The sequence below is a fragment of the Arvicola amphibius genome, chromosome 6 (genome assembly GCF_903992535.2).
Source record: "Arvicola amphibius chromosome 6, mArvAmp1.2, whole genome shotgun sequence".
In the NCBI taxonomy this organism is placed as follows: Eukaryota; Metazoa; Chordata; class Mammalia; order Rodentia; family Cricetidae; genus Arvicola; species Arvicola amphibius.
Window position 1 is genome coordinate 155,851,795 of NC_052052.2, and position 144,179 is coordinate 155,995,973.

Here is a 144,179-nt window from a genome sequence, read left to right on the forward strand (position 1 = left end):
GGTTGGTTTTTGTATATGTCCAAGTTCTATTGCAGGTTTTTGAGAAACCTCCCTGCTGATTTCCACAGTGGCTACACCAAATCACGCTCACACCAACAGCAAACAAGTGTTCTTTCCTTGCCAGCATCACTGTGGGGTTTTCTTGACTGTCATTGGTATCAGGGGGACATGGAATCTCAAAGTCATTTAAATTTGCATCTTCCTGATGGCTAATAATTTGAACACTTTAAAAGATGTTTATTAACCATTTATTTCTTTTGATAATTCTGTGTACAGCTCCCGGGCCTATTTTCTAATTGGGTTATTTTTATTTTCTTGACATTTAGTCTGAGTTCTCTGTATAGATACTAACCCTATGTTGGATAAACTCCTGGCTAAGATTTTCCTCCACTCTTAAAACTGTCTCTTCATTGGATGTTTTTGTGTAGACACTTTCATGAGATCCCATGTACCAATTACTGGTTTTCTTTCACGTGGGATTTGAACCCTATTCAGAAAGCATTCATTTCTGAGAACCCATTTGAAGACTTAAGAATTGATTCATGCTATTTCACCAAAGAAATCAGTTTCATTCAAGAGACACAGTTAGATTTGTGCACAGGATGCAATGGATGACATCATAAAGCAGCTGATGGCTGTGATAATCTGTGATTTCCACAGGACAGAACCGAGACTCACCCACGAGCTAGGCCTCTGCTGTGCCTACATGGGGTTTCTCCATGTTGAGGTGGGAAACCAACCTGTGAATGGTGCCTCCCCAGGTTGGTCCCTGGGCAGTGTAAGTGAAGAATGGGAGCGTGGCAGCCACTGCATCCATCCCTCTCTGCTCCTTTACTGCAAATGCATTGTGCCTAGCTGCCTCCACTTGCGGCCACTGTGACTCCTCCATAAAAAAATGAACATGTGGCTGGGCGGTGGTGGCGCATGCCTTTAATCCCAGCACTTGGGAGGCAGAGGCAGGCGGATCTCTGTGAGTTCGAGACCAGCCTGGTCTACAAGAGCTAGCTCCAGGACAGGCTCTAAAGCTGCAGAGAAACCCTGTCTCGAAAAACCAAAAAAAAAAAAAAAAAAAAAAAAAAAAAAAAAAAAAAAAAACATGTGACCTTGAACTGAGCTGAAAGAAACCCCGTCCCCCTAAGTTGCTTTTGCAGGGTTATTTTTATAACAGGGACAGAAGAGACCAAGATGGCTGCAATAGCAGATTAGTTCAGCCAGCATTTCTCAGACATGGCTGTTCCAGAACCAGGACATGGTTACAACATCTTATTTGCATGCACCGTGTTTCTCAACAATGTTCTTATTAGACAGGCACAAAACTGGACAATCCTGGACCCACGCGGATCATTTATTGCTGTTTCCTGTCAGCCGGAGCTGTGAGGTGTCCAGTATGCGCATCTGGCTTGTTCTCCCTGTTAGCACCTGCACTGCTAGGTGAGATGCCGAGGTGAGGTCACTACAGGGAGGGCCGTGAGCTACAGCAGCCACCCTTTCTCTATGCAGAGTTCAGCTTGCTCTGCAGCGCGGTGGGACTAAGTGTATTGCAAAATAGAGAGAGCAAGCCCCCAAAGGTAAGGGGTTTAGGGGCACAGGCTCAACTGTGCTAAGATAGCCCAAGACGGGCCATCTGAGATTCCCACATTCGACAGTCAGCATGTACGACAACGCTGTCACAAACCTTCCCGAGCCAGGCACCTTAAAGCAACAGAAATCTAGTCTGTGTGTGTCTGGAAAGAAGACATTCAAGATGAAGGTGTCGGTAAGCCCATGTTTCCCCCAAGGCTGCAGGAAAGACCTTTTGTATGCTTCTCCTGTAGCTTCTCCCAGCAAACCCTGGCATTTTGGGCTACTGGCTCACGACCTCAACATGCCTGTGCAGTCCCAAGGCTGCTCTGTGCTCCTCTTCTGAGAACACCGGCTGAGGTCAGGAGTAGATGGATCTTCCTCCTTTCTTCCATGGGATCAAAACCAGGTCAGTTTTCATTTCTAGACCAGTATGCCTGAGGCTGGTTATGTTTGTGCTGATTCTGGGCTGAGCCTGTCTCTGGCGCATGTCACTGATACCCCAGGGTTTAAATGAGTGCTCACAGCTTAGATGAACATCACAGACGTTTGTTTCCTGATGGCTCACACATCAAAACATGGCAAGAAAGGCTATTTTTGAGGTATTTCCTGCTAAATCAATCCTAGGAAGAAGTATCTTAGGGATTCCCCCCAATCTTGTTTCCCCTCCCTCCCCAATCTCCTATCCTGTTTCCTGTTTGAGGAAAAAAAGAAAACCATTCTTGTAGGTGCAGGGGTGGGGATGTTTAGAACAATGAGGACCACAGGCTGACCTTCTGAACGCATTAAGGAGTGTGTTTAACCACAGTGGCCTGGACCATTCAATTCAGAGCTTCCTAACTGGGACAGGGAAGAAAGAGATTTGTCACCTTGTGAGACTCCTGGCTTGTCACTTGGGGATGCCACAGGGCTGGTGTGGGTATGAGAACCTTCCGGGTTGGGCCCCCTCTCTACCTCTTCTAGGCTACTTTGCTGTGGTAGCACAGGATTGATACCTTTGGATTCTCTTCTGTCTTCCATTTGTAACTTTTAAGGTGGGGTCTTGTTACCTACCTACCCTACCGTCGCCCTCATGCCCCAGCCCTTGCAGGGCTCACAGATCTGTTTCAAGGCCTCCCACCTTGTCCTTTTCAGGGCATAGCTTCCCTCTACAGTTTTCAAACCAATTAGTTTTATTCTTTCTTCCCATTTTCTCTACATTGTCCTTGTATACAAGGTTATATGTCTACATAACCTTGAGACCGCTCTCCGCTGACCTCCCACCCTAGAGGTCATCAAAATATGCAGTGTTTGCTGTAATTGCTCAGAGTACAGGGGTTATTTGGACCAGGCCATGTATAATTTAATTAGATAAAGTACTGTAGATTCTCACGTATGAAAAGGGTGCAGTCAGAACAGTTCTGGTGCACCCCACACAGCAGTTACAGCGCCGACAGCCTTCAGTGTGCTCACTTCACTGGGTCTGAACTGCAAAGACCCTTCTGAAGAGAGAGAAGCTGAAGCTCGGACAAGGGAAAGCATCTGGAGAGCAGATGACACTCTCTCTCCTGAGGACTGGAGGCATCTGTGTCAGATGAGGGATGGTGTGCACACATACCTGTGTCAAATAAGGGATGGTGTGGAGACATACTACAGTCCACACACACACACACACACACACACACAGAGTCAGCTGGAGAGATGGCGTGAACACACACACGTACAGCCCACACACACAAAGTCAGCTGGAGAGATGGCGTGAACACACACACGTACAGTCCACACACACACACAGAGTCAGCTGGAGAGATGGCGTGATGAGCTATGTGTGCAGCACAAACGGGCAGCATCTCCAGTGTGCTCTCAGGACGGTGGTTTAGCAGGTAACTACCCAAAATCCTCTCCCCCAACAAGAAAAGACAATATTAGGATCACAAAGAGGTGAGTTTTTTAATTGATACTCAATCTCTACATACAATATTGCACAAATTAAAGATGTATCAACAATTCTATTTATGATACAAACTCATAACGATCATATAAAACTACAAGGTGGTACATTTTGGTGGTAGGAATTTTAGTAAATAGCGCAAATATGGAACTCAGCTACTTTGTGAAAACCAGCCTTCCACAGAAGAACTCACAGGTTACTTAAGATGTCAAACACAGGTCAAGTTAAGATCACTTTTTAGAAAAACTTGGGATTCAGGTATGGTGGCACATATCTCAGAAGGCTGAAGCAGGAGAATCGTCAGTCAGGCTGGCCTGCAGTATACAGCAAAATGATTGACTCAAAAAACTGTTGTTAAAAGTATTAAAACTTCAGCAATTTCATTTAGGAACCAGGAAATATAGCGTATTGGGAACTAAGAAGACACCTCCATGTCTGCTCCAAAGGCCCTGTGCTCCGAGAGTAAATTCTTCTGCTGCAGGATCTCTGTAAAAAACTATGGTTTCAAAGCTCTGAACAAGCAAGATGGCAATTCAAACAAAGAGCTTAAATAAGACTCTTCCATTCAGAAGAAAACAAATGCAGTCTCTATAAATTAAGAAAGTCTTATCAAAATGCTGCCCTGCCCAGGCATGGAAGGCAGGCCACCACTCACCTCCTTTGAGTGTCTCATACAGTACTAGGGTCACCTGTGAGGAAGGAAGAGCTAGGTACGGTCCTAGCTCTTCTAACTCATGCTCAGATCTGGTCTTTAAGTGCGGTGAGCTAGCTGGCTGCTTGTCACCAGAGCTTCCAATGGAAAGTCTAAGCCAACCATCTCAAAGCGTGCCCTCGGGGATGGACCGAGACCAGGTCTGGCAGTTCCCACCTTCTGACCCCATCACTCAGAAGTCTGGAACTACTGTAGGGTGGGCAAAGGAAGTATCTGATAATCATATTTCTAATAAAAATGTAAAAGGCCATGGCAAATGTGGGAAGGAAATGAGGGACCACTACGCTGTTACCCACAGCTGTCCTGCCTGGGAGATGAGAAGGGGCGGAGGAGACACAGACTCAATCCACTCACGAGGATCTCTGGGTGCACACCTGTTACCCGTTCCCTCAAGCTCCTGGCAAAGCAATGGCCATGAAGTTGGTCCTAGCACAAAGCACAAAGCTACAGAGTTAAGAGCAGCGCAGGGGTTTCTGTACAGAACAGGAGAATGACCTAAAACCAATGGTTTCCCAGTTTCTGGGCTTTACAGACAACGCAGACACCAGCATTTCAGGATCTGCACCCTGGCTGCATCACTTTATTCTCCCCTGAGGTGGCCGCACATCATAAACTCTGAAATGTGACGATCTCATGATTTCTTCAGTAAGCTCCCAGGTAGATCCCGGCTCTCCTGGAGCTTGGAGTCCTGAGGTTTCAAATGTTAAAGCTTTCACCACAGCCACAAGTCCCTTTGATGTTGGGGTTATTGAAAACAAACTCACTGGATAGTTTGTCTTCCACGTAGTCCATTTCTGTTCCTAAGAGTGTTAACTGGGCTTTCTTTTCGATGAACACTCTGACTCCTTGGGAAAAATAAAAACATGTCACATAAAGCCTGCAGTGTGCAGAACCTGCAGTGAATTTCCGTGCCTAACCCCAACCAATTATAACAAGACTTTTTACATATGGAAATTCCACAGCATTTCTGCAAAACTTGTTTGCCTTTCACTCAGCCCCCACCCCAATCTTTTATAGGAAAACGTGCAATTCTGTGAGTTTTTCATGATGGCATTAACGAGATTCTGGGGACATCTGTCCTGACCCTGTCAGCTATAAACGCCCACAGCACCATTGTTCCATGGTGCATTCTGACCAGACCACAGAAACCAAGACCACACAATGAGACATGGAATTCAGAGAACGCCCGTGGGACCCAGAGCTGTAATCTGCTGTTAGCCTTATAAATGGAACCATTCCCTAGTCACTGGGAAGGAGACCAACCTCTTGAAAATGCAAAACGTGCTTTTCCTCAAAAGACATCAAACATGAACATACTCCATAGGCCCTTTCCTCTGTAGGGCGCAACTGCAGCTTATACTTCTGAACTGATGTTATTTTTTTTTAAGATTTTTCATGTGTATGGTGTTTTGCCTGTGGGTATGTGTGCAATGCCTGTGGCAGCCAGAAGAGGGTGTTGAAACAAAAGTTACAGATGGCTGTGAGCCACCATGTGGGTGCTGGGAACTGAGCCCAGGTCCTCTGGAAGAGTCAAAAGCACTTAACCTCTAAGCATCTCTCCAGCTCCAATTTTTTATAACTTAAGAAGGCCTTTATCGGTTAATTATTTAAGCTAACTATGATGGAAGTTGGGAATACAATTTCCTGCTTGTCTCACACCAAAATGGCTACAATATACTAACAATATCTAGTGGTGGTTATTGCCTTACACAGGATCTTGTTAGCACAGGCTGGCTTGACCCGATCTTGAACACAACACCTAAGATTCCAATCCCAGTATTAAGCCTGAGCCACTACCTCAGTCTTTGGTAAGTTTTGCAAGATGACAGGGGCTGGTGTCAAATGCAGGAGCTGATAAAGTGGGGCTGGAGAGCATGTGCTGCTCTTGCAGAGGCCCCCCCCTGGTTCCCAGAAGCCATCTTAGGCAGCTCACAGCCGCCTGTCCTTCCTGCTACAGAGGACCTGACCCCTCTGTCTCCACAGAACTAGGAATGTGTACTAATGCACCCACACCCACATAAAACTGGTTCAGCAGAAACGGCTGGATGGTTCAACTGATGGTCTTAAAATCTGTGTGTGGTGAGTGGATGCCTGACTACCTAGAACCCATGGACCCAGGAGAGAACCAACTCTCAAAAGCTGTGCTCTGACTTCACACCACACACTAATACAGCTTTTAAAACCTGCGAGGATGAGCTTGATCCTCAGCCACTGTCTAATTCCAGCACCAGGATGCGTGGGAAGGAAAAATCATAGTAAAGCCCTGGTCTCAAAAAACAAAACAAAACAAAACAAAAAAAAAAAACCAGGAAAAACAAGCCTAAACTCTTCGCAGTGATGACCACTCAGAGCTGAGACAAAATGTAACTCCCCTAACCCTTAGATGGGTTGGGTTCAAAGCTTCACTAGGTCCTTTCACTGTGAGCCCTTGGGCTTCCCAGCTCCAGAGTCTCTCCTTGCACCAGGTTCTCCAACAGAAGCCAGGAAAAATGTCGCCTCTCTCCATTCAGTGGAGCACATGGCAAAAGCCTGTCTGCCAGTGCTGGGCACGTAACAAGCACCACTCAGATGATTCCTAACCAGCAGCCTTACATCAGTTTGTACAAGTTTTCATCAGGAAAAAGTGACCACAAAATGTTAAAGAACAACGACAAAAACCCATCCATTACTCACCAGAGCCAAGTGCGGGTGCTTACTCATCCCCACCCCATCACTGGGATGCAGAGCAGGAATTAATGTCATCCCTACACCCAGCTACATAAGAGTTCAGGGCTAGCCTGGGCTACCAAAGAATGTCTCAAAAAGACAAGGGAGCTTACCATCTTGAATAACTTCTTCATCAGAATCTCCTTTTGTCTTTGAATACTCCAGGGTGTAAGAGAGGCCATTACAGCCCCTGGTTCGCACGCCAACTTTCAGACCCACCTGAAAAAAATTGAAAATATAAACTGTGATCACCTACACCTTGAACCCCAGCACTGACATGAAATTCTCCTCTGTATGCTGTGAATAAGTTTTATTACCATTGGTTAATAAAGAAGCTGCTTTGGACCTATGGCAACCCAGAATAGAACAAGGCGGGAACTCCGAGCAGAGAAAGGAGAAAAGAAGGCGGAGTCAGGGAGACGCTATGTAGCTATTGAAGGAGACAGACACTGGACGGAACCTTACTGGTAGGCCACAGCACCATGGCAATACACAGATTAATAGAAATGGGTTAATTTAAGATAAGAGTTAGCCAGGAATATGTCTAAGTCACTGGCCAAGCACTGTTGTAATTAATATAGTTTCTGTGTGATTATTTTGGGTCTGGGTGGCCAGGAAATGAACACGCGGCCTCAGCCCACACTGTACCTGCTTGGGAGGTTGAAGTACAAGGACTGATATAGCAGTATATTATTTGTGTTTTTTTTTTTTAACTAAGAACTCTTTATTTTAAAAAAAATTATTATGTATACAATATTCTATCTGTGTGTATGCCTGCAGGCCAGAGAGGGCACCAGACCCCATTACAGATGGTTGTGAGCCACCATGTGGTTGCTGGGAATTGAACTCAGGACCTTTGGAAGAGCAGACAATGCTCTTAACTTCTGAGCCATCTCTCCAGCCCTATTATTTGTGTTTTAATAAATAAAGCTTGCCTGAAGATCAAAGAGCAAAGCAGTCATACTAGACAGCCATAAAGGACAGGAATGGTGGCACACACCTTTAATCCCAGAAGTGGGAGAGACAGAGGGATCTGTTAGTTCAAGGTCACCCTGGGCTACAAGATTGAATCTAAAAGAGAAACAGAGCTCCTACACAAAGGTGATCCCAGCACTAGGGAGGTGGAGACAGGAGTGCTATGGCTGGGATGTAAGGGGAACGTAAGGGGAAGAGAGGAACTCAGTGAAGAGTGGAGTGTGTGGTGTGGAGTTTTCAGGATTCACGGAGACAGGATCTTGCCCATTTTTGGTCTGAGGTAGAGGTAAGAGCCAGTGGCTGGTTGCTTTGCTTTTCTGATCTTCAGGATGAACCCCAACATCTGTCGTTGGGTTTCTACTATTCATGCTACACTGGCAGGCTGGAGCCAGCCCAGGTAAGGTGCACATGGTCTTGAGACAGTCAGTACGGGCTCCATTAGTAAAGAGCACAAGAGCCTGCGGCAGATTCCTAGAATCCAGATGAAAAGGCCTGGCACAAGCCGGGCGGTGGTGGCGCACGCCTTTAATCCCAGCACTCGGGAGGCAGAGGCAGGCGGATCTCTGAGTTCGAGGCCAGCCTGGTCTACAAGAGCTAGTTCCAGGACAGGCTCTAGTAACTACAGGGAAACCCTGTCTCGAAAAAAACAAAACAAAACAAAACAAAAAAAAAAAAAAAAAAAAAAACAAAAAAAAAAAGGCCTGGCACAGTGACACACGTCTGTACCCACTCTGGGGAGGGGGTGCAGATGGGCCACTTCTGCGCCTTGCTGACCAGTCAGTCTAGTTCACCTCCTGAAGTCCAGACCAATGAGAAACGGTGTCTCCAATCAGGATGGGTGACCCCTGAGGTTGACCTCTGGCCTCAGACACATAAATACAAACACAAAGATACTAATAGAAATGCATGCCTACATACAGGATAGCAAACAAATTAAAAGAAAGAAAGCAACCTTTGATATTACCACTATTCATTTTCTCGTAAACTCAGTGGTAAGCAACAGGTTCCTGGTTATAAGATGCCCCTATAGGAAGAACAAATGTCACGGGAACAAGCACTTAGGACAACACAGGAAAAGTGCACAGGAAGGACTGCACAAGCCCCGCAGTCCAGGAAGGTGGCTTCTCTGTCTCTCCAGTCCTGGCTGCGTCTGCATAGTTTTACTACAGCATATTAAAAGTTTTACCCTACCTATGCCTTTACATAGTTCACAGTGTTTGCTTTCTTAACTATAGTTTGGAAGTAATGGGAGCACAATGCTCTCTCTCCTCTAGCCATGAATATTCCTTTTTTTTTGTAGTACAGGAGGGCCACAAACCCACCTGTTTCATCCTTCAAAGTGCTGGGATTGCAGGGGCACTGCCATACCTGGCTTTTCTTTTACTTCTTAAACACAGGGTCCACAAATGGCGCCAACCTGCTGTGTAGCCAGCTTATACCCCCAAAGGCTGGGGTGATGAGCTCAGGCACCACCACATCTAGCTTTGTCTTTTCTCCTTTTGGTTTTTTGAGACAGGGTTTCTCTTTGTAGCCCTGGCTGTCCTGGAACTCGATCTGTAGACCAGGCTGGCCTAGAAATCACAGAGACTCACCTGCTTCTACCTCTAAAATGCTGGGTCACCTCATTTTTTTAAAGGGCATTTGATGGTAGATTGCCTTTAAAACCTGGGATTCCTTTAAGAGGTTTTGCTCCATTCTGTTCTGTGAAGTACTTTCTGGAGGCTTCCATGGTTAGTGAGCACCGAGGCTTGTCTTCTCACCTAGCTCCAGTTCAGGAGCTTCCTTTCTAAGGCAATCTGGCAAAACATGCCAAAAGACCAGGAAGCCAAAGATCATAGAAGTTTAAAATGTGTGTGGGGGGGTGGGTGAGAGGGGATAGAGGGGCGGCAGGAGCTGATGTAGAGGCTGTAGAGGGTGCTGCTTACTGTCTTGCTTTGGTGCTTACTTTCTTATAGTACTTATGACAAAGAGGCTGGGGATTCAACCACACAAAATAGGCTACCCTGTCCCTCAACTAATCACCAATGTAGAAAATGCCTCACTGGCCTGCCTACAACCAGATCTTATGGAGGCATTTTCTCAATTGAGGGTCCCTCCACTCAGATGACTCCAGCTTGAGTCAAGTTGATGTAAAACTAGCCAACACAGCACATGACTGGTTTTCTAACAATATCTATCTACACTCTCAATCTTGGTCCCTGCCCTTTAAGTAAGCAATCAAGCCCTACTACCCTCAGTCCTGTCCCACCAGGGCACTGCAATCCTGAAAAACCCTGTCAGGTGTGCTTGCTCCATGAGCTTGATTGCAAAGCTTAGACTGAGGGGATTCCATTATTCTGACTGGATGAATTTCTGGAGTGCAGGTTTAGTCTGTCTCTGTGATCAGGAAGTCCTTAAGAGAACAGGAGCATACGCATTAGAGTGTGCAGATAGGGCGCGGGGTGCAGCTCCACATCAGGTTTGCCTAGCATGTCTGAAGTCCTGTGCTCACTCCCAGAAACACAAAAAGCAAAAGCAAGCAGAAACCCTCCTCAGTCTCTGAAACTCAGTTTTCAGCAGGCGTGGCAGCTCACACCTGCAACCCTCAGCACTCACGAGGAAGAGAGGGTGGATTATCCATGAATTCAAAAGTAGCCTAGTTTCCATAGGAATTGCTAATGCTGTAAATTACACATTTATACACCAACAAGAACAAATACCTTACAATCCTGCAACGCTAATTTCAGTTTTCGGTCAATTTTTGTGCCAGAAAGTTCAGAGTCAGAACACTGACACCTGTCAGCATTTAACAGCCTCTAGGATGGAGTGCAGGATGGAGTGTGAGAAGTCCAGTCATCAAGTACAAGAGAATATGGAAAACAGCACCAGAACACCATCCACAGGCCACAGCCTGAAGCAACTGCGTGCAGGGATGACCCTGTGGGCATGGTAAGCCAGGCTTCCAGGTCTAGGACACTGGGCCTGACTCACTTCACCTACAGCTGGTAAATTATGTCTGCGGCTGACAGGAAAACCCAGATAGCTTTCACACAGAGGATTAGTTGAACAAGTCAAACCTGCTCAGGGGAATACATGCAGTCATGAAAGGGGGGACCTTTACCAAATGATCTGGAAGACTGAACTATTAGGTAAACGAAGTGTAACCAAGCATGTACTGTATGCTGTCATCTACAGAAGAAGCGAGAGAGATGTACCATGCAGGCTAGTGGTTCCCGAGGAGAATTTTTGGTTGTTATAAGTGAAGATACTCCAGAACATCCTCCAGCCACCCTAAGGCATGCAGTAGAGGCAGGGGAATGCCAGCTAGTGAGCACACAGCCGACCCCAGACTGCATCTGGCTTAAGAGTGACAACTTGGAATCTTAGTTGTCTAGAGCTCTGAGCAGTGAGAAGCTGCTTTCTATGGAAAATCTCCTTGTGTGATTCAAGAATTTGGGTGCAGCTCCCCGTACTTGCCTAGCATGAGTGAGGCCAGGAAGTTGACACCTTAGCAATGTAAAAACTAACAAAAAACAATTTAATTAATGAAAATATACTATTTGCAACAAAATACATTTGACCTGAGACCACAACTTTTAGCTTTGCTAACCCTTCCGCAGGCTTACATGTTACTTACATGCTCTGGCTTGTCTTTAAGAAGTTGTTTTATCTTGTTCACAGCTGAAGGGGTCTGGAAAAAAGAAACAGCTGTTAGGCTCATCTTCTGAAGCACAGACAGGCAGACCCCCCCCCCCCCACACACACACACACACTGGAACTGGGTGTAGTGCATGCCTGCAGGTTTCCCTAGAGAAACCTTATGGGTGGGTTCCATCCCATAAAGGAGCCACCGTGAAAGCACACTCCTGCCCTGACAGAAGCCCATCTTTCCTTTAGACCATATTCTGTGCATCTACTTAATGGCCTGTAACAAGGGCAGTGCCAGGCACAGATGCTCACGAACAGCCCATCAACAGAAAAGTCAGCTTTAGGGTGCCCCCTGCTGGTTCAATCTCCTTCAAATCCATCTGCACGGCTGGGGAGCCGCTCCTGGGCAGATCTCCACTGTGGGTCAACACACACCTGGCCATCTGGGTGAGCAGCTATGCTCTTCAGTGACAGAACAACTATGTGGCTATGTAGCTAAGAATGCACTTCAACCTAGCCTAGTGGTCTTCAGCAGAAGAAGGTGTCCCTGTGTAGCGTGTTCTCAGGTCAGTGTCACCATCCCACCTTCCTGCAGAGGGTGCTGGGAGCCTATTCTGATCTGCACTGCTCCTGGACTGTCCTGGGTATGTCCCAAAGGTAGGCAGTTTAAACAGTTTTTCCTAACGTTTAGCTTCCTACTTAGGATGAGAGGGATAATCCCCTTTCCTAGGATTCCTGTGGAGACTAATACCGAATACAGGGAAGGCGGAGAGGATGGGGCACAGCGCAAACTGGCAGCTACTGTAACAAAGGTGAGAGAAATCGCGGTAAGGGAACGGTGTCCTCCCTACTTGTGTTTATTGCTGAGGAGACAGATCATAGGCCTGGACAGATGATGAAGTACAAATACAGAGTGGAACCAAATCCAGAGTCACAGAAACAAAGCAGAAAGTACAGAACCAACAATGAAGTAAGAAGCTGTGCACTGCAGGCCAGGAAGGCGGCTCAGCTGGTAAAGTGCTTGCTTTGCAGCCATGAGGACACGAGTTCAATCTCCATAAAACAAAACAACAAATAGGGAAGGGGGGGAGCAGGCAGGCAGCCATGCCCACTTGGGGGGTTTCTGTCAGTGGGAGACCCTTTCTCAAGACTAAGAAAGGTGGAAAACTCCTGAGGAATGGCGAATACGGGAGACGCCCTCCAGCCTCCACACACGCGCATACATGTACACAAGGACCACCACCCTACACATACAAAAAGAAAGCAACACAGCATGCTTAAAACAAATAGATGCTGTTTAGTGCACTATTTTAAGTTATCCAGTGTCAGTGTGGGCTGTAAAGTCCTGACCCTCAGTTACAGTGCAGACACACTGAACTGGCACACAGACACAATGTGAAGGGTAGAAGAAAGGAATGCCAACCTCAACGAGTTAACAAAAACACTCATTAAAATCAACCACAAGCGGGGCGTGATGGTCCATCCTTTAATCCCAGCACTTAAGAGGCAGAGACAGGTGGATCCCTAAGTTAAAAGCCAGCCTGTCCTACAAAAATGAGTTCCAGGACAGCCAGGACCACACCTGTCTCAAAAACAAACAGCCAGGTGGTGGTGGTCCACATGCCTTTAATCCCAGCACCCGGGAGGCAGAGGCAGGTGGATCTCTGTGAGTTCGAGGCCAGCCTGGTCTACAAGAGCTAGTTCCAGGACAGGCTCCAAAGTTAAAGAAAAAGCCATCTCGAAAAAACAAAACAAGAAAACGAACACACACTCCTAAATGTGATGCCCAGCAGACTGAGTTATAAGACTTTGAACTTCTGTCTGGTTATTTGACAGCTTCTAATTATCACAAAGCAAGCTAATTACAGGTGATTTTATTACATCTTGACATTATCTGTATTTCTCATGAAGCAAGGCTACACCAATAAGACTTTGAGATAAAGCCAAATAAAAGCTACTAAAATAAGGAGCATAAGGCAACAAGAGAAACTGATCGGCAAGCCCATGCTTCTAAGTCCCTGAGATTTGAGTATTGGTGAAACGAAGCTCCATGAGCTTCAGTGGAACAAGAGGAAGGAGAGACCTTGCCTTTGCTCCTTAACTGTGCTTAGCTGTCAGGCTGCTTTTCTCAGGAAAAGCCACTGTGCACAAGGGATGCAGAGTGTCACCCTAAACACCAACCCAAGGTACTGCTATCCAGTGACATCATATGTCAGAATATACTAATATTCGCTGTTTCACATTTGAAGTGGTTGCTCTACAATATGGCCCAGAAAAGAATTTTTAAATGTGAACTTATTTGGTAATTAGTTATGCAGATTTTAAAGATGCTAATACATTTTTAAATTATCTAAACTTAATTTCAGAAAGAAAACCATTTTAGCAAAAGGTTTATCAAAGGTAAATAGAACTTTAAAAATGTGCTTATTTATTACACTTCCTAGCGGCTGCCCACAGCACTTCCTTCCGAGTCTTCCAGCTGTACACTTTCACGGCCCATTTCCTACGAAAGTGCTGAGGAGACAAACCTAGTCTTTGTCAAAAGAACAGGACTCAGAGCACTCACTAGCTGTCCTTGCAGAGGACCTGACTTTGATTCCCAGCAACCACACGGGGGCCACCACCATGTAACTTCAGTTTCAGGGAATCCATTGCCTTCTTCTGACCCCTGGGGACACCAGGTACTCATGGCACATATACATACACGCAGGCAAAACAAACACAGACATTAAACAAAAAGCTTAGGAAATGCATGGCCTAGAGAGAAGTGTTTATTGGAGTAAGAACGTGAGGGAGAGCCTAGATTTCGAGCGCTCAGGCCAAGGTGACAATGAAGCCTACTGTACTGTGTGATGTGAGCACGCACGCACTTTATTAACTGGGCCTGAGTTTTATTCCCATAAAGATTTCTAAGTTACCTAGATTGGTTTTACAAATCAGTAGGTTTAAATTTTTAATATAAAATACAAAACAAAACAAAAAAAATCAAATCAGTAGGTCTTCCTCTCTTCTCAAGTCTTAGAAAACACTTAAACAGTAGCTGCTTATACTGGGAAGCTGAGGCAGGAGGATCATGAATTTGAGGTCAGCCTGATCTACACTGCTAGGTTTTTCTCAAAACAAGTTCAACACAGCAAGTAAAAGCAAGGCATGTAGAACCACACGGGCACTGGGCTGCTAACACGCAAGGGGGAAATGACATTAAAAGGACCCAAATGTTTTTGAGTCGCTGTCAAAGGACCAAAACAGATCCTAACTATGCTGTCTCTTCCTGAGGAGCTGTTACTAAGGAGTTCTCAGCTAAGAGGGACGGACAGCTGAAACTGGCAAGTGACTATCCTGACTTTGCCTTGTTTTGGAGTCAGACACTCAACTATGTATTCCAGGCTGGTCTTAACACTCGACCCTCATGCCCCTACCTGAGTGGAGCGAACAGCCCTTGTTCAGCAGAAGGAACTATTCTGGTCAGTTAAAAGAACTGAATGGGGTTGGGTTGACTGTTGCTGGGGGTGGGGCTGCCCCTTTCTGTTCTAGATATAGCACTGTATTTGGTCCTAGATAGAAGGACAGTGACTCCCTTGACTCCAGTCTATGTGCACGCCCTGGCAATGAGGAGGTCTCTCCTGAAGCCCACTGCAAAACTGGCAGTTCCCTACTGTGCCTGCACCCCCTAGACCAGCTCAACCTGACGTCCCCCAAAAATTCCCCAACAAGTAGGGACTCAGAATTCAGATTACTGAAATACCCTAAAATCTAGCAATGTCTTTGGTCAGCTCCTGTGTAAACCATAGGGACTTGGTTACTTACAGGGACAACATCCTGAAGATGTTTTTAAAAAATTATTAAAGGTCTGGTGAGATGCCCCCCCCCCCCGCCGTAAAAGAGCATGCCTCTACATTGAGGATCACACCATGGGAGATGAGAAATGACTCCCGAGCTGTCCTCTGACCACACAATCACCAAGGCGCATGTGCCCACATATGTGTATACACCTTAAATAAGTGTAAATTTAAAATATTCAAAACCACAAACCAAAAATTGTTTCAAGGCCGTTTTTGCCATCAGAATGCTGGGAAATGCACTCCAACTGAACGTCTGAGCTCCGCTCCACAGTAGGGTAGCTGGGTGGCCATCCCAGCCCAGCACTGGGAATACAAACACACCATCCCCAATCCTAGCTGTTTTTATCCAGGAACTGGAGAGGAAACTCTGGCCCTCATGCTTTAGAGCTGTCTGCAAGCTGACCCACCTCCCCCATCCTGGGGTTTGTTACTCATCATGCATTTAGTCTTAGAGTTCTATAGTTTAGGTATAAATATTTGCAGGGGCTGCAAAATTAATGATGCGAGAGTTAAATGACTGAAAAATGTGAAAAAAAATACCACTTTGCATGGAGTACATATACTTTGGTAAAAGATCCTCTTCCTTCTCAGACCCTAGCAGCTGCTCTGCCGCTGGACGCTGTAGTTCTCCTGGTAAGCTTCTGACTGCATGCACGTGCCAGCTGATGTCCCAAAGGTCTCTGGGTCCTACTCCAGAGAAGTAACAGGTCCATACATGTGTCCCTCAGGCCCTCAGTCAGGCGGCACCGGGAAGCTAATGGTGAACGAGCTTCTCTGTACACACTGATAAGGGCCCATCATTTCCTCTCAAGTTGAGCTTTGGGCAGCACGAGGCTCTGGTCATAAGAGAGCTGCACTAGCTGTCTTGTGCAACGACGGAGATGGGGCTGCCTATCGCCAGCAGGCGCCTAAGTTTCACATCCTTCAGTCACAATTCACTCTGGTCCCTACAAACTCAAGTCTACTTAGTAACTTTTGGAAACACCGGGTGAAGGACCCCATTTTCCCTGGATGTCCTCTGCAAGCAACCAAGGGTCCTCGCACTAACGTGGTGAGCAGGAGCCATTCCTCGTTTGTAGACAGTAGCCGTCACCAGTCTTCCCCCCCCCCCCCCCCACGTCAGCCCATCAATTCCCTCCGGGGTTAACAGCTGGAAGGGATAAGTGGCGCCCACATCTCCAAGTTACACCTGCCCTCACCGACTCTTCCCCTGTCAAGTTCCCGCTGTCAGAGGACGCGGCTCGCAGTACCTAACGCTTTCCTATCAGTTTACTTTGGTTTGCTAGTGTCACCCTCCCGAGCTTTCCGCCTGCGATCATCACGCGGCTTTTGCATGTTACATGCTAGGGTTCAAATGTTTACCAAACACCCGAAACACAGGCGCAGCCTGCACACCAGCCAACAGGCGGTGGGGCTGCTCCTCAGCCGCTCCGCCGAGGAAGTCAAGGGCCATCCATAACGTGAGGGATGGGATGACAGCCTACAGCTGAGACAGGGGACACGGAGAGTCTGTCAACTGCGATCTGCTGTGACCATTCATAGGGAGCGGAGCTCAAACGGACAGAGACAGGGTCTGTGCAAACGAGGCGACATTTCGGGTAAAACTGGGCTACGCAGGGTGGGACCCAGGCAGCTCACTTATTTCTTGTCATAAAACATAGCAGGGATTGATAATGTGTGCTGAAAAGGTAGGCATGGGGAAGAAAGAGGGCACCTTGAAAATTCCCAGGTAACAGGTAACATCACCAAGGGAAAAACCTGTGCACTGACTTTTCGGAGGATTCTGCTCTGAGTGAGCGGAGACACAGGCGGATTCCATGGTGTACCTTACGGAAATAGAAACGAGCCGGCTCTAGGAAAAGCAACAGAGCGCTGTGTAACTGAGCCTAACTGGGGGGCCGACACTGACCGAGCACAGAAAGGCTCCCCATTTGGTCCCGGCTCCTTTCTATTTTACTTATTTGTTAGGACCCTGAACGGAGCAGATTCCCGGCCTCACGCGGGGAGGATCCTAAGCCTGCCTCCCGGCTGCCTCTGCTGACCGGCCGTCCTCCGCGGCGCCTTCCCCGCGTGACCTTCCTCCCGGACGCCGCGACCTCGGCGGTTGCCGCCCGGGCCAGCGCACCGCCCGCAGGGCTGGAGCGAGCACTAGTCTGCGGGCCAGGCCCGCCCGGCGCCCCGGACCGCCGCCGCCTCCCGCCGCCGCGACTCACCAGCGTGAGCGCCGCCCGCGTGGGCTGCAGCTTCCTCTTGCTCACGGCCCGCACGGTGGCGCGGACCAACGACGCCGACATGGTCACGTCGCGGCGCCCGCAGCCTCGGGCCGGAGCGTGACCCCTCAGCCTCGCTCCATGGACACGGCTGGCGCTTTGACGCCACAAGCTCCTGCGCAGGCGCCGCAGGCCCCGCCCCGCGCCGCCATTGGACAGCCGGGTGAGTGACGGGCTGGGCCGCACGCCGTCAGCGCTGACCCGTGACCTTGCGGGCTCCGCGGTCGCCGTGCTGCCGGAAGTGGAATGGCTCCTTCCGCGGGGCGCCCGCTAACGGGAGGCGGCGGAACCCAAGACGGAAGCCGATCCGACGGCAGAACGAGTGGGTCTAGACGCCGTGCCGCGACAGTTTCCGTTATTGAAAACCCGAGCACGTGACCTAGCAGCCTCGCGACCGACGGGGACGGAAACCCTGGCAGGATGGCTTTACCGAGCCCGGTCCCGGTCCCGGTCCCGGTCCCGGTCCCGGTCCGCTAGCCTGCTTTCCTGCCGCACGCACGTAAACACAGCTTCCCTCTGGGCCTGCGAGATGAGCTTTCATCTTTTATCTCGGGGCAGCAGCTGCCCTGGGGCTGGCACTGGGAGGGCGTGGAGCGTGCTGGAGGAGTCCGCCAGCTCGAACCACACCCCGGGTTCCTGGAAGGCTGAGTGCGGCCTCTGATCTGACTGGAGGAGCAGTTTCCTTTTCCAGGCTGGAAACCCAATGGCCCACCCTAACGGGGCTTTGCCAGTAAGGTGTTCTGTCTAGGAGCAAAGAGTGGGCACACCATGGTCGACTGTTTTTAATGCCTGTAACACCGAATGACACTAACTAATCCATCTTGAGAGGGTCTGTTCCACTTGGGACCCCCCCCCCCCCCCACACACACACCACCACCACTTAAAATAGAAGCCACTATCAAGCAAAAGACAAAACAGACTGAAGTTGTTTTTAAGGACACTGAAAAAAAGAAAAAAACATCTTTTACCATAAAGCTTGCCTGTGCTGTCCAGAGTGAGCAAGAGACTCCTGCTGTAAAAGCTGGATTCTGAGTTTCTGTTGTTTCCGAAACAACACTGAGATCACTTGTGAGAACAGCTTTGACAGGGTCAAGTCCTGGGCACTATTTTCTCATCTGCTGGCAGACATGCCTCACTATCCCAGTCTCAAGGTAAGCCATCAAAACAAACCCTCGACTGCCAGACAGAATCTCTTTTAAGAATCAAAACAAAGGGCTGGAGAGATGGCTCAGTGGTTAAGAGCATTGACTGTTCTTCCAGAGGACCTGAGTTCAATTCCCAACAACCACATTGTGGCTCACAACCATCTGTAATGAGATCTGGTACCCTCTTCTGGCCTGCAGGCATACATGGAGGCAGAATGTTGTATACATAATAAATAAATCTTTAAAAAAAAATCAGAACAAAATGTAAGAAACCTTTGTAAGGATAGATGAAAACATGGCAATTGTTTCCTAATTTTAGGGATAAGTTAAAATACACACACACACCCCAAAACCAAAAACTAACAACCCAAGTAGAAAATAACTGACAGGGATAAATGTTGGTCTGACTGCATATTTCTTTTCTGCTCTAAGGGCAGAGCGCCAACACCAGAGCTTTTAAGGAAGGTGTGGCTGTCAGGGCCAGAGTGGCATGCTGTCACTTCACAGCAGGAGATGAGGGACAGCAGCTGGTGGCCGGGTAACAGCACTCTAGTTTGGTGGTCACCGTTTTTATTTACCACGATTTCCAAATTCTCAGACTTTTGTCACGACTCTTCCGTAGTTAGAATGGAAACAAAGTGCACATACATGCATCTTCCAGGTCCTCCCAGTCGTGGGGATGTCCTCAGCAAGCACTCTCAGCCCCCAGTCTCCTGCCTCTGCAGCTCAGACCCAGCGCACACAGCTACAACCCCGGAGACATCAAAGGGCACCTCATAGGCATCATGTTAAGGACATTTGTACTGTCCCAGATTCTTGATTGACTTTTCGAATGAGGCTTCTTTTATATAATATGATAAAATAATGTGGATAAAATTACAGGTTGAAAGTTCGATTTTATTTTAAAATGATAAATAAACCGAGGCATAGTTTGACTATGTACTATTTCAGAAAGGCTTGTGAAGTTAGAGAAACAGTTCAGAGAGGGCTCCAGTCAGACCCAGAAGGATGCCAATCAAACTTGTGACTGGCAGAGACGAGACAGCCTCTTTGATCTTCAGAGGTTTGTAATAGATCTCCACCCTAATTTCTGAGTATCATAAAAAGTAAAAAGCACTTTTATTCTGTCATTTTCCCCTTGTAATTTTCTTTTTTTAAAACTGGCAAACAGGACTACTTGTTTTCATGACTTCATTTTTATGAGCACAACAGTTCTGTGTGGATTTACTTAGAGAAGGAAGCCCCGGAGAGAGATGTCCAGCGGTGCTGCCGTCCACTGAGGCTCGCGTCCGCGTCCATAGGGCCTGCATTCTGTGTTAGCACTTCTACAAAGAACCATGAAGAATGCTTGTAGACCCCAAGTAGAGCAGCACAGTCCACCTGTATTTGATGTGCGTCCACACCAGGACCCAGCAACAAACAGAATCCCTCTTGGAAATCGAAAGGGATACATGGGGAAAGGAGGCTAATTCCTCCTGTGAGCAGCACACACTATTTTAGTGTGCTGTGAAAGAATTAAAACCATGACACTGTTGTCATTGAATACTGGCCCACAGTTATATTTTTTTCTTTTAACTTGGCTTAAATACCTCATGGCTTTCTATTGAAATCTTCAGATCTCTGGGGGTTGATGTTATTAAAATTTTTCTTTTCCTCATTAACAATTTCATTAAAATCTTAAAAATTCTGACATTTCCCTCAACTGTTATGTTGAAGCCTGATCTGTGTTGCTATGTCCTGTGAACTGAACCTAATTTTCCACGTGGATAGGGACACCTCAGTGGCCATTTCCAGGGCTGCATTTCCTTCCCTCATGATTCTTGCTGGGTCCTCTTCACTGAGGCTTTCCCCTGAGTCATATATTTACTGGAAAGGCTACCTAGGAGGGAAACAAAATCCGACATAAATGAAAGAGCCTTACTAGATCAAAGTCACACAACACTTACTGTAAGCTACACAAGTGTCCCACTAGACAGGGCACTTGTCCTGGAGTAGTGGTTAAACTAGACATAAACAAGTCCACAGATAGTCATTAGACCGTGCTAGTCCCCACCGTGAGGCTGTTTAATGCAGCTTCAAGCTATATTCCCAGGCTGGTGCTGAGCTCAGGTGGAAGAAATCCATCTTTAAAAGTTCCTTACAAAGGTCATTCTTTTCATCTGCAACCAAACATGACAAAGTTCTCTGGCCAGAAATTAGTATCTCACACCATTGCCCTTTACAAGTCTAGTAATACCTTATGGATGCACAAGTAGGAAATACAATTCACTCTGCGTACAGGTGAGGGACAGGAATGAGAACTTGAGACAGCCTCCACAACTACTACTGTCTAAGGAAGGCTCTATTCAGACGAATGAGAGGACACAGGCTTTTAGTAACTGGTATCCTGTCAACTATTTTTGTTTTACCTCAGTTTTTTTTTTTTTCCCCCTTTTTGATGGCCTGGAACTCAAGTAGTTTTGCCTGCCTCTGAGTGCTGGGATTAAAGGACTATGCCACCACTACCACCAGCATACCTAACTCAAATACATAATTTTTGAAGGATAGAAGGAAGCTAGCTTCCACCCCGTCACTCATTTCCAAATGAATCACAGACTTAAATGCCAGTAAAAGAAAATGCAATATGTAAAGAAAACACAGCTCCGTGCTTAACCCTTGCTGCCAACCTGAGAAGATTCAGAAGCACTCAGGAGATGTGGGTGTGTTTGTGAGGGAGAAACTCAACTGAAGGAGGCCCTACCATAAACACTGGTGGTGCTAGAGTTTACATACACTTCTTGAAGACACAAGTGTGAGAATGTCTCTTAAGAAATGGCTTTGCACATTGTTCCTACAAGCTCAGCTCCATGGACACAACTGTGACTCTGCTTCCCATGGCACTTTTCATGACGCTAAGGCAACGGGGGGGGGGGGGGGGGGGGGGGGAGGAACACAAACAAAATGCTGCCGTTTGTGCAGTGTGAATGTCTCTAAGTCTCTCACTGATATGTGTGTAATCATGAAAATAACTTTCTGTGACGCCATTCTTCGAGTTTGGTCACACCATTAACAATGAACTCCGCTGAGTGGCACTGCTGTAAAAATCCATCTGCCTGAGGTGGTGGCGCACACCTTTAATGCCAACACTTGAGAAGCAGTGGTAGGTGGGTCTCTGAGACCATCAGAAAACACAGATATTTATATGATTCATAACACTAGCAACATTACAGTTATGAAATAGCAACAAAATAATTTTATGGCAGGGGCTCACCACATCTGAGTGACTGTATTAAAGGGTTCCAGCATTAGGAAGGTTGAGAACCAGTACTTTTAAGTATGTCTACTGCTTATTTGTTGTCATTAAGACTATTTGTATTTCTCAGTGTGTTTACAAACCAAAGATATAAGGAATTCACACACACACACACACACACACACAGTAATTAATGCTTATCCAAAAATAAGAGGAAGTATCCTATCTTATTATTTGGAAGCCATTTTTAGTAAGTGCATAAAATGTAACTTTTAATCAAATTTTGTAATATTTATTTTGACCATTTATATAGTCAAAATAAAAAAAAAAACAGGAAATTTTTACAGCTTGAAGTTTAATAAAAAAAAGTCTTAAAATCTAATTCATAAATGCTTTTGTTGTAGTTAAGTATGTCAGGGTAGTCAACAGGGACTATTAATGAATAATATATTCATACAAGAAGATTTCAAGACATTTGTATAAAAAATGGCTTACCACAAGCTTTTTCTCTATTTCCTATGACTTGAAGTTCTAAAAATCAGAGCTATTTTAAGAGGTTGGTAGTTATCTTTCCTCCTTCATGTTTATGTATATTCATATAGCTTTATCATTGAACAGAATTTAAAAACCAAATGGAAACAAACCAATCAACCCCATGTTGTCCCCCATGTATATGTTTGTATGATACAGTTTCATGTTTATGCATGCTCATATGTGTTTAGACACGTTGTGTATGTGTGTATCCACATATGGAGACAGGCTGATATCGGGTGCCTTCCTCACAGTTTTTCTCCTTCTCTACTGAGGCAGGCTTAGTTAGCTCCGCCTCCCGTGTGACGGATGACAAGCAGGCTGCCACATCCTCCCAGCATTTACATGGGTGCCAGGGTCCACACTCAGGCTGTCCATCCTGTGCTCACGAAGGAAACCACGAGTGGGTCAAAGGCACAGTCCACAGGGGCTCAAGGGGAAACAGTTCTACCCATAGCAGAGACTCAGTTCACATGTCAACAGCAGAACTGACACCTGCAAGTGACAGGTAAGCCTGGCAGCTGTCATTAACTTACTTCATGGGTTATTTCATGGGCAAGGACAAACCTTAGCCATCTATAATTTTTCTTGTAGAAAGCAGAATATAACTTGTAATAAAATTTCCTCATAATAAATTTACTAAGCTTTTCAGTAAGAGGATTTTTACCCAGAAGGTAAGTACTAACGTCTTTATAACTAAATTCTTGTCACTAACACCTGCAGTTTTCTTCCACTGTTTTACAACTTGTAAAATTATAGTCCAATGCCACTTTCAAGATACGCAGACTTGTAAGCCGAGCAATGCTGATCTGTGCAGCCTTGGGGACAGTGTAGGAACGAGGTCAGTGACATCACCACCAGGAACCTTTCTCTGACTCCCAGTGTTCACACCTCCTAGGCTCCTCAGCAGCCTTAGCAGCGAGCTGTTATTCTCCTGGTCTTTGGCTGAGACCTGAGGTGCGTGCAGGACACCTGGCATCCCTAGCAAATGAAGGAAACCAGACCCAGGCGGTACACTGAAGAACAGGTGTTTGTACCCTGTGCTCCTTCATATACCTGGCATCAGGAACAGCAGGATTCTTCCTATGTAAAATGTTCTGAGGATGTCTGTTTATACACAGTACATCTGTGTACGTCCAAACTCCCAGATCCACAGGGAACGCATCCCACTGACCAGTGGTGTCAGCTGTCCATACCCTTCTATAATGGGGGGGGGGGGTGTCACTGAAAACCAGCATGGTTATAATAGAGCCCATTTCCCCTTCCCACCCATCATCAGCTTAACTGCAGGGTGCCACCCTCTCACTTCTGTCTACTGGATTTGGAGGGGACCCAACAGAACTCTTATTTTGAAATGATGTGTTCCATGGAGAACAATTACAAGTCTTCCTGAAACTACTGGAGCTCATGTTCTCTTAATCTTCCTCCTGTTTATTTGCCACGTACAATGTTCTCCTTCAGGTCTAAGTGCGGTTAAGACTTGAAGAATTGTTTTTTTTTTTTTTAAAAATCAATCCACACATCAACCTCAACTCCCATGTACATGAAATTTTGTGTACAGAGACCTGATACCACAGCTGGGCGGTCACGTAGACAGTGGACTGCTTGCTTGCCTACCATACATGAAGCACTGCATGATGCAGCTCACCCTCAGCTACACAGTAAATTTAAAGCCAGCCTTGGCTCCATAAGATACTAGCTTAAAAAGGGGGGAGGGGGTGATCTGATATAATTTAAATGTTTCCTCTCCACGCTCTTAAAAAAAAAAGTAAAATAACTGCAAATACTTGAGATAACACCTCTTGGTACTTAACAAAACCCGAGGCAAACACACTAACAATGTCACCATTCTCCTCCCTAACATTCATCATAGTGGAGAATAGACATTCCTAGCCCAGAGCGTCCTCAGCTTTCCCAGAGCGTGGTCAGTATCCTTGTCTTGACAGAAAAGGCCAGAAAAGTTCAGGAAAGACAGCTCGTCCTTCTGTGGGGCAGGGACTGTCATGGTCTGATCTTAGCTAAAATGTCTCACTCTACCAGTCTCTCCAAGCTAAAAAGTCGGCACTTTGTTCCTAGCATTAGGATGTCATTCCAGGACTCCCCAGTGGATGTTTGAAACTGCAGCCAATCTGTGTTCTCCATGTTCTGAGCTTGTTCTTATCTTACCCTTGCTGTGACAGTCTAATGCATAAAAGAGATTACCAGTAACTAAATGAGACACTGCTGTAACAAAAGTTACATAAGCTGTCATCTTGAAAAATTTTGACTCAGTAGTTAAGAGCATTTGTTGCTTCAGCAGGAGCCAGGTTTGATTCCCAGCAGTCACATGGAAGCCTAGAATATCTGTAACTCTAGTTTCAGGGGACTCGACACCCTCTTCTGGCCTCCACAGGCACCACTCACACATGAGGCACACACAGGCAAAACACTCATATACATAAAAGACCCCCCATTCTTTTTATAAAATAAAAAATGCACTCTTCGTTCTTAGATTTTCTTCCTTTAGCCTCCCTGTGAGGAGGGAGAGGGCCAAGGATGGACTGGTGAGGCAAAGCTACTTAGGCCATCTACTGGCCGGGACTCTGCCGTTTACATCACGTTTTATACTTTTATTACTTTCTATAATAATGCTGAAGAAGTCACTTTCTTTTCCTTGACCTCAATTTCATCCTCTCTTTCACCTTGCCCTGGTAATCTACCATGTTCTCTTTAGCATCCCTCCACAGGCCTGGGGCATGGCAGGAGGGGCCCTGCCCTTGATAGCACAGTCAAGGCTAAGCAGGCTCCAATTCCTTTGCACGCACACCTGAACCTTGTTCCAAAGAAAAAGCTCTTTGCAGAGGCTTCAGAGTGGCCATGCGCCAAGCCCAGGGCTGCGCTCAGCCTGCACCCAGAACTCCAGGCAGCATCCACAAAGCACTGCATTTGCTGCAGTCTGAGACCCAGCCCTGGCTCCTTCTGGAGTCACTTTTCTCTCCGCCTTCCTTACTCCCAGGGTCCACACACCTCCCTTTGCTCCGTGTGCTTTACTTGCTGGGAGATCTCCCCAGCACAGGGGCTTAAAATGCTACCTCCACACCGACAACACTTACACTCCTTTCTGCAGCCTGGACCAATTAAACGCCAGGAATTCCACAGCTACCACCATGAAGCAGACCTTTCCCCAGCACAACAAAGCTCTCCTTTGTTCTTCCAGTTCTCAGAGACTGCCGTGACATGAGCCTCACTGGGTCTTCATGTCAGTGCCCAGAATATCCACACCCAACTGTCCTCCTGACACTCCACTCGAACCTGTGACCACCTTAGTTGATACCCTGTGGCTGCAGTGCTCCTGGCCTGGCCTTTACAAGACTTCAGACAGCACTGTTCCTCTAAGGTCCAGTACTGCCCATCTCACTGAGCAAACCTTCCAGGCCCTCCTGTAACTGCTGGAGCCAGGACACTAGCCTTCAAGTCCCACTGCTCTCCCATGCTCACACCATCCCTGCCACATGCTCGGGCTGAAGAGCAGGAACTGTCTCCTCTCCACCTGACCCTCACTTCTTATGACTCGGCTGACTTGAAAGATGATATTTTAGCAGAGGGGATACCACCATGCTCAGCATCATTTTGTGATTTCCCTGCTTAAAGCATCTGTTGCCATCTGGCTGCCTGTCCCTGACAGGAAGGCAGAGGAGGGGGCTTCATTACTCACTGGGGTACATTCAGTGCTGAGGCCACTGCCTGGCAGTTAGACTCTTAACAGATGTTTCTGAGGGGTAAATAAGTGAATCAGCTGTCTGGTTGCAGAGTGGAGAGCTCAAGTTATGACTTTCTTTTCTTCTGGGGTACGGCAGGTAATCTCCACAAGACATGGCAATGCCACAGCAGTCACAAGAGGCACAAGAAACGCTCCTATGGTTGAGGGCAGCAGTTCTTCCCCAGAGGAGGGAAGTCACCTGCAATATCTGAGAACTACACAGGCCACACTTACCCACTGGACAGTCAGACTAAGAATGTGAGGTGGAAGCAGAGCAAGAGGGTTTTTTGTTTGGTTTGGTTTGTTTAAGTTTCCTTGAGAGGTTCTGATACCCCTCTGTCACAAGGCACCACAAGGCACAAGAAAGCTCTCAAATGGCATGTGGTAAAATATTCAGAGAAGAAAAACAACACATATCTGACCCTTTAAAAACCACATACCTGACTGGGGACTCAAAAATATGGTTGTTTTTTGTTTCTTTTTGTCTTCATGTAAAAGCACTGCCTAAAAAATGAAATAAATGGTTTACAAAACTGAAGGTAAAAGCAAAGAAGCAGTCTCAAACTGGATCCAAGAGCTGGGAGAGGCAGTGGTGGCAGAAGTTTGCACGTTAGTTGGAATGACAGACATGTATGCAGGAAGTCATCCAGCAAGCCCCTGCTACCAGGGCCCAACAAGCCTTACCACACAGTACATGGGGCACAGGAGGAGAAAGCACACAGGCCAGCCAGGAGGGCCCAGCACACAGCTTCAAGCACCCCAGAAGACTCTGGGGAGTGAGCAGGACAGAGTGAACAGGGCTCCCTTCTCAGGTTTGGGCTGGTTTTTACCTGAGCAACAGGTCTCAAAGGGCTAGGTGAAGGGTATCCAGACACATAATCTGACTGACACAAACCTACAGAAAGAAAGGAACACTTTTCGTTCCTATTTTAAATTTAAAGCAACGGCCCTATTTGCCAATGTTTTAAGGAAAGTTTCCTGTTGGTGTGATGGGATTCCACCCAGCCCACTGAAGGAATGACAGGGTAGCATTTGCCGTGCTCTAGCCCACGCGTCCCTCTGCTCTCATGCTGACATGGACATTAGCTGGAAATACTACATGGGCCGGTTTCTAGACCAGGGCTTTTCCTTATGGCTGCTAATCCCTCTGCTAGCCAGGTGTCCTGTCGGGCTGCCAGAAATGCTACTCTCACACTTGTGTGTGTGCGCGCGCGCTGCCTGCGTATATGCACATACATATGTATGGGAGTGTGAGTCTGTATCTGAGTTCATTCAAGAGCAGTTCATTCTGGTTTTGGGGCAGGGTCTCTCACTGGGACCTTAGTTGGGCTAGGCTAGCTGGTTAGTGAGCCCAAAGATCTGCCCATCTCTGCCTCCCCAGCACAGGACTACAGCATCCACTGCAATGCCCTGCTTTCATGTCCACACTGGGAACAGAACGCAGGTCTTGAGCAAGCATTTTCCTAACTGTGCATCTCCTCGGCCTCACCCTAACAGTTCTGAGACACTGGTGGGTCAGTAACTTACAGCCTGCTGCTGGGCGAAGGAGCACAGCTGAGGGGTGGTATAGGGTGACCACGCTGGAGGAGGGGAGGAGGAGAAGAGGGGAACACAAAGGTCTGCTTCATTTTGTTTGTAAACACAGCCTTGAGTCTTCATCAAATACAGAGAAGAAAAGTAATTTTGAGAAAACTATGTTAAATTGTGTCTAAATTGTCTAGCTCCAACTAGGTTGAAGAAGGCTACTGTCTGACCTAAATGAGATCATCTTTAACTATATTTAACTTTGAAATGGTGCCTGATTCACTTTTAGCATGTTGACTGAATGTTAACATGTCATTATTTTAATTCCTTTAAGTCTTATCTCCTTCTTATAAGGGAAAACCAAGGCAGATGTTGGGTTCAGTTCTGACCTTCTTAGAAGAACAAGGCTAACTCAGGCCATGGAAGTCAGCCAAAGCTGGACCATTCACAGTCAAGCATCAGTTAGAACACAATGTTAAAACAAACTTTCTATCTAATAAGGATGAGTTGGGCATGACAGCACAATCATGTAATCCCAGAACTCAGGAGGCTGGGAGTTTGAAGCTAGCTGGAACTACATAGCAAATTATAGGCTGGCTTTGACTACAATAGTTGAGTCTCTGTCTCAAAAACCCAAAGGGGGAACAAAAAAACACCTAAAGTTTCAGTCTTAAATACCAAGAGACTCTGCCTGGCAGACCTGCTATCTAAAATGGAAGCGTGCATCGGTGCTGCCAGCATCCAGGGTGTTTGGAGGAAGGATTTACAGAGCTGCCTCAGCAAATGGGCAGTCAGAGTTGCTCTCTCGGGCTCCTGTCTACACTTATCCAGTTTCACCCGTGCTTATTCTAAGAACCAGTACAGTCTATAAGTTGTTGTGAAGACCATACCTTACACAGGTTAAAGGTGTCCAGACTATTAAAAAGGTGCCTATGATGGACACAACCTGCTCAGTAGAAATGACCAACTCACACCCAGCAACATAAAGGTCAATATTAGGGGATGGTTTGATTTTGTGCTCAAGACAGAGTCACACTATGCTGCCTAGGCTGGTGTCACTCTCCTGCTTCAGCCTCTTAAGTAGCTCTGACTATAGACATGGAGAAGATCTGCACATGACTCCGAATTGTGGGCTATTAAGACATTTTCCTCTTCATCTCAGAGTGACTATGATCACTGACAGAAAGGTGTTTAAATAAGGGTTAAAGATGAAACCCTCCACAGTTCTCTGCAGCACTGCCAACATCCTTCTATTCTTGGCTCGTTTGTACCTCAGCTACCGCCTCCTGAGTGTCTCGGCAATGCTCTGAGTCACAAGCACACACGGTGAGCAGCAGGCCTCTCGCTGTAACTTGTTTACTGGCTACAGAGTCGATGTGTATAAGGATTGGAGATGAACAAACTGCCATTTCATTGGTAATCTTAGACTTTCCTAAGACTAAGTAAACCGAGGGACAAGCAGTTGTCACACCCAGGGAGAGCATGTAAGGCGTGTGGGTGTGGGGGGGATGTCATTTCCTTACAGCGCCATCTTTGCCGAGTATATATTCCTTAAGGAAACAATTACAAAGTGTGAAAAACTCTAAGAAGTTAACATCAAGGTCTCTGGAGAGGTGTCTGTACCTGGAGAGCCTTTGAACTGTGAGCATTCCTTCTTAATGTGTCCTTCTCTTCCACAAAGGAAACAACGTTTTTCTCGTAAGTCTTTGTCATCCTGTCTCTTCCATTTTTCCACTGGTGTCCTGAGAATCTTCTCCCGCCCCAGGTCCACAACTGCCCTCGCTGGCTTTGCTTTCACAGCTGCGCACTGTGTGGGCTTATCATCTTTTGCTGACACTTCCTTGTCTGTGTACTTGTTCTGAATTTCTTTGTCCTCTTTGCTCCGTTTGTCTTTGCTCTCAGAGTGTCTTTGGTTTGGGGCATCTTCCTGGTCTCGCCGTCGCCTCACTCTACGAGAGATAAGATATGGATAGGAAGTGCCCGCAGACTGACAAGTTACATCCACACGTAAAGACAGCCAGGGCCAGAATGTGAACAGGAAACCTTGAATTTGACAAGTTTGGCTTCTCTATTATTATTTCTGCAGTTCTTCAGCATCCAAACCCACAGCTACCCAAGTCCTTACAGAACATGGTGTACTATAAGCACAACCCACATACCCCCTCTGACAGTTACACCATACCGCAGAGTGAACAACCAGAAACCCAAATCTGTATATGTCCAACCCAGATGCATTAGACTCCATATAGCCCGTTTGCAGTTGGCTGAATTTTCATTGTTGAGCCCTGGGCACGGAGCCTGTCTGTCACAGTGCTGGGAAGCCAGTGCTTACTGCTGAGACCAGGCCTTGGGCCCAGTCCCTGCCCGGACACAATCATGCCCGTGCTGCTGTGCTGACCGGCCTTCTGGTGTATTAGCTTTCACTAAGTGACAATTTGAACTGTAAAACTTGAATTTCACAGAAAACTTTTAACCATGATTTTAAAGAGGTTTATCTTAAAAAATGTCAGTCACTTTTATTTTAGTTTTTAAAAGTGATCCTATTTTCTGTGTATGTGTACCATATATACGGTAGTGTCCACGGAGGCCCTGGAATTGGCCTTACAGGTGGCTATGAGCCACGAGATGCAGGTGGTAGGGATGGCACTAGGGTCCTCTGCATGAGCAGTAAGTGCTCTTAACTACTGAGTCATCTCTTTTTGAGACAATGTCACATATAGCCCAGGATGATGTCATACCCTCTTTGTAGCTAAGGCTGGCCTTGAGATCCCGATTCTCCTGCCTCAGCCTCCCAAGTGCAGAAAGTACTGGTAAAAGGTACCCAGGTATCAAGATCATTTCTTTCTGCCCTACTAATCACTAGTCCGTAAATTCCAGATTGTGGCCTCCTTTGCTTTGCTTAAGTGTATTCTGACATGGGAACAGCACTGCCAGCCAGGAGAACAATGACTCAAGCAGACTGTAGGAAACACCCCTGCTTCTCACTGTACCATCATCAAGGGACAGCACGGTGCCTAAGCACTTGATCTGCTCAAGGGAATTGGTAATGATTACACTAAAAGCCACGCCCAAACTTAGGGCCGAGCACCCGCGTCTCTCCTGTCCTCGCGTAAGTGGCCCCGCGGCTGCAGTCACAGCCACATTTGGATCACTGCGTTTTCATTTTTTTTTAATAAGAGCTCTGATGTCTGCTTTTTTTTAAAAAAAAGATTTTATTTATGTTCTGTTTGCATGTGTGTCTGCAGGCCAGAAGAGGGCACCAGATCCCATTATAGATGGTTGTGAGCCACCATGTGGTTGCTGGGAATTGAACTCATGATCTCTGGAAGAGCAGACAGTGTTCTTAACCTCTAAGCCATCTCTCCAGCCCTGCATTTTCATTTTTTTTAAAAAAAAGTCTTAAATTTATATGAAAAATGCTCGATTTCAGAGGCTTATTTGATTTTCCCTGTTCGGCACAAGGAGATAAAATGAGTCTGCCCCTCTGGACAGGTGCTTACTTTCTCCTCATGGGACAGTCCTTCATGAAGTGTCCAATTTTTCCACAAATTCGGCAACACCTGTCATTCGGAGCCAGTTCTCCCTCAGTTAGGACATCTGGATCAAAAAAGTATTCCTACAAGAATACAGCTGTGTAAAAGAAACTGCGAACAAGATCATGGCACACCAGAGACCCATGCGAGAACAGATTGGTTTGTTAATATTGGTACTGCTCATCCCAAACAAGACCTTACAGCCAGTGAGAGCATAGCTGATAGACTGACCTAAACCTATTTCTTTTATTTCTTGAAGTTGGAGGACACTGACAACACATACACCCAAGTGGCTTCAACACAAAAGGAGAAGCCAAGGCCACATAGAGGGCGCCAGGAAAAGAAACGGCTAAACGGCAATGAACTGAGGAACACAGTGGACATTGAGGCAAAGTGAGGAGCTGCACGCCAGTACTGGTGCTGCCATGTGGCTTAAGAGAAAGAAACGGGGGCTGCGGGTGTTTGCTGCAGGAGTCGGGGATGCTGCACTGCACCCGCACACTCACTGAAGAAAGCACCTATCTGAACAGACGGCGGGTGAAGGAGTTCTTCAACAAGCGTGAGAAGGACCACTGCAGATGTCTAGAGTAAAATCTGGCATGAGCCTAACAATGACACACTCAAAGTCCCTCCAGGCCCACATGGAAAAGTCTTCAGTCTTTCTGGGGGTTGGGGGGGAAGTAATGGGAAGCTTCCGTTCAAAGGGGATAAAGTTCTGGATAGAGAGAAAAGGAGTATAGGCCTGGGGAGACCTGTTGCCAAGTTGGGGCTACAGTCAATAATACGTATTTCAAAATAACTGCGTATATTTCAAATGCCACACTACAAAATGACACTGGAGAAGACAGATTTGCTCAGCAGCTTGACTGAACCATCCCTTAGTCCACACTTATTAGTGACGAAGACACGCACCTTATTAGTGACTAAGACTGGCTTTCTAAGCATTTCCACAGAAACTCACCATTTTTGAGGGGTAGTCCTTTGGAAATCCTTTTACTGGAATTCCAAATACTCTTCTACCATTGATAAAAGCTTTCATTATAAAATTTGTCACTATAAAGAAAAACGTAAAAATTTAATTACATGCATTAAGAGAACAAGAGATGCCACCAAGTTTACAAACAAGAGTAACTTACTTTTCCTTGATAATCCAGCACCAAGATTATGATTCAAATCAAAAGGATCTGAGTAAGGAAAATGAAAGAGACAAAAAGATAATAAAGTAGGACATATAGCACCATCCATCCCATAGCCTATGTCCACACAACAAGAAGAAAGCATCACCTCTTTGCTGAGTAGTAAGAGGTGTGCTCGGCTAAGCAACAGAGAAGCTCAAATAGAAGGCAAGACCCCCAAAGCATTGATTAGAAAAGACCGCTGTGTTGTCTTTACTATTTTTATAAGTCCTTCATATTATACAGGTTGACCACTTCTGGAAAAAGGACTGAGAAGACTCATTAACCGTGTGACTTAATGATGTCCATTTCTGTTCACGTGAGGAGTCACAAGCATAAATGAACAAACCAAGGTTGGGTACAAGACCTGAGTAGGAATCACGAGAACATGAACAGCAGGTGCCACGGTGGACTGATATCAGCAGGGAGGCAGGTGTGACAGGCGTGGCTGTGAGGAACTGCGCTATAAAACAGTGCTGCTAAGTACCGCTTCTAGACTAAATAGTATTTTATACATGATTTAAAATCTATATACACATTACTAATGATCTGGTCAGCATATGAAGACAGATACCATTTTCTCCCTGCCTAAGACAGTACTGAAGAAGGCAAAGGAAGCCCTCTCCAGGGACTTGACGGAGCACGTAGGCACAGCAGGAGGAGGAGCCAGAGACGCGAGGCACCAAGAGTCTGCCGGCCATGCTGCCAGGGGCAAGCACTAAGCTGGGGAATGACATGGGACGTTCCTGTAGGTTGGAGCGCAGAGCCCTTCCTTTGCGCTTCTCTGGCAATAAGTGCAGTGAGACTATCATCCCAGTTAGGCCAGTCTTGCGCTCTTCTGTTATGTGTGAGTGCGTATGCGCATGTATGTATGAGTGTGTGTTGTGCTCTAGCGCTCGAGAAGCTGCGGCACTGCTCTGGGGTGGCAGGTCTGTCTCTCAGGGCTGAGATTACAGTATGGGCTACCATGCTCTCAAGCCACTTAGTACACTAAACAACAACAGACGTGGTAATAGGAGAAGATCCCTTCCCCACTAACTCTGCTTTGACAGAAGCATCCAAAATGCTAAATCCCCACCCACAGCCCAGGCTGAAGTGCACAGCCCTACATCCAACACTACCCAAAGAAATGAAGGAATCATAAAGTCTACACACCATCTAGATATCAGTGCACAGTAAGGAACGGATCCCATGAGACCAAGAAGACATTTCCTCAGCCACTTCCTAGCTCATTAAAGCATTTAACCTTCATTTTGTGTTTTTTTTTTTTTTCTCATGGTTTATTTTTTTTTATATTTAAAAATTTCCATCTCCTTCCCTCCTCCTCCCCCCTCCCTCCCCTCCTTCTCCCCTTTCTCTCCCCTCCTTCTCCCCCTTCCCTCCCCTCCCCTCCACCCATACCTCCCCTCCCTCCCTCTCAAGGCCAAGGAGCCATCAGGGTTCCCCACTCTATGCTAAGACCAAGGTCCTCCCAACTCCCCCCAGGTCCAGGAAGGTGTTTTTAAAAATAAAATTCCTATCAGTTATGAACAACTAACTATAAACATCAATGGCTCCAATGGATTCCTTGAGTTCAGTGGGGTGACCTGATCCAGTGACCTCAGCTTCCCATACGCTAGAGTCACGGGTCTGAGCACCAGGCCCAGCTGGAAAATGCCTTCCCCTTGGTCAGCACTGACAAATGGTGACAGGAAGCAGAGATCTGAAAATTCATTTCTAGTGGCATTCTCCAGCCTTTAGCAAAGTTTTATTTTTATTTTAATCTTAAATTATCTTAACTTTAATATAAAAAACCCTTGCAAATACATAAAAACATTACACACCGAAATTAAACAGACTCCAAACCTATACAACTCAATGCATCTCTCTATACAGTTAGACTAGGCATTCATGTCAGAAGCTGTGGAAGTCTACATTAGCTTTTAAAAATTAAGTATTAAGTGTTTCATGCACTTGCTTACCCATGACCAAAAACAAAACAAACAAAATCCACATCAGAATTAGAACTGGAAAAACAATTCGTTTCAGGTTTAAACATCCCACTACCTCGAAATTGCCTCGTGTCTACTGCTGCCGTGTGCTCCCACACAGGTCCGACATTAGTGGAAGGTTATTCTGCTGAACAAAGACTTCAGAACTCATGGCCTCACCTGGAGGCACTAGGAAATTAAAATGAACCTGTAGGGTGGTATGGACCGCAACAGCTGTGTTGCCGGAAGAGCCAGGAGGGGCCTATGGTTTAGAGTCGATGTCCAACTTGAACGGCTCTGTACATCACCCCTCAAACTTGATAGGCCAACAGCTCACTTCTAATTTGACTTCATTCATACCTTCAATAACGATGTATTTTGAGGTCCACTGTTTCTTAAAAGTCGTAAGCAGAGCTTTTCTTCTGATGCTGATTACATGCTCCTTAAAATCAAACTCCTCTGTGTAGAAGCGGAGAAGTCCCAACCACAGCTGCCCAACAGATTCTGTATTTTTTCCATATTCTGGCCAAAAAGTGGGCTAGAGAAAGAAGGGAACAAGAGACACCACACCATGAGAAAGCGCCAACAGCAGGATGTCCCTGCACTCCAGGAGGACAATCTGGACTAGTTAACTGCTCACACACACACAAAATGTAATAAGTTCTCGTTCACAATTGTTTTGTTTTGTTTTATTGAGACAGAGCTTCTCTGTGTAGCTTGGCTGTCTTGGATCTCGCTTTGCAGACCAAGATGGCATTGAACTCAGAGATCCAACTGCCTCTGCCTCCCAAGCGCTGGGATTAAAGGTGAGCGCCACCACACCTGGCTTTCTTTTATGTTTTAAAACAGCATTTACACGAGTCTATTAACCACTACTCTGACTTGGACATAGAGACAATTCAAGAGTTTTCAATGATGTATAATCTCAGAATATGAAGGTGGGAGAATCTGTGAAGAAGCTTAAGAGCTGTGCAGTCAGCAGGAAAGAACTCAGTGCAAATCTACAAAGTCTCAGGAAGAACAGTCACACAACAAAAATGTGTTCCCTTGGAAGAGTTACTCCCAAGAGCCAGTGGACAGTGATGAAATTCTGGGTGCAGTGCCTGTAAACGCACTTAGCTTAATAGAAGAGAACATTCAATAATGTCTTCACTGTCCTAACAGACAGACGTCAACTCTACACCATGGTCATCTACAGCACAGAGCAGGACTTTTAGCCAAATCTTTACCTTAAAATACTCACCAGTTCATCTATTTGATCAAAAAAGTAAATATTCCAGCCATCAACAAGTATTTCTGGTTTCTTTTCACCCTTGTATATCTGAAATTAATTTAAAAAGTATTAGTATAGAATGAAAACCTAATGTGTTGATACCAACACACCTAGGAAAAGTTGGAAAGTTAACTACAGAACTACAGCACGCTAGCAGAGGCAGAGGCTCAGAGACAGCCCAGTTCTGCAGAGGACACAGGCCCTGTGGGTACCTCTTGGAGCACAGGGATGACAGGCGGAGACCTCTGCTGAAGGAAGTAGAGCACCATAAGAGTGTAGGCATAGGATGACAAGCTGCCTCTGGACGCGTCACCGATGTCGCACATCTGGGGAGACAGCACCGTGAATGCCATTGCTATGCAGCTCTAGCCACCCAGCCCCGCTACCTCATCTGAGGAACTAGTACAAAAATCATGTTTCCAAAATGAAAATATGTCAGCTAAAGCAACAACCCAACCTGAATCAAATTGGACTCGAGAAAGCAGTGGGCTGTTAGTCACGACAGGGTGATCATGAAAAACTAAAACACATCAGTACTGGGTGTGGTGGCGCACGCCTTTAATCCTAGTACTTGGGAGGCAGAGGCAGGAAGATCTCTGTGAGTTTGAGACCAGCCTGATCTGTACAGTGAGTTCCAATATAGCCCACTGTGCGTGCAAGGTGGGAGTGTCACACTTACGCTTTCAAAAGGATTTGAAAATACAGAACAATTTCCAACTAAGCCACAAGCAGCAGCACCCACCTTTGTAAACACTTTCATGGTGTAGCACAAATATTTCACTCTGGGGTCAATGGCTGAGTATGCAGATAAGAGTCTTGTGTTATGAAGAGCCTGTTGGAAAGGAAAGGGCACCATGAGGCTTGAAAACATTCTGACTTAGAAAAGTTTACACTGCAACACAGTTTAGATAACAACAAATACATGCAACTTCTGATTTCATTAATAAATCTTTAGTCTGCATAAACTGAAAAAAAAGCCACTTAACTAAACAAGCGTGTTACTAGGTGTGGTTGTTGTGATTTCAGAAAAAGGCAGCATGTGAGAGAAAGACGCCCTGCAGCAGAGTTCACGGGAGGGGAAAGGGAATGGAAAAGGAGCGGCAGAAGAGAAGAGAGCAGAGAAGAGAGACAGAGACAGAGGTGCAGGTGGGTAGGTCTCTGAAAGAGGATGTAGCTACTGTGCACAGGTGCTGCTCTTAGTGCCTATAGCTGAGGCCGCACACCCCAAGGCCAGGACAGTGCAGATGTCTGAATACTAACAGTGGCGACAGAGGCCTGCCATCCTAGCACTCGGAAGACGGAGGCAGAAACAAAATAAGGAGTTTCCTCTGAGCAGATGTAAGACTTCCCCTTTCCTTGTGGCATCATTTGAGTTAAATGCTCTCAGGCCCCACTGGGTCTGGAAGCAGCCATGTGTGAGGCCAACGAGGAAGGACCAGCACACAAACCAAATCACAGTCAAGTTCAAGCCAGGGAGACAAACCTGCTACTCTGACCTCATCTGAAGTGCCTCTCCCTCCCTCCCTCTCTCCCTCTCCCTCCCTCTCTCCGTCTCTCTCTCTCTCTGATGCACACATACACGTGTACACATGCAAACACCTCTCACACGGAAACTGATGAGCATTTGACCAACTCCCTGACAACAGGGTAGGGATGGAAGGAGTGTAGGCAAATACCCTACCACTGAGCTCCACTCTTAGCTTGTGTGGATATGAATAGCTACTGGATTCTCCACAGCCCCAGCCTCAGAATACTATAAGACACACATCAAGCACCCAAATCATTCCCAAAGACAGAGTAAAACAAGGGCGGGAGCGGCCTCAGCTACGGGGTTGAGGCTGAGCAGCCGAGCAGATGGGGTAAGGAAGATGAAACGAATGTCTCATTTCACTGACTTACTTATTTTTAAAGAGACGCTCATTCCTCTTGATCTCTCTGAAGAAAATGCCTGAAATACCAGGCACAGTAATGTCTGTTTGTAATCTTAGAACTTGTGGAGTGGAGCCAGAAAGACCAGAAGTTCAAGGTCATGGCTAGCCTCAGCACTGTGAAACTCTGTCTCAACCCCCCACTCCCAGCCCCTGCAAAAACAAATGCTGGATGGGAGGAAGCAAGCAAACAGGAAGCTTTAAAAAAAGTACTCAAGAAGGAACCAAACTACGAGGTTTACTACATGTCAAGTGAGAGGTCAGACTGGGGTAGGTTAGTCTTTGAGACTCTTAAAAAAATGAAAGAAAGAAAGCTAGGCTGGCCGAACCCTAGAAATCTTACCAGTGTGTTATACAAGCTGATGTCAACCTCTAGACCACTTCTTAGATGGAAGAACTTCACAATGGGCACCTTGGCTGTAGTGATGGGCAGGATGTTCCTCAGGCCTAAGAGGGAGTAAGACACAGGATTACACACACTGGGCAGAGACGATTCTCATGCTGGGGGCTCCATGATAAACAAAACCTGACTTGAGCTGCCCCACTGAATTTATCACAACTAATCAACAAAGTTTGCTATGAATAACTAACTGTCTTCATCTATTAAACACACCGATATTTGAATCACAAGAACCAAAAAGTCCACTGTCCTTCACGAACCAACTGACCCATGAGAAGCTGCAAGTGTGTGCGTCTTGGGGGAGGGGGCGTTTCCACAGAGGAGCTACTGGAGCTTGCACTTGTGAGTCCCACTACCCTGTCCATATGATTACTGTGCCCATGCTTGACACAGTTGTCACCACAGAGCTAGGAACAACAGCTGGAAAGGAAGGGATGACTTTCAGTAGAGCTACACTTTGGAACGCTCAAGTAGGGGAGTGGAGGGCATTTACCTGGCAAGGAAAGTGGCACAGAAAGGCTTCAGGGCCCTTCCATGGCACTGTGTGGACTGGAAAATGGACTTGAGGGGAAGGAAAATGTGTTATAAGAAATAGGAGGAAACTGAGCAGATTATCCTTGAGGACAAAGCAGTCAATGAGCAGGCGTAAGAATCATGGACCACAGAGTTGAACCAGAGGCACAAGGATAGAGGCAGGGTGACTCCTCTATAGAATGACTGTACAGAGTAATTTCTGTCCTAACAACAACTACTGAACATGGTTTGTCTTACAAAATATATACTGAGGATGCTTAGGACAGGACCGTCTACCTCAACCCAGGTGATCAGAAGACTGAGAGCAAGCAAGGGTGAGTTTACAGTCATCGTCAAAGTCCAGCTTAGTCCTGAAAATTAAAAACTGTCAAATCTAGGAACTTTGGTTTCTGTGCATAATCTGAGAATCCAAACAAAACTTAATCTTTAGAGATAGACTCTTACTTGAAGAAAGTATCTTCTCAATATACATAGGAAATTGTAACTTTATGTGTGTGCATACCCATGAGTGTGTCCACAAGAACAGGGGCCATATTGCTCACCCTCATTCCTTACTATTAGAACACAAGTTTAAGAGATTAAATTAATGTTTAAAGAAAGTATTGTGTCAAGTGTGGTGGCTTACACCTGCAATCCTAGGCAGTCAGGAGGCTGAGGCAAGAGTTTTGAGTTCAAGGCTATATTAGACCCTGTCTCAAAAACAAGAACTCCTCCCAAACAAACTCAACCAAAACTAACCAATTAATCAACTAACCACTCCACCCAGCAAACAGCCAGGTATGATCCATAATCCCAGAGTGAGTTTGAGGCTAGCCTGGGTTACATGTTTAAGACAGAGCTAATATTGGACTTCAGTGGTTGGTAGAGTGCTTGCCTCTGATAATCAAGGCCTCAGACTCTATCCCCACCAACAGACAAGCAAGCAAACAAACATATACTTTCACTATTTGGGTCCACAGCCGCCCCCAAGAGCATTTCTGGTTTGTATGTCATTTGCCGGACCTACACATTCTATCACTCTAACTATTGGAAACTACCTACAACAGTCTTCTAGATCTGTGATGAGAGTCAAGCTATGTTAAGCATCTTGTTTACAGTTCAATTTGTTGTGCAGAAGGGGATGCAGAGTCAGTTCACGAGGTCTGTATGCTCTTTACCATATGTCTACAGTTGGATTCACATGTAAGGCAAAATGACTTATATCTCTCACCTGCCTTGAATATGTTTTGACCAAAACAAGATAATTAGCATCACCCACACAGGCATTACTACCAGTTCTCTTCCATATTAGACTATAGAACATTTTAATGACACTAACATTACATATATTTACAAATGAGAAGGCATACTTTCTCATTGGCACAAATAAATTCTAAGTATATATAACACAAAAGAAAAAAGGACTTTTAAAAAATATATAGTTACCTGAATGCTTTCTGAGGACTCTCGCCAGTTCCTCAATAGTTCTTACACAGTCTAACCCCTGCAGCAAAGGCACAAAAAAAATGGAAGCTAAATCAGAAAACAAGCTGGCCTGTTGGCACATACCTGTAATCTTAGCTACTCGGGAGACTGAGATAAGACAGTCAACAATTATAGGGCTGTCTGGGCTGCATAGTAAGTTCAAAGCCAGCCTGGGTAACTTAGTAGGACTCTAGCTTGTGTGAGGCTCTAGGTCAGACCCAAAGCAAAGCAGCAGCAAGCAGGAGGCAAGGCCCTGCACGGTGATAGTTTCTATCCATCCCCTTCAGAGACAGGGAGGGGCATTTCAAATCATTTTCCTTCTGATTTTTATTTGTGGGCACACACGCGCCAGGACTTTACATGTGTGACTGAGAGCATGCATGTCAGAAAACAACTTTTCAAGAGTCAGCTTCTTTTCCCACTGTGGGATTCAGGCACTGAACTTGAGTCATCAGAGTTGGCACTGACGAACTTTTAGCCTGCTGAGCTGTCTCATCAATTTCAAATGGTTTTTATGTCCCTTTCAGTGGAGTGTCAATTACTATACACACAAAACACCCTAAAGATGTGCAAACCTCTAAACATGTCTTGTTTTTGGATGTACAACAAAAACCAAAATCAGAATTTACAGAAAGGTCTTTGAGCCATGAGAACGTTCTCACTTGGAAGAGTGCCTTAGGTATGGATATGCATGAGGGCTTCTGGACTTTGTCTCATTTATGCTGGCCGATCTGCACACAGTTTAATTGAGAACTGACGGCTTGCTGTGGACAGTGAGTTCAGGTTACTAGTCCCCTGTGGGACTAGTCAAAATTAAAGTCGTACAGTAATCTGGATGGTATTCTGGCCAAGTCACACTTCATGTTTGTGTTGTTTTCCAGACCAAGGCCCTCTGTGCAGCCAGGCTGATCTCAGATTCAAGGCCTTTCTGTCTGTGGGATGCAAGCACATACCACTGTGCCTGTGATCCCTGTCTGCGTGAGTTCTTCTGGTTATACAGACCCTATGACATATTTAGGGCTTCAGAAATACTGTCAAAACTAGTGTCTAAAACACATTAATGACAGTCAACACTGAGGAGACACAGTGGGTCAGTCCATATGGTAGACCTAATCTCCCTTTACACCAGCACCAAACTCCAGGCAAGGCAGACCTACTTTGGGCTATTTTCCTGGAATGCAGACTCAAAACAAAGAGATGGACAGAGCTCCTGAGCAGCAGCAGTGCAGCAGCAAAGCAACAGCATCTATGCCACCATCGTGCCCAGAGAGGGTGACTCAGTGCATGGCCCTGCCTGGCATGCTAAGGCACGTCTCAGACTGTGATCAGAGAGAACAACCGGGACTGGGGTGGCAGGGTGCTAATACAACAGTGAAAATAGGCTGTCAGAGTGGCACCAAGGCACAGGCCATAACCCCAGGGTTCAGAGACCGAGGCAGGGGTATCCAGACTAGCCTGACTGGACAGGAGACCCCCATCTTCAAAAGGAGCGGGGAAAGTCAACAACAAACCAGGCTCTAAGCTGGATTTCAGAATAAGGGGTGCTGTCTCTGGACACACGATCCAAGCCACCCAAGAGAGAACTTCCCAAAGCAACAGGGGGAAAAGAAATTATTACTGCCTACCAAGATACACGTTTTATACTGATAAGACCAACTCTGTCTCAAATCTAGGTCCTGTACTATAAAGTCGGTACTCACCATGTATAAGCAAACCAACACCACAGGCAACTCTAGGAGGATGGGTGTGCTGGTCTAGTGGCTAAGCAAACGGGTACTGGTGAAGGTGGAAGGCGGTCTGCTCCACAGAGTCCAGAATGGTCTGTACTATGCGGGAAAGCCCCTTCAAAGCTATCTAGCCAATGTGTGTGCTCTGCTTTTTTTTTTTCTACCCAGCCCAGGCTGACCTTGAACTTCTAGCAGGTCCTCCTTCGCCAGGCTCCCAGGTGCTGGGATCACAGGTGCACCCCACGCCCAGCCAGAGCTTTCTACTCTTTACATCCCCTCCAAGCGGGCCAGTGCAGGTGTCAGGTGCTGTGCTGTGTGGTGCACTGCATGTGGAATGCCCCGGCACATTCCAGATGCCTCACAATTCTGCCAGTGAGGACGGCGCTAACCACATGTTCACAGCGCATGTGTGTTCACGTGGCAACCGTACCTCAGCAGTTTCATGTCCGTTAATTGTCATACAGACGTCAAGGTCACTCTGTTTGAACCCAAATCCATTTTTGGAGGAGCCAAACAAGCTCAACTTAGTTCCTGTTAGGGACAGATGACAAGTAATAGCTCATTACCTGAGTACATTTAATTGTTGTTTTAATGAATCCAAAATACCAATTGCTAACTATCCTATCTCATAGTTAAGGACTTTAAATGCTTTTATGACACTTATTTAGTTATTTACTGTGTCTGTGTATGCACGTGGAAGGCAGAGGACAATACGTAGGAGCTGGTTTTTCCTTCCACCATGTGGGTCCTGAACTCAGGGCGTCAGACTTGACATCAAGGCCATTTATCTGTTGAGCCGTCTTGCCAGCCCCAATGTCTTTTTAACTACACATTTATTCTTAATGATTCCCTCAGTTTAGTTAAAAACACATGCTGTATATGACATGAAAGATTAGTGGATACCACTTTATACCAAAATGCAAGGATGTTTCAAGGAAAAATGTGGACCATTTACTACGGTAAGAGCAATGCTTGCTGTGTGCCTTTAAAGGCTGACTCCCCTCTGTGTGTGTCACATACTCGAGTCATATGTCCGCAGAGACCAGCAGTGCCAGATCCCCTGAAGTCGGTCTGCAAGAGCAGCATGTGCTCCTAACGGCTAAGCCAGCTCTCTAGCTCCTGGAAAGACGTGGGACTGACTCCCCTCACGTGTGCTGGGTGATCTGCACTGTTGTAAACCACGTGTGGTGGACCAAAGCCCACCCCAGACATACAGACTACCTCGCCTCTGACCCTGCCCACCACAAGGTTTTCCCGTCGCCGCTGCAGTTAATGTGCCTGTGTACACGTGATCGTTCATTTCCTTTCCTTTCCTAAACATAAAAAACCACTCACCTGGAAAGTCCTGTTTTATGAAACTTTCTAGATTTTGCCGGATATGTTCGCGAGCCTGATCGTCTACAAGAGTTGGAGAAAAATCCTCTGTTTGAAAACAAACAGACACAAATGAGTAGGGAAGGGTTTCAAAGAGGAAAGAGTTGACATTGCTAGAGAACCTGAAAAGATAGTTTTGAAAAAAGAAAACTTACAAGCTTCAAAAACTAGATTGGATGCCTTCTCAGCAGACAGTTCTAGCAATAAAAAGCAGACGAACAGCATCTGTCAAGCTAGGCCTGTGGGACACAGATGTAATGCCAAGTGGAGGGAGGGAGAGAAGAGGGTCACTGCAGGGTCCACAGCAGCCAGGGCACTCAGGGAGACCCTGCCTCAGGAAGTCTATCCCTGAGAACTGCCCTCGAGACAGAAGCTAACTGGGACGGGGCGCAAAACCTGAGTTGATAGAATCGTCTAGAATTCCAACAGAAATGTCTGTGGGCTGTTTTATTTTTAACTGGGATCCTGGTTTTCTTTTTTACTATCTGAAAAAGTTTAACAAAATGAAAATGTCATTGATAGCTGAACAATCCTGGATATTTGGGAGGTTAAGGTAGAGGAGGATTGAATTAAGAATTCAATAACACGATGAAACTGTATCAGAGAGCGAAGGCAGCAGGAATAAGCTGGGCATGATAGCCCTGCCTATAATCCTAGCACCCTGGAGGCAAAGGCAGGAGGTCAGCGAGTTCAGTGGCAGCTTCAGTTACAGAGAGGGCCAGAGGGGAAGCTCCTTAAAATGTCAATGTGGAGTACTGAGTACATGCAGGCTAAGCAGCAGCTGGCTTCTTGTGGAAATAGAAACCAAGACTTCTCTCGATACCAGTGCTTCCCCAAATGACTGTTCCTTAAAGGGCACACTTGGGCTGCTCCTCAGTGTTCACTGAAATGGGCTTTCCCTCAAGGCCCTGGGACTGCCCCAGGGAAGGGAGAGCCTGAGGTTCCAGAACATCAGATCAGTCAGTACTCCAGCATGGACGGGCTAAGGAGCCCTCACGCTAACTGAGGAGCTATGACAGCTGATGGCATCTGGGAGAAGGAGAGGTAGCTTTCCTCATGGATGTGACTCCAGTGGATGGCCCCACGGGAGGAGCCTATGGGAAGCACAGACTGGATCAGTGAGAGGTGGGGAGTGGATGCAGGAGGAGTTGGGGAGGAGTGGTCGGTGAACATGACCACAACACACTATGGACTCTCAAAGGACTACCTGCAAGGCTGGCAGGGATTTTGATGACCCTTGAGTGTTAACCCTCAGGGCACATCAGGGGACACAGAAGACTTACTGTAACACTGGATGCAAACTTGGTCTAAGATATTTGAGAACTTGGGTGTCAGTGGTGGCAGAGGTTCCAGCTGGATTCTCTTGAAGTCCTCAGGACAGTCCTTCTTTAGATGGCCTTCTCGCTTACACAAGCTACACACTACTGTGGGAGACTGCAGGGATATGGAAAACCAGAGCAAGTGTGAGTGAGAATCTTTGCTAAATAAAGGGTGCTAGAAAAAAATTAACTACACATATACCCTAATTTAAGCTACTCCAAATGGCCTGAGAGATGGGACGTGGTGCTGGTGACATCAGGAGATGTGAACTGTGTCCTATGCACTCTCAAGGAGGGACATGGATCAAATGGTGTGAAATGAATCAGAATGTGTGAAACCACAGCCGTTCTAGTGCACAGACGTGGAAACCAGGCTGACAAACAGCTCAGCTGGTAAACGGCACCTGCAGCCAAGCCTGGTGACCGGACCTCAATTCCTAGGACCCACACAGTGAAGGAGAGAACTGACTGCCACACTCAGGCAAACGGCGCACACGCCTCTTCCTCACAGGAGATAAATGGGTAAGTGCGATAGAAGAACACCAGTAACGGTACTCATTAGAATTATCCAGAGCCCCAGATCTAAGACCATCAGCGACCATTACCTTGCCTTTGGTGAAGGCCAGTTTTCTAAATTCATAGAAGAAGTCAGACTGGTCCCTGGGTGAATTTTCCTCAGGAAAGCTTTTTTCATTAAGACTTATTCTGTTTAGGTCTATGAGCAAAGTCCCATCCATGGGTTTTCCATACTCGTCAAGATCTTTGCTCTTAGCAGGCTCAGCCAGGTCATCCTCTTCAGAGAGGACATCCTCCTCACCCGACACGGTGTGCCTGTTGTCCTCCTGATGTTCACTGACAACCCCCTCCTCATCTTCTGTGTGGTTCATGCTGAGCCTGGGCTCTTCCTCCTCCTCCTCCTCTTCCTCCTCCTCTTCTTCCTCTTCCTCCTCGTCATCGAAGTGCATGACTTCTGACGCCTGGCCCTGGACTCCAGGGGAAGAGCAGTTCAGAGCCTCCTCCAGTTCACCAGCACCGTCCGTGTGTCCTTTTACATCAGCCTTGTCATCCCAGGAGGTGCAGCCATCCCGCTCCTTGGCTCCAGGGCTCCGGAGCCCGACTAACTCCAGAGTGTTGTCTGCCTGGAGATCACACAGGCCGCCACAGTTCTGACGTTCTGGACGCTTGCTGCAGCTTAAGCCATGATCATCAGTGCTCCAAAGATGCCCGGCCTTCCTTCTGACTTTCTCGTTGCCACTTCCTGTTTCTTGATGCTGTGCTATGGCGTCCTCACTGCCCTCGGGATGGAGCTCTGCCTGGGGTGTCTCCTTTGCTGGGCTCCCCAACTGCTCAGGGGTACTTTTAAGAACAAGCGGTTGTGCCTTGCAGGCTTCTGAGGTGGGCGCACCAGGACCTTGGGCCATAGCTGCTTTCCCCAGTTTATCAGTATCTGTCGCTTGGACCTTTGGGCCACAGTTCCTTGCTCCTTTATCTGGGTCTGAAACATGGGTAACGGGACTAGGAGGCTTTGTGAGGTTGGGTTTTGTGACTCTATGTGGAAGAGCAAAATATTTGTATGTTGTCCTCAAACAATGAAGTATGTACTCAAACACGGGCTGGTTATTCAGGGTCCTTGCCACATTTCGTTTAACAGAATAGGGGTCTGTAACAGGGGAAAAAAAGAGAGAGGAAAAAAAAAGAGAAAGCCACCACTTCATACTCTTTTATTTCACCATGCTTAAAACTAGACTTGCAAAGGTAACACAGGTAACAACAGTAAAACGGATCATGCGCCTTACATGCTTTAGTACATTTAAAAACAACTCGGGTGGGAGTGAGGGCGGTAGTTTAAGAGCTGAAAGCAATGCTCCTGAGTCTCCTGCTCTCCGCAGAAAACCCCGGGAACTGGTTCCCTTCCCTAGCTGCTCAGTGACTGGAGGGAGGAAAGATATCACTACCGTGGCTCTGGGGAACTCAGACTTCCCGACAGGCTTTGTGACCGAGCGCTCTGCACCCTGCTCAGCCAGCCTTGCAGTGTGTCGAGCTTACCTCCACTCTTCCGCCCTGGGAGGCCCCATCACTGAAGTGGCTGGCCTGAGTTTCAGGGGCGAGAGGGAGGCACCAGGAGGAGACACCACTTCTCTCAATCTTTTCTCCTCCCCTAGAACTCCAGCAGGTTAGGCAATTGGCCAGAAGAGCTGAGCCACAGAAACTGCAGGGGAGGGTTTAAAATGTGAGATTCCCTAAGACTGCACATAGAATTTATGCAAAAAGAAAAAAAAAAACTTATGCAACATAAAGCTTGAAAAAAAAAATCAAGCAAAACCAAGATTTCCGTGTAGGAGTTTTGCTGTCGCTCTTGGGTTAAAGGAGGAGAGCTAAGATTTCTAGACGGTTCCAACCTCCTGACTCTGCAAAGCTGAGAGGAGTTCATCCATTCAGTGACGCCAACAGGACATCACTGTCTGTGGCTGACTCTGCAAAGTTGACAGCCTTCATTAGAATGTGTTCATGAGGAAGCTACTGTTTTCTGCTTCAAAAATAATTCTCTGTTCCCTCCACTGGAGTCAACCAACATTAAGAACAGCGTTTTTCACGAGAAAAATATTTCACTCATCTTGGTAAACTAATCCTCAAAAGGAATTCCTGAGATGGTAGAAGCGAGGACAGTAAGGAGAACGGCATAAAGACACAGGGACTGAGAGAGCTGAGTTTCCACACCTTACAAAGCAGGGACTCAGGCACCTTTAACCAGTCACTTGATAAAGAAAACACTGTACCTTAGGGTAAGCCCTTGGTCCCTCACCCCAGTGCAGTGCATGCAGGGGCCTAGTGTTGTTTTACCTTCAGACCAGGCCCCCTCTGGTGGCCACTGCAAAGAGAACTGTGATAAAAGTGGACTGTTGGTTGGCACCATGTAAGAAGTGACCGAACATTATTACCTTCAATAGCGATGCGCTTTTTGGGCCAGTCCTTTGATTCCCGGGATATCAATTCTTTGACACGAATACTGATCACTAAATCAGCCAGATTAAACTCTAAAGCATAGAACCGCAGCAATTCCACCCAGAGCTGCCCAACTGGCACTGAAGGCTGGTGTTTTACATTAAATGTCAATGGCACCTACGGATGACAAGGAGCACAGAGGTTAATTTAGATGCCAGCTCAGCCTGAGAAGTCAGAGATCACTCAAACTTAAGTGAAAAATCTGAAGACTTCAGAAAAGCATGAGCTGGACAATCCATTTAGGTAATCTTTGTAAGTTCTGTTTGGTCAGAGGTGAACAGCCCTGCACACTCAGCCATTGTCCCCGGAATGTCACACAGGAGCAGACAGCACTAGGTGGTGAGGCCCCTGAGGAAGGCTGCTGGTGTGCTCAGGAAAGGCCTCCTGCTGCTGCTGCTGCTGCTGCTGCTGCTGCTGCTGCTGCTGGCAGAGGCACCTGTGCAGGTGGGGTACTGCTGAGACGGGGGAGGAGGAAGGAACTCACTCTATCTGCCAAGTGGCACTACATCTTAAGTCAGATGACATTAATATCAGAAACTGACACTCGTGTGTCAGTCACAGACTTCTGACAAGTCAAACAACATACGTGCAAAATCAAAGTACATAGGACCGAGGATGGAAAGTCCCACCGTGACTGCCAGCACGCAGTTCTTAGCTACTCTGCAACTCACTCTCTCCACTCTAGGAGAACTGGCTGTGTGACAAGTCTAGTTTAAAACCCACACTCTGCCAGGTACTAGCTGTGATGACCTTGGTCAAGGTCTACAGCCTGTCTAAGACTTGAACTCCTCATCTGGAAAATGGGGACAGCAGCGCCCACCTCACGGTGGTTGGGAGGTCTGAGTGAGATAGTGTCTGTAAAGGGCTTAGCACAGTGCCTGGCAGAGCAGACAGTGTTCAAAATATGGATGCTATCATTATCTGCAGAGAAGGGATGGTACACCTATAACAGGACAGCGATGAGTATTAAATCAGCAGCGAGGGGAAGCAGCTGGCAGATGTGGCTACTCTCACACTCTTTCTCGGGAGCTATCTTTGGAAGAATGCAAACATCATTGAAACACGTCACGCTGTAAGATGCTCTTCAGAGGTAACTCAGTTCAACGCCCAAGTGCTACAAGAAGGTCCTGAAAGGCACTTCCATGATTGGTTGGTGACACTGCTTAGCAGGAAGAGTCAGGAGAGGCTAAGCATGCCACTGCTCTGAAGTTAAGGATGTTCTAGAGGCTGCTTAACCTCTCAAAATATCAGTTTTAAGATGAAGCATTAAATGGACACATAACAGTGGGTTCACATTTTTCTCTAATACACAACGAATAAAAAATTTTCAATATATAGTATATAAATTTGTTTACAATCATATTTCTAATACCACGCTTCAAAATAAGCAGTGTGATACTACATTAATTAGTAAATCTCAGGTAGATTCTGCCAATCATGAAAGTCACCTGGTGGGACTACAAGGCCATGCTGAGATTCCTGACTGGAACGGGCATGGTCTAAGTACCACACATTGTACCTGAGGACAAAGAAAGCCTAAGAGCCTTGCTGAATTGTACCTCTTTATCCACAGCCATTTGTCGTCTCATGAAGGACTTTTAATTCTCTCACTTAAGCCTTCAAAGCTTCATAGCAAGGAGCTTAGAAGATGTGAAGTATCTACACCACTGGCTTTAACCTTTCTTTCCGAAGTAGAGAGCATTCTTCTCCAAATAGGAGCAGCACTAGTGCTGCCGACTGCACCACATGCCTGGCACTGAGCTAAACTCTCTAGGAGTCACTGACTGCTGGAGAGGGCACCGAGATCCCTTGTGGTGAGGAAGCCGGGGTGGCACAGGAGAGTTAAGGGACCTAAGGACACACGGCTGGGAAGGCAGAGCTGGACACAAGAGCCTAGGCTGTTGCCCACAAACAAGTCCGCAGCTCACCACTGTTCCATTTGAGGCGTGCATAGACCATGGACTAGAGGAGTCACATGACCTTTTAGTATACACTGGGCTTAGAACCACAAACCCCAGTCTGAGAAGTATTTTATGGCTAGTACAGTCATCTTATATCAAAGGATTCTAGTTGGTATCTTTAAAAGGTCTCTGCACATAGAAGAAGCCATATAAATAAATGGATTAGTGATGTCAATTTTTCAACCTTTCTCATTACTTGTTTATTCAAGAGGTTGAATAGACAAGGAAATGAAACAGTCATGAACTAATATATAAATATGTGAGCTCCTTAAAGACATAAATGGGCCAATCATATGACCCAGACCTACACTCAAAGTCACCTTACTATAGAGAAGCTGCACACCATGTTTACCAATGCAGTACTCACACAGGTCACGCTATGGAGTCAATCTACAAACCCACAATGGATGAAAACAATAGGTCTCTCTAAATGACATGAAATTTTATTTGTCCATAAAAAGGAAATTATGTTGTTGGCATGAAAATGTATGGAATTAGAGATTATCACACTAAAATAAGCCAGTCTCACAAATATGAGCATCCCATTTTGTCTCGTATGCAGAGCGGAAGAGCGGAATAAGGTAGGACAGTAAAAAGGGTCTATTCAGGATACGGAGAAGGAACAGTGGTAGGGGACAGGTGGACCAAGAAATGGTAGCAGAGGAATGAACAAGATCAAAACATATTACAATCATGCAGAGAAACGACATTTGTAGCAAGACCCACTCTCTTAGGTACAATTAACCAGTCATGATACAGCCATGTCTGGCAGCTTTAGAGGCTGAGGCTGGAAGAGCCACAAACTCCAGACCACCCTGAGCTACAGGCTAAACTCAGGGTCAGCCTGGGAATCAGAGCAAGACCCTGTTTCCAAAACCCAAGCCAACATAAACTAAAGGGAGTGAGGACAAACAAGACGGGGGTGGGGGGAGAGGGAGTGGGGGGCAGACTGTGAACACCACAGCCGATACCAGAGAGAACAGACCTGCCCTGTCTTCTTGGGCGTCGCTTTGGGGGCCTCCTCTTTTGTAGTGCTGGCGCCTCCTGTGGTGTCATCGGTGTACTCCCAGACCACGGAGTCTTTCTCAACGTTTTTAAGGCTGAAATTCCCTAATTTATTTAATGAGAATTCTTCAATCTAGAAAAAAATAATTAGACATATCTTACTATATAGTATGAACAATTCTGAGACAGAGAGTATCAAAATATTTATAGGAGTAAAAACTCAACACACACAACAGTTCACTGAACGTAAAATTGGGGATGGCAAGATGGGTCAGTGGGCAAAGGCCTAACAATCTGAGGTCAATCCCAAGGTAGAAAGGAATAGGGGGTTCTTGAAAGTTGTTCTCTGACTTCTACACACAATAATGAAAAAAATTACAAAAATAAAAACACAAATCAGTTCACCAACTACCTTTAAGATTTGATAATTTAAGTATCTTTTCAGAGTAAAGAGCAGGGTTTTGATTTGCAAAAGCCATGGTGACTTTGCAAAGTAAGTTTTTAGTATCCTGAAAGAGTACATGGTTGCCTGGCATGTCTGAGACCTGTCACAAAACTGGAAACAAACAAACAAACAAAACAAAACAAAACCCTAGGAGAAAACAAAATAGCCTGACAAGTATCTAAAGCTGCTGGTTCTAGAGTAGATCTGACACTTTAGCCTTGGCTCCATCTAGCTATGTGCTCTTGGGAGTCTGAGGCTTCTCTTTAGGCCTCAGATCCTGACAAGTGAAGTCCCGTTACGACTATCATTTATCTGCTCGTGGCACAGGGTTCAAAGGAGGCCAGGAATTGCTCCTATCAGCACTGTGAAGATATGCAAGTATCATCTAGATACCTTCAAAGGAGGCCAGGAATTGCTCCTATCACACCATGAAGATATGCAAGTATCATCTAGACCCCCTCATTACAGAACAGTCTTCCGGGGGTGGGTGGGGCACCTGGACACATGTGGAGTCCAAGCTTCTCAGCGGAAAGTAGTTCAAGGAGAGTCTGGCCAACTTGGCAAGACTGTCTCAAAGCCAAACAGGGCTGGAAAGACGGCTCAGTGTCTGAGAGCACTGGTATCTCTTCCAGGACACAGGTTTGATTCCTAGCACCCACGTGATAGTTCACAACCACCGGTAACTACAGCTCCAGAGGATCTGATGCCTCTGGCCTCTGTAGACGCCTACATGCATGCATGCCCGCACGTGCACACACACAGAGGTTAGGGAGATGCTATTAATAAAGCTCTGTGGTAGAGCATTTCTGATGGTAGCATGTTTGAGACCCTTAGTTTAATTCCCAGAATTACTACCCCATAAAACATTAGATATCACAAATTCTTATTAAGTCCAAAAGTATCTATGTATATTTTTTACATTACTAATGAAAATGTCAGTGCATTGCAGAAGAAAAAGTTTGGGGTGCTAAGCTCAGAGAGGCACTATGGAGCACTGGACAGTTCTTTCCCTACACAATGTGGGGTTCATCAGTCATAGTGCCTGGGCTACTTTTCCTACCACTGAAAGAAGCAACATGAGGAACAACATGTTTATTCTAGCTCACAGTCCATCATGGCAGGGAAGTAAAGGTAGCTTTCTCTTTCAACCCATATCAACCTGATGAAGACAAGCCCTATAAGCATGCCTAGAAGCTTGTCTTCCAGGTGATTCTAGATTCTGTCAAGTTGACAACACAACCATCACATGTAATAAACAAGTTAATGACCACACTAAGCAGATTCCCGAATGTACACCTGCTGGCACTGGTTGTCCATCAGTGGCTTGGCTGACAGCAATCCTACTGAAGAGTCAGAGCTCTCCTGCAGGTCCCACTTTCCTCTTTACCCAAGAGTCAGTCTTTTCCTGGCCTTCCTAACACCTCTATTCCCAATGCCACAGACTGCACCCCTTTTCTCTAAAGGCCTCCCCTTGCCACCCCTCTCATTTCTCAAAGACACCACAACCTGACAGATGTGCACTAGAGCATGAGACAGACCTCACCCAGGTGGGTATCCACGTTTATGACATGCATTGTTTGGTTTGCTGTTCTAACACAGCACCCAGAATGGTTGGAGAGAGCAGTGCTCTTTAACAATCCTCCCGGAAACACTTTGGAAGACAGTGAATGATACTGTATCTTCGTCAGATGCATGCATTCAGTGTTCTTGAAGTCAGTGCTATTATTTCTGGTCTTTAAATTTTTCTTCTTTTTTTGTAGGGCCAGGAAAAAGCTCTACCATGGAGCCTATCCTGTCCTTAACAATGTTTTGTAGAAAACAAAATTTTTAGAACTTAAAATGTTCACTAATTTTTAAACTTGATATAGATTATAGTTTTAGTTTTCTTAGAAACTCTTACTATGAAGACTTCACTTCTGAGCAATCTAGTTTTGTTTTCCGTAGGTGTCTGACCCATTCTGAGTTAACTGGGGAGTATAAGGGCAATGTTTGCCTTTTCCCCATGGATATTTGGTTTTTCTTGGTATTTTTAAAAGACATGTTGTAATCAAACACTAATATTTTGGTAATGAAAGTACGGTAGAATAATCAGATACTTCAGGTCTGGTTAAGTGTTTAGATTTTTTTCATAAGTAATTCAATAAGATCACTATTAGGCAAACCAGAAAGTGTCCTACCCATGATCCTAGATAAACTGGCAAGAGAGGGTCTTTCCTTTGCTGAAGGAAGAAAACGGCCATCAGAGCAAACACGTATGGCGGCAGGCCTCCTTCTTCAGGGCGGTCGATGCTACAAAGCTGCAACAAATCAAACCCACATTAATGACGCTAGTTTGGGGATGGCTGGATACTAAACCCATAGCCAACTTGTACTAGCAAACTGTCCTGAGCTCCTGTAAGGTTTTCCAATTCACCAAGTTAAAAATGGGGAACCCTGTTTATCCCAGATTTAAGAAGTGGAACCTTCTAGCACGGCTATCCTGAATCAGTAAAGCCTTGGCTTATGAACCCCCCCGTTTTTAACTGGGTATTTTATTCCTGGGCTGTCTTTTTAAGACAGGGTCTTGGCATGTAGTAGCTCAGGCTCCTGTCACTGAGACTATCAGTGTGTGCTGTGCTGACACTGGGCAGCTGTCCATCTAATCACCAGGTGTGATCTTCATTTGGGGCTGCTTATGCTGACACTGCAACTCAGCAGCTTATCTAGAGCACCACGGAACTGTAGGACAACAGCTTATCTAGAGTACCACGGAACTATAGGACAACAGCTTATCTAGAGCACCACGGAACTATAGGACAACAGCTTATCTAGAGCACCACGGAACTGTAGGACAACAGCTTATCTAGAGCACCACGGAACTGTAGGACAATCACAGTACTTTTGTCTTTCTGGAGTCTCTGAATGTGTCTGAAAACAGTATAAGAAACTTTATGTCAAATATTACTATGCCTCAGAATAAAGAAGTTAAAGAGAACTTCTTTGGTTATATTCTACAAGTTTGTCCCAAATCTGATTTTTTTTCTTTTCTTTCTTTTCTTTCCTTTGGTTTTTCAAGATAGGGTTTCTCTGTGTATCCCTGGCAGTCCTGGAACTCACAGAGATCCACCTGTGTGCCCTGAGTGCTGGGATTAAAGGTGTGTGCCACCAGTACCGCTTAGCTCCAAATCTGATTTTTAATAAGCATTATAATTCATTTTATCTTCTGAGGAATAATGTCACACTGAAGTAGAAATGCCAAGCTTTTCTTCTGTGTATGTTCAAGTTTCTAGTAAATATTCTGACATCCACTCTCTTGATGCCTATAAATACATGTCTGACATCAGGCATGGTGACATGTATCTGTAATTTCAGCACTCGGGAAGCAGAGACAGGAGGATAGCTGCAAGTTTGGGGACAGCATGGATTATGTAGTGAGGTTCAGGCCAGCCAGGGCTGCCAAAACAACAACAACAACAACAACAAACCAATCAAACAAACCCAACAAAATCCAAACAAACAAAACCAAAACAGATATTCACACACAAAATCTCCCCACCCCCCAATCCTACCTTTGCCCAGTATCTAAATGCAACCACCAGAGGAACCAGCCTTGGTTCTAGTTTTCCAAGAGCCGTTAGGTGCTTTGTGGTCAGACAAGCATTTTCATTTCCTGCACTCACTTTACAAAGAAGACCACTAGTGGGAGAAGGAGAAGGATGGGAGGGAAAAGAGAAAAAATTGTGTTAAATAGGGATACATCAACAAATTTACACCAACAATAAAACCTAAAGATGAGCATAAAATCATGAGCATCTTAAGATGCTAGATTTCAAAAAAAAAGGATTTTTATTTTACGCATGTGACTGTCTTGTCTAAATGTAAGTATATTGTGTGCTGTGCACATGTATGGTCCCCTAGAAGGTCAGAAGAGGGCTCTGATTCCTGGACCTGGAGTCCCTGGTTGCTGTAAGCTACCAAGTGGATGCTGGTCATCAAACCCAGCTCCTCTGCAGGAACAGCCAGTGCTCTTAACCTCTGAGCATCTCTCCAACCCCAAAACTGGATTTAAAAAAATGGCAGCTATTTTTTGAGTATTAAAAATATCTTGGAAAGAGCACAAGAACAGAGAAGTATTATCCAAGGCCTGCTCTGGCCATCCTAGTGGTACAAGAGTGTCCTGAGAGTCAAAGGGATTTGCCGGTGGCAGTGTCCCTGCTTTCCACACTGATCGAGAGCTCAGATGCACACGTGCTACTGAAGACAATGGCAAAGGTGCTACAAGGAAGCACCCATTCAATCAGGCCAGGTTATCTGAGATCTGTTAAGATACTTCCAACAGTTTGTTTTCCTTTTCCTCTAAAAGTAAAAGGACAGGGAAGATGCCAGCAAGTACAAGTAACAGCCAGGTTAGGAACTTACAAGTTAAGCCTGAGATTTAACCAAGTACTTGTGACTTTGGTGTTCTGAGGAGCTGGGCATAGTGGTACATTCCTGTGATCCCAGCACAGAAGCAAGCACACTGCCATAAGCTGGAGGCCATCCTCAGCTACATAGTAATTCAAGGCCATCCTGGGCTACATATAGTTAGACTGTATCTCAAAATAAACCCAAATACAATAAATCTTATAAAATAGCTTAAAGACACGGAGACCTTTGCTTATCTCTGCACACCACCACGGGCACCCGGGCATGGAAGTCAGCATCAACGTCAGTAAAGGAGTCTGAGGAAAGAGGAAAAGCAACCAAGCGGGTTAATTAAAACCTTTGAAATGCAGAACCGGGAAAGCTCAAGTGCAGTGTGGGCCTGAGGCCACTCCACAAACAACCCTCAGGTGCTTAGGAAGAGAGAGCACTGGGTCCAAGAACGCCCTAATCTTTCACAGCTAGTGTTCGACCAGAAGGACTGCGGCCTTGAAGCAGCATCTAAATGCTATGTGGACAACATTAGAAATATGCACAGAGACTAAAGACAAAGTGATGCGAGAGCTGCTAAGTCATAGTGTCAAATATGTACTGAAACAAGATGGAATGTTTAATGTCTCTTATAACAAATGCCTAACTCAAGGGAAGGTGCCTCCCCCAGAGGCCTAGCTACTGAGAAAAAGCCATAAGCCCCAAGGGGGACATTGTATTGGACAAGACTACTGATGAGCCCATTTGGGAACAATTGTCTGAGTTCATGAATCAGGATGGGGCCATACCTATTTACCACTTGAAAGGCTGGTTTAAACCACACAAAGAAGCAGATCACTATGTGTTTACTCTGTAAACACAACAGATTTTTGCATTTTTCACTCAGTCTAGGGCTCACTAATCCTGAAGGCTGTCACCCTAACCGCTGTCTGACTGCTGGTCCTGCAGAGTGCTCGCTGGACTCTAGCTAATAATTCAAGGGCGTTTACTTTTAGTTTTGCTTTGGATTTTACCCATGTAAGTAATTTTTAAAAGTGAAATTCCTACTTGCAGTTTGGTAGTAAGATATGTTCAAATTTATAGACAGAAGACAAAATCAGAAGCAAATGTGGAAGATCGGCCTTACCACTGTTCTTTAAACATTCTTGAACAAGTAAGAGGACATCTGGCTGAGACATCTAGGAAATAAATGAATGAATACATGAAATAATCCCTGAGTACTTTTGTTTTTCTGGTATAATACAGTCTGAAGTTCCCCAAATTGCTTTCCAAATAAGAAATGCACATTGCTACAGGTGAAGAGAATAGTCATTAGCCTGTGTGTAAAGCCAACCAAGAGTCTCTGAGGAGGCATGGGTGTGGGTAAAGGACTGGCTAACTATACAGAAACTCGTTCCTGAGGTAGTGATCCCCTAGCTGCCTCGATGGCGGTTGGAAGGTGTTCTACTGCAACAATGTTCCTCTCACTCTGAAACACTGTTGCAATACACCGCTACACGGTCCAACATCAATATCCCTTTCTCTAATCTTTGTTCCACATCGGACCAAAACCCTTCAAGATTCTCCAATGGATCCTTTAAATTTGTTTCTTATGTTGTTGGTTTGAGGTGTTTTATTTACAGATGTGTGTGTGTCCCTGAAGAGATCAGAAAAGGGTGTCGAATCCTCAGAACAGGAGGCAGGTGTAGGCAGTAGCAAACACCTGATGTACAGTCTGGGCAGCAAACACAGGGACTCTGGAAGCAGCATCGACACTGAACAGCTGAGCTGTCACTCTAGCCTTTTGTTCTACAGCTCAGCCTGGCCTCAGACTCACAGGAATCCTATTACTGCCTCTCGAGTGCTGGGATTACAGGTGGCAGCCACCTTCCCAATTCATAGGTTCTTAAAATTCTTGTTAATATCATACTGTTGTTAGGTCAAGGTCAAAATTTTATTACACAGTCTTCAAGATCCTGTACAACTAGCCCAGGTCTCTACAGGCTAAGCAGAGTTCTGTGGAAATATGCCCTCTTTGAGGAAGCTAAGTCTGTTCCCAGAGCTTGTTCCTCAGTCCTGCTTCTCTGCACAGCAGTCACTATAATTAATAACTGAAGAAACAGCTTATGTCCTGACTAGCTACAAGTGCCACCAGAGAGCCAGGCCTATCTCGTCCTTTACAAACTAGCACAGTGCCTACATACAACAGGGACTTAGTGAAAATTTGCTATATCAATGATACCAGATCAAAATAAGTACTATGGATTTACTCTGATAAATCACTTAGTAGAATTTGAAACTTAAAAAAATATTAAGATTGGGGCTATAGATGGCTCAGCAGTTAAGAGCACATACTTCTCTTCCAGAGGACCTGAGTTCAGTTCCTAGCGCTCACATTAGGCAGCTCACAACCACTTTTAACTTGGGTTCCTATGGGGAATCTAATACCTCTGGACTCAGAAGGCACACCTACACTCACGCGCCTATACCTACATGAAGACGACAGACAGACAAATACAGACACACACACACTCTAAAATAAAGTTTTAAAAAAGAAGTAAAATTTATGGGTCACCTAATCAAGTAGCCATAGAATCAAGCACAGCAAGGAATGAGAGAGAGACTATGAGCAAGACCATCAAGGAATCCAATCTCAGAATCTGGTTGTTGTTTCAAAGACAGGATCTTACTAAGTAACCCTGGCTGACCTGGAACTTCACTATGTAGACTGGGCTGGCCTCAAACTCACAGAGACTCACCTGCCTCTAGGACCAAAGGCATGTGCCACCATGCCTGGTCTCAGAATCTGTATTTTTAACAAACAGCATAGACCAATTGTGAAAAAGACAGTGGGAACCAGAGTGGGTAAATGGATAATCTAAGTTTCTTCTGGCTTTAAAGTTCTGACTTATCCATGTCTTTGGGAATCACATTTTACCAAAACGAAGGCTTATGCAGCTAGTTTATGTGTGTGTGTGTGTGTGTGTGTGTGTGTGTGTGTGGTCCTCACTTTATGCTTGCCTCAAGCTTGTTTTGTCTGAGGCTAGCCTTGAACTCCTTGATCTTCTTGCCTCCAGTTCTCTAGTACTAGGATTACAGGTGTATTCCATCATGAGGTTGTTTTTAAAAGTCTGTTTTTTAAATTACATGTATGCATTGTTCCTATGTGTGGGGACATACATACATGTGGCCAGAGGACGGTTTGTGGCACCAGACATGGAGCTCAAGTCATCAGGACTGGGGTCAAGCACTTTTACCCACTGAGCCATCTCTCTGGTCCATCACTATTATTATTATTATTATTATTATTATTATATAAAAGGGGAACTGGGAGCTAATTAGGTTTCCAGACGATGTTTCCAAACATACACTATTTGAATATCTGCCTTCCTGTCATAGAAAGGTTGGTTTTATGAGGGGAACTTAAACCTTCTGAATTCATAGACACACACCCTCGCAAGATCCATACACCTAAAAAGTAAGTAGAAAAGATCTGTAGAAAAATAAGCATGAAAATCAGTAAAGCAAAACAATAAAATTCTGAAGCTGCAGATAGACAGAAGACATAAAAATGAAAATTTTCAGGGAGAGCTGTCACGGCCACACTTTAAGTCTCAAAATATATCCACATCCAGGTCACATTGAAAAGAATTTACACTTTTTGCCATTAGACAGCCAAGAGTCTGGAGCATGCTCTCTGGAAAAGCCTATACCACTGTGTACCACAGCAGGCTGACACCAGCCAAAGCTAAAGTCCTAGAAAGGAGCACGGTGACAAAGTGGCTTAGTGAGGCCTGATTTCCTCACAATTCATGTGAGCCCCAGGGACTCACTCATCTCAGCAATCAAATCCTGAGAATTCTCAGATCTAAAAGCCTTGCCCCTGATGTCCCCAAGAGCACCCACCACTCCATTAAGAAAGTGGCTTCTGCCAGGTGGTGGCTCACGCCTTTAATCCCAGCACTCGGGAGGCAGAGGCAGGTGGATCTCTGTGAGTTCAAGGCCAGCCTGGTCTACAAGAGCTAGTTTTAAGACTAGGTTCAAAGCTGCAGAAACCCTGTCTCGAAAAACAAATAAACAAAACAAGGAAGAAAGTGGCTTCTGTGTACATTTTGAGAGGAACAGAAAAGATAAGGATACCAACTGGCTAGATATTCTAAGACCAAGCAGGTCTGCCCAGCCAAATGAAAATACACACAAAAGTGGTCAAGTTCTCAGCAATAAAACAAGCTTAAAATAGAGACAGGGGCTCAGGAGTTAGGAGCACTTCTGGAGGACCAGAGTTCAGATCCCAGCACTCACATCAGGTGGCTCACAAGCTCCAGGGGATCTGATGCTCTCTCTGGCTTCCATGGACACCTACACACATGGCATTCATGCACATGCATGTGCACGCACGCGCACGCGCGCTTGCACACACACACACACACACACACACAGAGTAGGAAGGGCACGTGAGTGAGTTCATACCAGCATGTAAACATAAAACCTTTCTTAAAAGCTAAACAAATAAAAGAATTCTTGGTACTGCAAAGTCCAGCACATCATTTTGTACTTACGATAGCTGGAAACTGAACATCAATGTTCACATCTGAGTCTCGGAAGCCGAGTCTGCTACAGGAAGATCCATACAGCCTAAGAGAACAGTCTAGAAACAAGTAAGCATATGGGAGTCACAGTTAAAATCTCTCAAAAGCTGTAACCAAACACTGTTGTTTAAAACCCCAAACCATCAAAGCTGTGCCCAGAAGCAAGACCATTTGAGCCCAGATACTCACAGAGGACGACTACAAAGCATTTGCTCAGCCTTTTGACTGCAGCCACCCTGCCATGAGCTCTGAAGCATCTAATGATCCCGTTATGATCATGACCACATTTTGTCCTGATGTGGAATGTTCAAAGTTTTGGAACCTACAATACATCATGAGCTACTACAAGCATTTCTTTCTAGTGTCAGAATGCACACATGGCTCTGACTTAGTATATGGAGTAGGTTTCACTAAAAAGTAAGGGTTCTTGCTGTTGTTCAGGTTTGCCTTTGTAGTGATTTTTTTTTTTTTTTTAACAAATAAAGCTTTGTGTCAGAGCACAGAGCTAAGCCACTAGAGTCCAGGCAGTGGTGGCTTACACCTTTAATCCTAGTACTTGGGAGTTCCATGCCTTTAATTTCAGCACTAGGGAGATAGAAACAGAAAGGGAGATGGCTGGGCTGAGAGAGGAATGTAAGGAGGGAGGACACAAGAGCTCACTGCAGTCTGAGATTTGGTGGAGACAGATGCAGTCTGGAGATGCAATCTGAGGACAGGATCAGCCCTTTGGTCTGAGCATTGGTAGAGGTAAAAGAACTCTCTAGTGGCTGGCGCTCTGCTGCTTCTCTGATCTTTAGCATTAACCCTATATCTGACTCTGGGTTTTTATTATTAACACCCATTAGAGTCTGTGCTACATGCCTTGATCCTGGGGCAATCATTTTGCTGCATCCTCCCAAAAGCTGGAACCCCAGGCTTGTCTACTGCACCCAGCTAACAGAGCCATTTTTTGTGAGGGAACAGGTCTTTGAGGCAAGCCTCAAGTAGCCCTGTTGGCACCTAACTACCTAGGTAGCTGAGAATAACTGTGAACTTCTGGTGTTCCTGCCCCCACCTCCTCCTAGGCCACCATATAAAGCTCTGAAGTGACTTTTCAGTAGGAATCACCACAGCATGAACAAAAGCCTTCAACAGAACACAACCACTTCTGAAAATCATTTGCAAAATATTACAGAATAATTTAAACTGTGACAAGCTGGGTGTGGTGAGGCTCACACCCAAGTCCCCACATTTGGAAGGTTGAGGAAAGAGATGGAGTTTACTCATCCCCTCATGAAGGCATCTCCTGATCATTTGAAACATTAGTAAATTTTATTTGTAAAATAGAATATACTTTGTTACAGAAAGCTGGTGAAACCCAAGAAGTCACTTAAATCATTTAATTTTTTTTTAAATGATAAAGCTCCCCTTGATGGGGATAGTCTTTCAGGCACAATGGAAGCAAGCACTGAAATTAACGCTATAAACGCGCACAGATGACTCACATCTGCGCCCACACCTTGCTAAAGAGCAGAGCCGCCGGGCGAGGTGGCGCATGCCTTCAGTCCCAGCACCTGGGAGGAAGCGGGCAGCTCTCTGAGTCTGAGGCCAGCCTGGTCTACAGAGTGAGTTTCAATCCAAACAGGGCTACACAGTGAGACCTTGTCTCGAGGGAAAAACAAAAGAGGAAGTGCTTTTAACTTTGGCTGCTTGTTATGACCGTCATGTGCAAAACTCTGGTATGCTAGTTAAGAGTTGTGATGCAAGGTAATTAAGCTATGACTCCAACTCTCCTCCCTCCCTCAGCCTACAGCTCACTAAGTAGCCCAGGTAGCCTGGACCTCATGATCCTCTTGCATCAGCCTCCCAAGTGCTAGGGCCTTGTGGGATTTTTGGACAGGGCTGTCTGCTATTCACTGGCAATTCTGCCACACAGGAAGACTTCGGAGCCGACTAAGCTCCTCAGTCATCTGCCTACAGAGGCCCAGCCAGTGTGTGGGGTGAGTCTGCTGCTGTGCAGGACCAGACAATAACTGTCAGGCAGTAACTGCCCCAGCCTTAAATGTTACAGACAGCTTACCCCTAGAAAGTTAACCTCATAACTCGATGACTCTAAAATTAAAGAGGCAAAAAACAGACACAACTTGGAAATCATTGCAAGAGTAAACAAAACAACAGCACATAATATGCACTAGGCTTCACAACCCAGTTTCTATACAATTCTTGCATGTACATTTAAATATAACTATTTTGACACATATAACCTAAAAATTACCTCAGGAGGATACCTCTTTCTGACTCACTGGGCTAGGGCTCAGTATAGCGGAATTCCGTAGTATGTACAAGGTTCTAGATTTAATCTCTAGCGCTATAAAAATAGCCTAATAAATAAGGCTAGTCAAAAAAAATAAGAGCTGGGGATGTGGCTCAGCCAGTATCAAAGCGCATGTCTAACATTTGCAGAAGGCTCTGGGTTTGCTTTCAGTACTGCAAAACAAACAAACAAACAAACAAAAAACCCTATGCTAATTTAGATAAAAAAGTAACCAAACATACACAGACCTCATAGTGTCTCAACCGTACTCAGCCACACACTAAAATGTATAACGGAAGGAGACATATAACGGCAGTGCATGTAAGTTTTCTGTTACCTTGGGAAAAGTCAGAAATGCACACACACACACACACACACACACTAGAGCTAGATGTGATAGCACGTGCCTGTAATTCCAGCCCACAAGAAACTAAGGGAGGGGATTCATGAGTTTAAGATCACCCTGGACTGAACAGCAAATTTCAGATCAGACCAATCCACTAGAAGAAGGGAAACAAAACAAATGAACACTACCCCGTCCCCTTCCCCACTGCCCACACATACCAAAACACCACCAACACCAGAACACTAAAAATGGGCGTTTTCTGATGTAGCAAAAAAGTCCTAATAATGCCTCGTTTCTGGAGATGGGGTTGGCTATGTAGTCCAGGCTGGCCTCAAGCTTGGGACCACTGACCTGAGCCTTGGTAAACTGGTATTACAGGCAGCAGCCCTGTGCCCAGACCATAAGTTAATTCTCTCTCCGCCCCCCACCCCAAGACAGGGTTTCTATGTGTAGCTTTGGAGCCTGCCCTGGAACTTGCTCTGTAGACCAGGCTGGCCTCAAACTCACAGAGATCCTCCTGCCTCTGCCTCTCAAGTGCTGGGATTAAAGGCGTGCGCCACCACTGCCCGGCCTAAGTTAATTCTTATTAGGTGAAGTAACGTTAACTATGAGATACTCTTAGAAGCTAAACAGAAAAAAACGAATCTAGAAAATACCTGGTAGTTTGTGCTGGAAGACACCTTCCATGACATGCTTAATTTCTAGCCTCTGATCCAGGTTTTCTTTGTGTAAACCAAACCCCTGCACCACTCTGTCAATGGCACTGCCAACTGCATTTATCTGGGAGGGTGTTGGCGGGGGCAGCGTGGTGAGCAACTCTTCCTCCTGCTTTTCCTGTAACGTCAATGATAAGATTAAAAAGACCTTTCACTTCTCACTGAGACAGTACCCTGCAGAATTTTCTGGACTGTTCTGTGCTTTCCTTATCTTAGACATGGTGGTCTTTAGCCTACCACACCCACACCCACGCATGCACCATGTAGTTAATATGGATAGGAAGGAGCAGGCAGGAATAAGGAGACAAGAACATGGATGGAACAGACATCATGTGCCTCATTTACGTAAGAACACCCAGGTCCTGCCAATGGCTTCCTACATCCTAACTCAGTACTGGGGAAATGCACAGGGCTTCCCAGCAAACACACCTGACTAGTGGAGCAGTCTATGGGGTGTAAGGAAGCCAGACTCACCCTGAGGTTCTTCTTGTGCCTCTTCTCCTTGATATGCTTATGAGCAAACGGGATGGAGTCGATCAGAGCATCACACAGCTTGCAGGTATACTTTGCTGTAGGGCAATTTCGTGGTCGCTACAGTTTGAAAAGATTGACAGAAAGATGTATCTCCAAACATTTAGAGAAACAAAATTAGCCAAAGAATGGTTTCCCCCATCACTTCAAAACTGAATATCACTCTTACCTAACTAACTACAATGGCAGTAACTCTTGATTTTTCTTAAACCACACTGAGTATCCATTCCTTAACATACAGACTTACACAAGGATAAAGAAGTGGAAAGCCCAATCCACTGAGGCAAATGTTGCAAATACTAAGAGTATAAAGTGAAACAGATACAACCTAGAAAATGCATGCATGAAGATGTTACCCTCTTTAGCCTGTGGATGCAGTCTCTCTTCAGCCGTTCCTCGGCCTGATGTAAGCCCAGAAGCTCCTTTGTTGAAAGTACAGACTCGTCAATCACAGGCCCTTCCAACTCTCCATCCTGTTCACTCTCTTCATTTCTAGTCCTCCGTGGCTTCCGAGGTCTGGACCGCTGTTTCTTGTTTTCTTAAGTTAGGGGACAATAGTGGCAGTGGTGAGTACCATCACTAGGAGCTAGAAGTACAACTTTCTTCCTTTGCACTCGCTTGCTTACACACAGCCCCGGGGATTGAACCCAGGTCCTCACATATGCTGGCAAGTGCTAGACCCTGTGCTCTCCCCCAGCCCACAGGAACTTACTCCAGTGATGGGCAAGTGACGCCTGAACGCTCAACAATGGAGAAAACACTCTCTACATTCACCATCCACACAAATCCCGCATTACGCTGCTGAGCACAATCATGCAACAGTCAAAGTCTCCCACTGAAGGCAGATGTAACTATAGTTCTAATGCACTTGATATATAATGTATGCATACAGTATTTTCAACCAAGTTGTAAGTGCACCTGGTGTTCTCAAGACAAGTATTCATATTTGTTTTGTTTTTTAAGTGAAGACTCCCAGTAGAGAAGAATGGACACTACTGAATGCACTTGGAGAACTCAGAAATTGATCATTTTCTTATGTGATTGAATAAAATCATTTAGATACAAATTTAGCCTTCAATCATAATTGGGTTTCTTCATTAAGAAAGTTTTACTGAGAACACACAGTTCCCACTTTGGCTCTTGTTTTTAAAATACCACCAGCGGGCTGGAGAGATGGCTCAGTGGTTAAGAAGGCTCACAGTCATCCGTAACTCAAGTTCCAGGGGACCTGATGCCCTCTCTGTCCACCACGGGCTGCTATATATGGATAGTGTACAGACAGCCATCCAGGTGTGCACACACATCCACATCTTACAGAAAATAAAGAATGCCACTGCCAGATTGGGAACTTAGCTAGGTGACAGAACACTTGCCCAACATGCACGTGGGTACAAAGACCTCACGACGTGCAGCCTGGGGACGACAACTCATCAAGCAGCAATACTCAGCTGCAGCTGTAGTCAGCTGTGCACTCTGCTACACTGGGACACCGAGGCAAGGGGGAGCCAAAGAAAGGGCCAGGTGACAGCAACAGAAAGCATCACCATCTCACTCCACGGTGGAGGGAAAGCAAGTGCTTTTGTGTGCCCTGCCTCCTCTGATCACTACAGTAATCCCCTCATCAGTGCTGAGATTACCCCATCGTGCAGTTGGTGACAAGAGCCGACTCAGAGAACTAAGTGACTTGCTAAGGACACAGGGCCAAGGTAAAATAAAGATCTAAACTGCAACTTAAAATATAGCAGAAATGAGCTTTGTACCTCCCAGTATGCAAAATGAAGAGAAATCCCCACAAGGCCCCTGTGGCACACACCGTTCCACATCAGGGACAGACAGAACTGACAGGGCCACCGAGGCCTGCAGTACCAACTGTGAGGAAGGCTCCCTTACCACTGACAAGATCTCAGGCTCCCTGGGTGTCAACCCCAGCTGCCTGTGAGCATTCCAAGTCCCTCACATCTTATTTGCTTACGTACATCAACCCAGTCACAGAGGACATTTGAAGGGATATTTATTTGAATGGATGCCTCCAGTCAGCCTATTAATGACTTTGCCCCAAATACTTTACACTGACAATTAGACATTTGAAGGCTAAGGGAGGGGACAATAATGTAGAATTTAAAAAAAATCAGTACTTAAAAAGTTTTAAAAATCAACTTTAATATTTTTTTTTATCACATCTCATAGTTTGATTGATCCTTATTATTGCAGGCTATGGTGGTGTACCCCTTTAATCCTGGAACAAAGGAGGCAGAGGAAGTGGATCTCTATGAGTTTGAGGTGGCCTTATCTACATAGAGAGTTCCAGACCCACCAATGCTATAACAGAAGACCCTGCCTCAAAAAGAAAAAATAATAATTTTTAAGACATTTAAGTCCCTTTAATCGTCTTTCTTAGGATCATTTTCACCCATGGCAAATTTACACATCAAATTAAACTACTCACGACTGCATGTGATCTCACACAAAATCTTTATGTTTCTTTATGAAGATCTTCAAGGGAAATTTTCAATTTCTTCACTTGGGAACTTAAAACTCATGTCTGGACTTCATACATACATGCATACAAACATACATACTTAAATGAGCTTCTGCAAATGCAGGGACAATGTACTCCCCTTCGCACCTACTGAGGCGCCTCCCTAGTTATTCCTAAAACTGGGACGAGCATGTGTAAGAGGGTTTAAGTCTGCACTCAGCCCCTTTAATATTTCTAGTTGCAAAACACTCACCCATCAACATCAGTAGTAGTAGTGATTTTAGACAGGGTCTCACTAAGTAGCCCTGGCTGGCTCACTAGGTAGACCAGGCTGACCTCAAATCAGATCTGCTAGCCTCGGCCTCTTGCACTCTGAGAATAACAGTATGTGACACTCAGCTTTTAAGGTGGGCCGTCCAGCCCAGTCAGTGAGACTTTTAGAGCCTCATACTCCACTGTCCTTTTTTCATTTGTTTGCTTTATTTTTTCTTGAAACCTAGACTGGCCTGGAGCTCCTGATCCCCCAGCCTCAACCCACAAAATGTTACGATTAGAGGAGTGGGGCCACCACACCTGGCCTAAAAAGTCTAAAACCGTCCCCTCTCCAAGGTCTTGTCATGTAGTCCAGGCTGGCCTCAAATTCTCCATCCTCCCGCCTTGTCCTCCCTACTTCTGAGATTGCAGGCATGTAATACACACATCTTAATTTTTTAATTTCTGTAAGACAAATGTAATTTAGTGTCCACACCTACATGAATGCTATAATATAAATACTTAAAGTATGCAAAAAAATTATAAAAAAGAAACAAACAAATCAAAATACCAATAAATATTAAATTTCCTTCTCAGGATTCCAGGTCCTACAAGACTGAGGGAATGGCCAGAGTGATAGAATGAACACCCAATTTGTTTCTGTTTGAGTCTCACTTTCTCACCCAGCACTGTATAAACAAGTCTGCACAGTCTGACCTCTCCAGTCTGCACAACTGTGGCTCCATGCTACTCCGACAGTCCAACAACAGCCTTTCTAGTTTGCCCAGCTCCAAGATTTGTAGGCTATGGTTCTTTTTAAGGTGTGTGTGTGTGTGTGTGTGTGTGTTTTGTTTTTGAGACAGGGCTCTTTAAACCCTAGCCCAGGAAGAAGCAGGAGGATCACTGTCAGGCCAGTCTGGTCTACACAGAAAGTTCCAGGTCAGTTAGCACTACACATTAAGACACTGTTTTTAAAAAAATCAATTTTAGTCCACTTTCATACTATAAACAGTTTTCACATTTTTGCATCCAATTTACGACTTTTATTTCACATCAGTAAATACATCAATTAGATAAATAATTTTCTTGTTTTGAGGAATAATTGCTACACAACATCTACTTGCACCTTTTAGAAAAATGTACAACCATTTGTATAATTATTATAAAGCACGTGAAACTCTGACTACGTGAAACTCTGTCTCAGAAAAAGAAACAGATTTTGATTTTTCTGAATGGGAGCAGCACCGTTTTTATCTGCATTCTGGGCCTTTAAATACCCATTTACAAATTCTGTCATAATGCTTGTATTCCAACTTCCTAGGCCCCACGTGACTTTGGTTAAACAGCAGCTCAGCTTCCCTTTTCTCCCCAAACCTTCTCTTTCCCCACCACTACCTCTTCCACCCTCTCTTTGGAACATATGCAGCCTATACTGTCTTCACATTAAATATTTCTAGTTTGAAATTGTCATGTACATTATGAACACATTTTAAAGTTAAAATTATGAACATGAAAATACATATACATTACTCAGAAATTACAGTGTGACCTCCAAGGTCATATGACCCCCCTCATCCATAAAGTGTTTACTAATAATGTAAAATGGGCCTTACTTTTTTTGTTTTGAGTTTTGGGGACAGTACCCTACTCTGCGGCCCAGCCTGGATTTGAGCTTGTGACGATCCAATGTCACCCAAGCATAGCACTATAACCCTAACATAATCACATTAAATAGCTCATTACTGAAAATAACAAAACTACTCTGGATGAGAAAAGAATACAGACACGTAACCTAGAGACGTGAAGCGTACCAGGGCTTCCTGCTTCCATCTCTGACATGGCTTCCAGGCCGGCGATGTCCTTCTGAAACAGCCTTCTGGCTGCTCTGCAGCCTCTGCTGTCGGGCCACCTGTAGCACTCATCACTTTCTTGAAAGGAGTCTTTCCTTGACCGGCTTATAGCGGGAATCCTAGGTCCTGGCTTGAGCTCTCTCCAGCTATCTGCATTACCAGCAAGTTCATCCGGCAGCCATCTCTTATTTTGATCTTTGTGGTTGTCATTCATCCAAGCAGGCTGACTGTACATTGGGTTTTTAAATGCATATGGATTGCTGGAAACTGCATATGGTCCTTTCCTGGGGGTGTTCCCATAGTTTCCGGGTGCTATCTTTTTTTTGGGAAGGCCTTTTTCCATTTTACTGCTGTGGCCTTTAGCATAATCATCCATTATTAAATAATCTTGTTGGGGATGACCCCTTCTGAAATCATCATCATCGGTAATTCCACGGTCTTTAGTGCGCTTCACAAAGTAAGGTTTTGCTGTATCTCCCATGGTCTTTGACTTCAACTTTCTTACTTTGTACCTGGAAGAAGGCATTGTGGCAGAAACAAAAAACTATAAAATGATATCATACCAAATACTCTAACGCATCCCCATAAAAAATAAAACTGCTACACATTCCTATTAATTAGTGCATTCCTGAAGTTAGGAGGCTTAACTCTATAGTGTCCACAAAAACCAGTCTTTATTTATTGTTCCGAACAAACCTGAAGACGCTTCTACAACCTCACAAACTAATGTAGCAACTTGGTTAGCTTCTATGTAGCAAAAAACACCTCTAGTCAAAGTAAACATCCTAAGTCAACACTGTTACAAAACTCCCCCAAGTCTATTTTTTTTAAAAAAAAAAGTTGGCAATTACTTTCAAGTGTCAAAGTAGCCTAAACTATGTGAACAGATTTAGATCAAGCCCTCTTTCGGCTTTCCTTTTCACTTCAGACCCGGCGCGACCGCCGGGCGAAGGAAGGAGCAACACTCCCCAGCAAGGTACCACAGTCTCAGGGCCGGGCTCCCGACCGAGGGGCAACGCCAGCTGACTTACCCGATTGCTTAGCCCAGCCCCGGACAAGTCCGGTTTCGACACCAACCACAATCTTCCGCGGAATGACACTCCTTTTCCTTCCCCATTCGGCTGCCCCACCCCTGTGTGCCTCAGTTTCCACAAGCGGAGTCCCCAGGCGATGGAGGCAGCGGCCCCGCACTACCGGCGACGAAGGCGCCGTGGGGACTGGGAAGCAGGAAGCGCCCGGCCATTGACAAGGTTCCGGGGGTCCCCTCGGGGCCAGGGCCGGAGCCCCGACACAAAGTGAAGACACGGACTCGAACCCGAGGGCTCCGGGCGCGCAGCCGGGCCGAGGCGGCCCGAGAAGGACGGCGCCAACGTACCTCGGGGCCGGGCAGACGGGCTCCTCGGGGCCCGGGGGAAGCCACGGGCCCAGCCCGGAGGCGAGTCCGGGAGGGACGCGACGAGACGGCGCCCCGGAGCACTCACCGAGCGCCGCTGCGGTCCCCCGCCGCTTCCTGTCCGGGCCGGGCTCCTCTCCGTGTTTTCCTTCGGCCCCACTTCCGGCGCTCAGCGCCGTCTCATTGTGCGCGATTGGAGGCCGGCGGTGCCCCGCCCCGCGCTCAGCCGCGGGCCGGAAGCGCGCACCGGAAGCGCGCGCCGCCCAGGTTCCGCCCAGCGGCAGACGCGCGCGGCGGGTGCGGCCCAAAGGGTCCGGGTGGCTCTCTTCTTGCGGGCTCTGCTGCCGAGCGCTCTCGGACTCCCCTGAGGCCCCTTTGTGGCTTCTGGGGAGACTGAGCCAAACTGTTTCTAGTGACTCAAGGTGTGAGCGAGGGCTTCGTGGCTGACCTTGAAGAAAGTCCGGCGACCTAAGCCTCTCGCTTACCCAGCTCTCCTGCTCCAGGGTACACTCCTCTTTTCTTTCGGTTTCATGTGATATAGTTTGACTTTATGAAAAATCACATTTTGGCGGAGACAGAAGAATTTCTGAGCTCGAGGCCAGTCCAGTCTACACAGGGGAACCTTGTCTCCCAAACAAAACAGAAAGGTCCTATTTTGAGGAATACACGTATTGGTCAATTTGTTTTCTAGCTCAGCATTCGTTGTTATCCGAAGTGTTCTAAATGCCTCAAAAACATCAAACAACTAATAAATAGGAAGTGTTGAAAAAAATACAGCCGTTTTTATTTATATTCCTACTACATAACAAATTTAAATCCAATGGTTCTGTGGCCAACAGTCTTAAGATGAGGAACATATACCAGCCTTGGCTATTCCAAGACTCTGTCTTGGAAACTTTGTAAATATATATTAACTCAATCCTACTAATTTAGGAAGACAGGAACACGATACAGTGTTACAAAGCAAAGGGACACGCTAAGTGGTAGTGTTCTACAAACAACTTGTGGGAGTTGGTTTTCTCCTGCTCAGTGGGTCTTGGCAATCATCTGGGCTCCTCCACGCTCTTACTGAGCCATTTCCAGGGGCCCACAATGTCAGTACCTGTTCTACTAACATAAATTGAGTGTTCCTGTCACTTGGTAAAAGTTAGACCCAGTGGAATGTGACCACCAAGCAATGTAGCGAATGCCTCTGTTAGATGCGTTTAAGGAACAAAGTGGCCAAGGGAATGAGTGAGCGGTAGCTGGTGCTGCAGAGGACCAATGTTCACTTCCCATCACCCATGGTGGGTTTCTCACAACCATATATGACTCCATCCCAAGGGGATCTGACACTATTGGATTCCATCAACACCTGCATGCCACAACACACACATGCAAACACGCACACACACACACACACACACACACACACACACACAGACAATCTTTTAAAAACGAGGGAAGTACATTAGGAACAATTCTAGGGGAAATCCAATTATTCCCATTTTTGAGATGGCAAAGCTTAGCCCTTAAAGAGACCTGACTGAAATCCAAACCTTCAACAGCTGGAAGTTTTTATGTCGCTGTGTGTAACTCGAAACACACTCTTAAAAATTTGTGATAGTCTCTTATGTAGAAGTTTTGGTTCTGAAAATTCATGGGAGCTGAACTAATAATCTGTTTGCCAGGCAGACAGTGGATTTCATAAAGTCCAAAAGGAGTTGGTTATATATCATTACATTTATTATGGGCCACTGCAGCGTCACCACGCCCGGGTGAGTAATCCCTGTAAGCCAGCTGTTCCTGGAATCCTAGAAGAACAGCATACACAGTTTTCAGGATTTAAAATACTTTTATTTGCATTTTCTTCAATATATTTCACATATTCTTTTCCTGTTCTAAATAGTTGCTTTTAAGCTCCTGAGTGCTGGAGAGATGGCTCAATGGCTAAGAGAATGAGTGAGTTACTCTTGCAAAAGTCCAGGTCTGATTCCCAGGAATTTACCACTGTCATGGCAATAGAGTCCATGACTCTTGTTCCAGGGTCTCCAAGACCCTCTTCTGACTTCCATGGGCACCAGGCACACATGCGTATAGACACACATATGAACACAACACTCAGAACATAAAAAATAAATCTTAAAAAAAGGAAAGGTTCATCTTCAGGGACTGGAGAAGTGACTCAGCAGTTAAGAGTAGTGGCTGTTCTTGCAGAGGACTCAAGTTCAGTTTCAATCACCCATGTTGGGTGGCTCACAGTCACCTGTACTCCAGCCTCAGAAGGATCTGATGTCTCTGGCCACTGAGGGCGACTACACTCACCTGCACATGCATGCGCACACACAATAAACATAAACAAATTCTTACAAACATCATTCATTTGGGGATGCAGCTCAGTTGGAAGAATGCTTTTGATTCCTTCTCATCACTCAAAAAAACCCCATATTGAGGAGCTAGTACTAATCCAAAATTATTACAGATATTGGAGATTTATATTGGTCATAGAAATTCTAATGTAGTTGAAATGTTTGGTTTGGAATTTTTTTGGGGGAAGTACTTGGGAGGAAATCTGAATTTCTTGGAATATTTGTGGCATTACTTCAGTAACCTGGAGAAGAAACGTGGGGGCAGGAGACAGTAAATGTTCCAGAACTGTTCTTAGAATAGGGATACTGCTCTTCATGTTACACTGTATCTTCTGTCGGGAAGGGAAGTGGTTTCCTGCTACACATCTGTAACAAACCCAGTGCCCTTTGTTCTGTAGCTCCATGGCATTAGAAGTGCAGCGGTTAGCTTCATAGTTTTATCAGTTAGGACTTTTTCCTCTTTTTCTCCAGGCTTTTTGTCCACTTTGTTAGCAAATTAGGGCCACTATTACTTAAATACACCTAGGAAAGGAAAGCAAAAGAAAGGTAAATACGTCCAGAGTCCAGTCGACTTCTTACCACATCTCCAGCCTGAAACCTGGTGTGACTCTTGTCAGTCACCAGTCTGGCTTGGCTGACTTGCTCCAGGCAGTAACTTCCAGAGAGTTATGCTTGTGTTATGTTCTTGTTGCTTCTAAGAGTAAACACAGGTTCTTAAAATGTCCACACAGCTCCATTTACCTTTAGATACACATTTACTACTCTCGTGAAGATTAAACATGGCCTGCATTTGGCTTTTGTTTCCTGCCATGTTTTGCTTTTCTTTATAGGTTGATAAGATGAAAACAAATCAGAAAGGTCAAAAAGATTTTTAATACAAGCAGGCCATACAGACATTAAGACATTTCAAGCCAGTTTTCATGGTGTATACCTGTATCTGCTCACAGGCTCTGCCTATACATACCTATATGTTTGGCACTCAGGAAGCCGAGGCAGGAGAATTCTGTGAGTTTGAGGACATCCTGGGAAACACACACACACACACACACACACACACACCACACATGTGCACACACAGATATAATTTCAGCACTTGATACTGGAGGATAACTACAATCTCAAGGACAGTTAGGTCTGCGTAGCAAGCATCAGGCTATTTAGGCCTGTAAGATCCTATCTCAAAAAGAAAAGAAAGTTTAAAAGAAAACCATTTGATCATAAATGTGGTTTACAGCTTTCTTTGTGAGCTTTGAAGAAGAGTACAGGTTTACATAAGGAAGGGGGAATGTTAAACTTAGCAGACACTTTCTACCTTAAGCGGTGCATTAGTAGTCACAGAAAAATTTTTGCTCGTAGTGTGAAAGCTGACTTCAGCCAACAAGTAAGATGCTCCTTCCCATGTTCCTTAACGTCCCATCTTTCTCGCCTGTCTCAATCTTCCTTTGGTATCTAGTTCACATCCTCTTGGCCTTTTTTATTTTTACTCAAAATCATGTTTCATTGCAGCCCCCTCTGAATCTCCCCACCCCCGTGTGTGCATGTGCGTGTGTGCACGTGCGTGTGTGCACGTGCGTGCGTGCGTGCGTGTGTGTGTGTGTGTGTGTGTGTGTGTGTGCTGGGAGATACACAACTCAGGTAAACCAGAATTCTTCTTTAAAAATTTGTTTTTAATTGAGCGATACGTTTTCCTCCTCTTTTCCTTTCCTCTCCCCTTCTACCTTCTCCTGTGACCCCCCACGCTCCCAATTTACTCAGGAAATCTTGTCTTTTTCTCCTTCCCATGTAGATCCATGTATGTCTCTCTTAGGGTCCTCTTTGTTGTTAAATCAGAATTCTTATCACCTAACTATAGTTCCTATCCCTGGCTACACATTTTTTTGTTTGTTTTGAGACAGGGTCTCACTAAAGCTCTGACTGGCCTGGGACTCACTCTGTGGCCCAGGCAGGCCTCAAACTCCTAGCAGTCCTCCTGCCTCAAGCTGCCTGAGTGCTGAGATTGGGGCTTGGGATCAAACCCATAGTGTGTTAGGTGTATAGTACAGGGTCTGAGCCATTTAGCAGCTCTTTGCTGGTCTGTGTTGCTTTCCTAGTCCTATTCGTTACCATGTTTCTCTCGTCTCAGTCCTTACCAGGTTTCTCTCTTGGAGCACTTCAAACGCTTATCAGACTCTTCAGTTAATCATTAAAATTATTTTCTGTCATTATTTTCAAATAGAATATAAATTTTGTAATGTCAGAGACTCTCCTATTTTGCTTAAAAATACATCAGCAGGGTCATGGCATTCCCTGGGAAGATTTGTGGGAGGAATGGAAGTTACAGAGCAAGGCGGTTTCTGCTCAGTGGTTCGTATGCTCATTTGTGTGGTGGTTTGAATGTAACTGGCCCCCATAATCTCACAGGGAGTGGCACTATTAGGAGGTGTGGCTTTGTTGGAGTGGGTGTGGCCTCGTTGGAGGAAGTGTGTCACTGTCACTGTGGAGGTGGGCTTTGAGGTCTCATATATGCTCAGGCCACACCCAGTGTCTCAGACTACTTCCTGTTGCCTGTGAGTCTAGATGTAGGACGTCCCCAGCACCATGTCTGCCTGCACACCACCATGAAGCACCGTGATGATAATGGACTGAACCTATGAAAATGTTAAGTCACCCTAGTTAAATGTTTTTCCTTATAAGAGTTGCCAAGGTCATGGTGTCATCTCTTCATAGTAAAAGAACCCCTAAGATAGGATTTTCCTGTCACAAAGAAAAACCTAGATGAGTCCCTAGCTTCACCTCAAACACTACTATGTCTTTTCTTTCGTTTTTGCTGTTTGTGGAGGGTGATTTTTCTTTTTTCTTTTAATTTTTTTTTCCTTTTTTTTTTTCGAGACAGCACTTCCCTGTAGTTTCTAGAGCCTGTCCTGGAACTAGCTCTTGTAGACCAGGCTGGCCTCGAACTCAGAGATCCGCCTGCCTCTGCCTCCCGAGTGCTGGGATTAAAGGTGTGCGCCACCACCGCCCGGCTGAGGGTGATTTTTCTTGAGAAGTTCTCCTGTAGCCCAGGCTGGCTTTGACTAGCAGCTATGTAGTTAAGGATGAAACTACTGATTCCCTGCTTCTACCTTGCAAATTCTAGGAGTACAGACGTGTGCCTGCATACACCTGATTCCTCTCTTTTGTTAAGGAATAAAAGCACCAAGGCCAAACTAACATAACAGAATTTACCTGATTTTAGGGAATGGGTATGATGGCCCATACCAGTCCCAGCACTGCACATGGGGAACTGTGAGCTCCAGACCAGCCAGGTGGACTCAGTGAGACCCTGCTCCAAAATAGCAACAGAAGAAAATGAACTTCAGAATTTTCATCTGAAAAGAGTTACTCCCCCCACCCCAGTCCCCCAGCCAGCCTAGAGTTTTCAACAGGCACAAAAGATCTAGCTTTGTTTTCTCGGCACTGTTCCACCAAGTCTTATACCAAGCCCTCTGTGCTTCCAGCAAACGATAAACCAGGATGTCTGTATCAACTTCTCAAGCAGCCTTTAGCTGTCAGAATTCCTACCTTAACCTCCCCATATAATAGACCCGGGCCACCACACTCAGGTGTGGAGCTGTTTGCACCCAAGTTCCCTTGTAGCCCAGACTAAACTCGAACTCATAATTCTTATGGTCCATCTTTCCAAATACGGTGTTTACTAGCCTCTGCCACCACACCCGGCCACCGTATGTTTCACAGGGTGTAATAACACTCACCGTTAAGAAATTCCAGGGCTTGGGAAGCAGAGGCAGGAGGATCTTGGTCAGTTTGAGGCCAGGCTGGTTACATAGCCAGTCCCAAGCCAGCCAGGACAACATAGCAAGACCATGTTTCGTGTGTGTGTGTGTGTGTGTGTGTATTTATGTGTATGTGTGTATATGAGTGTGTGTTGGAGGTGGATGGTGAAAATTTTTTTTCAGGCTAGTGCAATGGAATATACCTGGGTGCAGTGGGATATATCTGGGTGCAGTGGAAAGTATCGGGGTGCTATGGGATATACCTGGGTGCAGTGGAATATATCTGGGTGCAGTGGGATATACCTGGGTGCAGTGGGATATATCTGGGTGCAGTGGAAAGTATCTGTGTGCAGTGGAAAGTATCTCGGTGCAGTGGGATATATCTGAGTGCAGTGGGATATATCTGGGTGCAGTGGAAAGTATCTGGGTGCAGTGGAATATATTTGAGTACAGATGTGATCCCAGTATTCAGAAGGGGCTGAAGGTGGAGAATCATGAGTTTGAGTCTAGTCTGGGCTACAGAGTGAAGAATTGTGTCAAAAATCCCTAAATAAATATTTAGCCGGGCGGCGGTGGCGCACGCCTTTAATCCCAGCACTCGGGAGGCAGAGGCAGGCGGATCTCTGTGAGTTCGAGACAAGCCTGGTCTACAAGAGCTAGTTCCAGGACAGGCTCCAAAGCCACAGAGAAACCCTGTCTCAAAAAACCAAAAAAAAAAAAAATCCCTAAATAAATATTTTGGTTTATTTATTTTATTCTATGTGTATGAGTGTTTTCCTTGTATATGTGTGTGTGACATAATGTGTGCTTAGTAAGCATGGATGTTGCAAGAGGCCTTCTGATTCCCCTGTAACTGGTGTTACAAACAATTGTGAGCCTTCACGTGGTTGCTGGACACTGAATCAGGCTTCCCTACAAGAGCAGCAAGTGCTCTTAACCACTGAAACACCTAATCACTTCAGCTCCTCAAATCCTTTCTTCTCATTGAGAGATCTGTCTCCCGACACCCATTCAGGTTCCCCTCCACTTTTCTTGGGTGACACTTAGGGATGTGATCGTGTGGACTCACAAGTAACAAGAGAAGTCCTTGACACCATACACACACACACACACACACTCATGCACATACACACGAGAGAGAGACATGCACACACACACAGACATACAGATACAAACATATACACACTGACATACACAGATACACACACATACACACACACTAAAACAGAGATAGAGATACACACAGCTGTTTGAGTGACATTCTTGCCTCTCTGGTCTTTGCAATTGAAGTCAGTGTTAAGGAGGTCCCTGGAGCAGCCGGAGCGCAGGTGAAATGTCAAATGCAGTCAGCTGATGTCCCATTGCACAAAACAAACTCAGGCACTTTCCCGGCTTTGGATAAATCATGATGAGAGAGAAAACAGCCATTTTTTTCCAAACAGGGTAGTTTAACCTGATGTGGTTATGGATGTCCCCTCTGCGCTAGTCCTTACACAAAAAGATATGCTCAGGCGAGCTAACGCTGGACATCCGTGACGTTCTGTGTTCTGCCTGCACACTATAAAGTGACCCTGAAGAGACCAGCTGCTTCATTTTATCCAGCCTTGCTGGGTCTCTACGAGAGACCCCTTTGGTTCATTCCCATGGGAATAGTTTTTCTTTTTATGTTCTTTGTTCTCTCATTCATTCTTGTTTCCTGTGTGTGTCTGTTTGTGCATGTGTGTGGAGCTCGGAAGACAACTTTCAGGAGTTGCTCGTCATCTCCATGTGGGTCCTGGGGATGGAACTCAGGTTGTCAGGTCTAGCAGCAAGCCCCTTTGCTCACTGAGTTATCTTGATAGCCCTGAAACAAGTTTTTCAATTTCATGGAACTTAACAAAAATACATCCAGCTACAGTGGCTCAGCCACATATTTACAACTTTATATTTTATTATTTTACTTATTGGGGGTGATTTTGCTTGTTTTGGAAATGGGGAGTCTCATTTTGTAGTATAGGCTGGCCTGGAACTCACTAAATAGTCAAGACTGACTCCAAAACTCTTGCAACCCTCCTAGCTCAGTCTCCTGGGTGCCAGAATTATAGGCGTGAATTACTATATCTAATTTTGTCTTTTTCCCCCGTGTGTGTGCGCGCATGTATGTGTATGTGTGTACATGTGGGTGTGTGTATGCACATGCCTGCAGGTGCTTAGGGAGGTGAGAAGAGGGCCCCTGATTCTCTGGAGTTGGGGTTCATGGTAGTTGTGAGCCACCCAATGTGGGTACTGGGAACTCAGGTCCTCCACAAGAGCAATGGACTCCCTTATCTGATGACTGTCCCTCCAGCCCTGGTTTGTCTTTCAAGCACAGCCTCTCTTCGTGTTGTGCTCTCTGCTCCCTGGATCTGAGCTTGTCCAGCCCCCATAGTTTGCTCCCACTGACTTGGACTCACCCTTCACAGAATGTCATCAACATCCCTCTTGGAGTCTGGCTACAGCTCAGAGATGATTTTTGTCAGGGCTGTCATCATTTTGTCTCGGTTGTGACAATCCCTGGCTACTGCGCCTTTGGTCTTTCTTGGCACCAAAAAGGAGTTAGAAACACCTGGACTTCTTCTGAGGACATGTGGATTCTCAAATTGTCATGAGCCATCTTTTTGAGGTAACTTCTGCTGCGATCCTAGCAGGGGTGTGTTCATATATTCCAGGGTAGGGGTGTGAGGATTAGAAATGTTGGAAGAACAGAGATAAGAAACAAACACAGAGACACAGGATAGTACCAGGCGGGCAACTCCTGAAACCTGAAGTGTTTGCCCACATTCATTTTCCATACACTTTTACACCCCAATACAAAAACGGGGGTGGGAAGAAGGCAAAAGACTGCTTTAACAGGACGCAAAAGACAACCAGAACAGTTACTTGTTTTAATACTTGAGACACCAAGCCTTTAATTCCTGATTTGATACTCGGTGAAGTGAAAACATCCTAGACCAACTATCCTGAAGGCAGCCACTCCCTGTGTCAAACCTCCTATCTCAAAACGAGGGTCAGGAGTAGGCTTGAATTCTCTGACCTTTGGTCAGGGTGGAGCAGGTCTACCTCTATGGGCCCTCTTGACATTCAAAACAAGTAACCACACCCTAGGTCACCGTGTCTTGTTTTGTGGCCACACCTGTTGTCAACAACTTTGAAAAAGCAAAAATAAAGCTCCAGCTCTCTGACCTTTAGATAAGGTAGAATAGGCTCATGTTTTTGAGTTCCCATATCAAATATGTCTGAGGCTTCCAGTCCCAATGCTGTACAGCTTGACTCTGACTCATTATTATTTTTAAAATGCCGAAAGCATGATAGGTGGTTTTCTTCTCTCTGGCTCTAGGCGTGGGTCCCCCGCTCAGAGGCTTCCCTGTCAGCCATCACTCTTCCCTCTTCCGACCACGGGCGTTTTCTTGTGGGCCCCCGCCCTGCATTTCACTTCTCTTTACTTCTAAGTCTCAGACACTGCTCTGTAAACTGAACGCCCAGGTCCAGGCTTCTCTCAGATGACACTGCTGGGCCTCTCAAACTGTCCCAGGGGAGGAGAATGGCTGTTATAATTCTGCTGGCATTCCCTGCCACCTGGGTACCCTGTCCCTTTACGATACAAGCTCCTCCCACCCCCAATCTACCCCTTCCAATTGAGGCAAACTAATCTCTGATCCCATGCCTCCTCTCCTCCTCTTTCTCAATCCCATTTCCTTCTGAAGAGGCAGCTTCTCTTCTCCCTTCCTCTTTCTCTCTCTCTCTCTCTCTCTCTCTCTCTCTCTCTCTCTCTCTCTCTCTCTCTCTCTCTCTCTCTCTCTCTCTCTCTCTCTCTCTCTCCCTCCTCCATAACTTCCTTACCCTCATACCCTTCCCAATATCCACTAAATAAACTCAATACCCAAACTCTCTTAGCATGGCATATCTGTCTGTCTCCCCACCACTTCCGTGGTCTGCAACCTACCAGGGTCAACCATGCTACCATAAATCTTTTTTTTTTCTTTTTTTCTTTTTTTTGGTTTTTCGAGACAGGGTTTCTCTGCAGCTTTTTTAGAGCCTGTCCTGGAACTAGCTCTTGTAGACCAGGCTGGCCTCGAACTCACAGAGATCCGCCTGCCTCTGCCTCCCGAGTGCTGGGATGCTGCCATAAATTTTTCAGTGACCCTCTATCTCCACCCCCACTGAGAGCAGACCTCACCTTCTCCTTGGCCAGGCATCTACAGATGTTTCCTAATTGTCTTCACTTAGTCAGGTACTTGAACTGGCCACAGACTGTCCCCTGAAGAGTCTGCACCTTTCCTTCGTATTTCTAACTAAAGCCATTCTGGGAGTCACGCCTGAGGCCATCCAGATGCCTTTAGATTCACTTGTAGGCCATTCACAGTTTATAACCACGATCCCCGGAAGCTAGAACGCCCCCCTTGCCTCTGAGCAGCAGTAGACACCATTGTGGGATAGGGAGAGCTCAGGGCCGGAGTCTTTTATTTTTTTTAAGGTTTATTTAATGTATATTTATGTTTTTGTGTGTTTCTCTGTATATATGTACCTGCATGCAGTTGTTCCCAAAGGCCAGAGAGGATGATCCCTTGGAGATGAAGTTGCCCTACATGGGTGCTAAGACCCGAACTCCAGTCCTCTGCAAAGAGCAGCTGTTGAGTGCTGTACCATCCCTCTCTTCATCCCTAATTAGTGTTGTTTTTAAAAGGAAAGAAAATGTTTCTGCTAAGAATACATGTACCTTTGGGTTTTGATTTTTCTCTACTTCTTCTGCTGGTTTCTCTTTATAGGTTTTTAAAAATTTCAGATGGATTGATGTTATTAAAAATTATTAAAATATACATTGAAACTTTCAACTTTGTGTGGATCATGTGGCCTCCACCATCAGCAGATACTTGGCATCACACTGTGTTCTGTACCGTGACCTGTTGCATGACACTGTGTTCTGTACCGTGACCTGTTGCATGACACTGTGTTCTGTACCGTGACCTGTTGCATGACACTGTGTTCTGTACAGTGACCTGCTGCATGACACTGTGTTCTGTACCGTGACCTGTTGCATGGAGATGCTGTGTAAGGATGTTGCTGGCAGGTGGAGTACTTACTGCCAAGTTCCTTTGCTTCACCTGGTGCAAATGAACAATGATTACTGTAATGTGCGTAGCATTTGTCTTGGAACCCATGAGTGAAATTTGTCCCTGAATGGAGCTCCATATGCAAACTCTTAACCAGTGGCCGTGCCAAAGACACCCTCCTTAGACAGTGAGACTAGGTAGAGCGATATACAAAATCACTAGGCCTCCACACAGAGCAGAGAGAAAAGTCTGCAGACTTTAGGAGCTTCGTGGAGGTCGTGTTATGTCACTCGCCTGTGTCCCCAGCATTCTTTGTATTTCACTTTTATTTTATTTAGTGTGGGAAATGGTCTCACTTAATTGCTCCAGGCTAGGCTTCAACTAGCTCTGTATCCCAGACTGGCCTTAAACCTGTGATTTCACTGACTTAACCTCTTGAGTAGTTAGGGTTACAGGCTTGTGGTTACCAGGTCCAACTAATGTGTTTTATTTAATTTTTATATTTTAATTTGTAGATATTTGCTTGACCTCAACATGATGATGCTCACAACATCATAAAAACAACAAGAAGAAATATGGGTGCATGTGCTATGACAGAAAGTCAAAACCGGGGGCGGGCAGTCCTGCTTGGTCACAGGGCCTTGGATTGGGCAAGGGTTTTCAGAGGAGCAGAGTTTACACATATCCCAACAGGACACTTACCAGAACGGCTCACTCCATAGGGCTGGTGAGTAGTTGGCTTCTGGACACTGACCTGGGGGAGAGAGCTCAGGACTGGAGCAGTGTAGAGGATGATACCCTGATAGTTGGTCATTCTAGAAAGCGGGTGGCCTTGGCAGTCCCCATCTGGTATCTAAAACCTGGGAGGTTCTGGGAGACTCGTAGGTCTTCAGCCCACCTTGGAAGCTGAAAAAGCTGGTGTCTGCTGCCACCAACCTGCCATGGAGGCCATTATTTCCAGACTACCAGCTGCAATGTGCTCCCCGCACAGAAAGTCTTCCCCCATCAGAGAACCCTTTCTGGAATTGTGCAAAGACATTTCTCAGTTAATTCCAGATCTCGGTAAATCGCTAATCCAGATTAATGATTATGATGTCTGTCTGATTTTTCTTCCTGTAGTGCTGTGCTTGAACTCAGGGCTGCTCAGACACTATGCCAATACTCTTCCACTGAGCTACAACCTGGTTCATTTGATGCTTTCATATCTAAAATTATTTTATGCTCTTTTATTATTTCAAATGGAAGATAAAAATGAAATATTACCCTGTGACTTTTACTTTTATTGCTTTGTTTTTTGAGACAGGGCCTTACTCTGTCACCCAGGTTATGTTATATCTGAGCTCAAGTAAACCTCATACCCGCTTTCCTTAGTACTTGGGGTGGTAGGTGCAGGCCTTTTGGAGTGAGCTATGTTGCCATGTACAGCTGTGCTATCGTTTTCTTTTAAAAAACATGGATTTCAAAACAGGCATGATATCCCATGGGTTCCCGATATGTACCGCGGTGCACAGACATACTGTAGAAAACGCCAGTGCACATGAAATAGAGATAAATAAATCATGAAGTAATTATTCTGAAGATGATACGGTTGGCCTGGAGGAGACGTTAGGTGTCAGGGAGAGGAGAGAAAATGCTTGGGAGTAATTAGCGAGGCTTCCCATCCTTTGGGCATTAAGGAAGACCAGATGGTGGTTGAAGAAAAAATGTAGGGAGACCGAGTGGTGAAGAGAGGGTGTGATGTGGGGCTGGAGAGAGGGCTCAGCAGCTAAGGGTACTTGCTGTTTTTGCAGAGGACGCTGGTTCAGTTTGCAGCCCCTACACAATGTCTCACAATATCTGTAGGCACACACACACACACACACACACACACACACACACACGATGCATTTACATACATGCACATAAAATAAATCTAAAAGGGAGGAAGAGGAAGCAAGGCCTTTGCTCTCAGCTGCTCTGAACTGTTGGTGTCCTAATATACACAAAGTGTTATGTCAAGTCACCCTGGGTGCTGTCTAATGAGGCTGGGCAGAGTTGACACAGTGACTCTTAGTTCAGACAATCCAGACTCATTGTCACCTGTAGCCTTTGGGTTGTCACCTCCTGGGCTAAAGTGATAGAAGTTGAGGAGAAGAAAAGGTTGTGAAGGGGGCGAGGAAGGAGCGTGTTTGGATGTTAACGGTGGTAAGGGAGCTTGTGGTTTGCTAAGAAAAGGTAAGCCTAAGTGAGTTCTAGATGCCTACATGAGGAGGGTGTGCGACTTGAGGCCTTCTCTAGGGAACATACATTTTGATGAGCTAAAAAGAGTAAAATACAGACAGCACTACCTTAAACTGTCATGGTTGATATACCTGAGAACAACCTCCTCCTGCCCCTGAGACACCCTCCTCCTAGTTGGTCTGGGGACCGGGACCCTTCCATGTTACTCTCCAGCCCACCCTGGCTCAGGGGACTTCTAGTTCAGGGGACACAGTAGAAGAGATAACACGTTCAAACCGCCCTGTTAGGACTCTAGTACAGCATCAAGCGAAGGGCGGGCCATTTAAATACATTTCAGGATTACTGGGAAGTGCGGCTGCCAGTTCTAGGCGTTTTCACTGTTAAGCCGCCTTCCCTCAGGGCATTTGAACATGCCTTTCTGTAATGCGAATTCTAATTGGCATTAATAGATAAAACCTGGACTCAGATATTAGGCTGTGAAAGCTGAAGGATCAGAGAAGCAGCGCGACCAGTCACTAGGGAGACATTTTACCTCTCCTGAATCCTCAGACTGAAGGGGCGGTCCTGTCCTCAGACTGCATCTCCAGACTCTTCTGTCTCCACCGAACCTCAGACTGCAGTGAGCTCTTGTGTCCTCCCTCCTTATATTCCTCTCTCCATCCAACCACATCACTCCTGTCTCCACCTTCCTTGTGCTGGGATTAAAAGCGTGGGATCCCAAGTGCTGGAATCACCTTTGTGTGAGCTCTGTTTCTCTTTTAGACAGATTCACTCTTGTGCAGTCCAGGTGGCCTTGAACTAACGGAAATCCCTCTGCCTCTGTCTCTCTGAGTCTTGGGTTTAAAGGTGTGAGCCACCACTGCGTAGCCTCTAGTGGCTTAGCTCTGCACTTGAATTTTCAGTCACGCTTTATTTGTTAAAACACAAACAAATTATAACTACATTTCCCCTTTTTTGTCTAAAATAAAAAACTATAACTATTATAAGAAAAATTATATGCAATAAGTATAATAACTATATACAATAGATACAGGCAATAAATATCAGCAATGTCTAGTCCATTTGTATTTGACAAATTCAGAGAAAATACTCCATTATCCTATCTTGGTGGGTTCAAAGTCTTGTACCTAATTTGCATTTCTATCCAAAAATTTCTTTGATATCTTTTAATCTTATACACTGTACACCTCTTTAGTGGTTTTTCTCTGCATCTGATAAACAAGGAAAGCTATAACTATTCAGTCTTCAACTCCCTCAGAGACCTGAAAAGGAAATAATATTGAGTAAGCAGGAAGTGCAAGTAAGTGACTTCCAAAAATATGTGAGAAATGACAGTCACCCAAAGTTCCTCTGCAACATTGGGGCGTCCATTTTGGCCTACAGGCTAGAATACTCGACAGACTTTCCTATGAAGCAGGATTTTTGAAGAACTGTCCTGCCTTGTCTTGACAAGGTTTGGTAGTCACTCTCTTCTGTGTCCTGCTTGTCCAATTTGGCCAGCATACCATCAGCAGTTGATGGATGAGCACTTTCTTGCCCAGTGGCCTACTACTGCCACAAAGAAAGTAAACTTCATGTGGGGTTTCTTCGATGCCTCTTATCTTCTCTGAAGTAGATTGGTGTTGTCAGGAGCAGACATATCTCATTGTCATAAAAAGAGCCTATGTTATTTAAATATCTTAAATGCCATATTCTGTAGATCTCGGAAGTGTTTGGAGATGCCCTGTCTATATAAAATATATCTTTGTTTGACCCTTAAAACATACCTAATGTAACTACAAGTTTGATTATGATAGGTGACTAATTACTAAGATGCATTTCCTTATTATCCTAAACAGTTGCTAATAGTAATTTTCAAGGACTAGAGATTTGCATCACATTATTAAATGAGCTGTATAGGTACAATATCTTGAACAAGATTAGAAATGTATGTACAGTATGTTTTAACAAAATTAATCTACAATTTGTATCAATATACAAAGGTCCAATCCAATGTAAAACATTTAAAACTAGTAGTTCATTTTTAAAAGTAGATTCAATAATCTACTTTTTAATCTTATCATATCTATATCCTCCCTTTTTTAGAGTAGATTCAATAATCTACCTTTATATCCTATCATATCTATATCCCTTTTTTCATTTCAAAACAAGAACCTTGAATCTAATTTCCTTGTTAGCTTTTTTCCTGACCATTACCAATAATAACTCATCACCAACCTCTCTAAATATTGACAAATGTCCATCACCATTGAACGACCAAAAAAACACCCAACCCACCTCTTGGGAATTTGGGCATCATTTTCTTAAATTTCCTTCCTGCTGTCTGGGGGTGATAGTATCTTTAGAAGATCCTGAAAAGAAAAATTTGGGTCAGTTGTCAAGTCCTGGGATGGGTAGCTATATCATTTGTTGTTCAGTCTCTGCGTATTGGGAAAGTGCAGGGCTTGTCTCACGTGTCGGCTAGAGTAATCTGTGAGACTGGATCATCTCAGCTAACCACCTCAAAATTATTCTGAGCAATCTGTAGTCCAAAGCCGATATTTTGGTGGTGTTTTTCAATTTAGTGGTGTTATCACAGTCCTCGGGGAATCGTCATTGTGGGGTCTCATCCTCCTATTGGCAACTTCAAAGGTCGCTGTTGGGTGTGATCATAGTTGAGTGCAGAAAACTGAAGAGACTCAAACCCCAAATCATGTCCAGGAAATTACATTAGTTAGTACTGCTTCTAGAATTAGTTAGTATTCTATATGGCCATAAATATCATAACAAAAGGTTTAATATGTATATATATTAATCATATATTTTGAGATAATATTTATACCTTAAGAAAAGCTGTCAAAAGTTTAAAATAAAACAACAAGATTATGAGATTAGTGGCAATCTAATAAACAGTTCCTAAATTTTGCTTTTTCTTCTGTCCCATATCAGGTGACTCTTCTGACATGAGAGAGATTTTGGATTTCACCTTAATAAGCTTGCATGGTTTATAGAAGGAGAGAGTCACACTCCCACTCCAAAGCCAGCTTTAATCTTTAATTGGACTGGGACTACAAAAAGATCATTTGTATTATATGTCTGTACAGAACTGCAGAAACAAACATTTGGAAACATTTATAAAATTTTATCCTGTTGGAAATGTGATATACCAATAGACAAATTTATTCTTTTTCTTGGGATATTTTTTTCTGAATGATTTGTTCTTCTTCTTCAGATGTCTCATTTTTCCAGTGGTCTTTGGATTCCTCAGCTGGATACCTTTATTCTCCTGAAAAGACAAAAACAAAACCCTTCCCCTGATGTGGGAGAGTCTTCTGTTTGAGTTGATTTCATTGGTTAATAAAGAAACTGCCTGGCCCATTTGATAGACCGCCCCTTAGGTGGGTGGAGTAGACAGAACAGGAAGAGGAAGTGAGGTAGAAGGATCAGTAAGATGCCACACCTCTCCTAAGTTAGGCAGACTGCCGTGCCTCTCCTCAGAGAGATGCCAGACGCAATGAAGCTCCAGCCCAAGATGGATGTACTTTAGAAACTTCCCGGTAAGGCACCACTTTGTGGTGCTACACAGATTATTAGATATGGGTTAATCAAGATGTGAGTAAGAGGCAGAAAATAATGGGCCAGGCAGTATTTAAAAGAATACAATTTGTGTGATGTTATTTCGGGGCACAAGCTAGCCCGGCAATCAGGAGCAGGGCAGGACGAAAAGCAGGCCTGCCCGCAGCTCCACCACTACATTCCCCAACCTTAATTTTGAAAAGGTTCCCTTTTGACAAGTTATATCTGATCAAATGAAAAGCATTTGTCAGTTTTATAGGTTAGTTTAGATTAAATGGCCATGCTGCTTGATAAACTAGCATCTCTTCTAATTAAGAGGTCTCTCTTGTTCAAATTGAATCTTTATCAACTTTGATGGTATACGTAGCTTTTCTTCTCCTGTGGAAACAAAAGCAAATCCCTTCCCCGACTAACACACGTCTCAGTTTCCATTCTGAAGTCAACACATCTTTAAAGTATACAAGTTGATTTAATTCTGTAGTTTTTTTCTGTTATCTAGTGTCTCTTGGCAGGTGTCATTCCTTTCTCATTGGCATCTAGAAAATTAAAAGTTAATAAAGGATTATGCAGTTTATTTTGGGGATCTTTATTATCACTTTCTGTTTATTTAGCACATCCTTTAGAATTCAACTTGAGCTTTTTATGGCTTCCTGCCCTGTAGGATTGTGTGGTATACCTATAATATGTTTTATATTATAATAAGCAAAAAACTGTTTCACTTTCTTAGAGACATATGCTGGACCACTATCTGCTTTATTTGTACAGGTATACCCATGATGGTTATAACTTCTAGCAAATGTGTAATTACTAAATCAGCCTTTTCCAAACTCAAAGCGTTGCCCTTTGGAAATTTGAATAGGTACCAGTGGTGTGGTGTATATATTTTAAATTTCCAGGTTCTACAAAATGGAACACATCCATCTGCCAGACTTCATTCCTTTGAGTACCCTTTGGGTTGCTTCCTGCAGGTGTTTGGTTGTATAAACAAAGAGTAGGAATCTCCTTATAATTTTCTTAGCTTGTTGTCTTATGATGGAATAGTCTTCTTTAAACCTTTGCTATTGAAATAAAATAGTTTTGTTTTTAATGAAATTCTGAGGCCTTCAGCATATTTCCAATTAATAATTGATCGATTTCTGCATTACCTTGTGCTAGAGGACCTGGTAGACCCGTAAGGGATTGGATATGTGTTATGTAGATGGGACAATTCCTGTTCCTGATTGTATCTTGTAACTGAATGAATAATAAAGTCAATTCTGTATCATCTGGTATAAATTCAGTGGTTTCAATATGCAAAACAACTCTGTCTGCATATTGGGAATTAGTGACTATGTTGAGAGTATCTTTAAAATACCTTAGTACCATGAGAATAGCATATAAATCTGACTTTGGACAGAATTATAAGGGATTTGATCCACTTTACTTAAATCTTCTGATTTGTAGCCTGCCTATACTGATTGCATCAGTATAGAATGTAGGGGCTCCAGTTACTGGTGTATCCCATACAATGTGAGGAAGGATCCAGTTAGCTTTCTTTATAAGTCAAATTCTCTTGTTTTTGGGATAGTAGTTACTGTTCATCTCTCCCAAAGCATTACCAAAAGCTCTTTGCCAGAGTTCACTTTCTTCCCATAATTTGTCAATTTCATCATCATTAAAAGATACTATAATTTCTGCTGGGTCTATTCCTGCTAATTGACAAAGTCTCAACTTTCCTTTTATAATTAACTCAGAGATATTTTCTAAATAAGTTTTTAATTTTTTACTCAGTTTATGTGGTAAAAATATCCTTTCTAAGATAATATCTCACCTCTGCATTAAAATTCCCATAGGGTAATATTTGGAGGGTAATACAACAGAATGCTGTTAAGATTTAGATCCACACATGTCTTCTGTAATTTCTCTTCCATCAAAGTCAATTCTCTCTCAGTTTCAGCTGGTAATTTCCTGGGATTATTTAAGTCCTTGTCACCATCTAAGGTTTTGTTTAAATTAATCATATCATTAGGACCTATCCCAATAGTGTGCCATATATGGAAAATGTCTCCTAGTAATCTTTAGAAGTCATTAAGAATCTGTGATTGATCTCCCCTAAATTGCATCTTTTGGGGTCTAATTTTTTGTAAACCTATTTTATAGCCTAAATAATTAATAGAATCTCCTGCAGAGATCCACTTGCCTCTGCCTCCTGAGTATTGGGATTAAAGGCAGTCAGCACCACTGCCTGGTGCATTTCCCATATTTTAATGTAGGAAAAACTATCTCTTAAATAATTTCTCCCTTAAAGAATTCCCAATTTTCTCACCAAATATGCTGCCTGTGATGATGAAGATGTGAGTCTTACTGCTGCTGTGTAGAACAGTAAAAGGCTGACTAGACTTCAAGACAGCTACCTAGTGAGCAGCAGTCTGAGGAGGATTTTAGGGAAAGCCTTCCAGGAGAGAAAAAAGGAAAATCTTGCCAGTAGGGCTATAACTCTGGCCAGGTGTAGCTTTGGTGTATGCTGGTGGCTGTAAAGTCACAGGCAAATGGCTTTTTTGGGAATTCATACCCCAAATGTTGGGTGTCAAATGTAGAATGACTAATAAATACCCAGAGGCAGATATTAGGGTTCAAGCTGAAGATCAGAAAAGGAAAGCAGCCAGCCATTGGCTCTTACCTCGACCTCAGACCAATATGGGTGATCCTGCCTCCATGAATTCTCAAACTGAGACTAAGCTGAGAGCTGTCTCATCCATTTTATATTTCTCTCTAGTACTGGGATTAAAGGTGTGTGTCACCACTGCCTGGTCTGTATGGCTGACTAATGTGGCTGCTTTGCATTCTGATCTTCAGGCAAGCTTTATTTATTAAAACACAAACACTTTACCAATATAACTAATAAAAATAAAAATCATTAAAAAATAAATAATCAGAGTATATAAACAACAAAGCAAGCAATACTTATGGAGTGAATTTCAGGCACAACTATGCTCAGCTCATAAGTAAAGTTCCCAGATTCCTCTGCTCTATCAGGTTCCACGTGGTGCTGGGAGGGGGGCTTGTTTTATTATTAATTTTTTTCATAAAATATTTATTTTGTTTTTGGGTTTAAGTCAGTGTTTTTTAACCTGTGGATTGTGACTCCTTTGGGGTCCTCAAATGACTTTTTCGCAGGGGTTGCCTAAGACCACCAGAAAACACAGATATTTACATGATGATTCATACAGTAGCTAAATTAGTTATGACGTAGCAATGAAAATACTTTATTTTTGGGAGTCAACACAACATGAGGAACTATATAAAACGGCTGCAGCATTAGGAAGGTATTTTACCTACATAATTGTGTGTGTACCACCTGTGTGTAGTACCCTTGGAGGCCAGAAGATGGTATCAGATCTTGTTTTGTTTTTTAAAGTTTTTTTTCTTTCTTTTTTTCCTTTTTTTTGGAGACAGAGGGTGTGTGTGTGTGTGTGTGTGTGTGTGTGTGTGTGTGTGTGAGTGTGTACTCCTGACTGTCCTGGCACTCACTCTGTAGACCAGGCTGGCCTTGAATTCACGGAGATCCACCTGCCTCTGCCTCCCAAGTACTGGGATTAAAGGCATGTGCTACCACCCGCCAGGCTGGTATCAGATCTTGTAAGACTGGAATTACAGATGGTTGTGAGCCACCATGGGTGCTGGGAACCAAACCCAGGTTCTCTGGAGGAAGAGCCAATGCTCTTAACTGCTGAGCCACCTCCAGCTTCTTGTTGATAGTGAAATTTACGTAGTCCTTGCAGGTTTTGAATTCACCGGCTGAGGATGACCTTGAACTCCTGATCCTCTTTCTTCTCTCTTCAAAGTGCTGGGATTGTCCACCAAGCTTAGCCTGCTGTCTATTTGGATATATATATCCAAATAAATATATATATGTTGCTTGTTCCTGTTTACTTGCTCCTAGTAATATATATATTACTAGGTATCTAGACTGGCTTTGAACTTGAATTCTCCTGCAGCAGTCAGGAGTTCAAGATTATCTTTGGGTATATGATGAGTTTGAAGCCAGGTTGTTGAGACAGGTGAGTGGAAGAATGCTTGCCTGCCTAGCAGGCACAAGATTCTAGGTTCAATCATCAAGAAAAAAAAAAAAAAACCCATACAATTTGCAAAATCTCGGTAGGCAGCAAGCAGTCAGTAATTAAAGAGACTGAAAAGTGATGCTGAGCTGTGTGAGGTGAGACCAGATGGGGCCCTCTGTGGACCACTCTGAACCAGCATGCAGACCACAGAGTCTAGCCAAGGGAAGGGCGGGTGATGGTCTCCCCTCTAGAAACTGCAGTGACGCAGAATACAGATGTTCTTCAGCTACCTGGGGCAGTGCCCAGGGAGTGTCAGAATCATCTGTTCTTCCAGTTTCTTCAACTGCTTCTCTTTTTAGACAATCTAGGACATGTCAGCTGAAAAATATACCAGCTGCTGGAGTCAGTGCATTCTCTTTCTCCCTTTGCATTGGAATATGGGGGAGGAATATACGCAGGGGAGGAATACAGGCAGGGAGGGGAATACAGGCAGGGAGGGGGAATACAGGCAGGGGGAGGAATACAGGTAGGGAGGGGAATACAGGCAGGGAGGGGGATACAGGCAGGGAGGGGGACACAGGCAGGGAGGGGGATACAGGCTGGGGGGAATACAAGCAGGGAGGGGGATACAGGCAGGGAGGGAGATACAGGCAGGGAGGGGGATACAGGCAGGGAGGGGAATACAGGAGGGGGGAATACAGGCAGGGAGGGGGATACAGGTAGGGAGGGGGATACAGGTAGGGAGGGGGATACGGGGGGGGGGATACAAGCAGGGAGGGGGATACAGGTAGGGGAGGAATACAGGCAGGGAGGGGAATACAGGCAGGGAGGGGGATACAGGCAGGGAGGGGGACACAGGCAGGGAGGGGGATACAGGCAGGGAGGGGAATACAGGCGGGGGGGGGGGGGGGAATACAGGCAGGAGAATGAGCTAATGAGAAACAGGGACCTGATGGATGCAGATACTTAGCACGAATGGAGGCTTAATGCTTACCTTGGAGCATATAAAATGAGCCTGTGAACTTTTAATTGATAATTAAAATGATCAATTTTAATAACTTTAATAAATGTATACCAATGCAAAAGGAGAAGAACCGGAGAAACCTGAATCTGTTGGCAGCTCCATGGATAGAAAGTAACTGGGTGTGGTGTGACTGCGGCTAAACCATCTTTGGTGACGAGCGCCCTGGGGATAGGCCACTCCTTACATTCTTTTCCATTTGCAAGTATCTCAGGACTGCAGACTAGATTCAAAGCTTGCAATCCTCCTGCCTCAGCCTCCCCCACCCCCAGTACTGTAATGCAGGCGTGCTGCAATTATAGGCATGCGCTGTCACACCCAGCAATAGCTTTGCTTTGGACACACAGGCGACGTTGAGTAGTTTGTTCACGCTTGTCTAGCTCTGCGTGCTTCCTGCGATATCTCTGTGCTGGGCAAACAGAAGTGTTTATTAGAGCAGAAAGATAGCAGTGACTGCTGAGTAGCCACTCTGTATCTTTAGAAAACAGCAGGAGTCAAAAGTCAGGGAATATCTGCAAACGAAAATGTGCTCTGCCCATGAGAAAGGGTGCCAACTGCGAAGCAGGACAAACCACACAAATACACTTGCTCAGTTCTAGAGTGGACCCCGTCATTCCTTTATTTTCTTTGTTCCCTTATCTCATGAATACCTACGACGCGCTTACCGTGCCTGTGCCAGGGTTACACTGTTAGTGGACAGAACAGGAAGGAAAATAATAAGAACGGTCAAAACCTCTGCCTTCCGGCGCTCGTGTCCTATTAGGAAGAGCAAGCAGAAAGATAAACCAGTTATCTTAGGAAAGAGGGCAGTAGGTAAGGACCAGCAGGGAAAGGCAGCGGCCCCGCATGAACGGCCGGGAGGCCAGCAGTACTGGGCATGCGTGGACTCTGAGGTTAGGTGGTGAGTGGATTGGGGTATCCAGACTGGAGTGGGAGGTGGGTTTGGGGCAGAATGGGAGGTGGGATTGGGGAGAGCTGAAACTTTATTTTTTGTAGTGTTAAGGGAACTTAATGTGTTAAGACCTTATGTGTATTAGGGAACAATCTAGGACTCTTAATTTTTTTTTATTTTATTAAAAATGTAGAGAGATTCATTTTTACGTGTATTGGTGTTTTACCTGCATCTATGTCTTACACACATTGTGTATCCAGTGCAGGAGACCAGAAGAGGGCACCAGATCCCCAAGGACTGGACTTGTGGATGTTGTGGCTATCATGTGGGTGCTCAGAACCAAACCCTGGCCTCCCAGACAAGCAGCCAATGTTCTTAACTACTAGGCCATCTCTCCAGCCCCTGATTTTTGAGGCAGGGTTTCATTCTTCTTAGTCAATAGCCCAGCTTGCTTTGAACTTACATTCATCCCCCTGTTTCTGTCTCCTAAGGACTGGTATTCCAGGTTCTTGATTTATATATATATATATATATATATATATATATATATATATATATATATATATGTGTGTGTGTGTGTGTGTGTGTGTGTGTGTGTGTGTGTATGTATATATATGTATATATACGTATATATATATATATATATATATATATTGCTGTGTATAAAAAAACATTCTTGACCAAGTCATTTATGAAACGCCCTTGGCTGAGTTACATAAAAAAAAATGCTTTGAAGCTCAGTGTTCTGTAACCAGGTGAGCACCAACCAATCTTCACCAGGAGCCCTTGGCTCTGCCCCCAGTGAGGAATCAGAAGGACATTAGCCAACTGCGGGGGTGATCACATGGTACGAAGGAAGTCAGACCCATTCAGGACCAGATAGTCTCTTTCACTAATGACTTGATGTCATCTGAGAATTACATTAACCTCTTTCAAGGGTGATGCCCCCCTCCCAAAATCCCACGGTCTCCCACTAGGCCCCTCATTTTAAAGATCCCACTACTGTCACACCTGTCACACTGAGGGACAGTTTTCCAGCACACGAAGCTTTGGGAGAATATGTGCAAACCGTCAGCATTGCCCAACTTTCCTGCTTTCCTTTCTCTTCTTAGCTCACTTTACTCTGAGCACCTCTCCTTCATCCCTTCCTTTCTCCTCTGCTATTCCTTCCCTTCCTGCTCTCTCTGGCTTCTCCTTCCTTCTCCCAACTGATCACATTGGAAACTAGGAACAGAAGCAAGACCAAGTTCTGAGAATATGGCAGGGGGCCTCTTTGAGAGATCAAATGGGTAAGTGGACCCTGGAAACCTAAACCTTACTGTCTATACTGGTTTTTTTTTTTTTTTTTGGTTTTTCGAGACATGGTTTCTCTGTAGCTTTGGAGCCTGTCCTGGAACTAGCTCTTGTAGACCAGGCTGGTCTCGAACTCACAGAGATCCGCCTGCCTCTGCCTCCCGAGTGCTGGGATTAAAGGCGTGCGCCACCGCCGCCCGGCTTGTCTATACTGTTTTTGAGAAATACAGTATATGTTTTGAAGTACCACTTTATTATAATTTTTACTTAATCCAAAACAAAGCAAGAAGACATGGTAGTTATAGAGTTTATCTATAACTAAAGTATCTATAAGTAAAGTACAAGTTTTGTATTTTAGATAAATGTCTTTAAAAAAAATTCTCAGAATTGTTTTTTTTGTCCACTAGGTGGCAGTAGAAGAAAAGAAAAGAAACAATGAAAAACAAAACAAATGCCCAAAAATCTCCAAATCACACTCACCAGCAGTCATTCCAGAAGCCATAGGGAACCAAATAAACTCCAGCACCAGGTGTGGCATGCCTTCCCTGGAGTTGCTGGTTGGAAGTGTCTTGAGACCAACAATGTAGCCTGTTGCCGTTGCTCTTGGCAGCTTGGCAGAACTTGATGGCAAGATCTGATGTGATATGTTCTGCTTTTATTGGTTGATAAATAAAGCTGTTTCAGTCAATGGCTTAGCAGAGTAAAGCCAGGTAGGAAATCTGAACAGAGAGAGAGAGAGAGAGAGAGAGAGAGAGAGAGAGAGAGAGAGAGAGAGAGAGAGAGAGAGAGAGAGAGAAGGCAGAGTCAAAGAGACAGCATGTAGCTGCCAAAGGAGAAGGACACCAGAAACTTACCAGTAGGCCACAGCCTGGTGGTGATACATAGCTTAATAGAAATGAGTTAGTTTAAGATGTAAGAACTGGCTAGGAATACATCTACATTAATGGCCAAACAGTATTTTAATTAATATAGTTTCTGTGTGATTATTCAGGTCTGGGAAGCCAGGAAACAAACAAGTAGTCTCTGCTCACAAATGGAACTCAATATGGGGCACACGCTCATAGCTCTGAGATTGAGAGTCTCATGCTCTACCAATGTTGGGTGCCATTTTTTTTTTTTTTTGGTTTTTTGAGACAGGGTTTCTCTGCAGCTTTAGAGCCTGTCCTGGAGCTAGCTCTTGTAGACCAGGCTGGTCTCGAACTCACAGAGATTCGCCTGCCTCTGCCTCCCGAGTGCTGGGATTAAAGGCGTGCGCCACCACCGCCCGGCCTGGGTGCCATTTTGTAAGCTGAGACTGCTCATTTGTCTTCTGACTGCCAGACCCAAATAATCACACAGAAACTATATTAATTGCAAGACTGTTTGGCCAAATGACTTAGGCATATTCCTAGATAACTCTTTCATCTTAAATTGTCCCATTTTTACTAATCTGTGTATTGCTGTAAGGCTGTGACTTATTGGGTAAGGTTCTGGTGTCTTTCTCCTTTGGCAGCTACATGGCATCCCTTAGACTCCTTACTCTCCCAATATCTCTGTTTGGATTTCCTGCCTGGCTTTACCCTGCTAAGCCATTGACTGAAGCAGTTTCATCAACCAATAAAAGCAACACACATACAGGACATCCCACATCAAAGAAACCATTGCTAAAGACACCTACCTACACAATGGTCCCAGGACGTGGCGAAATCATGTTGGTACTGTCCAGAAGCTACTCCCTGCTGGCTGGCATTCATAGCAGCAGAAGGCGCTGTGCAGGCTGCTGGGAGATTAAGGCCAGCAACAACCTCACCCATCCCTGAACCCTGTGAACTGTAATGACGCTTGCCATGGTAAGACGTGTTTGTGGGTGTAGTAGTAGCACAAATGTTGCCTGGGTAACCAACCGCTTTCTGATTGGATTCAGGGCCTGCTCCACAGGAGGAAACCCATGTTAATATTGTAAATCTGACCAATAACTCCACGGTTGGAAAGCTCCAAAGCCCTGGGGAGAACTGGTATTCTGTTAAATGAGCAAAGCCTCAAGATGTTCTTTCTACTCATAGATTAATATCTTTCTACTCATAGATTAGTTCTTCCCTCAGACCTAATCAGAGGGATTTCTTTGTTCATTGGATGCTGATTAACACAACAACTCATAACTTGTTAAGTACAGAGAATAGGCATTTGTGGACTGCTCAACCACAGATGTGGCTTCTATTACGCCCTGCACCCCAGACTCAGGGATCATCACAGAAGTGGGAGTGAAAAGAGGTTGGGAAAGACCAGAGAGAAACTGTCTTCTGGAAGTTATGGGATCGCTGCACTCACAAATGTACAGCAGCTGTGGTCACCTGTGCGGTCACTTGTGCAAGATGAAGACAATTAGCATTCTAGCATGGATGGAGGAGGGGGTCACAAGCCCCCACTCTCAGCTGAGGATTGCTTGTGAGGACCCACAGATTGAGCCTGTTCTACCTGGACTGGAGGTCAGGGAGTTTGAACTCATTTTTGCTTTTTCAAAGTTGTTGACAACAGGTGTGGCTACAAAACAAGACACGCTGACCTAGGGTGTGGTTACTTGGTGTTTAGGACACGTTAAGATGGCCCATAGAGGTGCATTTGCTCTACCTTGACCAAAGGTCAGAGAATTCAAGTGTATTCCTGCCTCATTCATTTTAAAACAGGAGGTTTGACATAGGGAGTGGCTGCCTACTGGATACTTGGTCTAGGGTGTATTAACTGCATATCCTGTCCAAAACATCAAATGCTTTACTCAGGAAATAATGGTTTGATGTCTCAAGTATTGAAACAAGTAACTGTTCTTGTTGTCCTTTGTGTCAGGTTAAAGCAGATTTTTGCCTTCTCCCCCCCCCCTTTTCTATTGGTTGTGTGGAAAGTAAACACAGGCAAATTCAGCATTCACTGAGTTGCCCTCCCGGTACTATCCTGTGCTCTGTGTTTCTTTCATACCTCTGTTCCTCCTACCTAACATTTCTAAGCCACACCCCCTAACGTATGAACCCATCTTGACTTGACTGCAACAGAAACCACCCCAAAATGTGCCTTATGACAATGGCTTTTCAGAAGGAGGAGGAGTCCATGTTCTTTAGGGTTGGTTGGTTCCTGGTGGGTCAGCTATGCTCCAGTGGGTGACTCCCACACAGGAATAACTGAGTAGCACAAATTAGACACCATAGATTATTAAAAATAGAAGGTTGGAGAGAGGGATAAAGGGGAGGGAGAGAAGTGAGTGGTGAATAGGATTAAAATAAATTAATCAAAGAATTAATAAAAACACCCAAAACAAAGCTGAACCAAAAAAAAGCATTCAAAGCTTTGGTGATCTTTTCCACAATGCTGCAATGAGAATGGAGTTCCAGCAGGAGCTGTATAAAGAAAAAATTACCCACTTGGGGGTGGAGGCAGGAGGATTAGGAGTTCAAGGTCATTGTGGCTAGGAGCAAGAATGAGGCCAGCCTGGGCTATTTAAGACCCTGCTTCAAAACCGGGTGTGTTGGCATATGCCTTTAATCCCAGCATTTAGAGCAGGTGGCTCTCTAAAGGTCGAGGCCAGCCTGGTCTACAGTGCAAGTTCTAGGACATCCAGTGCTGCAAAGAAAAATCCTGTCTTGAAAAACAAAAACAAAACAAAACAAAATTACTGTGGATGCATAGCATGAGCCTCTACCGTGACATGACACTCTAACATGCCACAGGCTTATTTTAGTACAACATATTCTTGAAGAAAAATTCTTTTCCTCTCTTTGTCTATGTGTTTTAAAAGATTCATTATTTTTAATTATGTGTATGTGTCTGTGTGGGTGTGTGCAAATGAGTGTAGTTGCCCTAGGAGGCCAGAAGAGGGTGCCAGATCTCCTGGTGCTAGAAGGACAGGCAGTTGTGAGCCACCTAATGTGGGTGCTGGGAATTGACCGTGTATCCTCTGTAAGAGCAGCCAGTGCTCTTAACTGCGAACCCACTATGGTGTTGGGGATTGAGCACAGGCCACTGTGCCTGCTAGGTGTAAGTTCTAGTGTTGAATGGCATTGCAGTCCACCCTCCCCCCCCCACTTTATGGTGATGTTTAACTGATTCATTTTAGTGTGGAAATTGGTAACTCCTAGGAGGCCGGTTCTTTAGAGAATTTTTGGCTATTTAGAGAGAAATTCAAAAGGAGAGTTGTTAAAATCCATAAAATAAGAAATCATAACGAAAGAAAAAACGTGCTGAGCTGTTGCTCATTGACGAGCCTGCTGAAGGCAGCACACGTTTATTGAGCGGCTAATCACTGTGCAGCTCCCAGCAGGTGTGAAGACTGTCCCTGCGGCCCTGTTCTACAAAAGAATGAAAGAGGAAGCCGGGACTGCGAGTGGAGGAGCATTGCTTCTGTCGGAGTTTTGAGGGAGAGAGATAGGCTGTCCTCTCCAGATAAAATATCTTGCACACAGCGGTGTGCGAAAGAGTATCAGGCCCAAGGGACAAAGCAAGATGTCCTTTTTCTTAGGCCCTTTGTGGGAGGAAAGGAGTGGGAGGAAGCAGAGGCTGAGTTAACGCGAGATCTGCGCTGCGAGGCATAGTGGTCTAGACTATGAGACCCGGGTCACGTGGGTAGGGAGGTGGGGCTGGCTAATGTGTGACAGCAGTCAAACTACCATGAACCCCAGCGGGCAGAGTGGATTGACTTTGCTCCCCACTCCGCTTGTTGCCCTATCTCCCCAGGGCTTGGTTACCTGGAAGGCCCCTGCTTTCCCAGCATTACCCCAGGCTGGATGGTCAGGGTGTTACAGCCTAATAATCCTCAAACGACATTTTGCTACCCAGCCCCAGTAAGACAATTAAGAGTCAAAGTAATAGCGAAAGCAAGATAAGGAACTTGGTTAAGTATGGTCACATTGGGAAGGTAGACAAAGAAATCCAGTGAACCACCCTCAGGTTTATATTTGGGGTCTTGAAGTGAGACCAACATTTAAATAGAGATCTAAGGATGTATACATCCAAGCGGTGCCAGTCAAGGAAGGTGTGGTCCCGCCCACCACTGACCCATCAGTGTCTGCATGATGAATCCATCAGGGCTTCGGTCTGCAAGGTGTTCTGACAAGTTGTTAGAACTGCCAGAAATCTTTCTGGGGCACAAGTTCCCTGTCTGGCTGGTGCCTTTTTTTCCTCCCTGCTTGAGACTCCAGGAAAAAGTCCCACTTCTTTGGGATACATTGTTTCAATAGTCTGATGTCATCTTGAGAGACAAATGTCCCTTTAGAATATCTTCATTTTTGCCAAGCTGGTTACAGTGACATCACGTATACCCCAGGAAGTGCAGGGTGGGCCCAGTGTGTTTCAGGGGAAGATTTGAGGCAGAGGTCATGTGTCTGATGTGTCACATGAGCTAGAAGCCAACCAACCTGATGCAGTGAAGGAACAGGAGCCAGGTGGGGGATGGTGTGGACAGGCACCATGGCCAGATCAGTTTGTCACTGTGTGGGAGAATGTGGACACTGAGAAAATTAGTACTCATGCCAGTTTCTGTTATTAAATATCTTCTGTTCAGCGAATAAATTAATGGTTCCTCAGAAAGTTAAATATGGAATGATCACATGGCCGTATTAATTCCATTTCTAGATCTCTACCCCCCAAAAGGCAGAAGGCTGAACCCCAAAGAAGTATTTGCATGTGTTCTCTGTAGCATTCCTTATAGCAACCATGAGGTGGCAGCAAACCATGTCAACTGACAAACTGTGTTAGGGATGTATCCAGGGTTGGGTCCTTAAGGTTTAAGAAGGAACAGGAGGGAGCTTTGAGAAGGTTCCCCTAAGGGAAGAAAGCTGGACGAAAAGAACAAACATTGTAAGATCATGCTACATGAGAGGCCTAAACCAGGCAAGTTCCTGGACAGAGAGGGTGGAACAAAGGTTGAAGAAAGGGAGAACACAGAGTTGTCTTTGTTTTCAAATTAATTTTTTAGTATGTATGAGTGTTTTGTCTGCATGGATGCCTGCACACTGCATGTGTGACTGGTAGAGACCAGAAGAGGGCATTGGATCTCCTGGAACTTGAGGTACAGATGGTTGTGAGCCACCATCTGGGTGCTGGGAACTGAACCCAGGTCCTCTGTAAGAACAGCCAGTGCTCTTAACCACTGGGCCATCTCCCCAGCCTGGGAACTGTTTTTTGTTTGTTTGTTTGTTTGTTTGTTTTTTTCGAGACAGGGTTTCCCTGTAGTTTCTAGAGCCTGTCCTGGAACTAGCTCTTGTAGACCAGGCTGGCCTCGAACTCAGAGATCTGCCTGCCTCTGCCTCCTGAGTGCTGGGATTAAAGGCGTGCGCCACCACCGCCCGGCTCGCCTGGGAACTGTTTTAGAGATTAAGAAAAAGTTCTGGCAATGGCTAGCAGCCATGGTTGCAGAACACTGCCAATGTCCTTACTGTTACTGAGCTGTCGTTTCAAAGGGTGTGTTCAGATAAGGGATACTTCACCACAACTGAAAACCTTTCCTCCATTTTATTATCCCTACTATTCTCTTTAGCTGTTCAAAGGTAATGGATTTACAAGAGCTTTAAGAGAAGGAACACTGGACTGGAGTGGGTATAGGCACTGGCTGCTCTTTTAGAGGATCCAGTTTGCTTCCCAGCACCACATAGGAAGCTCATAGTGTGATGTGGGAAGTCCTTTTGTATATGTGTTGCTTTTATTGGTTAACAAATAAAGAAGCTGCTTGGGCCTCTGACAGGGCAGAATAGAGCTAGACTGGAAAACTAAACTGAATGCTGGGAGAAAGAAGGTGGAGTCAGAGAGATGCCATGTAGCTGACAGAGGAGAAAGACATGAGCTGCCAGCTGGAACCTTGCTGGTAAACCACAAGCCTCATGGTAAAACATAAAATAATGGAAATAGGTTAATTTAAGATATAAGAGCTAGCTAGCAACATGCTTAAGTGATTGGCCAAGCAATTAGTATTGTTTCTGTGTAATTATTTCGGGTCTGGGTGGCCAGAAAATGAACAAGCAGCCTCCATCTATAATAGTGTTTTGGAACTTCAGTCCCGGGGTATCTGACATTCTCTTCTAGCCTCTAAGGGCACTGCATGCACACGGTACACAGACACTCAGATATGCACACACACAAACACACACACACAAATAAGACTTTAAAACAATGATATGGGATCCTTTCCTATATCAGTAAATTTGGCAGTCCAGGGGGACAAGGTCTAGTTGTGTAGGGCAGTCTCCTGTGTGACAGTCATCCTCTGGAGAGAATGCTGAAGCTGCAGACTAAACCACTGTGCCAGGTGTTCCTATATTAACCATTGCGATCCCTTCATCTCCTCCCTAGCGAGCAGACACAGAGTCATGAAATTACACTGCTTCACTTGTTCTCATTAGTATGACATCATTTTTAAAGAATGAAATGCATCAGTAGATCAAAATTACATGGAAGAGTTTTTTATTTATTTTATTTATATTTGTGTGTGTGTGTGCGTGCGTGTGTACACACAAACACAGCTGGAGGGACAGGTGGTTGCACACCACCATATGGGTGCTGGGACTTGAACCTGGATTCTCTGGAAACACTCATAACTGGAAACACAGCATTTAAAAAGCTCCTGCGCACCGGAGTGTTCTCATTTGTTACTATGAGCCTTGGAGGAGGAGGGTCACTACAGTGTCCCATTTAGGGCTGAGCACGAAGTGGTGACTTATTCTGCACACCTGACTGGTTATGAGTCTGTGCGTTGACTGCCGCCTGCAGCAGAGAGAAGCTTCTCGAGCTGAGGTTGGGCACTGATCTATGCATATAAACATAAATATTTAGAACAGTTTGTATGTTTAGCAAAACAGCTGCAATCAACCTTCCTCTGCCAGGGGCTGTGGCTTCCTGAGCTGTGGGCTCTTGGCTAAGTTTACAGCAGTATATATGAATTCCTTCCTGTGGCGCAGGCCTCAGAGCCAAGCAGAAAGCGGTTGGTTAATTCCTTAACCTTCATACCACAGTTGTGCCATGGGCACACCTTGCCTGGCAGGCTCACCACTGGACCTCCTGCACTGGAAGGGTTTCAGGTCTTCTCCAGCCTGATTCCTTGATATCCTACAACCAAACTGTGTAGTGTCTTCAGCAATAGGGTCTTACCATCTAGTTTTGGTGGGCAACCAAGAGTAATGGCAATAGCCTGTTCTGTTTGGGGGGCCTCTTGGTCCTCCCTGGCCAATAACTGATAGGCTGATTTTATGTGCTGGCTAATTTTATGTCAAACTGACCCAAGTTAGAGTCATTTTGGAAGAGGGAACCTCAATTGAGGAAATGCCCTCCACCATTGGTCTATGGGAAAGACTATAGTGCTTTCCCTCCCTCCCTCCCTCCCTCCCTCCCTCCCTCCCTCCCTCCCTCTCTCTCTCCCTGTTCTTTCTTTCCTTTCCTTTCCTTTCCTTTCCTTTCCTTTCCTTTCCTTTCCTTTCCTTTCCTTTCTTTTTCTTTTTCTTTTTCTTTAGACAGGGTTTCTCTGTGTAATAGTCCTGGCTGTCCTAGAACTAACTTTGTAGACCAGGCTGGCCTCGAACGCATTGAAATCTGTCTGGCTCTGCCTCCTGAGTGCTTGGATTAGAGGCATGTGCCACCACTACCTGGTCCACATTTTCTTAATTGTTGATTGATTTTGGAGGGCCCAGCTCACCATGGGTAATACTGCCCCTGGGCTGGTGGCCCTGGGTGCCTTAAGAAAGCAGGACTGAGCAAGCTGTGGGGAGCCAGTTGGTAAGCAACACTCCTCAATGGCCTCTGCATCAGCTCCTGCCTCCAGGTTCCTGCCTTGAGTTCCTACTATGGCTTCCCTGAATGATGAGCTACAAGATATGGAAAAACAAACCTATTCCTCCCCAAGCTGCTTCTGGTTATGGTGCTTCATTACATCAACAGAAACTCTGAGTGAGCAGGAATACCAAGTCTGGTACTGAGATTTTAATTTAATAACCATGACATGAATTTCCAACAGCAACTTTGTCATTCAGGGGACGTACGGAAGCTGTTTGACACAAAGCAAATTTCAGGGTGAAAACAGATACAGCCCTGGCGGTGGTGTTGTTTACTGGTGGAAGTCAAGGCAGGATACTGTACTTAAAATGACTTATAATACATCTATTTATGCTGGGGGTCCAACTCTGGGCCTCACGTGTGCCACATATGTGTGCTACTGCCGAGCTACCCCTCACCCCTCTAGCTGTTTTTGAATCTGAGGGATTTGTACTTCATCGTCGGTTATACCAGTCCTTGGACAATTTATGTGCATGACCAAAAATTTCCATGGTAAAAAAAAATGTATACGTCACCATAGTAACAGGCTTGACTCATGGCCTACATCCACTAAGACAAATTGTGTTTACAGTATGTCTGAACCCTGAGACTTAGAACTGAAGACTGTGTGTGTCCATGGGGACTTTTATTTTTGAAGGAAGAGACATAGCAGTTAAGTCAAACTAAACAGAAAGCCTGGCTTGAAATTCTGAATGGAGTTTTGAGAACAGAATACTCTCTCTGGAAGTCTTATTTTGGTAAATAAACATTGCGTGTGTGTGTGTGTGTGTGTGTGTGTGTGTGTGTGTGTGTGTGTGTGTGTGTGTGATATGTGAATCATGTGTTGAAGTCACCTGATTTAACTGTGGTGTAACTAAGTCTGGAAGGCTCAGTGGGGACTGTGTGTTTAACATCCCCCCCTCACCAGGCACGATTGTGGTTATATGAGATTTGGGGTCTTGAAAAGGGAGATCTGTGGCTACAGCTCCAGGATTATTTAAACCATGTATTTTGCAAGCTCATCTTTGTTTTGTTTGCCCCATAATGTCATGTCTGCTTCCACCACAATCACACAGGTGAGGAACGGGCAGGTCAGACTCTCTCCCAGCAAGCAGTGGTGCTGAACCTGCTCTGTGCAGGCCGTTGAAACAACTCATTCCATCTTGCTTTAGCAGGGCCTCAGAGATAAGATTTTAGCCTAGTTTAAAAAATGTGGAGACAATCATGCTGTGCCTACTATGGAAAATTTTAGTAATAAAAACATTGGGGGATGTAGGGCTGTAGCTGCGTCGGCAGAGTGCTTGCCTGATGTGCATGATTTCCCTCTCCACTGCATGATCCAGGTCTGGTGGCACACACCTGCAATTCAAAAACTCAGGAGGTAGAGGCAGGAGAATCAGGAATTCAGGGGCATATAGAGCTGCATAATGAATTCGAAGCTAGTCTGGGATATATGAGACCTTGTCTCAAACAAACAAAAATTTAGAAAGAATTACAATGAAAACTACAAGGTCTAAAAATGTGGTACTAAACTTGGTCTATAACTCAGAGTTGATGCACTCACCCATAGTGCGCAAGGGTTCATTTCCCTGGCACCGAGAAAAACATTATAGTTGGGAGGGCAACTCAGAGCCAGAGACCTTTGCAGAACCAACCCCAAGTTAGGGACCTCTGCAGGAGCAGATCCAGACCAGGGACATTTACAGAAACAGGTCTGAGCCAGCAACCTAGACCAGAGCAGGCCTGAGACAGCAAACTCCACAGGAGTGAAGCAAACCCCAAGAGCACTGAGTGACCTCCAGGAACACAGAGTAACCATGGGGTAACTGGAACTGTGGCACTAACTGCACCACGAGGAGCGACCATGTGAGCCTTGGATCCACTGGCACCTGGAAGATTAATATCCAGAGTCACAGATAGCCCCAACTACACCAATTAGAGGAAAAGATGAATAGACAAGGTAATAACACATGCAACACCACAAAGAGTAACACAACACCAGTAAAATCTAATGACCCTACAACAGCAAAACTTGAACAACCCAATATAGATGAAACAGAAGAAAATGTCCTAAAAATAACTTCAGGAGAATGTAGAGACTCTTAAAGAGGAAATGAGAAATTCCCTCAAAGAAATGGAGGAAAAGACAAACAAAAAATTGGAAGACATCAGCAAATCCCTTAAAGAAAACCAAGATGAAGCAGTCAAACATATGAAAGAAACTATTCAGGACTTGAAAAAGAGCTGCAAATGAAAAAGGCCAAGTAACATATAAAGGGAAACCTATCAGAATTATATCTGACTTCTCAATTGGGACAATGAAAGCCAGAAGGTCCTGGTCAAGCATTATGCAGACATTAAGAGACCACGGATGCTAGCCCAGACTACTATACCCGCAAAACTTTCAATCACCATAGAAGGACAAAACAAGACATTCCAAAACAAACCAAATTTACCCACAAACTTACCCACAAACCCAGCCCTACACAAAGTACTAGAAGGAAAACTCCAACCCAAGGAAGTTGACTACATCAACAAAAACACAGACATTAGATGATCTCACAGCAGCAAATCCCAAAGAAGGGGAAACACACAAATTAACATCACCAACAATGAGAACTAAATTAACAAGAGACAGCAATCACTGATCATTAATATCCCTTAATATAAATGGACTCTACTCATCTGTAAAAAGACACAGGCTAACAGATTGGATATGAAAACAGAATCCATCCTTCTGCTGCATATAAGAAACACACCTCAACCTCAAAGATAGACATCACCTCAGAGTAAAGGGTTGGGAAAAAATTTTCTAATCAAATGGACCTAAGAAACAAGCTGATGTAGCTATCCTAATATCTAACAAAATAGACTTCAAACTAAAATCAATCAAAAGAGACAAAGGACATTTCATATTAGTCACAGGAAAAATCCATTAAGAGGAAATCTCAATACTGAACATCTATGCCCCAAATACAAGGGCCCCCTCATATGTTAAAAAACACTTTTAAAGCTTAAATCATACATTAAACCCCACATACTAATAGTGGGAGACTTCAACACTCCACTTTCACCACTGGACAGGTCAGTCAGACAAAAAATGAATAAAGAAATAAGGGAACTAATAGATATTATGACTCAAATGGACTTAACAGACATATAGACTATTCCATCCAAACATAAAAGAATATACCTTCTTCTCAGCACTTCATGGAACCTCCTCAAAAACTGACCACATACTCGGTAACAAAACAAACCTCAACAGATTAAAAAAAATATTGGAATAACCTCATGTATCGTATAAGATCACCATAGCTTAAAACTAGAATTCAACAGCAACACTAATTCCAGAAAGCCCACAAACACATGGAGATTAAACAATGCTCACCTGAATCATCATTGAGTCAAGGAAGAAATAAAGGGAGAAATTAAAGACTTCCTAAAATTCAATGAAAATGACCACACAACATACCCAAAATTATGGGAACAATGAAAGCAGTGTTAAGAGGAAAGTTCATAGCACTAAGTGCCTACCTAAAGAAAGCTGGGAAAATCCCACACCAGAGAATCAACAGAACATTTGAAAACTGTAGTAAAAAAAAGAAGCAAACTCACCCAAGAGAACTAGATGGCAGGAAATAATCAAATTGAGAGCTGAAATAAACAAAACAGAAACAAGGAAAACAATACAAAGAATCAATGAGGCAAAGAGTTGGTTCTTGGAGAAAGTCAACAAAATAGACAAACTTTTATCCAAACTAATCAAAAGGCAGAGAGAATATATCCAATATAACCAACTCAGAAATGAAAAGGGGGACATAACAACAGACACAGAGGAAATCCAGAGAATCATCCAGTCATATTTCGAAAAGTTGTACTCCACAAAATTGAAAAACTTAAAGGAAATGGACAGCTTTCTGAATAAATATCACTTACCAAAATTAAATCAAGACCATATAAGCAAATTAAACAGACTTATAACTGCTAAAGAAATAGAAACAGTCATCAAAAGTCTGCCAACCAAAAAAAGCCCAGGACCAGATGGTTTCAGCTCAGAATTCTACAAGATTTTCAAAGAAGAACTAATACCAATACTCCTCAAATTATTTCACACAATAGAAACAGAAGGAACATTGCCAAACTCTTTTTATGAGGCTACAATTAACCTGATACCCAAACCACATAAAGACATTACTAAGAAAGAGAATTACAAACCAATCTCCCTCATGAATATTGATGCAAAAATACCAAATAAAATACCAGCAAATCAACTCCAAGAACACATCAGAACCATCATCCACCATGATTAAGTCAGCTTCATCCCAGAGATGCAGGGATGGTTCAACATATGAAAATCTGTCAATGTAATCCACCATATAAACAAGCTGAAAAATAAAAACCACCCGATCATCTCATTAGATGCTGGGAAAACTTTTGACAAAATACAACATCCCTTCATGATAAAGGTCTTGGAGGGAGCAGGGATACAAGGAACATACCTAAACATAATAAAGGCAATATACAGCAAGCCAACAGCCAACATCAAACTAAATGGAGAGAAACTCACAGTGATCTCAATGAAAGCAGGAACAAGACAAGGTTGTTTACTCTCTCCGTATCTATTCAATATAGTTCTTGAGGTCCTAGCTAGAGCAATAAGACAACAAAAGGAGGTTAAGGGGATATAAATTGGAAAAGAAGAAGTCAAACTCTCACTATTTGCTGATGATATAATAGTTTACATAAGCAACCCCTAAAATTCTGCCAAGGAATTCTACAACTCATAAACACTTTCAGTAATGTAGCAGGATACAAGATTAACTAAAAAAAAAATCAGTAGCCCTCTTTTATACAGATTATAAACAGGCTGAGAAAGAAATCAGAGAAACATCACACTTCACAATAGCCACAAATATCATAAAATATCTTGGAGTAACTCTAACCAAACAAGTGAAAGACTTGTATGACAAGAACTTTAATTCTTTAAAGAAAGAAATTGAAGAAGACACCAGAAAGTCAAAAGATTTCCCATGCTCTTGGGTAGGCAGAATTAACATAGTAAAAATGGCAAGCTTACCAAAAGCAATCTACAGATTCAATGCAATGCCCATCAAAATCCTAGAAAAATTTTTCACAGACCTCCAAAAAATAGTACTCAACTTCATATAGAAAAGCATAAAACCCAGGATAGCCCAAACAATCCTGTACAATAAAAGAATTTCTGGAGGCATCACAATTCCTGACTTCAAACTCTACTACAGAGCTACAGTACTGAAAACAGCCTGGTATTGGCATAAGAACAGACAGGAGGACCAATGGAACTGAATAGAAGACCTGGATATCAATCCACACATCTTCGAACACCTGATCTTTGATAAAGAAGCAAAAAGTATCAAATGGAAAAAAGAAAGCATATTTAACAAGTGGTGCTGGCATAACTGGATAATAACATGTAGAAGAATGAAAATAGACCCTTATCTATCAGCATGCACAAAACTCAAGTCCAAGTGGATCAAAGACCTCAACATAAAGCCAGCCACATTGAACCTTATAGAAGAGAAAGTGGGAAGTGCACTTGAATGCGTTGGCACAGGGAACCACTTCTTAAATATAACCACAGCAGCACAGACAATGAGAGAAACAATTAATAAATGGGACCTCCTGAAACTGAAAAGCTTCTGTAAAGCAAAGGACACGGTCAACAAGACAAAACGATAGCCTACAGAATGGGGAAAGATCTTCACTAACCCCACATCAGACAGAGGCCTGATCTTCAAAATATACAAAGAACTCAAGAAATTGGACACTAAAAGATCACAAAACCCAATAAATAAATGGAGTACAGTCCTAAACAGAGAACTCACAACAGAGGAATCTAAAATGGCTGAAAGACACTTAAGGAAATGCTCAACATCCTTAGTCATCAGAGAAATGCAAATCAAAATAACTCTGAGATTCCATCTTATACCTGTAAGAATGGCCAAGATCAAAAACACTGATGACAACTTATGTTAGAGAGATTGTGGGGAAAAGGGAACACTTCTGCATTGCTGGTGGGAATGCAAACTGGTACAGCCCCTTTGGATGTCAGTGTGGCGATTTCTCAGAAAATTAGGAAACAACCTTTCTCAAGACCCAGTAATACCACATTTGGGTATATATTCGAAGTATGCTCAATCGTGACACAAGGAAATGTGCTCAACTATATTCACAGTAGCATTGTTTGTCATAGCCATAACCTGTAAACAACCAAAATGCCCCTCGACTGAAGAATGGATAAAGAAAATGTGGTACATGTACACAATGGAGTATTACACAGCAGAAAAAAAAATAATGACAGCTTGAAATTTGCAGGCAAATGGATGGAGCTAGAAAACATCATTTTGAGTGAGGTAACCCAGACCCATAAAGACAATTATCATATGTTCTCATTCATAAGTGGCTTTTAAACATAAGCAAAGAAAACCAGCCTACAATTCACAATCCAGAGAATCTAGACAACAATGAGGACCCTAAGGGAGACATACATAGATCTAATCTACATGGGTAATAGAAAAAGACAGATCTCCTGAGTAAATTGGGAGCATGGGGACCTTGGGAGAGGACTGAAGGGGAGGGGAGAGGTAAGGAGGAAAGCAGAGAAAAATGTATAGCTAAAAAACAAAACAAAACAAAACAAAAAACCCAACAACAACATAATAGTTACTCAGTTATTGCATCTCCACAGATTGCAGCAAAGTCTCACGTGGTCCCCCAGCTGGTGACTCCCAAGTGCTGCGCTTTTAGGCATCTGCCACCATTTGGCTGGTTCACTTTTATATTATCGTTATTTTTATCTTTCTATTCTGCTAGGGATTGAACCTAGGACTCTGCATGCAAGCTCAGCAATCTACCAACTGAGCTATATCTCCAGCCCTATGAATGCCTTGTCTGGGGCTGGCACATGGCCAGTGGGTAGAAGAACTTTGTCTGCGAACTTGAGGACTTGAGCTTGAATCCCCAGCACAGAGGTAGAAATCCCAGTACGGTTGTGTGTACCTGTGATCCAGCATGGAGGGTCGGGAGAGACCGACTTTAAGAGCTCATTGGTCGGCCAGCGCAGCTCGAATGGTGAGCATGCGCACACATGAGATGAAGGCTCCCCACCCTCACTGCGCCGCATTCATCAAAGACATAAAAGGGGAAACAACTTTTTTTTTTTTTTTTAATTTAAGTTTGATCTTATTTTAAAATAAAAAGCAAAGCAGTTCTATAAACGGAACAAGAAATAGTTGTACAGGTCGCATCATGCTCTCTCATAAATGTAAAAGTCTAGGATTGCTGAGGGGCATAAGGGCTTTCTTTGGTAGGATGGAGCTTTGTAAGAGAAGGAAGGTGAGGAAGGTGAAAGTGAGGAAGGAGGGAAGGAAGGAAAGAAGGAAGGAGGGAGGGAGGGAGAGAGGGAGGGAGGGAGAGAGGGAAGGAGGGAGGGAGGGAGGGAGGGAGGGAGGGAGGGAGGGCGGGAGGGAGGGAGGGAGGGACGGCAGGCAGTCAGGCAGGCAGGCATTCTGCACAGGCTTCCTCTTGGGGTGATGCCACCTTGACCATGTGGGATCATCAGGGTTACCAAATAGATTGTTGATGGATCTTGTTGGGGTTTTATTTCAGTGGCTGTTGGATTCATTGCATTAAAAACAAATGATAAATAAAACAAAGTAGAAATAAAAAGTCACGAGCCAAAAGGAACCTGGTGAGTGGGCAAGGGACACACAGCGTCGTTCATCTACTTGTTTTTATCTGAGGGGGAAAAAGTTGGAAGTGAGACAGAGTGGGGAAGAGAGAGAAATTTAAAAAAATTGAAATGATTTTGGAGGGAACAAACCGAACAAACAAGCCGGGAAAGCAGTATATTGCCAAGGAAGATGGGGCCGGATTAGAAGGCTGAGAGACCCAGGGCTTCGCGGGCTGAGGCAGAACAAAAGCCGCCTAAGTGGTATTTGTGAGCCGAGAGGGACACTCTGTCTCCACAGGAGAGTGTCAGCCAAAGGGCTGGATTCCAGGAGAGGGCGATGTGGTTAAGCGACACACCAAGGCCTGGCCTGATGCTCACTGACGCTTAGCCAGCTGGGGTTTTCCAAAAAACTCCAAGTGTTGTGGTCACTTCTGGCTTCTTTGATAGGCCAGCCTATTAATCAAGAGCAACCGCGAGATTGACCTGTGGCCGTAATCACCTCTGATGAGAACTTCTGCTTCTTGTGGGTAGCTGAGCAGACTCCTCTGGGAGCTGCCATCTCGGTTTAGCCCTGATGTGGGAATGATGCATGCTGGGAGCAGGCAAGGGCACCGGGTTTGCAGTGATCTGCCTATTAAGGAAACTCATTGCTCCTACAACTTCTGGGTGTACAACTGTGACCTGTCCGCGAATGGCCACTAGAACATACCACAACTATGCAAGATGGCTGGACCGTGCCAAAGTTTGCTTTACAGCAAAGAAAGGCCTCTCGCTGGAGTCGGGAATTTGGAGGCAGTGCTCTCCCCCAGCTGATTTAACACGTCCTAAAAAAGCCTTCTATGACCTGTGATTCCCGCCTGTCCTGTTAGAATTTTCTGTAATGGTCTCTAAGCATAGCTAAGACCTTGGGCTGCTAAGCTGGTGGCCCCCCACCCCCGTCCATCTATTGCCCCCTAGCCATGGTTTATTTACATATCTGCCTTCCCTCTCTTGAGGACAGAGAGTTAAAATCTGTACTCAGTCCAGGTGTTGGAGCTCACATGATAACCCCAGCCATCAGGAGGATCAAACAGTAAATGGTTAGGCTCAGCTCCATGAAAGCTAGCCTGGGTTATATGAGATCCTGTCTCAAAACAAGACAAAAACCAAACAAATAAATGAATGAATTCCATGCTCAAGAGCCACTTGTAGTGGCTCCTGCCTGGACCCTCACCGTGTGGGGTGCAGAGGCAGGAGAATCAGGGATTCAGGATTATCTTCAGCTGCATAACTATTTTGAGGCCAGCCTAGACTTGTTTCAAGATCTCCAGACACATAAATGTATGCCTATTTATTTATATTTATAAGAATCGGTGTCTATCTATCTATCTATCTATCTATCTATCTATCTATCTATCTATATCCTAAAATCCCAGCCCTGGAGAGAGAGAGGCAGGAGGATCATAGGGTCAGGGTCATCCTTGGTGACATAGCAAATTTGAAGCCAGCCCAAGGTAGATGAGACCCTGTCTCAAAAAATAAAAAGGCAAATTGTTGTTAAACATAGTTTGTTTTTATGCCATTTTTGGATTTATTATGTAATTGTGTCAAGTTGTGCATTTCTTATTTAAAATAAATTTTTATTTATTTGAAGGGAAAACAGATATATGTGAAGTCAAACGGGAGTAAAATATTTAAATATTTAAACAGCAGTGAAATATTTAAATATTTAAGCAATGCTCAGGGCAGTTACAGGTGTAATCACTCTAGGCTGGAAACACAAAGCAGTTTAATGATAGGATATTCGGTCAGAAATAATGTGAGATTCATGGCCCCAGTTAGTGAAGGAAGAATTCATGGAATCTGAATTTTTAAAATTTAAATTATTTGTGTTTTTTGAGAACCTCACATTTGAGTACTGCATTTATATTATCTCCACCCCTCCCCTTGAACTCGTGACCTCTTCTGTAATTATATATACTGAGTTCATTTAGGGTTGCTTGTATGTACATGTGTTTGGAGTCTACCACTCAGGACTGGATAACCCATTAGGGTCCGTTCCTTATTCAGCAGACAAGCTGAAGACTTGATCATCTCTAGCTCTTCACCTAGGGGCAGGGCCCTGTGAAATTTCTCCCACGCATGTTCATGGCCATTGTTCTGGTCTTGTTTAGATGACTAGATTGTTGTGATTTCATGGACACAGAATTCCTGCCACGTCTAGAAGAGACTGTCTCACAACAGGCTGCCTGGCTCTCTGGCTCTTGCCATGTTCTCTCTTGTGGGATTTCCCTCTGTATGCTGTGAATACCATTGGTAAATAAAGAAACTGTCTTGGCCTGTTGATAGGGCAGAACTTAGGTAGGCAGGGAAAACTAAACTGAATGCTGGGAGAAAGGAGGTAGAGTCAGAGAGAAGCCATGTAGCCCCACTGGAGACAAATGCCAGAACTTTAGCTGGTAAGCTACAGCCATGTGGTGATACACAGATTAGTAGAAATGGGTTAAATTAATATGTAAGAGTTAGCCAATAAGCTAAAGTTAATAGGCCAAGCAGTGATTTAATTAATAGAGATTCTGTGTGATTATTTTGGGTCTAAGCAGCCAGGAACTAATTAGCGGCTTCCTTAAAACATCCCCCCCCCCCGTGTTCTCTAAGCTTCAGGCTTGAGGTTTGTGTTGTACCTGTGCCAACTGGGGCTGGGCACCCAAAGCTCACTTCTCAGCATTCTGACCACTTGTGGATCTTCGGAACAGTCTCTGTCTGAGGCAAAAAGGAGCTTCTTTGATGAGGGGTGAGAAGTGGACTTAACTGTGAAGATAAGGATATGTTCTTAGAATGAAGTTAGCAGCTGCATCTATTTAGAAAAATGTCAGCAGTAGGCTCTTCTCCAGAGTCCGAGACCTCTCCACCTATGGGTAGTTAGCTGGGTTTACAGTGCCAGGCATGGGCTCCCCCTTGTTGAGTGGGTCTAAGACTAGTGAGACAGCTGGTGGTTACGCTGATACGCTGGTGCCAACTTTGCACCCCTGGCGTTACTGTGGTTCCTGGGTTTTGTAGGTCAGCTGGACTGTTGCTTGTCTTTCCCCTTGGTAGCTGGCTGATGCGATGCGTTAGTCCCTGGGGAAGAGCTCAACACTAGCACATGCAGGAGTCTCCATCCTCACAGAATTGTGAAGAAAAGAAACGAGCACTCACTTCATCAGCTCCTTCCTTCTCAGGGAAAGTGGATTGGGCCTCCTGTCTCCATAGCATCTACAATGTGGCCTGAGACACTGAGTATGCGTAGGAAATGCTTATCGGGTGCTCTGGTGAATGTCTGTTTGGATAAATCAGGGGAACTGGAGAATTGGAAGAGAGAACACACATCCTGGACCATTTGAGAGACTATTTGTGGGTTCAAGACCAGCTGGTCTACATAACAAGTTCAGGCTAGCCAGGACTACAGAGTGAGATCTCATCTCAAAAACAAAACAAGACAATAAGTTACCTTCTGAAACTTCCCACAAGTCCTAAAGTAGTGAGTAACAACCACAACAAAAAACTGAACAAAAGCATTTACTGTCATCTGCCTTTTGGTCATTAGGGGAAAGTTGTATCCTGTGGAAACTGACTACCTTGACCAGTAGAGGGAGCTACGCACCCACCTTGGATTTCCGGATTTGCCGCTAAGTGGACGGAGGACTCACAACCCTCAAACAGCCCAGAGAACACAGACTCCTAGAGACAAAATAGTCTGGGACTATGATTTGGGTTTCTGCAAGTCATGATTTTCCGTTCAGTTATTCACAGAGTTCTAGAATTACCTTATTACAGTTGGAGAGTGTTGAGGGCGCAGCCTAAACATTGTCCTTCCGCCGCTTCGCCTCCCTTAGAAAAAGTCATCCGAGCATTTCATCCCAAGTCCACAAAAATCTGGCTAGGGTGTTTATCCCATCAACTTGGTTAGATTCTCAGGGTCCAAGATCGCTTGTGCAAGGGTTGGGTTGAACATTTTTTTGGCTAATCCTCGAGCCTTTGATGTGGCCGTGGAGTGGGAACCGGGATGAGTTCTTCCTCCCTGACTCATCAGCTACCGCAGCTCGAGTGTCTCCAGGGTCCTCCTGGCGTCCTCTCTCTTGCTGACTTTGCAGACACAGCACCCATCCTGTCCCACCTCACCCCACTCCCTCCCACACCGTTCTTCTTTGGCAACAGGGCTATGGTCGAACAGTAGCCCTCCTGCCACAAGGGCTTTCTGCTTGTTCTCTCTCGGTTTGGTTTGTCCCAGGCTTGTGTAGGACTGTTTTGCTTATCTATTAGCAGGCTCCATCCCTCTTTTTTTTTTTTTTTAACCCACTAAGTCTGGTTAGTGCTTCCTGTACATTCATGGGTGTAGGGCCATCCTTTGGACCATGGGAAACCTGTCGGTGGCCACATCCTCGAAAAGAACGCCTTTCCATTCTCAAGAAACTATCAGTTGCCAGTAGTTCCTCCAGGAATGGTGGGGCCCAGAGGTCATCACCCCATCTATGCTTGGGATTCTTTTTCTGGCTCTTGTGTAGTGTGGATGGGCTTCACATCTCATCAGAAACTGGGTAGTTACCCCTTAACATCAGTGCCACGATTGCATCAGTGGGCACACATTACTCGGCAGGTCCATACCGTAGCATTTAGGATTCAGTGCTGGGGAAGACATTGCTGTTTTTTTGTACCCAGTAGGCTACATAACTACACCCCAGCACAGTGGTGGTGGTGGTTTGGATGAGAACAGCCCCATAGGCTCATATATTTGAATACTTGGTTCCCAGTTGGTGAAACTGTTTGGGAAGGATTAGGAGGTGTGGCCTTGTTGGAGGAGGTGTGTTACCGTGGATGGGCTTTTAATTTTCAAAAGACTTGTGCCATTCCCAATTAGCTCTGTCCGCTGTGTGCTTGTAGGTGAGATGTGGCTCTCAGTAACTGCTCCAGCACTAGCTTGTCTGCCTGCTGCCACACTCCTTCCATAACGGTCACAGACTCTAACCCTCTGGACACATAGGCGTCACCAGGCCTAGCAGGGAGAGCATTTTCAGGTTAGCTTGAGATCTGAGATTCCTCCCTACGAGGTGTTGGGTCAGTGGTCCCCAGAGGCTCCAAAGAGCATATGCTATTGTCATTGTTCCCCTTCCGTGTCTGCATGCTTAGACCCTGTTGCTGAAGACACTACACCCTTTGGATGCAGGACAGAGAAGTCAATATTTTTAACTCCTTAATATTTTTCTACGTGTATCAGACAAGATCATCATCAAACCCCAAATGTATCTTGTAGGATTATCAGCTCAAAGGTGCTATTTCCTTGAATGAACAGCTTTCATTTATTTATAGAATTTTTCAATGGAGATTACTGATTTTTAAAACTATGGTGACTGGTAAACTCTGTTGGTACTAAGAATATTCTATTTATTGAGTTATTTGACAACTGGCAAACCTTCTGCTTCTATGTTTATGGGATTTTTCTAGTAATTAGAAAAAAATATCAATCAGCATTATTGTCATAGGAAAACAGCATCTACTGTACACACATATAAACGTGTACATACGTGTGCGTATATACATACACATATATGTATATATAAAAGCATGTGCGTGCGCAGAGGCTCAAACACATAATCACACACATAATACACATCTCTGCATACACATGCGTATACATGCATGCGTGCGCACATGCACACGGCCTGCAAAGCTGTCATTTTCATTTACTTTCTGTTCTCCTGGCAACGGTCGAGTGTGCCCTGACAATACACCTTCCAGTATAAACACTTTGCAACCTAGGCAGGAGAAAGTCATCCCCCAGCCACGGTCACGTCATGTGATGATGGATACACACAGCTGTGGCAACACCTTATAATTACTTAATTTGTTTTTGACAACTCCCATTTGTAGGGGAAAGGAAAAATATGAACCTTGCATGGCAAGGGCTTTGACGAACGTCCACATTTGCTTGCTTGTGAATACTCTCACATTTTCTTGGGAAGGGGTACAAAGTATGACAGGGAACTGAAGTCAGCAATGCCCTTTCCTCCTCGTCGTGCAAACACTCAAGGTGTCTGCTGTCTACGGAGAAATGAGCCAAGGCTCCCATCACCAGTCTCTGAAGCAGGAGGAGCTGAGATGAACCAGAACTTTCCATTCTGCGGTGGTGGAGCTAGGAAGAGAGTCTCCCTCAGGAAGAGCTCACTTTTAATGAGGAAATGGGGGCAGGGCAGTCATAACTTTCCACAGTTCTGGCCTCCGAGGAGGCCAGGAGAGGGCATTGGGCCCCCTGAAGCTAAAGTTAAGGAGTTGTTAGCCACCTATTGTGGAGGCTGAGGACCTGCTTGGGTCTTCTAGAAAATCAGTCAGTGCTCCTAACCTCTGAGTCATTGCTCTAGGTCCCAAGTCTTCCTTGTTTTAGCTTGTATTTGAGGCAAGATCTCACCAGGTATACCTGGCTGGCCTGGAGCTTGCTAAGTATGTATACTCATACACATGAGATAAAAAAAATCTTGAAAAAAAATGAAAACTACCAAGCAACTCAGGAGGCAAAGGCAAAGGCAGAGGTAGAGACAGGTAGATCTCTGTGTGTTCCAGGCCAGCTAGGGCTACGCGACCCTGTCTCAAAATTACAAAAAAATCAAAAAACAAAAAGATTGGAAACTTCTCTATAAATTAGATAAGTCTCATTAGGTAACTCTAATCTATTTATGACTAAGTCCAAATATTCTTGCAAATGAGGGCAAGAATTAGTCAAATACACAGAAGAAAAAAAAATCCAAATAAACAATTTAGATTGCTATCATCAAACCATACCAAAACTCTGGAAGAATATCTAAGCACCACGTTGATCTGGTACTGCTGTGGTTTGAGACTGTTTGAGTCTGTCCCCTGAGGATTCATGTGTGTTGGAGGCTTGGCAGCGGGAAGGAGAAGCAGCAGGACCTGTTGGAGGTGGGGCTTAGTGGGAGGACTTTGTTTATAGGGGGTGTGCCCCCAAGGGATGGTGGGACTCCTGTGTCTCTGCATCTTATATTTAGGTGAGATACTGCCTTTCTTTCCCACCTTCCACATGTCTTCCCTTGAGCCATGCCAGGATTGGTACCTCAGATTTCTGGGGCTGTGAGCTGACAACCTCCCCTTTTCTTTTTAATGCTAGTGTGCTTTGGCCGTTCCATCAGAGCAGTAAAATGGGGTTACCATGCTCTCTATTGCTCTTCTAGGTTCTTCTTTTTGACAAGAGTAATACGTGATTATTAGAGATAATGAAATAATAAAATTGATACCCCTAATTCTGTCTGCAGTAACTAAATGTTAGTGTCCCAGAACAATGCTTGTGACTGTCTATATTCACATGTGCTCACACACTCAGAAACACAAACACACACGAGCCCACGTACCAACATGGGGGGTTTTTGTACTTATGTAAAACTAAGGTAATTGTGTACACACACATACACACACAGTAATATAATATACAGATCCTACTGTGAATTTTTTTTTTACTTCATCTATTGAGATGATTATAGATTTGAGCATATAATAGCAGATTAAAGGTATGGCTCACCAATATGGCAAATTTAGCCTGCTGACTCCAGTTCAAAGATTTCCTTCTGCACACTGTACGGTGATGTAAATGATCCAACAGGAAGCGCGTCAGAAGCAGGCTGCACACTATCCGTTCTGTGAGCGTGGCGCCTTGAAAGGTTGCCAGGTGGCCATGTTGTAGTGTGGAGCTGTGGGCCGCCTTCCCGCCGCCCCAGCTCCCGGCCACCGGCTAGCTTTACCCGAAATAATTACACGGAAACTGTATTCTTTTAAATACTGCCTGGCCCATTATTTTCAGGCTCTTATTCACATCTTGACTAACCCATATCTAATAATCTGTGTAGCACCACAAAGTGGTGCCTTACCAGGTAGATTCTAGCGTGCGTCCATCTTGGGCTGGAGCTTCATCGCATCTGGCATCTCTCTCTGAGGAGAGGCACGTTGGTCTGACTAACTTAGGAGAGGCGTGGCATCTGACTGAGCCATCTACCTCACTTCCTTCTTCCTGTTCTGTCTACTCCGCCCACCTAAGGGCTGGCCAATCAAATGGGCCAGGCAGTTTCTTTATTAGCCAATGGGAAGCCTCCATCACCATGTGAAAACACGAACATAAAATCAGCAGAGGAACAGTTTGTAGTCACACTATAGTATGTAGTGTACGGCAGCAGTGATGTTAAGATAAGTTCTACCTCTGCTAGGAAGGTATGCTGGGTATAGTGGCATGAGCCTAAACCACAGCTGCCTGGAGGCTGAGGCAGGGGGATTGCAAGTTGAAGGACTGTCTGATGACACAGTGAGCTTGAGGTCATGTAGTTCTCGCTTTGCTTGGTTTTTGAGACTAGGTCTCGTGTGAGTGGTGGTGGGGGTAGGAAGTGGGTGTGGATACATGGGAAACGTGATTTAGGTCTGTTTCAAAAGTTTTTTTTTTGTTTTATTTTTTTAGGTTAAAAAAAAGGAAAGGGTGAGGGATGAAGCATAATGGTGGAGTGTTTCTAGGTTCAATTCCCAGCACTGCAAAAGAAAGAAAAAAGACAAAGATAAAACAACCTAAAAGAATCATGGCTACAGTGGCTGATGGTCATTAAAGATGTAGGAAGTAGTTGGGGAGCCAATCATGATGGCACACACCGGTGAGCTACCTTACCTTAAAGGATTACCAGTTTGAGTTGAGGCTGAGTTAGGCTACACACACACACACACACACACACACATACACACACGCACATGTACACACATACACACGCACATGCACCTACATACACAAAGCAAAACAAAACCCTAAGTTGGACTTGGTGCAAACACAATCAAAGCAGTCTCTAAGACGTGGAGGCTGGGGGTGGGGTCACCCTTAGCCAAATAATTTGAGGCCAACCTGGGCTACAGGAAACCCTGTCTTAAAAAACCCAACCCAACCCAACCCAACTAAAACCCAAACAATAACAAACCCCCAAGCAAATTAAGGGAGGGGTGGGGATATAGGAGGAGTCTATTTACACAAGTTCATCTTAGGGTCAAGGTAGCCTGCTGTCAGTGTGCGATGCTTTATGTAAACCTTGTGGTAACCACAGAACTAAAACCCTTAGTTAGACACACAAAAGAGAAAAACAGTTCAAAGCATGCCACTTGTGGTGGTGAATCTTCCCTTCAAGCTGACCTGCTTCAGAATTCCCACCGAGAGGAACTCCAGGGCATGTCTGGGAGGGTGTTTCCAGAGAAGGTCTACTGCAACCGGAGACCTTGCCTGGATATCGTGCGGCACCTCCAGGGTTGGGTCCTGGATGGAGCAGAAAGAAGAAGACAAGCAGAGGACCGGCATCCATCTCTCTGACTCCTGACTGAGGACACAACACAAACAGCCCCCCCTTTCTTGCTGCTGCATCTCAAGCCTCTTTGTCTGCCACGCACATTTGCCAAGTCAACAGCTCCTTCCTTATGTTGCTTTCAGACAAGTGTTTCCTGGTGACTGATCCGCCACTGTAGTGGGAGTTTAGGGACTGGACAGCTGAGCCAGCACGTTTTTCTCATCAAGGAGGATGAGCTACGTGTGTGTGTAGTGTTGATACGATCCGCAGAATAAATGTCTTCACATTTCTGAGGCAACTGTGCAATGCCCTGTTTACCCAGGAATACTGCTGCACAAGAAGCAGACACACCCCTAGGCCCTGTTGGTTGGAATGGAGCGAGCATCCATCCGCTCAGGCCCAGTGAATACCAGACCAACCACATTCCAGTGCGGTTGTCTGGAGATGAGCTGGATGACGAGGTCGCTTAGACAGGTCCCTCGGAGACTGCAGACTGGCAGTGTGGCCCAGGAGTTTGCTCAGGAGTGTGTCTCCATTTAGACACACCTGAATACAACAGTCTGGGTTTTGTTCACTAGTATATGAAACTCACTTTTAAAAAAAATCTGAGTTAGCTGGATTTAGGAAGGTTTGATGGTTCATTCAATTCCTGATTGAATTAATTAATCCTAATTCCTAACTAATCCTAATTCAAGGTTTAGGATTTGGAATTACCTAAGAGGCTCAGGTCTGGGCATGCTTTGAGGATGTTTCCAGAGTGGCTTTGTGGAGAAAGGAAGACCCATGCTGGATGTGGGTGGTACCGCCGGACACGAGGGTCCCAGAGCGGATCAAAAGGGAAAAGGGAGAAAGATGAGGTCCTCGCTCTCATCTTCCACAGACTGACCACATGCTTCCCTGCCATTAGGGCCTGGATGGCCTGGAACCCTGAGTCAAAAGAAACCCCGTCTTCCTAAAGCTGCTTCCCATTGGATATTTGTAACAACATCAAGAAAAGTAACTGAGTCCGTGGGGGAAGAAAGAGATGGAAAAGCCACCAAAGCAACAAGGACTGGGTTGAATTCCAAGTTGTAACGTCCCAATCGACTGTGGGAGCTGATGAACACTGACCAGCTTTGTCTGGTGCAGTTTGCGACAGTCTCTGCTCCTGCATAGAACAAAAAGATGCCTTTAATGGAGGATGGACCGATGGACATTCAGTCCTCCCTATGGTGTGGTGCTTGAGAGGATGGGCTGAAGAATTCCCAAACTGATGGTATTAGACTTAGGTCGATCACTGGTTTTCATTTAAAAAAAATCACTGCCTGGTAGGACAGTGTTCCTCTCATCCGAAGTACGCGTTCACACCGTAGCTCTCACGTCGGTGAGCTTTGGTGTTGGAGCCTTTACGAGGTCATCAGGGTATGAAGAAATCACAAGGGTTGAATGAGGTCCATTCCCTTTAAAAAACAGTGTCTGTCTGTCTGTTTGTGCTCTGCCTGTCCATACCGGGGGATAGTCTTGTGAACTTGTGGGAGAAGGTGCCTGACAGATGGCAAACTCAGAACTGACCACATGGGTGCCTCTGTCTCCTTCCGAGCCCTCAGGGCTGTGGGGAAACAGACCTCTGCTGTTTAAATGCCCTGGTGAGGACTCTTTCGTATGGGAACCTGAGAAGACCAAGATACCATTTTGTTTCAAACTCACTTCAGCAACATCCTCTCTCTTTTAATCCTTGCAAAAGTTTGTTTTACAATTTAAAAGGTAGATTTCAAGGTAGCCAAATATATAGCCTCAAACTCTGGGACAAAGCCGGGGCAGAGATCAACTATAATACTCGATAATTAATTCTATGAACTCATCTACTTAGTGTGGCTCATTGGGCCACTCTGGGAATGGAGAACTTATTTTTCAGAATTACATATCTGTATGAAGGTAGTCTTTAAGCACAGAATTACCAATTTTTTAAATTTTATGATAAAGAAAAGTGTGGAATAAGAAATCCCTACCTTTATTTCTTTTTAAAATTTGATTTATTTTGTGTGTATGATAGATATACGCATGTATACCACATGATTAATGATTAGCATCCATGGAGGTCAGAAGAGGGTGTCGGATACCCTGGAGATGGACTTACTGAAGGCTGTTAGCCACTATGTGGGTGTCGGGAACTGGAACTTAGTCCTCTGGAAGAACAAGTGGTAACCAACGGACATCTCTCCAGTCCTGAGACATTCCTGTTTTATAAGTCTATGCATATTTCCAGTGAACAGCCTCTCTCTGACTCCGTGCCTTTGTCTGTCAGAGTCCTTATGGTCTGACTCCCAGTGGAAGCAAACAGGTGGTGGTCATGGTTCCCATCTGCCCTGGGAAGTGTGAAGTGGGCAGAGGTGGGACCTGGCTCTCCAGAGGTGGTGGGAAGAACTGTAGCTACTCTTGGGGAAGTGGTCACCAAATAAGGGGGTGTCCCTAATTTCCCAAGGATCAGCAGTCTGGGCAGGAAAAGAAGGCTCCAGGCCCTGTGGGGCTGGAAAAGATGAGGCTAAGCAGCCAAAGTCCAGGTGACACGGAGTGGCAGAATCAGCCTGGGAACTGGTGTGTGTAGGACACAGGACGGCCGTCGCCTCCATCAGCCTCAACCAAGGCCCTTTTGTTTGGCTTCCTGGAGCCCATAACTGAGGGGAGGCTCCTGAACAAGAACCCGGAGGAAAAGTGCCCTGCTCAGTTGGAGAAAGCTGCCTGCCAAGTCCTGGGATTAAAGGTGTGCGCCACCACTGCCTGGCTTCCAACATGAACTAGTGTGGCTGCTGGGATTAAAAGCGTGCGCCACCACTGCCTGGTCTGTATGGTTGACCAGTGGCGATGTTTTACCCTCTGATCTTCAGGAAAGCTTTATTTATTAAGATACAAATGAAATATCGCTACTTTACAACCCCCACGAGTCCTGCATAGCTGAGAAGCTGTCTCAGTCGTGCCCTGACTTCCTTCACACTCGTGTGTCTAAATGCCTGAGAGTGCAGGTGATGGTGAATGTGTGAGTGCAGTTATCTAAAGGGTTAACTTTACACATACGCCCGAGACACAGACAAGCAATGGCTACTCCCAGGCCCCCCAAACACAGCAATGAAAAGTGCCGAACCTGCTGTGGAAAAACAGCGGCTGCCAACTGAGCTCTGCCTGCACCAGGCTGTAAGCGTTACCCAGGAGACCATGGTCACATGGTTAAATACGCACTTCTGGTGATCTGTGTGCTCCTATTTGTGTTCATGTGGACAATAAGTAGCTGAATATTATTTTTGTAAAGAGCTTACCTAGAAGCATGTTAAAAAGATGCGATTGTGATCTTAGGAGAAAATTTTATTATTTTATGTGTATGGGTGTTTTGCCTACATGTATGTGTGTGAAATATGTGCATAAATGGTGCCCAAGGAGACCAGAAGAGGGCACTGGATTCCCGCGAACTGAAGTTACAGACAGTTGTGGAATGCTATGTGGGTGCTGGGACTTGAACCTGGATTCTCTGGAAGAGAATCCCAGTATTTGTAACCACAGATCCATCTCTCCAGCACATGATATTCTCTCTCTCTCTCTCTCTCTCTCTCTCTCTCTCTCTCTCTCTCTCTCTCTCTCTCTCTCTCTCTCTCTCTCTCTCTCTCTCTCCCTCTCTCTGTATGTGTGTGTGTGTGTGTGTGTGTGTGTATCCTCAGAAGGGTTACTCCTAAGGACTCATTGTAACTCTGTGTCAGTGGTGTCTTAGGAACATGAACTCTTTGAGGACTAGTATATGGAGAAAATGCCATTTGCCCATTAAGTCTTAAGCTCTAGTCCCCGAGGAGAGGGCTCAGTCAGCAAAGTAGCTGCTGCTGTAGCATGAGAGCACGGATTTGACCACTAGCGCCGGCGTGACAACTGGAGCATGGCAGTGCAAGCCTGTGACGGCACTGCTGGGCCAGCGGAGATGGGAGGCTCCTGGGACTCAGCGGCCAGATAGCTTCCCGAACTGTAAACCTGTAGATTCAGTGAGAGACCCTGCCTCCAAACACAAGATGGGCTCAGGCAAGACGGCTCATGGTTGTGGTGGTTTGGATGAGAATGTCCACCAAAGGCTTTGGCATTTGCACACTTGGGCCTCAGTCAGTGGCACTGTTTGGGGAGATCTAGAAGATGTGGCCTTGTTGGAGGGAATACATCACCGGGAGTGGGTTTTGAGGTTTCCAAACATGGAGCCATTCCTGCCTGGTACGTTCTCTTTCTGTGCAGTTGGAAGATGTGAGCCTTCAGCTTCCTGTTCTAGACACCACACCTCTACTGGACCATCATGGAATCTTATCCCTTTGGAGCCATAGGCCCAAATAAATTCTTCCTTTTGTAAGTGGCCTTTGTCGTGGTATGTTGCCCCATCCATAATGCGGCCGAATAGGGCCCTCATTACTAATCCCCACAACCTCAGTTTGGTCCCCATCCCCACATGACAGAAAGAGAGAACGAGCTCCTTCAAGTTGTCTTTGGCTTCCACATGCATGGACATATGTGGAATGTGCATGTGTACCTGTGCACATATAAACAGATGAATAAACAAAAAGCAGGATGAGGGCTGAATTTGACCTCTGGTCTCTACATGCATGTACGTATGCACCCGAATTCCCACATGGACCCCACCAGGAGCATATACCCCTCAACCTTCCCATAGAATATACACACTTAAATGGGCCACCCTGAAGCTTGTGCTTTTCTGACTAGAACCCCATAGCCGTCAAGGCTTCAGAATCCATTTCTTCTCTTGTTTGATTCCCGCTGGCTCCGTGTCACGTGTTCCACAGCTGCTTTGCGTCAAGTTCCTTGGCTGGTTTGGCCTTGGCCTCTTTCACCCCATGAGCTAGAACTCTGGTTACCCCTCTGTCCTCATCGTCTCTGACCTAAAGTGTTTTCTATCTTGGCTCTGTGAGGTGGTTGTGTGCTCTTCTGGTCCCGACCTTGGTACTTCCACTCTGGGCTCTCTTCTACTTTGTGAATGTTCCCTGAGCCTTTAGCCCTGCTCACGTTCTGACAGTGCCTGAAATTCCACTCTGAGGAACATGGATGCACCTCTTTCTCCTGTCTTTTGGTAAAAGGAAGCAGAAGCTACCACGTGTATAGGGCTTAGCTTGCTGGTGCAGCTTCCCGGCTCCTAGTGCTGTCTCTCCCTGTCGGAGTGATCTCTATGGAGTTACTTCAAATGACTGTTTTATAGACAACCTTTCCGTTTTGAAATATTCTTTCCTGTTTGCAAACCAGCTTTTCTTAAAAGTGGGCTGCTGCCTTATGCTAACTTATTCCACTTTAACAATAAGATGTCTTGTTTTCCTCAGACTTTTTCAAAACCCGAAAATTGAATTTCCAGAAATGCCAAACCGCCACATTTCATCTTGCCTAATCTGTCACATGGGCTGACTTCCTGCTGCAAAATCAGCTTGGATTTCCCCCTCCCCCTTCTTTCTGAGTCTGAAGAGATTTTTTTTTAACAGATACTTAACTCTGCTTTTTCAGTAACCCAGCAAAATCCCGCCACTCTGTGCCCCCAAGACAGACCTGGAACTAAACTTTAAACTTCTTTTCCTACTGGGTTTGGGAGACCAGGTCTTCCTGTGGGCGGGTTGATGGGATTGCATTCCTGGGCTTCTCAGGCTGCAGAGGAAGCATTCCTGAGTTTCAAAGCTATCTGTGAGGGGAAGGAACTTAATGACACTTGATTCAAATGCCATCGCTGTCCAGATTTTCCAGTTAGCTTGAGGACAGGGCCTGCTGTTGCTTCTCAGGTTTGCTTTGGTTTTTCTGGGGTAGCTTCCTCATCTGAGGAATAAATCCTAGAAGGCTTTGGAGGTCCTCCTGGTTCCCAGGGCTTCAGGGGTGGTAAGGGAAGTGTTGTTGTGGCATCTCATTGTCAGAAGTGAAAAGAAAATGGGACACAATTCTGTTTTGCTTTCAAATAAATAAAATCTATAGCAGAGTGATGATTTTATGTACGTTAAAAAGTTTTATATGTATTTATGTGTCAGTTTGTGTAAATGTTTGCCACATGTATGCAGGTGCATGTGGAGGCCAGAAGAGGGCACCAGATTCCCCCTGCAGCTGGGGTTACAGGTGGTTGTCAATCAAACGATTGGGTCCTGGGAACTGAACTTGGATTCTCTTAAAGAACAGCAAGTGTTCTTAGGAACTGAGCTATTGCTCCAGCTGTTTGTGTGCATATTCTTTCTGATGAAAGGATCTCTCTCTCTCTCTCTCTCTCTCTCTCTCTCTCTCTCTCTCTCTCTCTCTGTGCAATCCTGCACAGCACACCATGCTTACATATATAATACTGATGTCAAATTCTGCTATCTCAGTGCTTTGTAAGATTTTCTTTTCATAACCTAGTCATGGTGGCACATGCCTTTAATCCCAGCACTCTAGAGGCAGAGGCACGTGGATCTCTATAAGTTCAAGGCCAGCCTGATCTACCTAGTGAGTTCCATGCCAGCCAGAGCTACATAGTGAGCCCCTGTCTCAAAAACAGTAACAAAATGAAATAAATAAACCAGCAAAAAAAAAAAGCTTTTCATCTCTATGAATTTGTTTTTGAGATAGGGGTTTCATGATAACCAACAATGATATGATGTATATTTCTCTCTCTCTCTCTCTCTCTCTCTCTCTCTCTCTCTCTCTCTCTGTGTGTGTGTGTGTGTGTGTGTGTATTGGCTTGCGCTCACTATATAACCTAGAGTAGCCTCAAACTTGGCCTCTTCTTGCTGCAGCCTCCCAAGTGTTTGTTCCACAGTCACATGTCACAATGCGCCACCATGCCTGGCTTTTGGATACTTTTGCAGAGTATCATGGATTCCTACATGTGGAGGGCACTGAGCTGTCAGCACTTTCTCATGTACAAGGAAATATTGGAGATTATACCTTTTTTCATTAACATCCCTGTGAAGAGTGTGGTTTCTATTTCTGAAGACATATTAGAGTAAGACAGCAATTAAAATGGAAATAAAACCCCAACACACGTCTTTGTGTCTGTGTCTCCACAGATGGAATGCTCTGGATTCTTGGATTCTTTCTATGTGCCTGTGGGAGTGTGGGGTAATTACACAGGTCCCTCTCAGGCACCCTGAGGCATTGTCCTCTCTCATATGACCTGTTGCGGTTTGAGCTGTCATTTAGGAGACTTGTCTTATGATAAGCACAACTGTCATCTTTTTCACATGTCCATGACAGAAAAATTAATTACTTTGAGCATAGTTTCCTAAAAATAATGCAATTGGGAGCAAATACTTTTTTTGTTTGTTCTTATAAGGTTTATTTGTTTGTTCTATGTGGATGTGTCTGTGTGTATGTCTGTGCACCACATGCATGCAATGCCCACGGAGGCCAGAAGAAGGCATTGGATTCCCTGGAACTAGAGTTACAGGTGGTTGTCAGCCTTCATGTGGAGCTGGAAACCAGATTCAGGTCCTCTGCAAAAGCAGTGGGTGCTCCTAATCACTGAGCCATTTTCCCTGCACTGGGAACGGATGCTTTTGAGTTAGTTTGCCTTGGACCACACGTGTCTCAGTTGGTGTTCTATTGTTGTGAAGAGGCACATGATCAGACAGCTCTTGTCAAAGAAAGCATTTAATTGGGGCTGGCTTACAGTTTCAGAGGCTTAGTCCATTACCATCATGGTGGGAAACATGGCGGCACGCAGGTAGACATGATGCTGGAGATAAAGTTGAGAGTTCTACATCCTGATCCACAGGCAACAAGCAGAGAGAGAACTGGGCCTGGCTGGGGCTTTTAAAGCCTCAAAGCCCACCCCCAAATGACACACTTCCTCCAACAAGGCCACACCTCCTAATCCTTCTCAAATAGCATTGCTCTCTGAAGACTAAGTGTTTAAATATATGAACCTATGAGGCCGTTCTTATTCAAGTTACCACAGTGTGTTTCCCCTTTTTGTGTAGAGAAAGAAGATCACTGAGGCACTCTTTCAGAAATTGTCTAGCTGAGCTGGGCACAGTGGCACACACCCTTAACCCCAGCACTCAGGAGGCAGAGGCAGGCAGATCTCTGTGAGTTCAAGAACAGCCTGGTCTACAAAGTGAGTTCTGGGACAGCTAGGGCTGTTATATAAACCTTGTCAACAAAATTGTTTAGCTGGAGAGATGGCTCAGCAACTAATAACAAATACTGCTCTTGCAGAGGACACAAGTTTAGCTCCCAGCACCTACATGAAACAACTTAAAGCCATCTATAAAACCCTCTGGTTTCTATGGGCACAAGGGATGCATACAGTGTATATAAACTCACACATGCCTACGCCTAAATAAAAAAAAATTTAAAACAAAACTGTCAGGAGGTTTGGTGCTCACCTTTATCCCAGCACTTAGGAGTCAGAGGCAGGTTCATCTCTGGGTTCGAGGCCAGCCTGGTCTACAGAGTGAGTGAGTTTCAGGATAGTCAGGGCTACGCTGAGCTATCCTGTCTCAACCAACCAACCAACCAAACAACCAACCAACCAACCAAACAAACAACACAAATTGTTTAAAGTTATCAGTGGTAGCTCTTTGGATTATATGTCATGTTTAGCCAGTTTGCTCCCACTGTCTTCACATATCCACAGTTAAAGATTAATTCTGGTTGGTAGCCTTCGGGGTTTCGGACCGTGGTTGGTTTGCCTGTTGCTGCCTGCTGTTTTGGGGCCTGTGCTGAGAGACTACCTTATGGCAGGAATGTGTGTTGGAGGAAACTTGTTAATTTCATGGCCTGAAATGAACCCCAAACCAGGGTTCCCAAAATTCCCTTTGGTGACAATGTCCCCAATGACCTAAAATTCACACTGGCCCCCACCTCAGAATCTGCACTGTTCTCGGTAGTGAGCTAAACCTTAGCACACCGCTCTTTGGGAGGATCTAAGTCAGGGGTTCTCAACTTTCCCAAGGCTGCAACCCTTTCATACAGTTCCTCATGTTGTGGTGACCCCAACCATAACATTATTTTTATTGTTACTTCATAACTGTACTTTTGCTACTGTTATGGCTAGTAACATAAATATATCTGTGTTTTCCCATGGTCTTAGGTGACCCCTGGGAAAGAGTCGTTCAGTCCTCTGAAGGGGTTGTGACCCACATGTTGAGAATCATGGGTCTAGGTCACAACTCCAGCACCTGAGAATATTTCACAGTGTTTAAGAGGAAGAGTGGGTCTCAACTGTAAGTATCGCTCAAGAAACCAATATAAATAGAAGGAAAATCTACTTACTGTCTGATATTCAGCTCAGTTGAACACTCTCTGCCACTAGCTTTAGTCAGCTAGACACAAACTAGAGACTACTGGGAAGACAGAACCTCAACTGAGGAACTGCCTTCATTGGATTGGCCTGTGAGTGTGTCTGTGGGGCATTTTCTTGATTGCTAATGGTGGAGGAGGGTCCCACCCACTGCAGTTGGTTCCATCCCCTTCTGGACAGGTGGTCTTGGGTTGTATAACAAAGAAAAGTAGGTGACCCTAAACCTGGAGCAAGCCAGCAATCTGCATGCCCCTAGGCTTCTGCTGCTGTTCCTGCCTCCAGGTTCCTGCTTGAGATCCCATTTTGGCTTCTATCAGTGATGGGCAGTAAACCATAAGCCACACCCCCAAGTTGCTTGTTTTTAGTCAAGATGTTTATCGCAGCACCAGAGAGGCAGACTAACTCTCCATTGGCTGTGCTAGGGATTCAGGCACTGGAGGGAAAGCCTTGAGGAGATGGTACCCCATTTCTGAAGCTAGATACCATTTCGTCTAAGTCTGGGCTACTGTGCGATGCAGTGGAAGGCCACCCAGGAAGGCCTTTCTTCACTGAAACATGACAGCTAGCTGTTGAACTGAATCCATTTTCGGTTCAAGTGACCAAACACCAGCTCATCAGCTTCTAAGTCTTCTGCTGTAGACTTGATGATATCTACGAAGATGCTTCTACCAGAGCCCACGTAACTCCTGTGCACCTTCAGATACACTGAAGTCAGTCATTGAGCTTCTTGGGTAGAATAAGGTAGAAACTGTCTCAGGGGCTTCAAAATGTAGGTTCTTCTCGTGGCTCTCACGTTAAGGTGGGGTCTTAAGTCCTAAGATTGTGTAATTATTATAATTCATGTTATGGTTGAGTACAGAGGTAACTTTCTAAAGGCAAATTACACAGAGAATTCACTGAAGAGATTAACAGGGTTAGTGAAGTTTAGTGTAATCTCGTGCTCTATTTTGAATAAATTTGTCCCATCTTGCTGATGCTCAACCCTTCTCACGAGCAATTGAAAGGGAAGAAACTTCATGTGACTGTGGTCTCCAGGCAGGGGATGTTGGAAAGTGATTGGGGCTGGGTAAGACTGAGGTGCAGTTCCCGTGACTGAGTCCTGCAAGACTCCGAGACCAGAACAGGCACACATGCATGCTTCCTGTCTCTCACCATGTCACCCTTGGCTTCACTCCCTTCAGGACTTGATGGCTGTCTCCTCATGCAACCTGTGAGCTCAGAGCTGAGCTATGAGCCCAAATAAGCCTCTTTCTTTTTAACTTCCTAGTCAGTGGGATTCTGTGATTAGCAGTAGAGAATAGACCAGACACGCAGAGGCGAGACCGTCATCTTAAATCTCAGGACTTGCTTTCCTGCCCAACAGCTACGTGAGTTAAAAACACGGGGCCTCAGTGTTTGACAGTGTGTGTGAGTTGTGGAAGTGAGGGAGGGGGTGACGTTCAGTCTGCTGTAGTGGGGATGTTACCATTAACCCCCTTATTCTGGGGGCCACAGGGCCAGTCACGGTTGGAGCTGCCTGTGGAGCATCCGGCCCTGGTGACAGCACTCAGATAGTGTGTTCTAACTTCCAGGCCATTTCCCCCACAGCTCTGTGAACTCCTTCAGGGCAACTCAGGCCTTATTCGTCTCTGAGGTCTCAATGTCTCTGATGTACTTTGTTACTCTAATAAAGGAGTAAGCTCAGATTCTTTCGTGTTGGTTGGACTTGAAATCGTTCTTTTTAAGGAATTGAATGAGTATAGATACCAGACGTTTCCCCACCTTCTTTGGACAGAAAAGAAAAGAATGTGTTCCCTACAACCCTTTGGCTAGCGGGAGACTTTTAATAGAGATCATTAGAGATGCACTATTAAATACCAAGCCCTCAGTAAATTAGCATGGCTTGTGTGTTCCAGGAGGGATCTTAAAGTTTTTTTTGTTTTGTTTTGTTTTTTTCCATTTTTTGAAAAATGTTAGTATTTGCTTTAACAACATTTTTGGTTTAGTCAACTGATAAATGATGGTTTATTGAATAAAGTTCACTGGTTTCATATCACATGAAATTGTGTGATTTTTTTTTCCTCTTTCTATTCTAAATTGTAACCATATGGACACTTAACCTAGAAACACATGCCAATGTGATTTATATTTAGAATACTTCTTTTCATATTATTAACAAAATCACTATTGTGTTCCAATCTCTGCTCTCTGAGGATAAATCTTCTGCCAATCCCTTCCTGCCGCTTGGTACCTCAGAGCCCCCTCAGCTTAGAGCTGAACAACTCAGAGAAGACAAATGCTCCCCCTTTCTCCTTAAAAGGTGGGGCGGGAGACAGGCGGGAGAGGGAAGAATTTTAGGACCTGCCTTCTCCATGCCTGAGGAAGACAGCTCAGATTAATTACTAGTGCCTTAAATAAGAAACAGGAAGAGACGACCTCTGTGGAGAGGAGCTTTATCCCGCCTTGGACATTTGGTCCTTATCCCCAGCTCCAGGCCAAAGAGGAATCCAGAAAGAACTGAAAAAAACACAGCAGACCTGGCCTGCTTTAAAAAGTGGAGCTAGAACTCACTGTTTTCCAGGCCCGTCGCACTCTTCCTCCAGAAAACAACCCTGGCATGTTCCAGAAGGTTTAGTGAATATGTGTTTCTACGCTGCTCCCCCCCGCCCACCAGAGACAACATATTTAACCAATTTCCTTTACAAAGGGACTCAGGTTTTCCCTGGCGTTCTTTACTCAACTCTAACTTGGGGATCGTAAATATGTTTACGTCTCCCGGGGAACATTCTCTTGTACTGCATTTTGAATATGTGCTGTCCAGATGTGAGAGGTTTTTACTCCCCTCCCCCCTGAGAGTTTCTCTGCGCAGGAACATCACAGTGGATCACAGTGTGTTCTTCATCCACATCCACAAGATGCCAGGCAGCTTGGTAGATGAGGATGTCTTTTGTTAGGGCAGACAAGAATCCACCTCTGTCCAAGGCAGAGAACTAACGAAGGAGATGCTGAGAGTCTGGGGTGCTGAGAGACGATGCCAGGCTGACTTAGGTCCCCTGAGAGTCTGGGGGTGCTGTGAGGACAATGCCAGGCTGACTTAGGTCCTCTGAGTCTGGGGGTGCTGAGAGACGATGCCAGGCTGACTTAGGTCCCCTGAGAGTCTGGGGGTGCTGAGAGATGATGCCAGGCTGACTTAGGTCCTCTGAGTCTGGGGGTGCTGAGAGACGATGCCAGGCTGACTCAGGTCCTCTGAGAGTCTGGGGGTGCTGTGAGGGCGATGCCAGGCTGACTTAGGTCCCCTGAGAGTCTGGGGGTGCTGAGAGATGATGCCAGGCTGACTTAGGTCCTCTGAGTCTGGGGGTGCTGTGAGGGCGATGCCAGGCTGACTTAGGTCCCCTGAGAGTCTGGGGGTGCTGAGAGACGATGCCAGGCTGACTTAGGTCCTCTGAGTCTGGGGGTGCTGTGAGGACGATGCCAGGCTGACTCAGGTCCATTATTTCCTGTTCCTGGATGCTCAGGTTTAGACTCTCTGTGACTTGTGGGTGAGAATTGTTGGGCTGCAGCCTGCAAGAGCCTGCAGGGCTGCCTTCCTGGTTCAGCACTGTCACTGCGCGAAGGCTGCCGTGTGTGGGGAGAACAGTGACAGGAGGGTTAAATCTTGGGCATTTCTGTGGCCAGGAAGATAGTGCTGACTTCCCACCCACTGTAAAGTACTGACCCTTGTACTTTAAAGGGGAAGCGGATGGTCTGGGAAGCCATACAACCTCATGCATAATTGTCTAATAAAGGGGGATTGATAACTGTGGCCAATAGTGACACAGTAGGACTCTCTCTCTTTTTTTTTTTTGGTTTTTCGAGACAGGGTTTCTCTGTGGCTTTGGAGCCTGTCCTGGAACTAGCTCTTGTAGACCAGGCTGGTCTCGAACTCACAGAGATCCGCCTGCCTCTGCCTCCCGGGTGCTGGGATTAAAGGCGTGCGCCACCACCGCCTGGCCACAGTAGGACTCTTTGTATGCCTCTGGCTGCCTTTTCTCTGGTGCTCAGAGCTGGCCTCCACAGCATAGGTAAGAGTGGTATCTGCGGTTCTTAGGCTCCCATCTTTCCTATAGAATACCTCCAGGGACATAGACTGCTTGCTTTCTGTGGAAGGTACTTCAAAACCTTGAGTAATGAGTTAAACCTATTATCATTGAGAAACAATAAAGCAACAGCAAAACGAGAAACTTTTCATTTCTAAGCATTGGCCATGCGCCAGCTGAATGGTCTTTCGCCAGTTTGTCAGCCCCTTGTAAGTCTCCATTCTGCCACCTATGACAAGGAGAGACAGTGACAGTAATCTCACGGTGGGGAGCAAATGGAATGATGTGTCATAGACGCATGTGAGGCAGCTAGGGTGAGTCTGTTCTCGGGTTCTTTAAGATCTGTTATAAATGGGGCGATCCACAACCAAGGCAGTGTGCACTGTAAAGGAAGAAATGTGTGGGCCACCGCAGAATCTGAGAAGAGAGGACAGAGGTGTGTGGGGAGGGAGAGAGAGAAGGAAAAAGAGAAGGGGAGAGAGAGAGAGGGAGAAAGAGAGGAGAAGAGAGAAAGAGAGAGGGAGAAAGAGAGAGGGAGAGAGAGAGAGGGAGAGGGAAAGAGAGGGGAAGAGAGAAAGAGGGAAGAGAGAAAGAGAGGGAAGAGAGAAAGAGAAGGGGAGAGAGAAAGAGAGGGAAGAGAGAAAGAGAAGGGGAGAAAGAGGGGAAGAGAGAAAGAAGGGGAGAGAGAAAGAGAGAGAGGGAGAGACAGAGGAAGAAAGAGAGGGGGAGAGAAAGAAAGAGAGGGAGAGAGAAGAGGGAGAGAGAGAATGATGCTAATCAAGAGATGAATTTTTTTATTCTTTGATAATCATTTGCTGAAAGTTAATAACACAGAGTGACTAGGTTGACTCCATGGAAATAGTTCATAACTCGATCAAATCGTTGGTTTGATATTAACAATCTATTGTCCTTTGTTTATATTCTTGAGTCAGGGTAGTCTAGAACTCACTATGTAGCCCAGGCTGGGCCTGGCAATCCTTCTTCCTTCTGTCTCAGTCCTGAGTGCTGGAATTACAGGTGTGCATTAACACGCCTGTCTGCCATTTTACCTTTGCCTTTCCACTGTGCACGCATTTGTGAGCGTATGTGCCACAACACGTGAGCACACGTGTGGAGCTCAGAGATTTCCCTTTTTTCACCTCGCAGATTGCAGGAATTGAACTCAGATAGACTTGGCGTCCAATTGCAGGCTTTCATTTTCCTTTTCGACAGACAACACGTTTTCTATTTGAAGCTCGCAATCAAAACCTTTAAGTTTAGTACACTCAGTAAAGTCTGGGAATTTGCTTGATTTTCACCACAAGGGAAATGATGATAAACTTATAAAAATAGAAAAATATCCTAACTGCATTTATTTTCTTACTGCCCCCCCCCTCTCATTTTTAGGTGAGTGAAGAAGGTTCAGATGTGGTGACTATCTGGAGAAGCACCGACCGAGTGTGGTGGTTGAGACTGTACCTCAGCCTTCCTCAACTGGAAATTCTCAGTACTCAGAGGTAAAGGAAAAAATTAATTAGCACACACTGTAGCCTCCATCTCTTGCTTAAAAAGGCCTAGACTCCATCAGAAATTTTTATCGTTTGTATGGCGTTAGGCGTCATCATAACTGTGTGACTATCTTGGCTGGTCTTTGTATGTCTATGTCCCCAAGAGATTCTTCCTGGGGCTAATTGGGTTTTATAGGAGCCGAGGTTCGTGTCTGGTTAAGGCAGTTGTGTCTTATCAAACAGAACTTGCTGTCTAAGAGGGTATTGGTGGTGCTCACTTCTCAAGCGAGAAGAGGAGATGGTGCCCTTTTCAGGAAGAGGAGGGGGCAGGCAGGTTTATAAGGTTAAAATAAGTTGTAAGAGCTAGCAATAAACGATCCTAAGCTAAGGTGGAGTGTTCATAAGTCTCTGTGTCATGATTGGGAGCTGGTTGGTGGCCCCAAAGAAAGCCTGCTCACTTTCCCTTTCCGTCAGCAGGGCCGGTATTTTATAGTGAAGCCAGCTTCTGCTCCTCACTGCAGACCCTCACTGCACTCAGGTGGTTGGGTACGCTTTTGTCCTGGAACGGAGAGAGCTAATGTGTTCTAAAGACGTAGGAACCCTGTAATCACAAAGCTACGTGTGATCACGTGTGGATATTCACACCAAAATTTTTATGTAAGTTTTGTCTTGGGAAAGCTTGCCCCAAGTGAAGGCTGTTGAAGCATTCCTGCGTGTGCTTTCTCCCGTAAATGTGATTCTTTCTGGACCCGACTCTGCTTTTCTTTGGGAGGACTGGAGACACATTGCCGTGTATTTCTGGGGCTCCCAGAGGCAATGTAGGAACGCCGGGAGGCTTATTTTTCCTGATTCTACACCGTGGGAAGAGTCTGCAGCTTACCTGAGAGCCTGACCCTCACAGACATACTGTAAGTGATAAACCCCAGTGGAAACCAGGGGACTGAACCAGTGAGCCACAGGAAGAGTGGGTGCGTGCTTAGGGGTTTGGTACCGCCGTGGATGAGTGTGGTCTGCTGCCATTTGGAGTCAGGAAGTGGACTTAGAAAGCCCTCTATCCTGGCCACTGTAAGATAGTTATCTATACATGTTTAATGTCCCACACTGCCTCCGGAGGCAGATAAAGCACACAGCCACAGTGTGTTCGGGGAGCCTTGCCATTGGGAACACAAGCTGGTTGCTCAAACACCAGCACCTCTGTCTGCCTTTCAGGAGAGCTTCCAAGGACTTTGCCTTCACGAGTGTTTGTGGTTGTTGGCTACTATGGTAATCCTTCTGTTTGCCCATGGTGGCTGATCTGAGAGCCATGTTTACCTGTGGTGAAGGCATCTGAGCCTGTGAACCCGGGTTCAGTGTTTGCAAAGAGAAGGGTGGGGAAGGGATTTGAGGGCTTTCCAGTAACAGAGGTAAGAGACTTGGCCTAGGGGCTCTCCCAGCTGTGTCTGATGGCTCCCCGAGTCCTATTTGTGGCACTTTATACTTGGCAATGGTCTGAGAAGTGAATTTAGTTTCTTCTTTGCCCTGTGTGCACAGATATTGGTGTCCTGATGGCCTGTGGGAACTTGCTCCAGTGTTTATCCCAACGTCTTTCCTTCTGCCCATTGCCAGCAGCTGATGCAACTACAGCCAAGATCAATCCCAGCTGCATGTTCTGAAGAAATTAATTCACAAAATGCAGTAAATTGGAACTCCTAGCTAAACACTAGCCTGTATTGCCAATGTTGTACAGGATGGACAGTGGTAGAGACTACCTCTTCCATCTGTCTGTCTGTCTAGCACATATCTACCTATAATCTAGCATTATCTATCTATCTATCTATCTATCTATCTATCTATCTATCTATCTATCTATCTATCTATCATCTATCTATCTAACTATCATCTATCTATCTATCTATCTATCTATCTATCTATCTATCTATCTGCCATCTATTTATCCACCCATCCACAGTGGAGATGGAGACCAGATACAGAATTTTGTTTTTTGTTTTTGCTTTTTGTTTTTTTGAGACAGGGTTTCTCTGTGTAGCCCTAGCTGTCCTGGAACTCACTCTGTAGACCAGTCTGACCTTGAATTCACAGAGATCCTCCTGCCTCTACCTCTGAGTGCCTGGATTAAAGATGCATGCCGAAAACCACCTTGCCTTGACTAGCAGATAGAGCTGGTGGACCTGAGTTGGGGGCAGGAACAAGAGCCAGGAGTGAGATAGTACTGTAATCCTAGAGTCTGGGCCCCTAAGGCAGGAGGATCAGGGTTTGGTGCCCACTTGGACATAGAGACTCTCTTAGAAAAAAAAAAAAAGATGAAAGTTTCAACTAATACATGATCCTGGATATTTTGCTCTGAATCCAAGACTACTATGATGTCTTGAAATGCCCACTGTTTTTATTTTATAAACAGGATCAGAAAGTTACTGCACTGACCAAATTTCCACCCGAGGTCACAGGATGAGATGGTCCCACAGGACACATTTAAACTGGTGGTGGGAAGTAAAGAAAAAGCCGTTTTTTGCTGCTCCCTGTGATTCCTGCTCTTGTAGTTGATGTAAGTGCGGTTCTCGATGTGAAGCAAATACACTCGGATCGTCAATTTGTTCCCCTAAGATCTGCCCGTCCCTGTGGCCGTTTACGAGACTCTCTACATGTGCTGGCTTTGTTCAGTTGTCACACACTCCCTAGGAAACACTCCAAAAGTGTGAACTGTATTTTCAAGTTGGTGCTTGATATTGGACTCTGTCTTTTCTGCATTATTTTTCTTTGTTTTGAGGACTTTCCCATCAGCTCTACTCATCGTTCACTGATGATTGTCTAGGCTGACTTGAGCTACCCGTCGTCACCAGCAGACAAGCAGTAGTGTCCGACAGATCTGTCCTTCACAGACACAGTTATCCTTCCTCACATCCAAGTGCTGCTTCTGCTCCTGGACTCTCATTTAAAACCTCCTGTCAAAAAAAGGCAAATGCCCAGCATTCTATTCGTCTAGACAGCGCAAGCGAGGTTTATTAACTTTATGCTAACGGAAATGTAGTTGAATTGGTGTGTTTCTTCAGTTCATATATGAACAAAGACTCTTGAGGACCTCCTTAACGTAAGTCTTCTAATAGCAAGTGAAGGGACGATTGAGAATAATTGAGCACACAAGGAGAAACGGGAAGTAAGTTACAGGGGTATTCCTAACCTGAAAGCCTAAAACCAAATTTCTCTAAGACCCGAAACATTCTGAGAAACAGCATCAAACTGCCATGGAAAATTCCACAGCAGGCCCCATGTGACCGGTCCCCGCTAAAACGCAGGTGCACTGAAAATATTGCAACAAATTACCTTTAGGCTATGTGCATAAATTGCAAATAAAACGTAAGTGATTTCCCTGGCTCGGCTTGGGTTCCATTCCCAAGACAGCTCATTTTGTATGCAAATATTCCAAAATCCAAGCAAATCTGAAATCTGAAACACTTCTGGTTTCAAGCCCTTTGGATGAGGGATGCTAAATGTGTATTAACAACAGATGGCAGATGATGGGTTGATGGAGCACTGGGGTTGTTGTCTAATCCTGCCTCACCACGAATCAGTGAGCGGCGATCTCAGGAGATCTTTTTACGCAAAAGTCTGTCACACTTTTTCCTTTGGTTGGCTCACGTTTTGTGATTTTTCTGGGTCCAGTTGTTCTTTCTGTCTCCCATGTGGCTTTGCATGCTGTTCAGGTTAGTTTCAAACTCCTGGTCCTACCTAAGCCTGCTGAGTGATGGGATGACGGGATGTACCCCCATACTCCACAGCGTCTGTCATCTCGAGAGCTGCATGGCTGTAGTTCAGCTGCTTGTGGTGCTGCTGAGGCTTCGTGCCATCCAAACTGGCTTTGTACCTGGCTCTGCCACAGTGGCCACCATTGCCACAGACCAAGGAGACCCCATGTATCCTAATAACTGATGGGGAGTGGTCCTGCTCCTGGGATCTGTATGGTGAGACCTTCAAGAGCGGTTTTCTCAGCGACTGGGAGTAGGTACATACAGAGGAAGGGATCACTCAGCAGAACCCCTGGAGTCTGCGTTCCCTACAGGATGCACCATAAATTTAAAAACACTATGAATCTGATTGATCCAACTCTTTGAATCTTCATTCTCTTTGTTTTGGTACCCACCTATACCAGAGACCAAGAGTCTTTGGAAGGCTTCTGGCAGACAAGGGGAGGTCCGTGGAACTTGGGGATGGCACAAAGCCTAGGCATCCCTCCAGCACACCCTCCTGGGTATACATCCCAGGCTGCAGCCTCAGAAGTGGGCATCACCACTGGGCAGGAACTCCGTGGGCTGTGCAGCAGGGGCTGGGAGCCCCGTGGGAGCATGTGTAGCCCATATACCAAGTCCACATTTAGTGTTCCTTTAAGTTGTGCCTTTTAGCCAGGGTTGGAGTCTGTCTGGAAATGTGTCTCTCCTCAGGATTCGTCCCTTTGCCGGGGAGTAGACTGTGTGGACCAGGGAATCTCCTAGTAGCTGCTTAACTTCTTCCATCTGCTACCAGCTCTGTTCAGGTGGGTTTTGTTTGCTTGCTTGCTGTTTGTTTTTTTTGTTTTTTTTTGGTTTTTTTTTTTTGGTTTTTCGAGACAGGGTTTCCCTGTAGTTTCTAGAGCCTAGCTCTTGTAGACCAGGCTGGCCTCGAACTCAGAGATCCGCCTGCCTCTGCCTCCCGAGTGCTGGGATTAAAGGCGTGCGCCACCACCGCCCGGCTTTTGCTGTTTGTTTTTAAAATAACATAGGCCTGTGTGAAAAAAAAAAATGCAAGGTGGGCACGAAAAACGTGAGCAATCTGATGGAGACATTTCTGGAGTTACTAGGGAAACTAGGGAAGGTCGCTCTGAGAAACAACAGAATTTTTGTTCCTTTAAACACTGATTATTAAGGAAGGCTTCAAGATGCCTTGTTTGATATTTGATAAAAATGTGGAGTCAGAGTGAGAGACTCCCCAGAGCTGTTACAGCTGTTCCCCAACAGGAGCCCAGAACCTCACTTTCTGACCTCGGCTGGGCAGTAGCCACTCAGGACAAGCATTTTCCGTGTTAACATTTCATTTTTTAGCATTTATTTTTAGCAGCATGTATTGATTTATAAGACAATGGGTTTCACTGTCACCTGAGGGACTGGGGCTGTGCTCACCTCCTCCGCAGTGCCAGCATTTTCGTGGTCAGGAAAACAGAAGGAGAGCTGTAGGCCCGTTTTAGCTAAGGAGACAGCGGCGGGAGGATTCTGGTTCAAAACATTCTCGGCAAACCGTCGCCAGACCTGTAATCTCAGAATTCCACCCAGACTTCACCCGGGTTTCCCAATCGAGCCTTTCCCCATTGCTATCAGCTGCCTGATCCTTGGCCCCTTTCTAAACAAAGGCCGTGTTTATAATCAGAAAAACCCAGAGCCCAGCTGAGGCTGAGGTCTTTCTGAGCCAAGGGAGGCTTCACTTTGGAAATGGCGTTTTTTGCTGACAGTTCAGAGCTCCCTGACCCCTAGCTCTCCAGAGTTTTGCATTCATCTTGTTAGGACGAATCTGAATGTCTCTTTGATGTAGCTGGAGCTGGAGCCCAGACCTGCAGCCTGCACGTTACTCCATGGCTGACAGCCAGTTGGCTCACACTTGACTTCAGGGAGTCTGAGCTTTAAAAATAAGTAATTTCTTTCTTCCCTGGGGTGGAGGTAGACTTAATTAATTTGTAATTTGTAATATACTTTGAAGAATAAAAGGACTTTCTAGAAACACTAAACATTGTTACAACTTCTGTGTTTGTAAGCAAACTGTTAGCACAGTTGAGGCCATTGCCACATCAAAAATAAAGGGAGGCTTGTCCGTGTTCTGGTTGATTTAACAAATGCAGAAAGATGTAATTCATTTTGTGAAGCTGACCTGTCCCCTCCCAGAGGAGGAGGCACTGTGGAATAAACCAGCTTCCCTGCCTGCAGTATTCAGATGAATCAAATGTCTGTAGATCTTCATTCTTATTTTGTAGGTACGACATTTACAAATGGATCACAACACACAAGTTTGGGTCTTTCAAAACCAAAACACTCCAGAGTAGGCCCTTCTGCAAACAGACAGAAGTGTTGCCAGAGTTAAGGTACTCAGAGAGAATATGGAAGCCCTGATTAATTTGAATTTCAGAAAAACAACATGTAATATTTAGAATGTTATGAAAGAACTAAAGGGAGAAAGAAATTGTATTCTAGTCATACAGTGGAGTATAACAACAATGAAAGCCTCGCTGTGAGACAGAGACGAATTCCGGAAACATAATAAGGGGCGGGTTAATGAAGAAGGGCATGTGTCTCACTTACAGGAAGCTTGAAAGGGGGCCATATAAAATTTCGGTTTCCTCAGCCCAGGTGGATTTCCGGGGGACTGGGAGAAAGCATGGGGGTGAGGGTGCTGAGGGACTGTAATGTCGGGTCCCATGACCCTAGTGCCGGTTACACCAGGTCTTCATTCTAGGAGACTCCGGGGGTGTCTCTCTAACACTCCTGAACAATCAAACAAGAGGGGAGAGGATAAAAAGAGGATGTCTTAGCTTATTTAATAGTGTTCATAGACCCAAAGGAATTCAAGGTAGAAACTTGACTTTATTACATAGCTGTTACAGTGATAAAAACTGACAAAGGAACTTTGGGGTGAAGGGGTTTACTTTGGCTCACAGTTCCGGGGTACAGCCCACCCACCGTGCTGAGGAAGACATTGGACTTGGCCTGTTTGGTGCCCCTGCCTTTGGCTATCAGACTATGGAAGCAGTGCGATTTCCCAGGAGGGGTATCTGAGGAGAAGAGGCTGAAGCCCTGAGGTCAGCGGAGGAGGAACTTGTCTCTGGGAGAGAGCTGACAAGGGTGGGCGGGGACTCCACCCACAGGTCAGATTAAGAACTGTGACATCAGGGTCCAGTTGCTGCTTGGGCTGGTATAGCTTCCCCCTTCACCGAGGTGAGAGGCACCCCACTGAGACGCTGGCTATGAATGTCTAATTAGCAGACTTCTTGGAGCCCTACCTAGGGAAGTGAGTTTACATCAAAGGTGATATTGGTGGTATCCTGTTCTCTCCACCTGCCTTTGTCTCCTGCCTAGAAAGCAGAGCTGGCTGGAGGCTCCTGTTGAGGACCCAACAGCATCTTTAATGAGCTGTGGGTCTCAACTGTGGGTCACACCCCTTTGTGGGATGGACCGGCCCTTTCACAGGGGCCAAATATTAGATATCCTGCATATCAGATAATTGCATTACGATTCATAACAGTAGCAAAATTATAGTTATAAATTGTCAACAAAAATAGTTTTATGGTTGGGGGGTCACCCCAACACAGGGAACTGTATTAAAGAGTTGCAGCATTAGGAAGGTTGAGAACCACTGAACTATAGGAAGAGATTCTCATTTCTCCCAAAAGCCCTGCCCCCCATTTCCTCTCTTCAGCTATATTGCTGTCTCTAGACACAGAATGGACCTGACCAGAGTTCATCATCCTGGCCAGTATTTAATTAAAGCTTGTGTCAAATTTGGTTCAAAAACTGGTCGTCTTCTTGTGTTTCTTCAGGTTTGACAACTCATTCTTCATCACTGAACAAAGCCAGAACAGGAACTCAAGCAGGGCTGGAACCTGGAAGCAGGAGCTGAGGCAGAGGCCATGGAGGGGTGCTGCTTACTGGTTTGCTCTCCATGGCTGAAAGCCTGCTTTCTAATAGAACCCAGGACCACCAGTCCAAAGATGACACCACCCACAATGGGCTGGGCCCCTTCCTATTAATTACTAATTAAGAAATTATTCTACAGGCTTGCCTACAACCTGATCTTATGGAGGCATTTTTCTTAATTTTGGTTCCTTCCTCTCAGATGACTCTAGCTTGTGTCAAGTTGACATCCGCCATCTGAATCCTTTCATTTAAGACCCTGCAAGCAGTGTCATGCCCAGACCCATGGAGTCCCTCCAAAAACCAACAGGAGACAGAGTCCTGTATGTAAAAGCAAAGGGCCTTTATTCCTGTTCAAGTTCAAACTTGGACTCTCCACGTGTCCAACATATTGGTGCATTTGGAGAGCCACGAGCACAGTTGGGGGTGGGGTTTTATAATAGCAGAGGTTGGGGTGAGGGATTTCTAAAGTTCAGGACCTCTGATTGGCTGACATTTGTCTAGGGGGGTGCCCTGGTGAAAAGTGATGGGTGTGTGCTGGGCTAAGGGACATCAAGTGAGCCTGCTACTATAGTTGGGACATTAGTAATTTTCTTTGGATGGTCTCTTCCTGGATGGTGCCTGGGTGGTCTCAGTTTGTGGTCTTTTTTGGAACTAGGTATTGCCTTAGGATAAACTACTGAGACTCAGGCCTACTTTCCTGTTGGTCTCTGTAGAGCCTGTCTTGGCAGGTGTGTACCAAGCTGCCCAGGATCTCTGGGTCCCTTTGCTCCTTTTCCCAGTAGGGTCACATGGAATAAATCTCCCTTTTCTACTTTTCACTATTAATTTGGCTTTTTAAATTGACTTCTAGGCAACAGAGGCTAAGCCTGGCTTGTTGGGGATAGCCTATAACCCTAAGCTAAGGGATAATATGGCAGCAGGCAGGGAGGGCATGGTGTTGGGAGCTTGAAGCTGGTTGGGCACATTGAATCCACCACAACCAGAAAGCAGGGAGTGAACAGGAAATGGGGTCAGGGTTACTGAGTCTCAAGGTGGCCTTGCACCTCCAGTGACCTGCTTCTTCCATTTCACATTCAAATGGCGGCAAAACTTGAGGAAATAAAAACCTTGACAATTCTATATCATGAACTCTATCTTAGTCTATGTATGTATTTATTATATGAAATTAAGATGTCTAATACAATATCTATGGTTACTATGTGAGTGTGTTCCTCCTAAATATTGAGTATATAATGAACGATAACAACCCGGCTTTAATTGTTTGTTTATGCTTTTGTTTATTTATATACCAATAAAGTTCTCACTGTTCAATGGGGATGGAATGAAGCAGTAATCATTAGGTTTGATTACAAATATCCAGTGAGTTAGTAGCTGGTCTGTAAGATGAGTTAGATTGGGGATCAAATGCACAGCATGGTAGCTGACTCTGGCAGGGTGGACTGTGAGTGAGAACACTTGTGCAAGTTCATGTGCACAGATGGTAAATGTGTGCTATACAATGCTGACCACCAGTAAGCTGGAACAGCTATGTACTGTGGAAGACTGTATTATATTTTCCAAGATGTAGTGGGGGTGGGGCTGTGTCCCCATGGTAGACAACTTGCCTGCCATGAACAAAACTCTGTGTCTGAAAACACTCAAACAAACAAACAAATAATGTTTTCCTGTATTAAATTTGTACTGTCATAGGTTAAACAAAACAAAGAAAAACTGGGGGGCTAAGGTGATGTGGGATTCCCCTATGTATGCTGTGAATACAATTGGTTAATAAAGAAACTGTCCTAGGCCTTCGCAGGACGGAATATAGGTAGGCAGGGAAAACTAAACTGAATGCTGGGAGAAAGAAAGCAGAGTCAGAGAGAAGCCATGTAGCCCTGCCAGAGACGGATGTCTAAACTTTATCTGGTAAGCCACAATCTTGTGGCGATACACAGATTAATGGAGATGGGTTAAATTAATGTATAAGAGCTAGCCAAGAAGAAGCTAGAGCTAATGGGCCAAGCAGTGATTTAATTAATACA

The 144,179-nt window shown here is 45.1% G+C and overlaps 2 protein-coding genes across 6 annotated transcripts; both read right to left on the reverse strand.

The window, feature by feature from the left end:
- Positions 1-3,464: 3,464 nt before the first annotated feature.
- On the reverse strand, positions 3,465-17,737 carry Isca1 (iron-sulfur cluster assembly 1). The gene is made up of 4 exons (XM_038334974.1): positions 17,566-17,737; positions 11,500-11,553; positions 7,022-7,127; positions 3,465-5,047 (listed from the first exon to the last, which is right to left on the reverse strand). The coding sequence occupies exons 1-4, from the start codon at positions 17,644-17,646 to the stop codon at positions 4,899-4,901; spliced, it is 390 nt and encodes a 129-aa protein (XP_038190902.1). The 5' UTR covers positions 17,647-17,737; the 3' UTR covers positions 3,465-4,898.
- A 1,906-nt stretch (positions 17,738-19,643) lies between these two features.
- On the reverse strand, positions 19,644-69,927 carry Tut7 (terminal uridylyl transferase 7). Of its 5 annotated transcripts, none has more exons than XM_038335473.1 (29): positions 69,813-69,927; positions 68,293-68,843; positions 64,107-64,288; positions 63,694-63,810; positions 63,160-63,337; positions 59,835-59,923; positions 56,423-56,474; positions 55,535-55,604; positions 54,453-54,579; positions 53,082-53,201; positions 50,440-50,592; positions 47,430-47,610; positions 45,096-46,150; positions 44,455-44,605; positions 43,133-43,219; positions 42,228-42,328; positions 40,032-40,089; positions 38,016-38,119; positions 36,487-36,576; positions 35,957-36,070; positions 35,715-35,792; positions 34,832-35,009; positions 32,463-32,510; positions 32,288-32,379; positions 31,294-31,409; positions 29,417-29,742; positions 27,100-27,164; positions 26,710-26,773; positions 19,644-20,646 (listed from the first exon to the last, which is right to left on the reverse strand). In XM_038335473.1, exons 2-29 carry the CDS (start codon positions 68,810-68,812, stop codon positions 20,579-20,581), a joined length of 4,584 nt encoding a protein of 1,527 aa, XP_038191401.1. In that variant the 5' UTR covers positions 68,813-68,843; positions 69,813-69,927; the 3' UTR covers positions 19,644-20,578. The 5 variants fall into 5 exon arrangements, with proteins under 5 accessions (XP_038191401.1, XP_038191397.1, XP_038191400.1 ...); XM_038335469.1 differs by having other exon boundaries at positions 69,363-69,868; XM_038335472.1 differs by having other exon boundaries at positions 69,707-69,857.
- Between the last annotated feature and the right edge of the window lie 74,252 nt (positions 69,928-144,179).

Coding starts and splice junctions, on each gene's coding strand:
- Tut7 (XM_038335473.1), bottom strand. CDS start 68,812: ATGGGAGATACAGCAAAACCTTACTTTGTGAAGCGCACTAAAGACCGT. Junction 38,120..40,031: donor AGTCCTCAGAAAGCATTCAG/GTAACTATATAT, acceptor ACTCCCTCTTAG/GCCTGAGGAACATCCTGCCC. Junction 36,577..38,015: donor TCAGCTTGTATAACACACTG/GTAAGATTTCTA, acceptor CCTTTCCAACAG/GCTCTTCATAACACAAGACT.
- Isca1 (XM_038334974.1), bottom strand. CDS start 17,646: ATGTCGGCGTCGTTGGTCCGCGCCACCGTGCGGGCCGTGAGCAAGAGG. Junction 11,554..17,565: donor CGCGGGCGGCGCTCACGCTG/GTGAGTCGCGGC, acceptor TCTTTTTTCCAG/ACCCCTTCAGCTGTGAACAA. Junction 5,048..7,021: donor TGAAGAAGTTATTCAAGATG/GTAAGCTCCCTT, acceptor ATTTTTCCCAAG/GAGTCAGAGTGTTCATCGAA.